Source organism: Saccostrea echinata, unplaced genomic scaffold (assembly GCF_033153115.1).
Source record: "Saccostrea echinata isolate AGI-Se365-2 ecotype Australia unplaced genomic scaffold, CSIRO_AGI_Sech_v1 ptg000002l, whole genome shotgun sequence".
NCBI lineage: Eukaryota > Metazoa > Mollusca > Bivalvia > Ostreida > Ostreidae > Saccostrea > Saccostrea echinata.
In genome coordinates, this window is record NW_026889751.1 from 882,332 (window position 1) to 1,003,209 (window position 120,878).

Sequence of the window (120,878 nt, forward strand, 5' to 3'; positions counted from 1 at the left end):
TCTTATTTTAATTTACAATTAGTGTAGATCAGAGTAGTTTAATCCATATAGAGATATATGAGTCTAATCTGTATACAAAGAGATCAACCATAAATAAGATCAATTAAGGTAAACCCAAGTGATGGTCATGTCATCTTGCCTTGGGAAGTAGATGAGACAAGCATATAAGATCATAATTAAATAAAGCAAACAAGTACAAAATCTGAAGGTTAAATGACAAGGTAAGGATTTGATGGCAGAATTTTAAAAACCTGATATGATGACATGTGTGTTAGTAAGCTACAAGAAGATAATCAGAAACAGTTCCTTCCAAAAGAGATTGAAGTTTTCAATTATTTAAAAATAACCTCTGATGTGACTTCTTTTTTCAGGCACTGTTTACCTAACATTTGTTTTTTTATCGTTAAAGTCAACTGCAATATAAACAATTACTTTTATTGGGTTATAACGTGACATCACACATAAGGTTTGATTATTCATGATAACGATACTTAATTCACTCAAGCAGCCTCGGGTAGGAGAGAGCTGTAGGCGGACTCCAACCATGGCTTGAGACAATGTAATGGACACATAAACAACATTCACTCAAACAAAATCTTTCTTTTCATCCAACCGCATATATATTTCTCATCATAAAAATTGTACATTCTTTCATTCTGTACACATAGAATAACATCTGAATCCAATCATACAAAATGAAAATGACTAGTCAGCTCACTGTGATTATAACACCTACCTTATACCCTTATACACATGTCTATTAAATTTACAGAATCATTTCAATGGGATATAAAACTCACCTTACAGGGGAGGTTTTTGGGAGGGCTCCAACACAGGTATCACATGATTATGAAATGCAGAAATTGACAGTCCAGAGAAAATATCTGAACAGTGTTCTTTTTTGTGAAACAAGGCATTCTGTAAACATGGTAAACATAGTTATAATAAATTTTAGGAAAAAAGTTCAAAAACAATTCTTTTAAATCTAGATATTAATATTAATCTTTGTTGAACATGTTGAAGGGTGTCAGTGTTTTAACTGAATGGTATTTATTTCCTGAAACTGTGTCCGTTAAAACTTTTGTTCTATGAGACATTGTAAGAATAGAGTTTTGCTTCCATCTCTCAAAATTATGTGAATTTGAATTTGATTATTGTTTGTTATCTTCATATTTCATTTAAAGTCTCTTCCATTTTTTTCTTTAAGCATTTTAACCTCAATGTGTCAAACTATACCAGATTTCTTAATTTTTTTTATTTGTCCCATCAGGATAGAAATACAATGTAACAAGGTTTGCCTGTACCATTAAAATGCAGGTCCTCCAAAAAATAATAATAATAATAACCTTTGAGATAAAGTGGTGGCTACATGTACATTCATTTTTTTTCCAATTTTATAGAAAAAATCTTAGAGGTTTCTACAAGAATATTATGGTATTTATGGATCAATACCAAGGTTTACCCCCCACCCCACCCCCAGCACCTTATCTCTTCCTTACAAGTGCAACCAACAACCTAAGTCTAATTGAGCATATGAAAAACTTTCATAAAGTGAACATTCAATTAAAAATAAACATGCTTGGTAGCATTTGATTCAGCATGCTCAATGGTAACTTAAGATCAGGTAAGACCCCCTTATTATACTCCCTTTTTGATGAAACCAATGCCGTTGCAGAAATTCAAGTTTTCAATCTTAACCATTTCAACTAGAAAATATTAATTATTAATACTTTATGCAATTTTCATCTTTAAAAAAACCTATTTTTCAATTTTGCTGCAGTCTCTTCATTTGATGAACATTGAACAATTTACATATCAAGCAATAAGCAAATTAAGTTGACGTCCTTGAAAATTTTTATCGTTTAATTTACTTTTTCCCATGAGAACTACATATACTGCACTAATCTGCAAATCAGAAGGACCAAGTCCAAAATGATGGTTTGTATACATAGTACAAACTTATGTGAAAATTATTTATATAAATAATCAATAATACTTGCATCTCTTTTACAAAAAGTAAAACAAAAAAGCAATAAAATTTGAATATCAAAATTTTGATTTACAAATAACACATCTGATTTACCATATATGTGTACTACGTAGAGCCTTCACTTAGCCGTCATTGGACATTTAACTTGGTGTGTCTGAGGCTCAATGAACAGGTCCGGCACAATATCTTGATTAAGCTATATAGCTTGATTTAGCTATATAGCTTTATTAAGCTATTCAGAATAGCTTGATTTAGCTATTTTATCACACTTTTTTCTCAAATGTGTTATTTTCCAAGTATGCACAAAAAGTCGCACCTTGGTGCAGTGATAATATTCAACCTTGAACTCTTATGAAAATAATGCATGTAAAAATCACTCATCAAATTGCGTCTCCTTAAGAGACTTTGTACTCAAAGTTCTAAAAGTTTTGGGGCTATATTAAGCAATTGATACTGTTACCTCTTCAATGAAATTATAAAGGAGGCCAATTATGGTCAACAAGATAATTGATTGGTAATAATTCAGTACAATGAGAAGCAATCACACTTATCCATGCCTCAATGCACACAAGGTAGTGTAAAGTTACCCAAACAATGGAAATTCATCTTTTGCTTAAAAGTATTCAAATGCTGCAATGTTAGAACTATCTTTGATTTGGGTTATTGATTTGATAACCCATAGTACATAATGAATAGTCAAATATTTGCGACTTTTTGTCTATTTTGTATAAATAAAATTTTTGTGAAAACCTGCATATAAATAGCTTTATCAAGCTATTTTGAATAGCTTAATAAAGCTATATAGCTAAATCATAAGGGTGCAACGATAAACCGTTTGACGGTATATCGCGGCATATTTTTCCACGGTTCAATTCACAATACGCTAAACTGATATCGCGGTTCGGTTCCATGGTCCAGAATTATCCGAATCGTTCGTTTTGTTTCCTTTTTTACAATTTCAAAATGGCTTCCGCGCAAAACGTGAGGTCGCCAATATAACGCATTAACGGAAGTTAAACTCATCTCCAGCATCTTACAGACCTCAGATTTAACACTGAGAAGGACTTAATGTGACTATATGTTATAGATGTTAAGACAAATGATAAATCCTTTAGATCTAAATGTATTCTTTGGTAATACACGATATTTCATCACGTGTGTATTTCGATGAAAATTCACTGTCTTGTTGACTAAAACGTGTTAACACGAGAAATATGACAACTGGTTTTCTACGTAAATAAAAGGAATAAAAGAATGAATGTCTTCCTTTTTCATTCCAATTTAAAAGGAAGATTATAAGGAAAGGTCCCCGTAGTTCCCTGTAAATGTTCATCATTGGTTTAGAATATTGTCAAAACTCAAAGATGTACCCAACAATCCAATGCAAGTTAACAAAATTTTATTTTAATTATTATCAAAAAAATATGAACATTTTATGATATAACCCTGTCAAGTTTAAAAAAAATATGACAAACTTGAAAGTCTTTTTAACCTTGTCATGTATCGTGATACGTATCGTATCGTGAACTGAATACCGTGATACGTATCGTACCGTGAGGTTAGTGTATCGTTGCACCCCTACTAAATCAAGCTATATATTAGCTTAATCAAGAGATTGTGCCGGACCTGATGAAGGATCTTACACAAAAATCGCTCATAATGAAAACAAAATTCAGTTCTTTACTCTACTCATAATATTTGAAACCCTGTTTTTGACTGAACTATATTTTTATACAATGACGAATACTTTTAGTATTTTGAAACATAGTAACATTTATTAGAGGAACCTTAAATATTGCCCGCTACCAAATTGTGGTCTGCAAGAAACACGTGGAAATTCTCAGATCCTTTGTGTAACGTTTAACCTTTTTAAAATTGATGTGCATTAGATCGCAGGCGTTGTCATACTCAAAATGTATTACTGATACTAGGAGTTATATCGTATTTCTGAGATAAGGCTCATAAATCACAATAAACACAACAAATCGACTTACCAGCTCCTACTTTCACTTTAGCCGAATATCGCATGACAGACCTCAGAAATAAACTACGCTGAGTGATTATAGTTCTTAATTTTCGTGCAATATTTTTCAATATTATATGACATTGTCCTACATTTGTAGGATTAATATGCTTATTTGATAAAAGGTAATTAACAGCCTTACCTGCAAAAGAAATAACAGACGTTATTTCAGTCGGAACTGCTAAAACTGGGCGCGTATTAATTTATCTGTCCATTGTAAAATCGAAGACGGAGCATTCCCTGATATGAGGTAAACATCGATGTTACTTTTATAATAAACAATATTAAACATTTAGATCGAAACATTCTAATAGCTGGAGATGTTTAACGAAATATCTCTCTAATTGCTTTGTGTAATCGAGGTACTAGAGACATCAGATTACAGAAATAGTCAGTTGGTTTCAATACCGGAATGGCAGCCCCCCGATTTCGCATGGCGGACATGCCTAGTTGATGAAAAACAGACAGTTATGGAAAAAGTACGCACAGTATTGTTAGGAACGAAACAAATAGTTGTACCCATGACGTTCAACTATCTGCACATATACAACAAATGTCATGTTATTGTTCTGTTAGACCTGTAGCTGTGCAGTCCTGCAAGTGTAATATGCACATTATTGCTGCATGACACTGCAAGTGACAATCAAACTGCATACATGTCAAGACAGCTTTCCAATGGAAGGTGTCATAGGTCAGTTTTCAAGAGTAAGCAAGAAGTATTTATTAAAATATTGAGATTTTTATTTCGTACGAGTTTCACTTGGATGAACACAAAACCAGACCCTTAAACCCAGACAGTTTCATATGGGAGTACCCCCCCCCCCCCCCTTATGAACATACAGCTAATTCTCATACCTCGATCCTGTTGTTTACAGTTACATGTATGTAGCGAATAAATTCAATTAATGTGTCAATTTATATTATTTATTAATTCAAAGCTAAGTTGAATATATTTTTACATAAGGATTCAATATGTACACAAAAATTCACAAACGAGGTCGAAATCGGTATTCAGTCAAGTTCAAGTTCAAAGTGAAAGTAGTGTACTCAATGTACACAGGCCGACAGGGTCTTGCAGTATGTAAGTGACATGCATGTGTCATTTTATGAAGGGGTATGAATGAAAACTATTTTCATGGAACAGGATTACATGAATGAGGACATGTACATTCTTTGGAAGCAGTCAGTCAACTTACACTCAAGTGTGTGTGAAAATGCACACATTTTTCATATTTTATTGATAGCATGATCGATACATGTATTAATTTTGTCTAATGTATTATTTGTCAGCATGGTCAGTAAAACATGCTTTTTACCTGTATTATTTATTTAACTAAACAATGTTGGGACTTAAATCAGTGCAAGATGAAGCAAATCCATAATTTATGATTCAAATTATGAACATAAAGGGAACGTGGAAAGTTTGTGTGTGTGTAATGTCTGTCTATGAATGTTTTAGGATGGATGTTTTGTGATACTGAAATATAACATCAATTTTTTTAGGTTCATGGTGATACAGGAAAACTTCAAGGTTCCGGCAGATGGTGTTTAAAACTATTGGCCAGTAAACACAAATTAAACCCATTTAATTATATCTTGAATCTTCACCAGTAGAAAAAAGATGGCAGTACTTTTAATGCGTAAGTAGAATTGTTTTAAAAAGCTTCTTATTTTGTTTGGGGTGGGATGAATGATTAAACAAATACATCATGTACATAAGCGTTGAAATCTCTTTAATACAGGGTGTTTCAACAAACATGTCCTTCTTTTACTACTTCACATGAGTCCGTCAAAAAAGGAAAGATCAGTGTTTTGTAATGATTTATTTAAAAATAAACATTACAATGTACTTTTTATAGTTTTTTGAAAGTACATGATTGATTGAAGTGTTTTATTCCAAAGATTTTTTAAAATCTCGTGATCATGCAGGAAGTATGAACATATTCCTGATCTCGTTCATTACACTCAAAACGTTTGACATCTTTCTTTATGTATCATACCCTGTACAAAATGTTCCACCTGGAAAAAAGGCATAATCAAGACAGAATTCTCAGTAAAATTCCAGGCGTAAAACTTACTATAAATGTTAAAGCAATATAAGCAGAGACCAAGCATTAACCAAGTGGAGACTAGCTGGAAATTTGATGCGAAAATGTAAATTAGTTCAGCCTGGAAATTGACATTCTGCCTGCATGGAAATTGAAATTCCACTTAGAATTGAAATAACAGGATTCGTCTGAATATAGATTCCGTTTCAACTGTCCAAAGTATTTCTTTTTATAATTTCCAGCTATTTTCCCCCGAACTAAATTCAGCCTAGAATTTGATGACTGGAATCTGTTAAATTTAGGCAGAATCTCTGAGAGCCTGGAATTTGTGGATTCGGTGGAATACCCTTGGTATCCAACGAAATTCTGGGCGGAATCCACCTTAATTGTTTGTACAGGACTAAATCATAATCACTAAAATGTTTAATTTCACATCAGTCAGTCGTAAAATTGAGTGCCAACTTGACTCAGAATTACCTTACTACCTGCTAAGTGCTAACTAGCATTAGTGTCTAACCCTGACATTAGAAAATCTCAGGCTTATATTTAGTCAGGCCATGCTTACACTGTATAAAACATCATGCTGAAAAGTTGAATTGAAAATTTAAGTCTCCTTTATCAGTCTCTAACAAAAACTTTTAACTAAATCAGGAGAATTAATTTAGAATTTATAATCTTTCCCAAATGTTTAGACTTTATTTTTTGCAATAATTACTTAAGTGTTCATTATTAATATCCCTTATCTTAATTCCTGAAACTGACAAATCACAGTAGCCTAGATGGTAGTTGTTGTCGGTACTCGCATTATAATCAATAGGTCCCTGTTCAATTCTTGTTCCTAGCACCTTGTCAATCCAAGATGTTTGAAATAGGTAATGAGATTGTTCGATTACAAAGCTGTGACTCTAGAAGTGAAAGATGCATGTTTAAATGAAACCTTAAAAATCAAGGTCTCATTTCATGGTAGGCAAAATAAAAAAAAACCTCCAGTCTTAAGCTACTAGTATACATTGTAGTGAAACCAAATATCGAAATTTTATGATATGGTGTCATATGTTTTTTTTTTCAACCACAAATTAAATCCCCTCAAATCATGAAAATTTAACCCAGTGAAAGTAACCAATTTTTCATTAATTGAGAAATTTACATGTATTTGAAAGCTTCCTGAAATACCAGTAGTGTAGATTCAAGTTTGTTCAATTCATGGCCCCTAGGGGTAGGGTAGGGCCACAGAAGAGGATCAAAGTTTATATGGAACAACAGAAACATGATTTAAATTAGTCATATTTATTATATCCATGTCCTTACCAAAATTCTCTTGCAGTTTTCTCAGCAACTACTCATCGAAGGTGCTTGATATTTTAGCACGCTCTCTGTTTAGGCATGCCATATGGTAGGATGTATTTTTGTAGGAATCCGATGTTAACTTCCTGTTTATCCCTCCATCTGTCCGTACTAAATTTCCATCACAGTTTTCTCAACAACTATTAAGGATGATGCTTGAAAGTTTAGCACACTTTTAAATTGTTTAGGCATGCCGTGTGGTGGGATTCATTTTTGTATGAATTTGATGTCAACTTCCTGTTTATCCCTGTGCTTGTCCATACCAAATTCAAATCAGTGCGGGAATTATAATTACTAGTGAGCATTGGCTCACAGACTTCTTGTTTTCTATTTGATAGGAATGTCTTTTACTTTAATTAGCTAAAATACTTATTTAGTTCTTCACAAATATTCTAAGAATGTACTTTTTTTTATAATATGTGTAACCATTGCTGTTTCTTGAGTCAAGATATATTTTATTTATTTTATTGGTATTTATTTCTACTAGAAGCAGCTACTAGGGAAGATTTAATGAAGAAGATGAGGAAGTGGAGAAAAAGCTGAAGAACAAGGAGGACAAGATGAAGAAAGGACAAGGTTATTACATTATGTATCTCACAGTATTTTTACAAAGCCCTCTCAAATCCTGATTTATATAGTTTTTTGTAAAACTTAAGAATGAATTCTTATTTAGTTCTTGATCCTTAAATATAAATGAAGAATGTAACAATTTTTACAGGGCACAGTGACTTGCAGTGTGTGTCATGTAACATTATTACAACAACTATATCATGGGTCCATAATTTTGAGTAAGTCATTCATCAACCACTTTATCTGTACTGGAAACCATTTCTCAGGGGGATGAAGTGATGGAAGATAATGAGCCAGAGGGTGGAACGGAAGAGAAAGGGAAAGAAATAAAGAAAAAGGCAAAATGAAAAAGGACTAGGTAATTATTATCACAATACCCCCCCCCCCCCTTCCCCATCAATGTATTTCTTCAAGTCAACAAAATTACCATGTACTTATCTTATTCTTTCATAAATATTTTGAGAAAAAATATCAAAACATCAACTTTGACTGGATGTAGTGACTTGCATGTTTGTAATTAGCTATGGTTGATACAATGACCTTGTCAGCAAAAACAATCTATCATTACATGTAAGTTGAATGCGGACTGATGTTTTTAATACTAATTGTTTGGCCATTATTTACACATTGAATTGTCTGTTTACACATTGAATTGTCTACAGACTTTTCCGTTTTCCCGATCATGACAAGGAGCACACATCAAATATGACTGATTGGCAGAGGATGTTTACTCCTATATTGCACCTGATCCCACCTCTGATGTTTTTAGTGGTCCTTGTTTGCTCTGTATTTTTTTCTATAGACTCTTGAGCTTGATTACTGTTCGTTATCTCCATAATTATATGATTGTGCAGTGAAAACTGTCTAATCTGACACCTGTGCAATCCGTCACACTGTAAATTCCAACGTTAAATTTCATTCCCATTTTACTTTTTTCTATGTTTTTTTACACTGAGCAATCCGTCACCCTATCTATTCCGACAAAAAATTTGTCTCCCAGTGCATGTCGGATTACACAGGTTTCACTGTATGATTAAGTGGTATTTGAGTACTCTTTACTGGAACCCAGGAGTCATCTAGTTTAAGAAAATGAGATTGGACTGTATATAGGTAATTCATCATGAAAAATGTTACATGTTACATGACTATGCCTTGACTTTATCTTAGGCTGAAAATGTCGATCAAGATATATTTCTAGTCTTCTTTGCAAGTACTTGTAAATCTGTTCAGTCAAGTTTTTTTTTCTTTTGTGTGAATCAAGCTGCACACTTTGAAACTTTGAATCATAACCTTGTTAATTGATGCCTGTTATAGGGGAAACATGTTATTTCTTGACAAGGCTTTAATAGCAGCAAGAAATATAGGTGAATTTGAGGTCATGGAAATATTTTAGGTAATAACGAAAGTATGTATTTCACATTCTAGTACCAAAATGTTTCTGTCAAAGTCAAGCAGGTACATGAAAATGAATAAGTTACTAACCACTCTTTCCTCAGATAAATCACTAGAAAGGTTCAGTATGCCAAGATTTTTCATGAATCTGGTAAAATCCGAAAATTGACAAATTGAGTTTTTGTCAGTTTAGTAGTTTATTGATTTGGATTTTTTTTTTTACAGAACTTGCAATAGAAGAAAAAGTTGAGGGAAATTAAGAGGAAGAAATTGAAGATGAAAAGAAGAGCTCTGGGAGGAAAAAAGTGAGCATAGTGCAGTTATTTCTATCATTTTACATTTTATTGATGGATTATCAGATGCCCTCTGAATCATAAACCTTATCTACTTATAAAGATGATGGGCAAACAAGGCAAGTAAATGCCTATTGTGTGACAAAAAAAGATGTAAAAAGTTAAATCTTAATCATGTCAAAATTTTCTTTGATATTTCAGGTAACATTAATGTATACTTTATGTAAAATCTTTGCAATTTGTTACAATCTTATAAAGATTAATATTATTGATCTATGAAATAGCAGATACACACCAAAAGATTGCAAAAATGGTCATTTTTTCCTCCTATTTCATACTTTTTAAATATGAGTAGGTCTTTACTCCATATTTTGGTAAGATTATACTCGAAGCATATTCAAAACTTTTCCTTTTTCGTAAAACATGGTGAAATGACCAACTCTTCTAAAAAATAGACTTTTATGTCACAACAACATTCATATCATGGTTTGACATTAACTTTTATGAGTACAAGACCAGTCGGGCTACTTCCCATAATTTTTACTAGCTCTGACCATAAAATCACTAGCCCTGACCAAACTTGAAAATTTTCTATTTATAACCTGCTATTATAATGGAAAAAAAAGTTTCGAAACCATACTACAGTGTATCTCTCCCATGTGTTCATGTATACATTTTGACAGACTGTTGAGCCCATAGGTAGCAGCCCAATGAGTGAACATGCGAATGTTATAAGCTTTAAAGAACATTAATTCAAGGAACTTAAATAAAATTATTACCATAAATATACACGTAAATAAATTAAAAACTATATTATTCAATGAATATTTGTACCAAATGATACTGAACAAAGCTTAGGTTTCGATTGTGACTTGTCTATTACAGCTGGTCTCAAAAAATAGCAATTGTGTCATGCAGGAAAGTTTTCTTTTTCAGAGCAATGGCTGTGTTTGCAATTGGAAAATTAAGAAAATTTCTTTAAATTTAAAGTTTTTAGAGCATTTATTTGAAAGACTGAAATGAGGGTTAACATTTATTTCATCCACATGACCAGTCGGGCTAGTTATTGAACATTTAACACGACTGGACCATGCATTTACTAGACTGGGTTAGTCAGATGTGCCTTAGCGTCAAACCCAGCATATCTTTCAGAGAAATATTTGAAATCCATTTAGTCAAGAGCCACATTTTTAAACGTGATTTACATATGTAAATGCCCATTTTTGTCATGAGCTACATGTATGTAGTGTAGTGGTTAGCATGTTAGTCTCTAAGAAAAAAAAACTGATATTCAGGATTTAATTTCATTGCTTGGGTTTGAACCCCAAGAATACCACTTTTTTTTTTTTTTTTATCATAGAATGATTTTTGCTTAAAGAATTTTCCACAGAAAAGTTTTGTTTGTAATATAATGTTATACCTTTCAATAAGAAGAGCTTTACTCTAAATACTAAACTCAGTATTTGAATATGACTTTTATACATTTGAAGCTATAGGCTTTCATGCCTTGTTCACCCATCTCCTTATGCACATTATGAAACATGTAAAATTAATTATTACATATTACTGTTACTTGGTAGACTTTTAGTGTAATTAAAACTAGTGCTAATTGTAACGGGAACCGTTACAGATGTTCCCCAAACGGCTCCCCAATCCCTTATAATGCCCCATTCCCTACAAGCTTCAATAAATTAGACAATACTTTTGTAATATAAATGGATACTTTATTTTTAAGGGTATTTCATTGGAAAACTACTCCGATATAGCCATATGGGTATTAGCCAATCAAATTTCAGCGCATGTGCTTGCACATGTTTTCTGCATTTTGCACATTAATTTTCTTATAGTGTCTCACAATACATACATTTGTGTTAAATATCAAAGAATTTCATTGAAAAATAAGAGAGATGTAACCCTTCAAGTATTAGCCAATCAGAAATCAGCATACGCGCATGCATGGCCTTGCATTCAATTTTGATAGTATCATATTGTATGAGCTCTATGTGCCTATCCATGTCGTAAATTTCATCCTGTTTTGTTGAAAACCAAGGGAGTTATAGACATTTAAAGTTTCAACCAATCAGATTGCAGCACACCTGCATGTGCGTGTTTTCAAGAAATTTCCTATATAACATGTTGTAGCATCTTATAATATATACTTATATTCTAAATTTCAAAGTATTTTGTCAAAAAACAAGGAAATTATTGAGATTTTTGTATCAGCCAATCAGAGAAGAGCGCACGTGCATGCGCGTGAGTTCATGCTAATTTGACCATGTTATCTTGTCTAGACTACTAATATATCTTTATATTTTGAGTTTCAAAGCAATTCATCAAGAAATACAAAAGTTACGGCTTCATCAAGTATATCAGTCATTTCACTCATTGCACGCGCACGCACATGCATGCATGTGCGCGCAAAATGACCTTCATTCCGAACACCTACACAACATGCCTATTAACCCTAAAAAGGTTTCATGTCAATCGGATGAGTGGTTCTATGAGAACACTCCCGGACAAAAAAGTACCGGAGAAGAAAGTAGAAAAAAAGAATAATAATAATAATAAGAAACAGAGTAAAAACAATATGTTCCCAAACTTCGTTTGGGGAACATAATTAGATCTTTCATTTTACTCCATTTATTAATATATGTTACTAATGAGAGACAGATAAATATACAGGAAAAGCTAAATGAATCTAAATTGTGTAGCTTGTTGAATGTTTTCATTTATAATATTCTTTTAAGTGACTTGCTTGGATACAAAAAAAATTCTTATTTGTTTAGATGCATGTATTCTGTGAGTACTTATATAGTCTTAACTATAAAGATTCCAACTTTTTGATATGTAAATTATAGAACAAGATGAGATTAAAGTTTGGCACTTTAAACTGGAAAGCTTGATAGGAAACCAAAGGCAAGGGCAAAAGAAAAGGATAACCCAAAATTTCAGAAAGTGTTAAGTTGTGAATATACTGTCAACGTATTAGATTTCGCTGTGTATTCTTTTTAGTGCCTTTGTCGGAAAGCAATGTCCGCTAATTCAAGTACAACGCTAAATGTCTTGCACAAATACACATAAAGAAGAACATTAACAAATGCTCTAAATCAAATCCCCGCTAACTTGCTCAATAATCAACTTCCGCCAAATATCGTACATGCTAAATATTATACATTTACAATAATTCAAAAGGCTAACATGTTCTAAAGGATATAATAATTTAATACAAATCAAATACACAAAATGTTAACTAGCTGTTTTAGGAATTTTAATTTTAAAATTTATTCTTGTCCTTTTGCTTTTAAAGAAGTGTTGTTGTGTCTTAATTAAGATTGGAAACTTGATCACTGATATATTTTTATTTCATTTTTATGTAAAAGTTTTAATGGTTCTATTATATATGTATTTCAGTTCCATTTGTTAAGAATGTGTGGACAAAAGAAAAACAGCCATAGAATGCCAATGTGGAGTGGAATAAGTCAGTATGACTTGATCATGGTCAATTGAAGTGTTCGAATGCCCCTCCAGAAAGCAGAACAATCTTTGAATTTGCAGGAAAGAGTATAAAATTTGCTGTTAAAATATCATAACAGCTAGACAAAGATTAAATAACAACTACACATACATCTAAAGAATTCTTTTGTCATAATAGTGATTCAAGTGCAAGTACATGTAACAAGTGCTATAACGACCTAATATTAGTGTGTTTTAGGAGCATGTTGACTCTATTGTAAATGTATTGACTCCTTATATGACCTCAATTATATATATCATTATATGAATGGTAGTGTAGTGACTTGAAATGTGTGTTAGTAGTATAGCTCGTTATGTGTGGTAATTTTGTTATTTGTTATACATGTATGATAGTACATATAGTATGGTGACTCGTGTGTTGGGAATTAATGTATAATTTTATGTGTGTTACTGGTATAACTCATAATGTGTGTAAATATTGCTTTTTGTAATGTATATTTTATTAGTGTAGTGACTCGACATGTGTGTTAGTAGTGTAGTGACTCGACATGTGTGTTAGTTCTGTAGTGACTCGACATGTGTGTTAGTAATGTAGTGACTCGACATGTGTGTTAGTAATGTAGTGACTTGACATATGTGTTAGTTCTGTAGTGACTTGACATATGTGTTAGTTCTGTAATGACTTGACATGTGTGTTAGTTCTGTAGTGACTTGACATGTGTGTTAGTTCTGTAGTGACTTGACATGTGTGTTAGTAGTGTAGCTTATTATGTGCGGTAATTTTGTTATTTGTTATGTGAGTTGTACATGTAGTATGGCGACTCATGTGTTGGGAATGTATAATTTTATATTCTTGCTCTGAAGGATACTGTTTTACCCTTGTGTGTCTAGCTGTGTGTGTGTTTATCTGTCTGTCCATAACATGAGATTTATTTTTGTACAAGTCTGATGTCAACTTCCTGTTTATCTGTGTGTCTGTCTATACCATATATAACAAATATTTGTTGCAGTTTCTCATCAACTACTTATTGCAGATGCATGAAAATTTACACACTATTTGTTTAGGCATGCCATATAATGGGATTAATTTCTGAATTTGATGTCAACTTCCTGTTTAACTGTGCGTCTGTCTGTATAATATGGAACAAATTTTTGTCAAAGTTTTCTCAGCAACAACTCATTGCAGATGCTTGAAATTTAGCACACTCTTTGTTGAGGCATAATTGTCATATGGTGGGATTCATTTTTGTATGAATCTGATGTCAACTTCCTGTTTATATGTGCATCTGTCCATAGCTGAACTTGTGTATATTCACATGATAGTGTATATTCATATCACAGTGGGGGTATTACCAGTGAGCATTGGCTCACAGACTTCTGGTTTTATGTGTGTTACTGATATAGCTCATCATGTGATTTAATGTTGTTATATGTAATGTATATATTAGAAGTGTAGTTACTCGACATGTGTGTTAGTGGTATAGTGACTCGACATGTGTGTTAGTGGTATAGTGACTCGACGTGTGTAAGTGGTATAGTGACTCGACATGTGTGTTAGTAGTGTAGTGACTCGACATGTGTGTTTGTAGTGTAGCTTTTTATGTGTGGTAATTTTGTTATTTGTTATGTGTGTTGTACATGTAGTATGGTGACTCATTACGTGTTGGGAATATGTAATTTTATGTGTGTTATTGTTAAAGCTCCTCATGTTCTTATATTGTTATTTGTAATATACAGTGAAACTTGTCCTATCCGGATGTTGTGTACTCCAAAATCTTGACTAATACAGTGTTAACTTTAAGTCACCTGCAGTAGACTCAATTGTTTTAAATGTTGTCTAATCCAGAATGTTGTCTAATCCAGCTAATTTCTTTGGAACCAGTGGTGTTCAGATTAAAAAAGCTTTACTGTATATATTAGTAGTGTAGTAACTCTACATGTGTGTTAGTTCTGTAGTGACTTGACATGTGTGTTAGTTCTGTAGTGACTCAACATGTGTGTTAGTTCTGTGGTGACTTGACATGTGTGTTAGTAGTGTAGCTTATTATGTGTGGTAATTTTGTTATTTGTTATGTGTGTTGTACATATAATATGGTGACTGGTGGGATTGTATAATTTTAAATGTGTTACTTGTATAACTCGTGTGATTTAAAATTGTTATTTGTAAGGTATATATTAGAAGTGTAGTGACTCGACATGTGTGTAAGTAGTGTAGTGACTTGACATGTGTGTTAGTTCTGTAATGACTTGACATGTGTGTTAGTTTTGTAGTGACTCGACGTGTGTGTTAGTAGTGTAGTGACTCGACATGTGTGTTAGTTCTGTAGTGACTTGACATGTGTGTTAGTAGTGTAGCTTATTATGTGTGGTAATTTTGTTATTTGTCATGTGAGTTGTACATGTAGTATGGTGACTCATGTGTTGGGAATGTATAATTTTATGTGTGTTACTGGTATAGCTCAATGTGTTTTTTAATATTGTTACAGGTATTTGTAATACATATATTTGTATTGTTATTTTGATTTGTGTGTTGTTACATGTAGCATGGGACTCATTTTGTGTTGGGAATGTAGAATTTTACCTGCGGTAGTGTAGCTCATTTTGAGTGCTAATATTGTTATTTTTATGTGTAATAGTCGTGTAGTGACTCAATATGTGTGTAAGTAGTGTAGCTCATTATGTGTTTTCATGTTGAGTTAGTTTAGAAGAGTGTTGACTTATTGTGTAAGTTAGAGTAGCCTCTTGCTATGTGTGAGCATAATATAAAAAGACACTTTTTTATGATGTGTATATAATTACATGTATTAAAACAATGCTAAATATAATATTATATCAACCTCTGTTGATAAACATGCATGTGTTGAATTTCTAATGTAATGTAAGCTGCATGAATAGATCATATTTTGACTGAATTTTGAATGAGCACAATTTGTGATGATTTTAATTTTTGAAATAAACAGAAATTTAATTTTCTTTGTATATGTTTATTTTTTTCATTAGATTGCAGAATAGAACTACATAACTTTTGCAGTATTAAATATCTAGAAATGCTTTTCATGACCAGAACGGTGGATACTTATACAGTTAAAATATATCATTTAGGGAGTTATCAAGATTCCAGTTCCCCAAGGCCAAGACTATTTCCCGAGGCGAAGCCGAGGGAAATAGTCCTGGTCGAGAGGAACTGAAATCTTGCTAACTTCCGCAGTGATATACTTTTAACTGTTTTATTACACTGATACAAACTTAAAATTTAGAGGATTCAGATAGCAGGATTTCATAGCAGGGATTAGCTCACTAACTAACTAACACACGGGGATTAGTCCATTCACGTATCATACCAATGTAAAAGTAAAATCTAGAGGATTACAGATAACTGGGAATTAACTTTTGATGCAGGGATTTGCTCACTTGACTAACGCACGGGGATTAGTCCATTCATAACGATTTCTAGGGAATTAGTCACATCTAACGATCTAATGTTATATAGGGAAAAAAGGGGTTAAGGGGAAGACCGAATTGAGTAAGAATTATAGACCAATGCAAACTGATGTACAATGTATATAAAAGCAGATAAATGTTTGTCGGTGGTATGCTGTAAATTTTAAATGATAAAAGCTTGACTTCAACCGTAGGAAATTCTCGAATGGGACAAAACAACATACAATCAATCAATCAGCTTTAGGAAATATCCCTACTAAAATATCATGGTAAAGTTAGATCAAAATAACGATGGTGGTTTTATAATGCACGCTATTTTGAAACCTAAAAGACATCTTAAAAGAAACGGGGCGTATAAGGCGGGGACAATCCCCCGCTCTGAGATAATAAATTTCTCAATCTTTAAAGTTCATGGAAAAGTTATATTTTTCTAAAATTACGTTTTCAGGAATGGTATCTTCAACATATTTGATTCATTTATTTTATTAAATGGCATTGGTTGATGATTTGTTTTAAAGTTGTCAGTAAAGCATTTAGTGGAAAACTGGTTTTTTGGAGCCACACAAAATGATTTTTGAAAATGAATTGGACAAGTTTTCATTTCTACATTAACCTTTAAATGACCGAAAAGTAAATGTAAAATTTACTTTATGTTTTAAAAAATGGAGTCTGAGCCCATTCTATTTGAAAATCGAACATTGTAGAAAAAATACGCTTCAACAACCTCGTTTATTTTAATCACACTGAAACACATCAATGACAAGAAGATTTCGTGGTGAAAAATAAATTATTTAATATCAATAAGTTATCCAGTAAAATAAAGGAAGCTACTGTGTAAAAGATGATATTGACAATACATTTTTTTTGGAAAAATGTAACTTTTCAAGAACTTTCAAAATTGAGAATCGTGTTTTTTTTAGGCTGGGAGATTGTCCGCGCTCTGTACCAGGGACCTATAATATAGGTCCCTGCCCTGTACGCCTCCATTCTTTACAGCGAATATAGGTTTTAAAACATATCACATATAATGTGTCCATTTAATAATTGAAAGGGGATTATGCATTAGAGGTTACTGACTCACACAGCACAGATTCTATAAATGGTCTTCCAAATTGAACATAGATTTCCCTCTCCCCCCAAATAAGGAATAGAACAGGAAGTTATAGTCACGTTCTAGCCTTGATATTAAACCGGGAAATACTATGATCTGAAGCATGCAGTATCGAAGGGGTACAGGGATGCCCCCTAGTGTTTTTTTATTCTCCCGAGAAAATAACTGTTGTTATGTACATAGGAAATTTTAATATAAGGCGTGTTGTCATTTTGTCTTCCTTTTTGCTGCTTAAAAATCGATTTTTAACGCGAGGGGGGGGGGGGGGGACTCCAAAACAGTTTGACAAGCAGGAAAAAAACCTAAACCTATTGTCTAAACTCGAAAATCTTTTCTACATTCGGGCCACAAAAAAGAGAGAGAAACCCCAACCATTTGAACATGCGTAGGAAAACGACATTTTCCTTTTTTTTTCTTTTTGTCCTTTGTCTTCTTGTTGGATATCATCAATCCTTCACTTTGAAGCGGTGTTCCACGTTTTTCGCATATTGATAATATCTTTTCGCAAAAAATAAGTCACAATTTCTCGAATATTTTTTTTTATTACGATTCCGCATAAAAAAGGAGGAAAATGTATTTTGATTCCGCAAATATGTTATCTGGATCACTGATACATAGATAAAATAAAAATTACACAACAGATTAAGATACAAACAAGAGTAGCTGAATAGATTGCTCCCATGTATGTAGTTGTTTTTTTTTCTTAAATTTCATTAGAACGCCCTTCTTGTCTCTCTGAGCTGAGTCGAGTTTTCTACCAATTGGTCGAACTGGATTTTAAAAAAAAATCACGGAAACAAGTTTACGGAGGGCTTCTGAAATAATACACACCGATCGATGCCTTAACTACATGTAGCACATGTATAATTCTTGTATGACTTTTTAAATAACTTTAAATAACTTAATAAGTCATACCAGATTATGTTCAGACTAAATGAAAAATTGTTACAATTTTCTTAATTCAATTGCAATGCATGTTTCTAACACCGACTATACTACTACGTATAGAACCATGTAAAAATAAAGTGGGTCAATTCTCTTCACTTTGTTGGACTTTCATTTACATGTACATGTAATTATAGATATATTTCGTGGGGGACTTAAAGGTGGAGTAAGGGCGAGGTTAAACACTTTTACCAACAAGCAGTTTTCCTTCACATGCATGCGTGTATATAACGTCCTTACTAATAAGGGTCGTGTTTCCTGAAATGGGGTGTGTATCGAAATTCATAATTTTGTTTCTTTATTAACTCTGAATATGGTGAAAGGCTCCAAAGACCCCTGACCGTCCTGCAAGTTTCGATATTGAGAAAATAAAAAGCTATTTATAAAACTAGCATTAAAGTGTAAAGAATAAAATAAGAGATTACAATTAAATTTGTCCACGGCTCTCCGAAAGGTTCCGGATTTTTTTTTACTATTAAGTAGGGTCATAAGTATGTTTTAGGCGCAATCTTAAGACCTGCCTAGGTACTACTTAAATTTGTCTTAAACCGTAACATGAAATGAACTTAGCTAGGTCTTAGCTAAGTCAAACTTATGTTCAAAATATTTTATGAATCATCATAATTTTCATATTTATTTATATATATACATGTATTTCTAAAAATGATTTAGTTGCGTTTTTAATTACACATATATTAAAGTTGACGTCCTTACCTATCGGTTTTAGCTAGGTTAGAATAGATTTCGTTTTAGGAGTGATAATAACACATTTTTTAAATGATGATTTTAATTTAATTAACTGCAGATGCCAAGTTCCCATTTCGCCATAGTCTTTTTAACTCATTTCCACCCGGTTATATCAGATAAAGCAAAATGAAGGAAAATTAATGCATGAGATCTTATTAAAAATATTCTGTTTAAAATTAGTCTGAATATTTGAAAATAAATATTGCACGGACACAAAATAGTGGTTCACTGTTAATGCATGAATATTGTTTATCACTAGAGACTGCAATGTTTGTCGTTATTCTTTTGTTTTGACAAATGTTCACTTGCTTTCAAATTGTCACTTTCGCAGACATTGCACGATAACCGAAAGTCTATGTACTTGAAATTTGAAACTCTTAATAAAACAATAGGGACATATTAAATTCTTTTTACTCCGATGAATCAGCCCATATCAGCAGGCAAAGACTGCAGACGTTTAATGATATACTTATTTACAATTCTAATCAAGGATGGAAAAGAAGATTATTTTTCGTATACCTCCATCTCTCTCTCTCTCTCTCTCTCTCTCTCTCTCTCTCTCTCTCTCTCTCTCTCTCTCATATTAGTGAACTCTGAATCCACGCTTGTTGCATTCTACGTTTAATCTAATTTACAGACACTCTTTATTAGTTTTCTAGTAAGCACCCTTTAATTCAACGACAATTTTTCTGTTTTTTTTTTTTTTTTTTTTTTTTTTTTTTTTTTTTTTTTTTTATAAATCTATATCATCTCATTTTTGAATCTAAAAATCCATGCTTACTGTGTACAATTAACTTATAATGCTTAATGTTTATAACCTAGGTCCCACTAACATTCTATCGTATCCCAAAAATAAAATTTTGTATTTACATGAATGTCATTTAGAGAGTGAAATTGGAATCAGTGATCAATTTTCCCCTTTTATTCCCAGATTTTCTCATTTTGTCAATATGACAACCATTCAATTTTTTTCAGACCAGTGGAGAGCTATAGATCTGCAGCTAGATATGACTAAAATTTTTCGAAAATACATTTATAATATTTTGTATTTTATAAAACATTTATACCTCGTTCACTATTCTAAACAGTTATTTATGATGTCCAGGTACATATACATGTATATGTTTTTAATGAAATATGTCCGGTGTTATATACATGTAGTAGCCTTTATCCCTAGCCCCTCGCCCCTCCCCCCCCCCCCTATCTTTTATTACATAGTGTCATTGTGCACCTCCTATATTACTTTTTGATCTGTCACTTATTTCGGGTCTCCCAGAGCAAAACACGGACTTTGCCATTATAATCATATCGGAGGCGGGGGCATCATTTAGTGAGCTCAGTGCTCACAGTACCTCTAGTTTGTAATGTGAGTTGTACATGTTGTATGTTGACTCATGTGTTGGTAACGTATAATTTTATATGTGTTACTGGTATAACTCATTGTGTGTGATTTAATACTGTTAGTTGTAATATATATTAAAAGTGTAGTGACTCGACATGTGTGTTAATAGTGTAGTGACTCGACATGTGTTTTAGTTCTGTAGTGACTTGACATGTGTGTTAGTTCTGTAGTGACTTGACATGTGTGTTAGTTGTGTGGTAATTTTGTTATTTGTTATGTGAGTTGTACATGTAGTATGGTGACTCATGTGTTGGGAATGTATAATTTTATATGTGTTACTGGTATAGCTCATCGTGTGATTTAAAATTGGTATTAATTTTGTAATGTATATTTCAGTAGTGTAGTGACTCGACATGTGTGTAAGTAGTGTAGTGACTCGACATGTGTGTTAAAAACTAGTAGTGTAGTGACTCGACATGTGTGTTAGTGGTATAGTGACTCGACATGTGTGTTAGTAGTGAATTCCACTGCCCATCACATGACTCACCATACTACGTCTATCCCTAGCCCTCCCCCCTCCCCCAGTAAAACTCAACCCCTCAGGGTTGGTTATTTTGGACCCCTCCCTTTTTTTTTTAGGTACATTACATTACAGGGAGAACGTACGATATAGTAGATTTTCCCCTTCTTTGCATTTCGATTACGTTTCTGACAGAACATTCCTTGCAGTATTTAAAACATTTAAGAAGGTATTGATTAATTTTTGGGGAAAAAATGTACTTAATTTAGAATGAATAAAGGGAACACAGGTAAACGCTACCTGTGTCCCTTAGAGGGCCTCTTAATTGAGTGTGATAATTATATTGTTGATTTAGCGAATAGACGTTCGGAGAATAAACCATTACTAAGTATCGTTTAAAAGAGAATATGTATTCTTTTCATTATAAAGTGAATCCATACTTGTTAAATTCTATTATAAACACGTTGTAATGAACTTTGTGTTACTTTCTCAATCTGACTCCTTCTGGATAGAGTTTTTGGTCTTTTATATGTATTGATAATTGAAAGAAAGGGCTCTGTGAGATTTTATTGTTTTTCACTATAACTATTTTGTTTTGCCCCCATTTTTTCAAGCTAGTTTTCTATTAAATCGATCTCAATCAATAGAAATTTTCATGATATACACAGGATACAGGTAAGCTAGAGTTTTTGCAAAGTGTAGTGTTTGGGCACCAGAGGCGCCAAGCATCGGAACTCGCTAGGGTGCGAAAATTGAGAATGAAAATTTCAGCAACACTTTAATTATTTTAATGAGTTTTTTTTTCATTGAATATTTGTCAAATATAAAATGGTAACCTATTGATAACCTTTACTCGTATGTATGCAATCATTTAGACGCAATATTTAGAAAAAGAAATATGTATATATACCAGCCCTTCCAGGTTCGAACCCATTCTCAGGTTAAAGAATATACGTATAGAGTCCACCCGCTTTACCACTAGACCTGTTCCGACGTCAAAGAGCTAAAGCCACGAACCATCATATTTGGCCCTGTGTTTTTCACAAAAATAAAGTTTCGGTTCAAGAAGAGTACTATACGTTAAATATTAGAGGACACCATTCTTCTTTTCCATACATAACTTATATCGTTATATAATGCGCCATTAAACACGTGCGACGGTTGGAAAATGCGACGGTTTCATGAAAACGTTAAAAAATGCCGTTTTTTCGACAGATTTTCCCAAAGTTAGATGTGGCCACAGTCAAGAACAACTTTTATACTTCCCATAGATATAGATATTACCGATACAAATCTTTATGTTTAATATCGTTGTTGTTCGTGGCTGTGGCCAATATGAAATTTGATTTTATATTTAAATTTTGATGGATCAAATAATCCTTAATTTGTAGATCAATCGTTTACATTCAATTCAGGTAATAATAAAAAAAAATATAAATTTCACCAAATATGCTAGAAAATCAGTAAATTGTTCATTTAAAACGCTAAATGTGAAAAATAGTCAACTACATACATTTTCTGAAATAAATGTCTGGAAAAACTTTGTGGTTTTTACTATGACTAAGTCATTATGTATGATGTTAAGTAGTAATACGTCAGTTGTGACGTCATAAAGGCTGTAAATTATTTGGGATGTTGCTGAAAAGCTTTTAACGCCCTAGATAGTGCCCTTACATTTATTTACATGTATATGATTTAATTACATGTAAACCCAACTGGATGATACCATCAAATTATAAGTTATCAGAAATTCCCGCCACGGTGTCTTTCTTTACTACCCCTCCCCCCTCCCCTCCCTGAAATAATTCAAAATACTGTTGTTAATAGTGTTATCAGGCATGACTTAAATTGTAAACAAATTAATAGAGAGTGTAGCAGAGATATCACGCTATACCTTTTTAAAACAAGCGAAATAATAATGATATGGTTGCTGTCCAAAGTGAAAATTAAAAAAAAATTGAAAAAAAAGGAATGAAAAAAATACGCATTAAGATAATCATCTAATTTCCGCACCTTTTTTATGTACATGCAGAAGAATCATCTCAATGGATTTACAAAATTCAGTTAAATCGATGGCTTATACATGCTGATACAAAATAATGTACAGTTATAGTATACAGTTATGTGTGCACCGATATCGGGTTTCGTCAAAACACTTACACATGACGATCGCGCGCCCGTGATCAAAAACAAAAGAATATTTCGGTATATTTTTAATATGTCTGTATTTATTAAAATCGAAGTGAGGCTATTGATGCACATGTACATAAAACTTTTACCCGATCTTGCCATCCTTTGTGAAACATAATTCAAATATACATGTACCCCCAGTGAGTAAAATTGCGTTAAATGCATGTCGTATGTCTTAGACATCAGTATAAAATGTTTATGCATTTTTTGTACTGTGCTCCAAATATTTCATTGTAACTAACACAATTTAATTATTAGTATAGCTATGCTTCAGATCGTCAGTCAGTGAAAGGGTAGTGATTATAGGTCTATTCAGACAAAACATAAATTAAATAAATAAGTACACTACATATAATTTACCCAAAGTTTTTATCCGTCATCATTTCTTCATTGCAACTTTATTAGTATACGGATTTATCTAAGAATTCAGCGATGTGAAAACACATGGAGAGAGAGAGAGATCTTAGAATGTGTTTTAAAAAACAAATCAATAAAACGGGAATACGTTGTTTAAAACGTATGGTCGTAAGTTGTTTATAGCTAGATTTTTTTAAACCCAACGAAGTAGATTTTTTTTTGGATAATAATTTTTACTCTTTTTTTAAATCTATTGTCAGCTTATTCTGGTTAGTACACTTGTACCTCCTCCCTCAGTATAAACTATTAGTATCATGATATGTAGAATGGTAGATCCAAGACTTCCAGTTGAGATTGAAAAAAAGAGGGGGGGGGGGGGGAGTGTTACAAACTAATGGCAACAAAATTTTCATCTAATGTAGTTATTTTTATTTTATTCTCTTAGGTTGTCTTGAATTTAACTTTCTTTATTGTTAATTAATAGAAATCAATCTAGAAATTTAAAATTGTTAAAGACTTTCCTACTCCTCTTATTTTTTCCTCAATGAGAAGGGGGGTGGGGACTGGTTTGGCAGCGCCTCTTTTCACGAAAAAAAAAATCATAAAGAAAATTGAAAAAAAAAATATGTACGGACAACTTTTATTGCTTCTCCGAGTAAAATATTTTTAAGCAAGCTTTTGTTGATTAAAATCAATCTTGTGCTGATTGTGAGACAATAAAACAAGGATAAATGAACACCTGTACATGTATTTCAATTATGATAGTGACCCACATATCAGCAATATCAGTGTAGCTCTACTCTTTTTATAAACCATAAAAACCATAATGTGCAAATGAAATCGAAAGTGTGGATTTTACACAATGGTTACGTGCGATAATAACGAAAAATTCCTCCGGCTTAATCTTTTGATACATTTACATGGAAAATAATCATAGAATTTTCGCAGACTCTACCTTTACAAAATCCCTGCAGATATTAAGGTATTTGGAGAAAAAAATTCGAATATTTTGCAAAAAATAGGGGGTGGGGGGTTCCAGCAAATACTGTTAAATATATAATAATGGACAGTGACGAGTGATTTTTTAACAAATTTATTTTTCTTAAGAATATTTTTTGAATTGTACTCTACTGTTTTCCATATTACTCCAAAGAAACTTACATTTAGGGCTAGAATGTTTTGATGAGTTCTGTTTACTAATTAAACCATTCTGATAAATTACGAAATCCCTTTCCAATTAATCTAAAATTTTCCCTGTTTCTGTATCGAAAACAAGGTTCAAATTATTGTTACAAATGAATAAATGGATTAGAAACAAGTCCTTCCAACTTTTTCCTTCTTCCTCTTGTCCAAATAATTTAGATCTTTTATACGTTAAAATACTCGCAATATCAGGATCTAAAAATTTTGCATTGAAAGTCTCTTTCAATTTAAACAAAACTTTTTGCAATTATACTTTTACCTACAATGTAGTTATAGAATTAGCTCTTCAGTTCCGAAACATTCGTTTCAAGATCATTTCAAGTATGTTGTCAATTATTTTTTTCCCGACTGCCCCCTTCCCAACTTTGAAAAACGATACTACGTGCCTGGACGTACATGCCAAAGATCAGCTTAATATCTGCTCTCCTGTAGGGAAAAATCCGGAAAACTTAGTTGGTCAGACTATCGGCATTTGAAGCATGTCGTATATTGTTTATGATGATCTATACACAATACTTCACTAGGAGCGAAGCATCGCTCAAAAATGTGTTGAAGGGATATAAATAGAATGTTCCTTTTTTAAATATTATCATAGGGACCAGGTAGAATGAAAATATTCCAAGACAGTCACACAGATTATTATACTCCCGCTTGAAAAGTTGGGATATATATTGATGGGGGTGTCCTTTCCGTCCGTCTGTGCGTCCGTCCATTACGCTTTGGGGTACACATCTCTTATCCGCAACTCCTCCTATACCACTCAATAAAATTTAATGATACTTTCGCAGAATCTTTGTTAGATAGTGCCATTGTGCACCTCCTATTTCACTTTTTGATCGGACACATATTTCAGGTTTCCAATAGCAAAACATAGACACTGCCATTCTTTAAATAATAATTAGGGTACCCATCTGTTATCCGCAACTCCTCTTATACGCCTGAATAAATTAAAGATTTAATGATACTTTCACAGAATCTTTTTACATTGTGCCATTGTGCACCTCCTATTTCACTTTTGATCAGACACATATTTCGGGTCTCCCATAGCAAAACATGGACTTTGCCATTATAAATATATGATAGGCGGGGTATCATTTTGTGAGCTCAGTGTTCACAGTACCTCTAGTTTTTACTTCATGTATCTATATAATTCAATCAGTTAAACACGAGGTTACCATAAAGACGGCAAGTAAAATCAAGTTCCAAATGCTTTTAATCGTCTTAAAGTAATTATGATGTTTATTATATTATTTATACTAGTTTTAATTCAAAGTCACATATTCATACATGCAAAATCGATCAAGGAAATTTTTCCGCCCTACGACGTTACGTTACAGAAAATGACGTTCTACTAGCATTTTTCTTTTAAAACACCACCATACTTCAAACTCTCTTTTTCAAAAAATACAATCGATATCGAAAAAAGAAAAACGGCAAAGCAAAGCTAAAGGTCTTCACTATCAATTGACAAAAACCCGTTTATTTTTGACACAGGGCCATTTTTGATGGTTCGTGGCTCTTGCTCTTTATTTGTGCTATTTTATGTACACATTTTGTGTTTGGCATTGAAGACGATTTTTATTCGATTTTTGTAATTTTCAAAAATATGCCTCTTTTAAACAAAAATCGGAAATGGCAGTTTTAAAGAAAATTCTTGTCTCTTTATGCGTATATCAAATTTATTCTGTTTCAAGCAAGCAATTTTTCAAAACAATGGCGATTCCCTATTTGAAAAACAGAAAAGGAGATTTATTTTGCTATGTAACTAATGAGGTTTAATGACAAATTGGAAGTCGATATGCAGTTTTCAAATATTGCTCTACATTGTGTTGTATAGTATATACCGCTGTATCAGAAACAAATGAACTTTTCTGTTACTAATTTTGTTTTCTTTTAAACTGCTACAACTTTAGGGAAAATAACAAAAGAACTGCAACACCCTCAAATCTATTTTTTTTTTATATAGAGTGGGTCTATGTACCAAATTTTTGCAAGTGTAAAAATGGCTCGGCTTATCCCTTAGTTTCTGTTGTTTATTTATTTCTCTCAGACCATACAATGATATATGAGGTACATGAACATATTTACATATATACAAAATACAAAGTCAAGTGAGGAAGAGTAGTATCAAATGAAAGAGTATTACTGAAAACAGGCCAATATCTTTTTAACAAACAAAGACAGCTTTATCAGTGAGTCAACATTTGTGGTGGACATAAGCTTATAAGTATTTACATGAAAACAATACTTCTTATCAATAAGTTTCATACGTAATGAGGAAAAGTATGGACACTCCATTACATAATGGAATTCATCAACTAAAGTATTCTTATTACATAAATTACATATTCTTAAAGATCTGTCAGTATTAGTCCATCTACCAGCTTCGATTGGAAGTTTGTGGTTACAAATTCTAAATTTTGTCAATATAATTCTTAAATCTTTTGGGAGTTTACTTAGGTACATTTCTCGTCCAAAATTGTTTTTAGAAATCCTGTAATTTAAACATTTAGATGAATTTTCTATGCTCATGAATATGCCAGTCTTGTAAAAATTGATTTAACAATGTCTCTTTCACAATAGATTTTAACCAAGAAATACTAAAAAAAAATTGGATTCATCCACACATAAGACAGATCACATGAATTCAAAATATCTTTTATACATTTCAACCATGGATGCATAAATAAACCTTCAGAAAAGCATTTATGGAGAAAGCAATACATCATATATGTAAACTTACGTTCATGTGACATCAAAAGTTTAGCCCAATAAGTAATCATTCGTACCTTTATACGTATTATTAAAGGGTATCGCCCAGTTTCCCCATATACCATACAATTTGGAGTGCTGGATTTAACATGTAAAACAAATTTCAGAAATTTTAAGTGTACCTTTTCCAAAATATCTATATTTTCGTAGCCCCATACTTCACACCCGTACATCAAATTGGGCTTTTAACTCTGTCAAAGAGATCTATTTGACAATCTACTGGCAAATTAAAATACCTTATTTTTCTAAGTACTCCATACATGGCTTTTGATCCTTGCTTAGTTAAATGTGTTTTGGCACTTCTGAAGAAACCACTACGAGACATGATAACACCTAAATATTTAAATTCGTTCACAATTTCAATTGGTGCACCTCTATACAAAAATATTTTCTTTGGTATTCTTCCTCTAGAAAAATTACTATTTTAGTCTTGTCTGTATTTACTTGAAGCTTCCAATGGTCAAAATAATCAGAGAAAATATTCAAAGATCTTTGTAAATCCTCTGGATTATCAGATAATAAAACTGTGTCATCAGCATAAAAAAGTATAAAAAGTTTAAACATAATCTGCATTTCAATTTCTAATTTTTCACTAAAGCTCGTAACCCCTTCAATATTATTCTGCAATAAATAGTTTTCTAAATTGTTAATATATAAAATAAAAAGAAATTGGAATAAATTTTCCCCTTGTCTTACCCCAAGGTTACACATGAAAAATTCAGAGATATTTTGATCAATATATATCTTCGATTTGATACCACTGTACATATTTTTGATAAATCTTAGACATTTACCATCTATACCACTTTTAAACAATTTGGACCACAAACCAGATCGCCAAACAGTATCAAAGGCTTGTTTAAAGTCAATAAATGCACAAGAAAGTTTTTTTTTTACTAAAAGAAACAAATTTACACAAAAAATCTAATATCAGTATGTTATCTTTTGTACCATATCCTTTTCTAAAGCCAGCTTAGGCTTCAGTAATCAATTCTAACTCATCAGCAAAAATATTCAAACGTTCGCATAAAATACTGGTAAATACTTTTTCTAAACAGCTTAATAGTGTTATTGGTCTATAGTTTTCAGGAAGAGTTGGGTCTCCCTTGTTTTTATACATTGGCTTAACGTTACCAATAAGCCATTCCTCAAGTACAAAACCAGTATCAAAAATGAAATTGAAAAGGTCAACATATAGTGGCAAAACATGATATTGTTGTACTTATATATTCGTTACAGATTTGATCATACCCTGGAGCTTTATTATTTTTCAGTTTGTTAACTGCTTGCAAGATTTCTTCTGCAGAGATTTGACAATTTAAAGGGGAGTTTTTATCGAAATTGACATCATTATCATCTACATCACCTTTATATTCATTATTTTTTTTTTTTCAAAAAATCGTACATTGCTTTGATATCAACTTCAGTTTTACATCTAGCCTTCGAACTATTTAAAATTCTCCAATATTCCTTAATATCACTTTTCTGTAGATTTTCTAATTTTGACGTTATAGATAAAGAATGTTCTTTAATACATTTATCCATTGTTTTCTTGTATTCTTGTATTTCTTAAACACGAAATAGTGAAGTCATCTTAAATTACTTGAAATATATCATGAAATCAATCATTGCTCTCATATGAACTGAAATGCCAATCAATTATTGCTCTCATCAATTGAATTAATGCGAATTATTGATGCTGGCAAACATTAGAAAAATGAAGGCGCGCATCATTTGAATTGATGAGATCAGTAATTGATTTGATGTTAGCAGCAATTAAATTCAGTCATTCTTCTCATCAGTGGAATTTAACTCTAGCCCCAACAATGTGATGGCATTATTAATATTGCTGAAATATTTAAAATTTCTAACCAGTTATCACATGGTTTTTTTTATCCTTTCAATTTACATGCTTTATTTGAATACATCTTTAACACAAGTAACATAAAAATGATGTTAATTTGGCTGGTATGGCAGAGACTCCATATTTCCTTATATGCTCAAGCATGCACATAATTTAATCTCCCCCAAAATAAATCGATAAAAAAAAATTAATACTCCTTCAGGGCATAGAATACTCAAAATCAAAGGTTGTACATATTTTATCATTGACAAAACTATAATTATCACGAAGTTTGCATAGAAAACCATCTTTGTATATGGATTTTTCTCATAATTTTTACTTTCATATTTATACTGAAATTCATTGTAGAAACATGATACATAAATGTTATCCCCAAAACGCCCTTTTAAATTTTCTGTTTATGTACACGTTATAATCTATTTCATGAACTTATGATTGATTTATCTTCTTTTAAAAAAAAATCAAATACTCTTACTATTAATGTAGTACCGAGAGATTTGAGTCGCCCTGTATGCCTCACTAGAATAAGAACAAAAATATATCTATTCTCCAATTTCTTCTATTATAATGAATAAACTGGCTTTGCATCGTCAAAATTCCGGAGCTTTCACGGTCTTTACTCCTCTGCGCCATCATCTGGGCTTTGCCCTGAATCTATTAAGGGTACTGAGGCGGCTTGAGACAACTTGTCCGTTTAGACATGCATTTTAGCATTTTCTACCTAAACCACAGATAGCGCTTCTTGTTAGCGTATTTTTAATTTCTTAAAAGTCTGCCCCACCGGTCAATCTGAGCAGTAGGGCTGTCATTTTGTAAGGCGTTAAAACACAATTTCACCAAGCGGTCAGGAGGTCTTCGCATCTTCTTTTGTTTGTATGTTGTTTTACGTCCCTCTCGAGAATTTTTCACTCATATGGAGACGCCACCACTTGCCGGTGGAGAGCTGCAAATTTTGTCCTATACTCGGCACTTACGGCCATTGAGCAGTGAGGGTATTCTTTGTGCCAGCACCTACTGCGACACGGGACCTCGATTTATACGGTCTCATCCGAAGGACCGTTCTCCACGTTCCACAGTGGGATTCGAACCCGCGACGTAAGGATCAACTCCTTACTTCGCGACTCTAGAGCAGACGCTCTAACCACTGCGCCACGCGGGCGACTGCATCTTCTTAACTATCCATTAGGGTATATAACTTTATTTAATCTTTTAAGACTTTTCTCTTGAAAATGGTTAAAAATGGAACGGCTAAGTATTTTTATCATTATCATTATTCATTTTATATCATGTTTTTGCATTGTATATATAGATATTGTACCTCTGAACAGTTTATATGAAATGTATATATATGTTATAAATGTATCCCATGTACTGTTATTTTGGGTTGGTGAATGAATAAACTGAACTTGCACTTGAACTTGGGCGATTATTATTGGGTTTTAATGATAATGAATTATCATTAATACAATTAATTCTACTAACTTTTTGGTTACCCAGATCACGGAATATTTACTGTTTTGAAACTATGATGAATTGAAGTTCGAGTTTGTTTTTTTACTAACTAACCACATGGTTCTTGACACAGAGATTTTTTGGGAAAGATTTAAAGAACATTCGATGCTGAAAGAATAATAAATTAAATTTATTTCAAACATGCAACTACTCTAAATTTTGAAAAAACTTATAAATCGCAAGTTATTTAGCTTTAATGCCGAGCAATTAATATTGACTGCTGATAATAGCAGTCTTGCTTCGGATGTTGCTTTTTCCTTCATTATCAGCAAAAGTGACCATTTAGGTGCTTAGGGAGTAGCTTTTTTCGTAACTTCAACAAGCATTTTGAGAGTATTGCATATGCAATGCTAGCACCCTACCGGCAAATGTTATCTGGTTCTCCTAAAAAATTGAAATGCCCGTAATTCCTTCAAAGCTTATCAATTGAATCGAAGATAGGTCTATCAATACAGTAGCGGAAAATTAATTTACTCGCAAGAATCAAATTAGAGATTGTCTTAAAAAAGATTTATTCAATTCTTTCATTAAACGAAAGTATCGTTCATTCCATTATTAATAATAAAAAATGAATTGATGATGTCCTTGATTATTAAAAGATATCTTCAATTATCGACTCTGAGATTAATGTTAATTATAGTTTATGTTAGACCGGCGCTGTATACATGTATAAGTCAACATGGGAACAGCTCTGATAGCATACATTTTTGCCGTATATCCAATCTTTTCCTTTGATCTTGTGTACTGTCTTGTACATACATTCACCATTTATACCAGTAAATAACATAAAATAAACGGTGTTATTTTATAATTAAACATGATCACTAGCTGTAGCGATTTTCCTGTGTGTTTATAACCTTGTAGTGAATTGACGGTTGAATTGGCTGTACTGATTTGCACGTGTGTGTTCAATAAGTGTAAAAATGTAGTGAGATTCATGTCGAATTTCAATAAAATTAAAGTAAAAGATATCAAAAATTCCTGTAGATACAGTGGAATCCCAAGGTTAACCTCGGTAGATTCTAGTCTTACTTTCTCTTTTTCAAGCCTCTAAATCAGTGAAGCGAGATGAAGGTAAAATTTCAAATGTAGTCAGTTGGCTGGATTTACAAACAAGGGTGTGTGTGTGTGTGTGTGTGTGTGAGAGGGTGTGTGTGTGTGAGGGTGTGTGTATGTGTGCGTATATATATATAACTTTTATTTCACATACAGTGTATAGTTCTCACTCTCAGATATATATTTTTAATTTATTTGCAGAATTTTAGACCGATCAATCTTTGAAAATTTTATCGTTACATGTAGAATTAAGACGCAGTGTCTTATTTGTTTTCTTTTGACAAAAAAATATTATAACGGCGAAAAAATGTTGTTGTTGTTTTTTTATTATTTGAAGGGTTAATTAAATATATGTAGTTCCTCAACTATTAACGTTGTAAATGAACTGTGAACAAAATGTTCAAAAACGTTTGTTAATTATGAAGAATTCCATAAGTTTATGTTGATATCTTGTCATTTGTACGATGGATCAGATAGCCCAGTGGTCACAGTTGTTTTGCCAGTAACCGAAAGGTCGCTGGATCCATCATGCGCACTCGATGTTATGTGGTGTGTCCCTGTATACGGCACATTATCTGCATCGTTTCAGTCCACTCAGCTGAAATTTGATACTGGCTTTCGAAAAAATGTATGAAAGACTCTTATCCGCTATAAGCACTACAGAAACCGTGAAAAAGCACTCGCTTAATTAGCCATGTGTGGGTTTTCAAAGGATTTAACTTTAGCTCTGTACAATGAATATTCGTATGACCGAGTTAAACCATTTAGATTCATTATTAGCAGACCTATTTTTGTATTCATATGCAGCAGAATTTATTCAAAAACTTCTACATGAGAAGAACAAAACACTTGCCGTGGCCTTCAACTCGACAGTTTGATATATCGACGACGTATTATCAATTAACAATAGTTACTTTCATTCATATGTCGACTTGACATATCCCAGTGAGCTTGAAATATAAGATACCACAGATTCTGACACATCAGTTTCTTATTTAGATATTTTACTAGAAAAAGACGTTAACGGTAACCTAACAATAAAGCTTTATGATAAACGTGATGACTTCAACTTTTCAATCGTCAACTTTCCTTACTTATGTAGCAATTAATGTACCCTTAACACCTGCATATGGAGTTTATGTTTCTCAGTTGATTCGATACGAAAGAGCATGCTCTGCGTATGAACAATTTCTAAAACGAGGCAAGCTATTGACAAACAAGTTGATGAAACAAGGATATCAACAGTCTCGTCTGAAGTCATTTTTTCGCAAGTTTTACGGTCGATACAATAACCTTGTCAGCACATACAACCTATCATTGAGTCAAATACTGACTGACGTTTTTCACACTAATTGTTAGGCCATTATTTATACACTGAACTGTCTACGAATTTTTCTGTTTTTTTTTCTCCGATCATGACAAGAAGCACACGGTGGGTGTGGCTGGACGGCAGGGGATTGTCACTCCTCCATGACACCTGATCCCACCTCTAAATTTTGAGGTCCCTGTTTGCTCTGCTCCAAATTTGTATCGTTTCATTGGACTTTGGAGATTGAATACTGTTCGTTATTTTCATATTTCATTCATCTAAATTCTCACGTTTCATTATTAAGGACAGTGTTGGAGTAATGGTACCTGTGTCTGTCACTGTGTAGTCTGTAACAAAACTTGTACAGAATGTTTGCCTGGATGGAGTGGTTCTACTAAAAACAAATGTCAAAGAGGTGAAGTGTACTTTAAATAATCAAAGTTTACAAGCAGTAAAAATATGCTTTTAAAAATTAACCACCTTAATAATGCATATTTATATTTTTTCTTTGTCTACATTATTGAATAAAACTCGGGTTTTTTCAGCTAACACTTTATATCAAGGTCATGTCGAAAATGAAATGAATTATCAAATACTTGATGGTGATGTTAATACTTCTGTAGAGGTTTCTTACGTCAATCCATTTGTAAGAGTCCAATTAAAAAGGTCTACAGAAATTGATAGAATATATATTACTCTGCGACTTCGTAAGTACTTTTTAAATACAGATTTATTTCGCAAATCCTAATTTATAACAATATTTAAACTATGCTAAGTAATTTAATGGGCCCCTAACAATCTTTATGATATGTATGGCTGGGTTATATATGATGATTATGTTTTCATTGTAGGGCAAAATACGACCTATATATTTTATGTTAAAGAAATTTTTTTTTTCCCGTAATCCTGATGTGATTTGTGACGCATTATTGCATAACGACATGGATACTAAGAAAACTGTACCAATGACGTGCAGGAATCCTCTGAAAGGAACATATCTTGAAATTGTATCTACAAGAAATACAACCCTTCAAGTGTTTGAATTTCAACATTTTGGTATGTTTATATGTAATGTACAGTTTTGTGTATATCAAATAATACATTTATCAAGGCGTTGAAGCATTTTGGTACATTAAGGACGACGGACCTAGTTCGAAATTTCGAGCCACTGCGCAGAAAACCGCGCATATGCCTTGAATCAAATTGACTTAATTATGTATTGCAAAAGAGAAAAAAAATATTAATTTTTAATTCTTTAAAAGATAATTATTCAAACATTTCCTCTCAATTTAAATATATTGTAAATATTTCGATTTATATTCATTTGTTAATTTTATAAATAAATGATTTATTTGGCCACGGTATTTTCATTGAAAATCCCCCCTAAATGTGCCCTACACCTGCTTTTGACATGCCCCTCTGAAAAATCTAAGACGATGACACATTTATTTTTTGGCATAATTTGCTGGTAAATTGTCTAGTTAACATTGTCCTTTAATATGAATAAAAATTCTATCGCAGATTTTTTTTTTCAATGATTACTCTTATACCCTACACTGGCAATTTCCCAATACTTCCTATAGTAATTATCGATTTCCATCGACAACTTTGAAACACTCCCCATTAAAAATCTACATCGATGACCATATAATTTTTTTTATTGATTTTAACGCACCAAAAGTCACTTTACCTCATATTAAAATTTGAATAAAAAATATATTGCAGAAATGAATATGGTCCGTCGTCGTTAATTCCTATCCTTGTTTTAATTAAGTTAATTACCAAACACTATTAATTATATGCATATATTCCATTTCATATAATGGATTTGCAGCTGAGCTGCTCTATTAGTTACAATTCAAAATTTAATTATATGTTTTGTGTGGGTGTACAAGTATTGGTAGCTTACACTCGGCCGTTACAGACATTTGTTTTCTTATTTCCTTAAATAATGAGTTGACAGTTAATATTTAAACTATATAAAATTAATTCAATAATATATTATCCTTATCTGCATTTTAAACTTCTCTCCAAATAGCCAAACATGTGTTTTGACATGTGTTTTGAGAAATATAAATTTTAGTTTTGCGTTGATATGAATTTCAAAATTATGTAATTAAGTTTTTTATATTATTTCATATGCTGGTAAATAAAAAGTAGCAACTAAATTTTTCAGACTTCTTCTGTATTAACTTTTACTATAATATATATATAAGAAAATAGAATTGTACGTATGTATTTTCTGTCCATCTTAGAAAGACAGTGAATAAACAAACGAGACAGGATATAAACCACAATTATATTATATACATCAAGTAATTAATAACATTAATAATTTAGTTTTCAACTTTTATTTCAATACCAGAATGTACCAGAGGAACTTACGGGAAAAACTGCAGCAGCATCTGTCAACCTGGCTGTGACAAAGAGTGTGACAAAATTACGGGAAATTGTGTTTGTCGGAAGGGTTTCTATGGAAACTTTTGTAAAGAGAGATGCTCAAAGTTTTGTAATGAAAGAGGTTGCAATTCGGATACAGGCGATTGCCTAGAATGCAAAAATGGGTTTTTTGGGAATCGATGTGAGCTAAATTGCTCAGTGGGTTGCCATGGACGTTGTGATAAGACATCCGGGTACTGTAGTTGTAAAACAGGTTTTTATAATAAGAACTGTTCTATGCCTTGTCCAACAACGTGTTTAGACAATGTCTGTACTCAAACATCAGAAGAATGTCAGTCTTGCAGTAATGGTTATTATGGTAGTCACTGTAATTATACCTGTCTTGGAAAATGCAATGGAAGTTGCGAAAAAGTGAGTGGAGTGTGTGATAATTGCTTAAAAGACTTTTATGGTAAATTTTGCAATAACACATGCTCCCCGAATTGCGACGGTGATTCATGTGATAGAAAGAATGGTAACTGCGAGCAATGCAAGAAAGGATACAGTGGATCTAAATGCAATGAAACTTGCCCAAGTAAATGCCGGCAATGTAGCCAAGATGGATACAATTGTGAAGTTTGTGAAGATGGGTATTTTGGCTCAATATGTGCTCAAAAGTGCTCCGATTCATGTGGAGGAAATGGATCGTGTGATGTTCGATCAGGTAACTGTTATTTATGCTCTACCGGATTTTACGGCATCAATTGTAATCGTAAGTGCAGTAAATATTGTGACTTACAGGGAGAATGTGATAAAGATACAGGACAGTGTGAAAGATGTGTTCCAGGGAGATATGGGCAACTTTGTTTAGAAGAATGTAGTACTAACTGTTTAAATTCCACATGTTTTAGAAATCAGACCTGTGTTCATGGGTGTAAAGATGGATGGTTTGGTGAGAATTGTGACCAGGCTTGTAGTGCTGTTACGGGAAGTTGTGCACACTGCGGTTTTATTGATGGAATTCAAAAAATACAGTGCCTTAAATGTGAGAATCCTTGGTTCCTTTTTGAATCTAAATGTTTCAAGTGTCCCGAAAACTGTTCATCGTGTGTATCAGAAGATGTGTGCACACAATGCAAAAATAACATTTTCTATGGTTCAATATGTGAAAAAAAGTGTGACAATGCCTGCATAAGTAACACGTGTGATATGAATGGAAACTGTTTATACGGATGTAATAACGGTAAATACGGCAATGAATGTGACCCGAACTGTCCTGTAGTTTGCAAATTATGCTACAATGCGTCTAAATGCTTGGAATGTGAAGATGGTTACTATGGTGAGATTTGTCAACAACGTTGTCAAGAAAATTGTAAGATATGTCATAATGATGCTATCTGTGATGCTTGTATAATGGGTTGGACTAATAGGAGAAAAAAATGCGCAAATAACAAAGGATGTTCAGAAGTTACCAGCCTCCTCGTTTGTGGTTACTGTGATCATGGATTTTACGGAACTCATTGTGAGAAAAAATGCGATCATTGTAACAATTCATCATGCGATGCCTATGGAAAATGTGGCATAGCCTGTAAGTCAAACATAAACTCTGAGCAGTGTGCTGATTCAAAGGAATCTGGTATGTTCTTACCTTTTCAAAGCATGAATTTGATGTTCTGTTGCGTTTCTTTTAATCTATCTAAGACAGTATTTTTGGTTTACAAACAATCTAATATAAGTAATCTGTATCTGTCCAGTCACTATTCCTGACAGAATTTACAGCTCTATATCAGATTTTGAAAGAAAAGTACCCAAAATGAGAATAGATAATTTAGAGAGTTATCTTATCTATAACGTCTTTTTTCTTGATTCTGCATTATTTTGATTTAAGAGTTTTGAAAACAGTGAAAAGTTCTCGATGTATTAAAAAAAACCAAATAGACCAACAATCTCTCCTTTAATGTCGTCAATAAATACTGCAAAAATATGAAAATTCTATGGAACGGGTATTATGTATAAATATTTAATATCATTATATTTTTCTCATAAAATTTCTGTATTAACATTGCTTTGTATATTTAAGGAACATTGTATATAGTGACAGTCAGATAGTAAATATTTAGACAATGTCTTGCGGTTTAAATACATTTTTTGCCATTAAAAATGAAATATTCACTCTATGAAGAACACGGAAGCCGTCAACGCTGTTCATAATTTGTCGTTTCAAGCTTTTAAGGTATGTACATGTAAATTTACGACAGTAAACAGGGATTTGTAGTAGTAAAAGTATACTTTTTAGTAGTATGAAGACTTAATAACATCAGAAAGGACACTTTAAAAATGAACTCAAACTCCAGAGGGGCTTGAGTTATCCAAAATGTTAACACCCGAAATTATATTAGGTTATAAAAAGATCTCTAGAAATAAAAAAAAATGCAGCTTATCTTGAAAATGTCTATATATTCAAAGATATTAAGTGTTAATTGCCGGATCATTTTTTAAGACGAAGAAATAATGAGTGATGTTCCGCAGCCACATTGGTATCTTATCTATAAAGAGATGTCGCTCTTTTTGTTTCCGAAGGAATCCAAGGTAAGTTTCACACGACCGGTAATGAATGAGTTCATTGGTTACCTTTGAAAGGTGACACGAATTAAATCTTCGTCGGGAACATTTTCTCTTGGTTTGTATATTACGGTTATTTAGTTTTGGTTATATTTTGATAATTATTTTTAATGGCACAAAATGTTAAATCCTTTCCCTAATATAGTTAATTTCTTGGGCTGTTTTCGATAAACCATGTACTTGACGTACCTGTTTACATGAATTCGTACTTTTGTTTTTAAAGTGTCTGCGAAGTCAAAGTACAAGTTCAGTTTAAATGATGCATTTTTATTAATAAAATATACGTCGAAGGTTTCATTTTAATGCGATCCCTTATAAGCAAGAAATAGGCTAAAATGTACGATTTTCGAAAATTCACGCCTTTACGATCTCGAAAGCGAGGCTAAGATGGAGCGGACGGAAGTGACGTCTTAACACATCAGCTGGCGCTTATGAATGAAGGATTACAACGTACATCGTGTGTTTATTTAGCGTACAAATGAGTGGTAAAAGCAAGGGACGTATGTGTGTAGTTGCAGGGTGTAGTAAGAGACAATCGGACAGTGTATCGGTGCATATTTTTCCCAAAGAAGAGCGACTGAGAGCTGCCTGGACTAGATTTGTTAAGCTCACTAGGGCAGACTGGACTGGGCCATCGCAGTATACTGTGATATGCAGCGAACATTTCAATATATTTACATTTCCGAATATTTTTCCTTAAGATTCTTTGCAAATTCGAATACTGTTCATTTTCTCATGAACTACCATGGATGAGCATGAATATCTCCATTGTTACGTCATAATAACGTACTTGACGTCAAAACTATAGTGCAAACTGTTTTGCTTTAAAAATGACAGTTGAATGGCTTTATTTGTGGCGACTCATTAAAAAAATAATATAAACATAAGAAATGAATTTAATTTTTGAAAATTCATGAGGTACATGAACTACAACGCTTCACGCCGGCATATTTATCATGAAGCGCTAACGCGCGAAGCGTGAAGCGTCGTAGTTCATGTCCTCATGAATCTTCAAAAATTAAATTCATTTCTTAAGAAGACTGCTATGAAGCACAGCATTCTTTTATGAAAGAGTTTGGATTCTCATCGAAGAAACGACTACGTCCAGGATCCATACCTTCCGTCTACCCGAAGCGAAAACGGGACGATCTCAACGAGGCATTTCTGGAGACCCCTCGTGTTTCAGACCGCCTTGTTCCTATAAAGCGTGAGGCAAACAGGGTAAGTCCATTAAGTAGTCTCTGATTAAATACAAATTTGCAATTATAAAATATGGAATAAAACACGATATCGAATACAAATGATTATTTTTATTTTAGTTCGAATTTCCTCGTGAAAATCTGTAACCTTGAAGCTAAGCCTGGGTTGCTGAGTAAATTAGAAATGACAAAATATTACAAAGTTTAGAGGGTAGTTTTTTGTGAGCATGGTTCAAGTGTATTTTGCATAAATCACCACCTTACAGATCTATAATATACCGATATATTTGGGTAAAGCTGAAAGAATAATGTATGTTTTAGAAAAGGAAAATCCCAAACAAATAATTGAAATGCAGTTTTCTATTTTCAATTTGCCTTCACTGCAATAAAATTGGATGGTTGAGTCTGTCAATAAAATTTTCATACCATCTAAAAATAGCAAAAGACTTGCAGAGAAAAGGGTACGGGTCCTAGGCCCCAAGTGATACTATATGTTTCTGCATATGAAGGAAGACTACAATAAATATTCAACTTTTTTAAAAACATTTGTATAACTTTAAATAAGAACATAATTTTTTTTATGTTTTAGAATTTCATAATACCTTTTATTAATGAGTAGTCCTAAATTTCTGATTGTTTAAATATTACATGTAGGTATTAGCGGAATACCTAAAGGCAAATCAAGTCACTGATACTAGAGGTGATGTTCCAAGTTCCCAGTGTGTACGAAAACCAGCTGTGACCCATGACTCTTTTAGTAGTGGTTAATCTGTGAGTACATCCAAGTGACAGTGAGGTTGCCTCCATATATGAACCATGTGGATCCAGCTCAGACGAATCTCGATGTGAAATTGAGTAATTTTTTTATTTTATTGATGGATATTAGATATTACCATTACTTAGATAGCAAAATTTCAATACCGTAGTTCGGATTAAATTAGTTCAAAGTGAATGAAAAGCCTCAATTATTTCTCTGATTATAACTGTACACTCAATAGGTAAACACCTATTTCATGTCATTATTCAAAAGACTGGTTATTTGATTTATAATATTCCAAAAAAAAAAAAAATAATAATAAAGGTGCAATATTGGTTCGATGGCATATTTATGATTTATAAAATTGGTTTTATCTTTAGGAGTGGAACATCAAGTAATCCCCTAGAGGAGAGGAAGTTCATTGTGAGCAGGTCCCAGCTCCTGGATTTGTTCAACACCTGCAAGATATACCATCGTTATGCCAAAGCAGATGTGCAGCAAGTAATTGGGACCATGGTCAGGATTGCTGCTGAGTGCATGTTTTGTGGATACTCCTGGCAATGGTGCAGTCAACTGTCCATTGGAACCATACCATCTGGGAACCTCGCCTTGTCTGCCAGCATCCTATTCTCTGGGGCCCTGACAGCTAAGGTTCTCCGTGTCCTGAAGTGTATGGGGGTTGCCATCATTTCTACTAGAACCTTCCTCACCCACCAATCCTCCATTTTGTTTCCGTCCATAGCCCGTGTATGGGACAATCAACAGAAAGAGTATGTTCAGAGATGCCAGCTGAAGGGACAACCCCTTGTCATTGGTGGAGATGGTCGGGCTGATTCTCCCGGTCATTCTGCCAAGTATGGCTCCTACAGCACCATGGACTTGGACACTGGCACCGTCATTGACATACAGCTAGTTCAGGTACAAAAGAGTGCAATAATTCATCAAGTTTACATAATCAATGTTTCTCTGTATTTATGAATTTTGTGTAAGTTATTGGGCTTCTTTTGAACATTTAGTAATTTGTTATAATGCATATAAATATGGCCTTCTTGATGTATTTGTTATTTATAAAATAAAGCATTTCACTATCATTTACAGAGCAACGAAGTGAAGAATAGTAATGGTATGGAGAAAAGAGGACTGGAAAGGGCTATACAGTGGCTACAAGACCAAGAACTACAAGTGGGAACCATCGTTACAGACAGACATCTACAAATTCAGAAATGGATCAGAGAAAACTTACCAAACACAAAACATTATTATGATGTCTGGCATGTAGCTAAAGGTTTGTATACATATAAATTTACATGTGTATTACCATTGTTTGATTATTTTGTTTTATCACAGTATATGTTTTTTTCAGTATTGTTTCAATTTTTTTATAACACTTTTAAAAAAGTAAAGGATGCATGTAATAGACTTTCACTTTAGTTTTGCTTTTATTTTCCTTTATTCAAATCTAGACTTCCTTTTATTATTTATCACAAATATTTCAGGTTTAAAGAAGAAAATTGTTGCTGCATCCAAGTTGAAGGACTGTGCAGATCTGGTGAAGTGATGCAAGAGCCTGACCAATCACCTGTACTGGGTCGCAGCCTCCACACCAGATGGTGATGGGGAGGTGATGTGGGCCAAATGGGAGTCAGTGGAAAACCACATCCACAATGTTCACACAGGGCACAACGCTCTGTTTCCAACATGTGCTCATGGCGACCTTGAAGCCGATGGGCAGAAGAAAAAGTGGTTGAAGTCAGGTAAATATTCCACATATTTATTTACATTATTATTTTAAACTTCATGTCTAAAATAATGAACTAATTGCATTGCTCTGCTAACTTATTATTGATTATTGATAAATACCACAATATTTCAAGGATCTTTGTAGTGCTTACTTTGCCTTATTGGCTGAATCTCAAATGAAATCTTAGTTTTTGTAGTAAAAATAACTTTCTTTTTATATTCAATAGGATCAAAAGCCAGTGAGAAAATATCAGATCTGATACTCTCCAAACAGATGCAGAAAGACATCCCAAAGCTTTCCCCCTCTTCCAGACTTCCCAGATTGAGGCATTTCACAGCAACATCAACCATTTTGCCCCTAAGATGATTTCATTTTCATACCATGGCATGTATTGCACGTAAGCATTCACAGAAAGCTGCATTATTTTTTTACCATACTTGTTCCCCCTTTTATCTTTATTATGTTTGATTGTAAGATTTCAGTTATGTACTAATTGCATAGAAGTACAATCATTTACTATAAAAAATGTGTATTACATTACAGACTGATGATTGCTGCTATCCACTACAATGAAAATTCATCTAGGGCTCATGCCGTTACCAGAGATGGTGATCTGCAATACAAGATCAGCTTCCCAAAATTCAAACAGGGTGACTACAGTATACGGAAGTTAACAGTGGAGCCTATATATTGTACATATTACAAATTCACTCTTCTATTGATCTCGACACCTCAAATATCAATTACAAAAAGTCAGAGCTTATCACTGTTTATTTTTACATAACAGTTAACTGTACTGTACACTGAAATTGTAAAAATGCAAGTTACAGTGAAAATTAGGAGAACTGTTTCACATAATGTCTCTTGTCTTTCAAATTCCAGGATATACATCCACACTGATGAAGGAGACCTTGAAGTCAGCAACTGAGACAACACTGGAGCCCATTATCTGTCTGCCATCACTGAAGCCACCACCTCTCTGCAGCGCATTTGTGCACCCTGAGAAAGAAGAGGCAGTATGTCATTTCAGGTCTCGTTTTTCGAAGAAGGAAACTACTGTTTGAAAGACTGAGCTGGATGTAAAGCCATTATAGAAAATGACATTCTGGATCAAACACTATACCTTAGAAGTAGACTAAACGATGGCATGTATATATATATGTATATATTTTTATATATTGTAAACTGTCATATACATGTATGTGTATTATTTTGTATTGAATTTTTGTAGATCCATAGAACTGAGAGTGTATATACCCCTCCTCCCCCCTGTAAAAATTAATTTAAATGGGAACATGAAAGCAGGGTCCACGTCCCGTTCCTGGGTGCAAATTAATTTTTGTAGCTGATGCTTTCCTTTTTTTTAAAAGTTTACAGTGAACATAAAAATTTTTACAGAAGTTTAAATCAAATATGTAAATTTTTTTGTATTAGATATTGTAACACACAAAGAGTATTTCTTTTAAAAAATATGGATTTCCTGAGCAGTTCATTTATAATAAACAAATTAAAGCAAAGGGAACAAAAGGAGTCAATACCCCATTAATAAATGGATATCAGAATTTTATGGCTGATGTTTTCCCTGTCCTTTTCTTAAAACAATTATTTTTTTTATGAATTTCAAGAATGCATATATTCTTTTCTGAATTGTATTATGTTGAATATACTGACACACAAAATAAATATGTTTTTACACATACCGTACCAGTGTTAGTGTAGAAAGCCTGTGTAGCCCTCTGATGGAAAGGAAGATCTTATCTCCTGGACAGCACATGCTGGTAGGGGAACTCTAACATTCCTACCAAGGCAGCCCCAGCACCAACGCACAAGTTGTCTATATGCTGTATATCTATTCCTTCTGTAAAGAGAGATGTTTGTTTTTACTAGGAACACCAGATAATTTCACATTGTAACATTGAGTGTGTGAAATGAAAATTTATTATGTCATTTCAAATTATGGATTATGCATGTATCACTTTGAAGTAAAAAATAAATGTAAAATAAAAATACTATCTTACTCCTCACTGCTGGTCTGTAACTCTCCATACTGTGCACGGTACTGGTAGTACGCAGTCTCAAGCACATACACATCTAGGCACACTGAAGAAAAACCTGGATGTTCAGTAATGCAGGAGAGCTTCTTGTCAAAGGAATCCTTTTTGCTGTTGACACGGTCAATCTCGCAGCAGCAAACACTCTCCCTTGGTGTAGGCATGTGGACACAGAAACCACATGTACACCTAAAAGAATTATCAGATATTTTAGATTTTTTTTATTGACTAAAATTGTTAAATTAAATTGATTGATACAAATAATGGCAATTCAGTCTAGAAATAGCATCTATATCATTCATTTTCCCTTTTAGTCTGAAATCAGTGGAGGCAGTCATATTATTTATGTGCGATTAGGTGGGAAAAGAATTTGTGCATGTTAATAATAAAAATAAACTGGGGGGGGGGGGTGCATATCGTCCACCATCTGCTCCCTTCTGCTGGGCGGAGGATCTGGCTAGAGAAATAAATTGTGCCTCCTGCTGTGACGATGCAGAAATTATCTTAACAGGTGATTTTAATATAGACTTATTCAAAGAACCCCCACAAAGTTGGACATATGCTTTAGAAGATCGAGTTTGGTTTTTCACAATTAATTACAGCACCAACCAGAGTAACTAATACCTCAAGTACCCTAATAGATCACTTTTACACCAATAAACCAGATAACATGTGTGAAGTGAATGTACCTTTTATAGCCATCTCTGATCACTACCCAATATGTGCCACTAGAAAAACTAAATGCATGCAGCAAAAAGGAAAACACATAGAAATTCAGTATAGAGATTTCAAAAAGTTTGATGAAAATAAATTCCTCCAAGACTTAAAAGATGTAGACTTTAACAATTTCCTCCAGATGCATGACCCTAATGAAATACTAACTGAATTCTACGAATTATTTAATAGCGTACTTGACCAGCATGCACGAGTTAAAACCAAACGAGTAAAGAGTGAAATCCGTCCTAAATGGATGACACAAGAAATAAACGATGCTAGACACTTACGTGACTCTTACCACAAAGAAGGAGATATGGAAAACTATAGACTTTATCGGAACAAAGTTAGTCTTCTTATAGATAAATCAAAATCTTCATACTATAAAACAGCGATTGAACAGAGTTCAAATCCCAAAGAAATGTGAAACTATCTTAATCAATTAACATGTAATTCAAATATCCAAATATATTACGTAATTTTGTTAGGTCTAAGCTTGATGATGAAACTTTTTTAGTATTCATCTAATTGAGGAAAGTGAAGTTTTTAACATGTTAAATTCTCTTAATATCAATAAATCAGCTGGCGTTGACTTTATTGGACCGCGTCTTTTGAAAGTCGCATCTAAATATACATGTAAACCTATAACTCATCTTAATATTAACGCTAGCATAGTAAGTGGTATTTTCCCGACAAATTTAAAACAAGCCAAAGTAACACCTATTTTTAAGAAAGGTGACAAAGCTGACCCGAATGATTATCGTCCAATTTCTATTCTACCGACTATATCTAAATTGATAGCAAAACATGTAGCTAAGCTAATACAAAATTTCACTAATGAATTTAATCTACTAACACAATCCCAGTCGGGGTTTAGAGAACTCCATTCGTGTCAAACTTCACTTACAAAACTAACAGAAAGTTGGCTTAATGCAATGGATCGTGGTGAACTAATCGGTATTACATTTATAGATTTTATTAAAGCATTTGATTTGGTGAATCATAATATTCTTCTAGAGAAATTAACCCATTACAAATTTGACCATACAGCTATAAAGTGGTTTAAGTCATATCTTTACGACAGGACCCAGTGTGTTAAATTTGGAACATGTGTCTCCAATATTCTACCCGTCACAGCAGGAGTACCACAGGGCTCAATTTTGGGTCCACTTTTATTTTTATTGTACATAAATGACCTTCCATTACATGTAAACAATTCAAATATTGATATGTTTGCTGATGATGTAACTCTGTATTCTAATAATCATAATGCAAGATGTTTAGAAAATACACTAAATTCAGATCTCTGCGAGATTGAGAAATGGTGTGCTCAAAACCAAATGGTATTAAATGTAGACAAAACAAAATGTATGCTAATGGGGACACAGCAAAGAAAATCAAAACTAGATAATCCAAATTTACAACTTTATGCCTCAGACAAAACAATTGAAATGGTTGAAACTGAGAAACTTCTTGGTGTACATATTGATGATAAGTTACAGTATGCAAATCATATTGATTCAGTTTGTAAAACCATAAACTATAAGTTATTTACTCTACGTAAGATAAAAAAATGTCTTCCCCTACATACCAGAAAACTATATTACAATGCTTATATTCTACCATCTATTAACTATTGTTTGACTATTTGGGGTAATGCCCCCAAGCAGGACATGGGTAGACTATTTAAATTACAAAAAAGGGCAGCCAGAATTATTCTTGACGCAAGTCCTGATTCTTCTTCTAAACCACTGTTTGAGAAACTTGGATGGTTAACAGTTTATGAGCTAGTTGATCTATACAAATACATATTATTATACAAAATTTTCAGCGGAATGACTCCCGAATATCTTTGTAATTTATTTGAATTTCACTACTCAGCTTCTTATAATCTGCGATCTGAAACTAATTATGACCTTAAATTACCTAAGTTCCGTACAAACTTATTCAAGACCTCTTTTCAGTACTCAGGTGTGCACCTATGGAATAAACTTCCCCAGCACATAAGACTCTCTCAATCTCTACGAGCATTTAAGTGTAATGTAGAAAATTACATTATCAGCTGTCGTACAATTATTTGAGCACAGTAAGATTTTGATATCCTATCTACAATTAATGTGATTGTTAGTTGTACGTACATATTATCAGACATGGACACTCTATTCATAATTTTGTGATTGTAATTCCTTAAGACTATATCTGTTTTATGTTGAATTGTATATTTACATGTGTACTTGTTTATCTTTGTAATTGATATATAGAAGGCCCTGGGGAAGAATAGTGCATGCACTAACCAGGTTACCTTCTTTAAACAAAGTTTTATTATTATTATTATTATTAATTTATTCACTTGCCCTTTTTACCTTTTTACAGGGTAACATACATAATACTAGAGACAAAATTATTAATGTGTATGAAAATACATTGTCCTTTTTATCTTGTCATCAGACTCCCCCAGCATGAAGTGGCACATATTTTTTTTTAAATTTTATTTTAATATCTTTTTCATCTTTTAATTGCACAGTTAAAATGTATTTTTATGTCTGGGATAACTCCAGGGCACCTACATTTCAGTTATTTGACCAATCTGAAATATCTTAGCAGGACTTGTACATGAACAGAGGAATGGAGTAAATTCGGATTAAGAGGGAAAACGGACGATTGTTTCTAAACATAAAGCACTAGTTTAAAAAAAAAACATGGACAATTTATAAAAAAAAATTTTGTCTGCCAATATGGAGAGAACATCCAAGTTTCGTGAAGTCAGATACAGTATTTCTTTTTTACCATACTAATCGTGCCGATAGTCTATGGTTATCAGTTATAGGGATACAACAGAATTTCGATAGAATTTCGATGTGTACTTTTTCAAATTTTTTGTCACAGAAATGTTTCAATATCAAGTGCAATAATTCTATCATAAATAAATGAAAAAAAATAAATACCAGTCGGTGTTGCCTAATCTTTGCTGTTCCTCATCGCTCCCCCCCCCCCCAAGCGAGGAGTTCTGCTCGTCCGATTCGGAAGCATTGGGCTCGAACTGGTAAGGAACGATGTCTTGTATGTCTTCCCCATCGGTATCGTAAAGAGAGGATACGTCAAAAGACATATTCAGTCCGATATCAGAGGAGCTTGACGATCTTCTATTGCTTACATTATCACTGGCCATTTTGAAACTGATGTGTTGTGACGTCACAGGCTCCAATTGCTATTTATAGTAAAAGCGGAAGTGCCGTTGATTGGTTTTCGGCAGGTGCGAAAATAAGCAACTTTGACCGCGGATAACTCGCTTATTAAGGCACGTAGAAAGGTGAAACTTTCGAATAATTTTTTTATTAATAAAAATGCATAATTTAAATTGAACTTGTACTAAGACTTCGCAGACACTTTAATTTAGGCGTAGGTTTCTTTTTTTAAGAGAAAACCTTACCACCTTTTCTCTTTCTTTCATTATGATAGAAATAAGTAACAAGCTTTTTGGATTGATGTTACTGCTGTACTAGGCACTCAGAGCCACTGAGCAGTACGAGGGTTCTTTATCGTGCCAACGCCTACCGTGACACGGGGCCTCGGTTTTTAATGTGTCATCCGAAGGACCCTGCAAAATATGAAAATCAGTATCTTTTCTCATCCTACTTAAAAAAGATATAATTAAATTGTTTGAAATATGAACATAGATAATATTAAAATTATTCAATATTTAAGCATTAGCATTTGTATATTCAGTAATGAGTATCAGATTACACACATATTCACAAACTTTACACAATACAGACACAAACATAAACCTATGAAACAAAAACAAACTCCTGCAGTTAAAAGGTGCTCAGCGGTATTTTATATGTTTGCAAACCTTTCATACAAAATATAGGTTTGAAAACATTGATTTCAATATGCACTTTAAGATATGACTGTAAGTCTGGTGTGAACACGTAAGGAGGATTTGCTGGTATAAGCAATTCGGGTAAAATTTAGCTGATGCAACATTGATATTAACTGAAACTTTCTTATGTATGAAATATAGAGATAACGAACAGTATTCAAGCTCTAAGTCCATTAAAACAATACAAATCGGGAGTGGAGCAAACACGAACCTCCAAAAACATCAGAGGTGCGATCAAGTGCCATGGAAGAGTGAGCATTCCCCGCCAACCGGTCCCATCCGCCGTGTGCTCCTTGTCATGATCGGAAATAACAGGAAAAAACGTCTACAATTCAGTGTGTAAACAATGGCTTAACAATTATAGTATGAAAAACGTCAGTCAGCGTATGACTTAATGATAGATTATATTTGCTGACAAGGTCATTGTATCGACTATATATAGAACTTACTAAATGATGACTTTAAACGAGACTGTTGCTATTCTTGTCTCATCAACTTGTTTGTCAATAACTTACCTCGTTTTAGAAATTGTTCATACGTAAAGCATGATCTTGCGTACGAATCAACTGAGAGATATAAACCCCGTGTGCAGGTGATGAAGGTAAATTGCTGCATAAGTATGGGAAGTTGACGGTTTGAAAAGTTAAAGCCATCACGTTTATCATTATACAGTTAAAGTATATCATTGAGGGAGTCAGCAAGATTCCAGTTCCCCAAGAGCAAGTCTTTTTCCCGAGGCGTTTGCGATACAAACAAGAAATTTGAAAAAGTTAAAATCAATACTGTAACAATGTTTAATTTTAATTCAAGTATCCAATTTTGTAACAGGGATAAATAAAAAATCATAACAACAGAATTTATAACAGTCATTAAAAAATTCCATTTTATCATTAAATAATTTAGTTCATTGTCTGAGCAGCAGCTACTTTGTAAAATTGAAGGTAGCATTGCAGTTAGCCGATTTTACAAAGTTACGTAATCTGTCTAGCTCTCAGTGCACATCAGTTTACCATGTTTAGTGGCATAACATTTCCCGTTTGAATTAGGCCCCGTCTCCTTATATGATGCATTAACATAGCTGTGTTATGAATATTTATGAGTTAATTTGTAACACATTGGAATTTTTCAGATGATTCAAAGAAATTGCATAGTGTTCCGAATAGGTGTGTATCAGTTCATCAGACTGTTACACCTTTTTGCAGGAATCAGTCCTTTTACGGTGATTTTCAGGGAATCGGCAAAATACATCGATTTACTCATTTATAGTGAAAAATCAGTAGAGGTATAATAAAAAGCTTTGTTGTTAGATAACCATTAACGTTTTTTCTAGTAAAATATCCAAATATGAAACAGATGTGTCAGACTCTGTGGTATCTTTTATTTCAAGCTCACCGGGATATATCGTATCGACATAAAAACGGAAATAACCATTGTTAATTGACAATACGTTGCCGATATATCTAAATGTCGAGTTGAAGGCCACAACAAGTGTTTTCTTCTTTTCACTTATAAGATTCTGAACAAATTCTGCTTCATATAGTCTGCTAATAACTGGGCGCAATTGGTACCCATTGAAATTTTAATAGATTGTTGGAGGACCTGGTCTCCAAAAACCACATAGATATTGTCAATCAGAAACTCAGGCATCTTTTTAATATCAACTTCAGAGTACTTGTGTGTACAATCAGATTGATTTTTAACAAAATAATTTTGCAAATGACCAATGACAAGGGAGGTAAATTTACGAGTTCCATTTTTATTGAAAAAGCAGCTGTCAAAAAAATTTTGCAAATGACCAATGACAAGGTAAGTAAATTTACGTGTTCCATTTTGTTACTTTGCAATCTGTTACTGACTTGAATTTCGTTCTTTTTGCTTTTGAGGGGACTGTGAATGGCTCACCCTGATTGTTTTTTTTTTTTCGCCATATCCTTTAAACATATTTGGTGTGGTTTTTTTTCATGAAAGGCTTTATATATCTATATCAGTTTTTTTAAATGATGCAAATTCTTTCTTTTCCTCTTCATGAAAGCTCATTGCGGCCTTTTTGACTGTTTAATACCCTCACTATTATGTTTTTGGTTCCAACGGGAGAGCATATATTTGCACACTGAACATTGGAATACACAGTCCGAATGTATTGCAGTGAGGTGTTGCTCTGCCTGTAGCTGACACGTGACTTCACGACCATCGCCCAAAGTACACTTGTACCTGCAATGTATGAAATTCACAAAATGGAGTACATATCGACAAATCATGTTCATAAAAAATGTAAATATCGTAATTTCCCTAGGCATATTTATCAAAATAAATAATAAATAAATAAAATAAAAATAAGAATACCAAGTGAAAAAAAATTGTCAAATATTCCTATTATTTAGCATCTGATTTGTTTATTTTCATCATCTTATAATTTCAGTCTACTGTGGTGCAAGATGTCTCCTTTGTGCTTGAAAGACTTTTTAACTTTGTATTGCAGATCCTTTATTCTTTGAATGACTTCATATGGGCCAGGCCTGTACTTAAACTGATTTCTGGATAGGCCTATGAGGGAGATAATCCTTACTTTTGAAATAAGAGTAAAACATCCAACCTTGATCTCCTTCAGAATACTAGTAAATGTTTCGATGTATCTGTATTCATGTAAGTTAACTTCATTTATTTCTTGCAAAATTGTCAGTGACTCTTGTCTATCTTTCTTGACAAATTACAAGCAAGCTCAGTTATGTTTTGATTTATTTCAGGTTCTGGTCTCCCTAATACTAAATCAATTGGCAAGGTTACGAGGCGACCAAACACCATTTCACAAGGACCCGACCCAGTAGATTCGTGGACTGAGGATCAATAGACAAGCATTAAAATGGGTATCAATTCATCCTAATTTTTCTGATATTCATCTACAGAAACAAAAACAGATAACAATGTTTTCAATAGTTTGGTTTGCCCTCTCAATCATGCCGTCCGAGGTCATAATGTTAATCATATACGGTACCAATTTTTGATGCACCAAATACAAGCATTTCGACAAATTATGTCTCTTCAGAGATGCTCACGCCCGAAACGTTGGAAATCCCAAACCAGAGCTATGCATGAGGGAGATAATCCTTACTTTTGAAATAAATTCCTAAATCTTACCACAGCAATTCAATATCTATCCGTATTTTCAAGCTAGTACGGAAGTACTTAGCTACTGGGCTGAGAGACCTTGGGGGACAAACAGTCCACTTATATCATAATTGTTACTTTTACTGTTTCACTTTTTGTTGTATTTTCAATTTGATTTGTAAGGATATCATGTGACAGAGCAGATTTACCGTCAGATCTGGTAGAAACAGTTTTACAGATGATATTCTCATAACACAATTTTTTGAGAGGACAATTATATCGTCAAGGTACACTAAACAGATTTATCATAACAAATTGAATAGAACTTTTTCCATGAGCCTCTAGAAAGCTGCACCGGCATTGAACAAGACAAAAGACATTTTATGAAACTGTCAGTGCCCACCCCAGGTATCGAAAAAGCTGTTATAGGAATGTCTGCTGGAGCAATCACGACTTGCCAGTATCCGCTTTCTAAATCTATCATTGAAAACCACCTAGACCCTGATAGTGCATGTAGTGAAGAATCAATTCTAGGGACTAGATAACTGTCTTTTATTGTGATATCATTCAGTTTTCTATAGTCAATGCAAAATCTGATCGACCCATCTTTTTTTTTTTTTACTAAAACTATGGGGGTGCTCTATGGGCTACTGGATGTTTCATTTACCCCTTTATTTAACATATCTTTCATATTATTTTTAGCTTTTGGCATTTTGGCTAAAGGAATGCGTCGTGGTAGTTGTTTTATTGGGGATGCGTCTTCTGTGTTAATCTTGTGTTATACCAAGTTTGTCAACAAACCCCATGTCAGAAGAGGTTATTGAAAAACTTCCTTGATACTCTCTTAATATTTGCTGTTACTTCCTTAAAAATAGACTTCAAATGCTCCGGAAAATGTCCATTGTTTTAATTTCTTGCATTTATCACCATATTGTGATAATTGCCTTTGATACCAGCAAGGGCGATTACTCGAACGTTCTTGGTAAAACAATCTTGAGACTGAATTTTACATAAGTAGATTACGCAATGTAATCAAGCACTTAATGAAAACGATTTTCATAGACAATCTGTCGAAAAAGCTAGAGGGGCAGACATGTCGCAAAATTTCACCCACCCACCCTTCCCTGAAATATGTGAATAGATTTTTGCTGCTTTCTCATCTGTAAGTACTGTCACGGTAGCTCAGTCGGTAGAGCGCTCGCTCCATGATTGGGAGGTCGTGTGTTCGAATGACGGCTGCGACTGACCTAAGTCAATAAAAAAGGTAGCAACTGTTCCTTCACCAAGCGCTCGGCACATTGGAGTAAGAGTTGTGGGACCTTCGGATGAGACCTTAAAAACCGAGGGCCCGTGTCACAGCAGGCGTTGGCACGATAAAGAACCCTCCTTGCTAAATGGCCTGAATGTCGAGTAAATGTCTAAATTTGAAGTCCTTAACTGGTTTATGGTGACCTCTCTATATGAGTGAAAAATTCTCGAACGGGACGTAAAACAACTATCAATCAATCAATCAATCTCTTCTGTATTTTCAGTAACGGAAGCCTATGCTTACATTAAAAGAGATGTGTATGTGATACACCCTAGCGTTTGCATTCATTAGCAAGATAAAGAAATGGTCATTTTGTTTATGGTGGGACCATTCTGTGTCTATTGGGCATTTTCTGTTGAAGTGTCAAGGATTCAATCCTCAATTTTATTGGACATTCCCAAGGTGTAAAACATAATCACTACTTCAGTGACATTTACGTACAGTGTTACTTTTAATTAGTATCGCAAGCAATATAGCTTGTAAGCATATATTGAAATTTTCTAGGTTTAGGATTGCGGTAAAGTTCTTTAAGTCACAATCTGGGATGGGGCGGCGGAATTCGGGGATTACCAAAAATGAGAGATTCAATTATGTCTAGCTCAAAACTCTGGGTAATCTATCCTCTGTACTGGGGAGGATTTTGGGGTTACCTCAGCGTTACCTGTAGGACAAGCTTTATCTTTGCGGCTACCAAAGGCAAGCTTTGGGACCTTCCCCTGGGGGTTTTATCCCCATTTAGTCGCTGTATACCAGGGAAGGTAGGTATAGAGTTACATGTAGGGCCCGAGTCAGAACTTGAATTCATTCATTTCATCATGTGGCATTCACTTTTGTTGGAACCAAGAGGTCTGTTCCCCCCAACAGACATCTGTGTTGATGATATCGCTCCAGGTTCTTAGGGAGGTCATTCCGGAAGACAGGTAGCGTTTCCCTGAGTTCCGCACGGGTATTTACATATATGTATAAATAGATTTTGACAAACACTTGCCTCTAAAGGATCCTCGTGTTTCAAAATTTTTCGCAGTGATAAGGGCCCACCCCCGCACCCTGTCGACTTCTGCCTCCTGAAATCGACACGGGGAATTTCCCTGGTTTGAGGGTCGATTTTGATTATTTTGAGATTATCTGTTTTGATACTCATTTCATTTGTCAAAAGTGTGTGCATGATATATGGCTGCCTATGAACCTGGAATTGATTGTTCTGTAAATCATTTTGTGCACCCCTGAACCGAGGATGCACCTTGCTTGAGTGAGAAAAGTGGGATCTTGAATCATGACAACCTTTTAGGAGTGATTTTATCTCTTTTGTCAGAGATTGAAAATCGTCTCTTAAGACCCTATTTTCTTTTTTGATAGAGGAAAGGAGATTAGTATCCATTTCTTGATGAATAGTATTGACAAGTTTTACCATCTGTGCATCAGCCAGTTTGTGGGTTTCAATTCTGATTGCCAACATCTCGGCCTCGTTAATGTCTCTGTGTCTATTTTCTCGTAAGTGTAGTCGCATATCTGGACCGGGAATTGGATCTATAAAATGATCTAATGACGGAACATTTGTCAAGTTAGAATCGGCAGAAGGATATGTTAGCCTAGTGAATTTCTTAATGGATTGTGCAAGCTCAGAAAGAGTTTCTTTTTCACCCTTGGATTTTGTTTTTAACTTAGCTCTGAACATTTCAGATTGTTCAACTGAACCATATATATACCGTCCGTTGAGAATCCTAAATAGGGAATCAAAATCCCTGCGCTGAATTATACTAAGTTCACATAAAAGTGCACGAGCCCCTCTGCTGGCTTAGTTGGGTGACTTTGCCATATAATTCCAACTGTGTAAATCAACTGTGATTTCAAACTGGGCTAATTATTCCCGAAATCTTCTGACCCATCAAATATAAGGGGCTAGATAGATATAAAAGGTTTGAAATTGAATTGAGATGGTACTCCATTTTTATTGTAATTTAGCTCCCTTGCAGGAGTATTCATATGAGTAACACTTTACCCAGCCCCAGTGATAAGAGATTGATCTTGAAAACCCAAGGACTCACTACACCCATGCATTTGATATCTGAATGTAATACATGTATCTTTTGGGCTCCCTTTTGTTTTAACTCATCTACTTGTTTTTGTAAGTTACGAGAGTCTTGTCTAATGTTTGACAGTTGTTCATGTCTTGTTTCATGTTTAACACTTCTTTGTTCATAGTTTCAACAGATCCAAACAAAAGTTCATTTATATTTTCATCCGTGTCAGAACCTGATTTCTCTCTGGAAGAAGAGGTCACTGACCGTCGATAATCATCACAAGTGATGTAATCATTGAGATCGAATGACCTGCACCCATTCTCCCCAGAGGCTTCAAATTGACTGTCTTTATTTGACATCTTGATTTTTGTTTTTGCTACATATTTTATATATATATATATATATATATATATATATATATATATATATATATATATATATATATATATATATATATATATATATATATACGAGGGTTGTCCGGTAAAATCGTGGACATCGCGTTTTTATCGAAAAATATTACGCGCACTAAGCTGAAATTTTCAGCTTATGTTTAACTAACATATTTCAGCACATTTTAATATTTTTGATAAATTATTGGCAAAACTAAGGATTTTATTATACTTGAATGTGCACAGGGCATGGTCCTACGGCGCACGACCAAAATTTCAGGGTTCTTTCAGGGAACATGCGAGTATTACTTCGAAAAAAAGTATTAAATAGATAAGGTTGTGGTAAATATTAACATATTTTTAATTCTACCACTATTATTGCCGAGACCAAAGAGATGCCGCGGACATTATTCTCCAATAAATCACGAAAGTCATAAAAAAAATTATCACATCAAAACACATGTCAAACCTGTACATGCAGTTGAAATAAATATTTCACTGTAGAATCTAATACTTATTTAGACCATATCGATGTGTAGTCTTATGCAGTCTAAACAGTGTGTATTGCCTGAAACACCTGATAAATATGTGTTTTTATAGTTAAGTGAGGCTATTTTACGGACCTCCCCACAACATTTACACTCCATGATTTTACTGATATAGAAATGAAATAGACAACTGATTTTGTTATTTTACCTTCATGAAAATTAATCAATACATGTAACAAACAAATGTATAAATAATTAAAGGATGTTTTTAATCCAACGAAAGCTGAAATCGTCTGCATTTTATGCAACTGATACAAGTAAACAAACAAATTGTCTCTCTGGTGTTAAATGGAACAGCGAAATCGCGACATTGTGGCCTAATTCGTTTCTCTATAGAGGAAACGATTAGCCGTATTTTAGAGCTGTCGGTAGAATAAAAATAAAGTCCATGTTGTCGTGAAAGATGCAGGATAACCTCCTCGGTCTCGAAATGTTGTCTGAAATATAAAAGCCTCGGCAAACGCCTCGGCTTTTATATTTCAGACGACATTTCTCGACCTGGGAGGTTATCCTACTACATTCACGATAACGCGGACTTTATTTCTTAATTCACTATCTCTTATGTCGCCATTTTGAAAATTTCAAGGCATTAACTCAATTTTTGGCAATTTCCCGAGCATTTGAAATGGGAAAGTGGTAAACGTAACAATAGAAAAATGGCGACGTTTGACGACGTTACGGCGCACCGGAGAGCAGTTCATTTATATGCAGATTAAGTAATGCCGTCTTAAGAAACTTTTAAATGATAACAGAAAATAACAAAGTATAAAAATATATCAGTAATACTTTATTTTTCAAGTGGATGGGCATTTTAAGCGGAAGTTCTTTGATTGAGTCCCCGCCAGGGTAGAACAAAACATACAGATAATCAGCTACTGCTAATAACGAAAGCCACTATCACTGCAGGCCGTCAAAAGAAAGATTGCCCATTTAGTTCAATAAAAGTGAGAGTATACCTTACATAACATACTAATACATATCTTCAAAAGGTCCCATGTGTGTGCAAAATTGGTCCTTCGACTGTTCATGGAAGAATAAAGGGGAACTCTAGTGTGTACATCAGTGAAATTCCCAGAATTTAAATAGGGTTTTTCCAAGCAAAGATTAAATGTGACGTTGATTAAGACATTTGACGTTATCATCCGTGCTCCGTCAGACGATACCACATATAACTTAAAATCCCATATTTTGTTTATTTGAGCATATATCAGCTTGAAATTTGCCATGTATATTGAGAAAAAGTGTACTAAAGATTAAATTTTAGAAAGAAATGTTGATTATTTTTTACTCTAGAGCACTTGTCCACTTATAATTATATATATATATATATATATATATATATATATATATATATATATATATATATATATATATATATATATATATATATATATATATATATATACAGAGAGGGAGAGAGTGGTTGTGCAAAGTGTTCTGTAGATGTGTTCATTGGGGTAGAGCAGGATAAAGGACTGCTACTTGTGTTTGTGTTCATTTAGGTAGTGGAGGTTAACGAACTGCTGCTGATCTGTAATGATGTCTTTAATACTGATGCTGCTGGTCTACTTTCTGACTCGAGGTGAGGAAAATGCAATTTAGTAGGTGCATGTGGTTAATATGTATGTGCAGAGATTTGTGGTACCTTGTGTATACTTAACCTTGGACTGCATTTGTAAATTTTAGAGATGTAAAACTGCTGTTGCAAGTAACGGGTACGGGTACATCATTTGTAAAAAGAGTTAATTTTTTGTACTGTTGGCATTTGATCCTTTAGAGGAGACTCTAACATTGTAACTGGGCAGCACTTATTTCACTCAGGTTGACTGATGTTTTAGCGTGATTTCTTTCATTTTCAGAGGTTGAATACACAACTAGACTATCTTCTCTGGAACCAAAAATCTCAAGAAAATCTTCATCATCTGCAGCAGTTCTACCCAAAGAAGAAAACTGGCTCGACTACAAACTTTTGCTGACTTCTTGTTTTTCTTTCACCACCCATTTTGTAAATAATAATTTGTTCAGAACAACCAAGACTTGTTATATTTCATCAATAACCATTTAAGCTACTGAATCTGTGTGATTTTTGTTTCGGTCAAAAGGGTTCAACCAATCACTGGATCTGTGGATCTGTTTGTTCTCTTATAAAGATGTGTACGACACAGGATAATCGCACTCGTTTGTTTGTTTGTTTTTGTTGTTTAACGTCCCTCTCGAGAATTTTCACTCATATGGAGACGCCACCACTTGCCGATGGAGAGCTGCAAATTTTGACCTATACTCGGCACTTGGGGCTTTTCAGCAGTGAGGGATCTTTTTCGTACCAGCACGTACTGTGACACGGGACCTCGATTTATACGGTCTCATCCGAAGGACCGGTCTCCAAGTCCCACAGTGGGATTCGAACCCGCGACGTAAGGATCAACTCCTTACTCCGTGACTCTAGAGCAGACGCTCTAACCACTGCGCCACGCGGGCGACATATACCACTTCAGGAAGCGTCTACTCTGTATACTGTGTAACTATCAACGTGTAAAATTAGAATAGTGCATCACCATAATCTTTTGTTACATGTGAATGAGTACTCTTAATGCGATCATTTTAAAACTGTTGTATCATGTGATCTCTTAGTTTGAGGAAGTATTTGCTATATGATCCGAACTGTGTTGTTAACCAACATTTTGCGACATTTTTGGGAAAATACAAATATGAAGGTAAGATTTTTTAAATCAATAATTACATGGTTAAGGTACATGTTGTGTATATATTCACTACTGTAGTGATAAAAAATTTCGAAGAATATTGTAATTATAGACATTAGTAGAAAGTGAATTTAACAAGCCTGTATAAAGTAGCATAGCATATAAATATTCTAAAATCTAATCTATGTTGATGAACATCTGAAATTAATTCTTTTTATTTGCATACATTTTTCTTTTAGATAAAGATGCTTGGATCCCTGTTTATAGTTCAGTTTCTAACAGTGATAGTCAATGGTTTGTTTTCATCTTATGCATGGATGCGAAAATGTCTGAGGGATATAGAAAGGGGTCTTTTTTACCTTATAAAGAGAAAGAAAAATTTGGGAAAAAAACCTTGTTATTTTCAGATCTTGTTATTGAAAATTTTATTCAATTTTTACTACATTCATTCTTGCACGTATATATCTTTTATTTTACATTCAGTGTAAAGTTCTAACTCTGAGGTATGAATTTTAAATTTATTTGCAGAAAATTTGACCCTGTCAATCTTTGAAATTTTTATCATTACATGTAGAATTAAGAAGCGTTGTTTAATTTTTTTTAACAAAAAATATTATAATGCATGCGTGGATCTAGAGGGGGTATCGGGACCCCCCCCCCCCCCCCGGAGTTTGCAGAGTTATTAAAAGGGTATACTGAAGCAAATAAAAATAACTTTGTACTCCCCCCCTCCTCTGAAAACGTGGACTCTGTCACGAAATAAGGTTTTTTTTCACGTTTGGGAAATGGATTTTATGTTTTGTGGGTGGGTGGGTGAGAAGGTGTGTGTGTTTTCTTGTCAAGAAATTTTTGGGTTGACGCTTTTAGGAAAGGAGTTTAGTATTTGTTTTTTTCCTTGTCAAGAAATTTCTGGGTTGGAAATTATTTGACTGGGGTGAACCCCCTCCCCTTGAAAAAATATCCTGGATCCACGCCTGTAATGGCTAAAAATGTTTTGTTTGAATATTAGTTAGGTTAAATAATCTATAGACTTCCTAAACTGTGTAGTGCTCTGTATTCTGTGTGCTAATTTTATATTAAAATACTTAAAATGAATAAAGGCATCATTTTCAGGTCTATTTCTTAAGATGAAAAAAATTCCATCATGGGCAGTCGATGCTCTGTGGCGTGTCCCTGTACAAGGCACTTTATCTGCATTGTCTCAGTCCACCCAGCTTAAAATGGGTACTTGCTTTCGAGTATATATGTGAAAGACTCTCATCCGCTAAGTACTACCGAAACAGGGTAAAAACACTGACTTAATTAGCCATGCGTTGGTTTTCAAAGGATTTAACTTTAGCTCTGTACAATGAATCTCCGTAACACCGAGTTAACCATTTAGTTTCATCTAAATTCTCACGTTTCATTATTAAGGACAGTGCTGGAGTAATAGTACCTGTGCCTGTCACTGTGTAGACTGTAACACAACCTGTACAGAATGTCTGCCTAGATGGAGTGGTTCTACTAATAACAAATGTCAAAGAGGTAAAGTTTACTTCAAATAATCTTAGTTTACAAGCTGTAAAAATATGCTTTTAAAAACTAACAAACTTTATAATGTATATTTTTATATTTTCTTTGTCTACATTATTGAATAGCATGGATGTGGTTTTTCTTTTTTCAGCTAACACTTTATATCAAGGTCATGTCGAAAATGATATGAATTATCAAACACTAGATGGTGATGTTAATACTTCTGTAAAGGTTTCTTACGTCCATCCATATGTAAGAGTCAAATTAAAAAAGTCTACAGAAATTGATAGAATACACATTACCCTCCAGCTTCGTAAGTTCTTTTTAAATATGAATTTATTTCTAAGACCCAATTCATAGCAATTTTCAAACTATGCTTAGAAGTGGGCCCCTAACAATCTCCATAACATATATGGTTGGGTTATCTATGATAATAATGTTTCTTGTAGGGCGTAATGCGACCTATACTTTTTATGTGAAAGAAAAAAGATTTTCTCGTAATCCTGATGTGATTTGTAACACATTATTGCATAGCGACATGGATACTAAGAAAACTGTACCAATGACTTGCAGGAAACCTCTGAAAGGAACATATCTTGAAATCATATCTACAAGAAATACAACCCTTCAAGTGTTTGAATTTCAACATTTTGGTATGTTGATATGAAATGTACAGTTTTTTGTATATCATATTAAACACTTTTCAAGGTCTATATATATATATATATATATATATATATATATATATATGCAAATGTTTTCCTTTATATAACACTATTAAAAGCAATGTGTATCCATATCCGTATAAACACGGGTTCCTCGCGTCATAAACGTTCGACGTAATTTCTCAGTGACGTCATAAAGGGTCGACGCGCGATCAATAGATCAAACTTGTGCCGTTGAGTTTAAAAAAATAAAACATTTCACGCGTTAAAGGTTATAATCAGGCTAATTAATAATATGAATAGGTCACAAATGCAAATATAAGTAATAAGGTATCATTTTAAAACATCTATCGGATATAAATATCGGTTGGTACGAGATCAAATTTACCATAAAGCCCTTCGGGTTTTATGGAATTTGATCTCGTGACCAACCCGTATTTATATCCGGAAAGATGTTTAAAAATGATACCTTATTTCTCATATATATATATATATATATATATATATATATATATATATATACATTTGCAAATATTTTGCTTAGATGAACCTATTGAAGAGAAAATATGTTCAATTCTGTATGAACTGTATGAACTTATTAGGGGCTCAGAGGTCATGGTGTGACCGAATCACAGAGCGAGACGATATCTTGTCTACATAAATTCTGTCAGTGACACTGGTTTCGGAACTTCTAAGCCGTTAAAACGATGAAAAAAAAATAAAATGATTGAAACATATATTTTTTTCGTTCAAAAATGATCATTAGATCTTTCTTCGGTGTGAAGAATGTTTCTAATTAGCCTAAAATCACGCTTACCTATATATATATATAAAAGAAAATAGGATTGTATGTATTTTCTGTCCAAGAAAGACAAGAAATAAAAAAAAAACGAGAAAGGATATATACCACAATTATATTAATTACATCAAGTTATTAATAACAGTAATCATTTAGTTTTCAGCTTTTATTTTAATACTAGAATGTACCAACGGAACTTACGGGAATAACTGCAGCAGCATCTGCCCACCTGGCTGTGACAAAGAATGTGACAAAATTACGGGAAAATGTGTTTGTCGGAAGGGTTTCTATGGAAACCTTTGTGAAGAGAAATGCTCCATGTTTTGTAATGAGAGAGGATGCAATTCAGATACAGGCGATTGCTTAGAATGCAAAAATGGGTTCTTTGGGAATCGGTGTGAGTTAAATTGCTCAGTGGGTTGTCGTGGACTTTGTGATAAGACATCCGGGTATTGTAGTTGTAGTACAGGATTTTATAATAAGAACTGTTCTATGCCTTGTCCAACAACGTGTTTAGACAATGTCTGTAATCAAACATCAGGAGAATGCCTGTCTTGCAGTAATGGCTATTATGGTAATCACTGTAATTATACCTGCCTCGGGAAATGCAATGGAAGTTGCGAAAAAGTGACCGGAGTATGTGATAGTTGCTTAAAAGACATTTATGGTAAATTTTGCAATAATACATGCCCCCCAAATTGCGACGGTGATTCATGTGATAGGAAGAATGGTAACTGCGAGCAGTGCAAGAAAGGATACAGTGGGTCTAAATGCAATGAGACATGTCCAAGTAATTGTCAGCAATGTAGCCAAGATGGATACAATTGTGAAGTTTGTGAAGATGGGTATTTTGGCTCAATATGTGCTCAAAAGTGTCCCAATTCGTGTGGAGGAAATGGATCGTGTGATGTTCGATCAGGTAACTGTCATTTATGTTCTACCGGATTTTACGGCATCAATTGTAATCGTAAGTGCAGTAAATATTGTGACTTACAAGGAGTTTGTGATAAAGATACAGGACAATGTGAAAGATGTGTTCCAGGGAGATATGGGCAACTTTGTTTAGAAGAATGTAGTACTAACTGTTTAAATTCCACATGTTTTAGAAATCAGACCTGTGTTCATGGATGTAAAGATGGATGGTTTGGTGAGCATTGTGACCAGGCGTGTAGTGCTGTTACGGGAAGTTGTGCACACTGTGGTTTCATTGAAGAAATTCAAGATATGCAGTGCCTTAAATGTGAGGATCCTTGGTTCCTTTTTGAATCAGAATGTTCCAAGTGTCCCGAAAACTGTTCATCGTGTGTATCAAAGGATGTGTGCACACAATGCAAAAATAACATTTTCTATGGTTCAATATGTGAAAAAAGGTGTGACAATGCCTGCATAAGTAACACTTGTGATATGAATGGAAACTGTTTATACGGATGTAATAACGGTAAATACGACAATGAGTGTAACCAAAACTGTCCCGAAGGTTGCAAATTATGCTTCAATGCGTCTAAATGCTTGGAGTGTGAAGATGGTTACTATGGTGAGATTTGTCAAAAACGTTGTCAAGATAACTGTAAACTATGCTACAATAATTTAAGCTGTGAAGTGTGTACTATTGGTTGGAGTAAAATGTGCGATGGTTACGAAGATTGTCCTGAAGTTATCAGTCCCCTTGTTTGTGCTTTCTGTGATCATGGATATTATGGATATCGTTGTGAGGAAAAATGTGAACATTGTATTAATGCAACATGTGATGGCGAAGGAAAATGTGAGAAAGCCTGTAAACCAAATATCACCACTGGACAGTGTGTAGTATCGCAGGAATCTGGTATGTTTTTCACACTTCAAAGCTCAATTGTGACGTCATCTTTTATGTTATAATTTAACTTTTCTTGTTTTATATTTGAATAAATCAAATAATTCTGTTTAATAAGTAGGAAATGCTTTGTCCGAAAGAAGTGGACAGTTTTTTTTTTTTTTTTTGAAAGACTGGACACGGCTAGGAAAGGTTTTTTTTAAGGAAGATTGAAAATGAAAAAAAAAAGTGAAGATGACAACATATTGATCAAGTAGACGGAACATTCCGAAGTCAATTAAGTATCAAAACAAAAGCCTAACAATTGGCATGAACACGTCAGCCAAAATACGACGCAACGGTTTAGGAAATGCTGACTTTAAACGAGGTTGTTGAAATCCCTGTAACATCAACTTATCTATTAGTAGCCTATCTCGGTTTAAAAATTGATCGTATTCAGAGCATGCTCTTGAGTATTGAATAAGCTTGGAGAAGTAAACACCATATGCAGGTGATAACGGAATATTATTATATAAATAAGGACAATTGAAGATGGAAAAGCTAAAGTGATCTCGTTTGTCATACAGTTTACTTGTTACTTGACCCTTATCATCTACAGTCAGTAAACAGTCAGTAAAACATCCAAATATGAAAGTAGTTGTAGGACCCTGTTGTATATATATTAATATATTTATTACATTTTCAATAGTGAAATAATGTGATTATTTATTGAATGAAATTGATATTCACTGAATTTATTTCACGAGTGGGACAGGGTTTTTCGATATTTTCACGAGTGCGAAATACATATATACTTGTTTTTAGAATCAGAGTGATTTTTTAAAAAAGTAATTTAGTTGATTGCTTACCAAGATACGAACATTTCCGAGTTCCATTTTTATTAAAGAAGCAGTTGTGTATGATATCAAAAACCTTAGTTTTTAATTTTTAATTTAAAGCGAGGAATTGATGCCATGGGTCCGACAAAATTCACGTTGTTCTCGAACTCAGTCAATAAATGAACATGTATACTTGTAATGACTGCGCCTCAAGCTATTTTATCGGGAGGGGGGATCGAAAGTATCTGAACGCTAAATTAAAACAAAAATCAGATGCATAAACTATGACAAAGTACTTAATATGTAATATCTTTTCTAGGACACTTAAAATTCATTTGACATGTACACGTCTTTGTGACTTTTGTATGCAATATACAACTTTGAATTCCTCCTATTCACAAAAAAATCCTCCCAATCATTTTTTCCTTAAAATGCTTGAAAAAATTAACTCCATTGATTTTGATGTCTCCCTTAATTCGTCTAATAATTTTACAGCAGCGTATCAAATTCAAGTAGGAGAGAAAGATAAGCATCATACATACCCGAACTTGTATTTTCTACCTTTATGAGCTTCTCATTATCTCTCTCTATGTGTATCCTGTATGTTTTGTTTTTATTCTTTCTAGTCAATTCATTTCTTTACTCTGCAACCTTTCAATTACCGAGTTAGAGACATTAATGGAAGGAATATTTATTTTAAGATAGATTCGGTATTTTCCCCTTGCGCTTGAAATATATCATTTGCAATAAATACATAAATAAAATTATATATATATATATATATATATATATATATATATATATATATATATATATATATATATATATATATATATATATATATACAGTACAGGCCACGAGTTTTCCCCGAAAAACACGGGGCCCCGTGGACCGCAAGTCCACGCTTTTGCGTGGACCTCGATCAATGTCGGCGTCTTTGAAGTTAGGATGTCTGCGCACCGTGTAACACGGTGTGTACGCGCGGTGTATCACAGTGTCCCATTACGATATCACGCAGAACTTTAAAAAAATATTCATTGTCGTTGTTTAATCAATTATATCAATTTCCTTTGAAATAAGTTTTTTTTTTACTTTTTTCTTAAATATTAGTTCTTCATTATCAGATCTTTGAACAAATAAGATGTCCTTAAATCTAAGATCCACGTGCTCGTGCCCAGCACCGAAAAGACAAAGTCTTCAAATGTGTACGCACATCCATGTAAGTCGTGTTTCAAAACCTAGTTATACGAGAGAAAAGATATGTTCGGTAAACTATTATAATGCTTAGAAGGAATAGTGATTACACTTTCGTAAATAAATTACTTGGTTGTCTTTTCTTTCGATTATACGAGCTGTGTTCATTTTAATTACAGTCATTTTCATTTTTTTTTTTTTTTTTTTTGGCACGTATGCATTCATATGTCGTATTTATCAGATGCATATTTTTTTTATAAATAATTTCTACATAAAGAGAATTTTAAAAAAAAATATATCTAAAATAAAATTTAAAACGTGTCAGATACATGCACATAATTCATAAACTCTCTGATAATTTAAGGATTATTGCAGTCTATGATCTTGTAAAATATGGAGGTAAATATATATCACACACAAAAAAAGTCGTGTTTTGGTATACTGTACAAATATTACCTTATCCTGAAATTATTTAATGAAAAATGTGTCAAACGGTTTGCGAAAAAAAAATCAATTACATGTAGCGAATGTAGTTCGGGGATGTACAGGCATAGAATAAAGCTTCTCTTATGATCAAAGTCTTTGTAAAGTTATTATCATGGTTTTAGAGAAAAAAAAAAAATATGTAGTTACATGTAGTAAAATCCCTGGCCTCTTTCAAGCTATTATGTTTGTTACCCCCCCCCCCCCTTCTAAATTAATCGAGAGTCTGAAGATTTTTTTATGTTATGCTATTGTGAAATAAAACAACCATAATCTAACAGGTTACATGTTTATATATGTCTGAAAAGGAATAATTTACAAAGTAAGTTTGTAATCAAGCCAAATTACACGTGTGGTGGCGTAACTCGGTAGATGAATTTCGCTGAAAGTCAGTTGTGTGTGTTATACACTTGATGTGGTCAAAGACGAAAGGTGTGATAAACACACAGCGCCCCCGTCCCTCCGGCTGTGTCCCAATATATTTTTAGAAAGGTGTGAACTCGGAACTGACCATAAGAATGTTTCAAATCGCAAGACTTTCCGCGTAAACAGACTTTCTGGGCCATCTAGCGTCGTGCGATTTTGATTGACAGGTGTAGCACGAGAATTTCGTGTGTAACCGAGAACATGTTGCAACTGGGTTGACGATGAAACAATGTTACAGAATTTAAATAGTTTTATAGAATGGTTAATTGTGACTTTGATAATGTAAATAAAACGAAGAATTAATATTATTACTTTTTTTTTTTTTTTTTTTTTTTTTTTTTTTTTTTTTTTACAGATTTATGTGAAAGGGGGTTAAAAGAATCTCTCTCTCTCTCTCTCTCTCTCTCTCTCTCTCTCTCTCTCTGAATTTTTTAAACACACTTTTCAATTAAAGAAAAACTTATAGAATACTTACACTGAAAGGGTTTTAAAACATAAATACTAGTTTATAAAAAGAAAAAAAAAACGTCGGTTACGAGAAATACGCTTCGGCATTATTAAACGAAGAATTAAATGATTTTTTTTTTCTTCAGACTTATGTGAAAGGGGGTTAAGAGCATCTCTCCCTCTCTCCTTTCTCTCTCTGACATTGTTTCTTTACATAATTAAGGAAAAAACATATTAAATTCTTACATTGAAAGGATTTATAAAACAGAATTTATACTTACTAGTTTATGTAAAGAATTTATTCTGTTACGAAAAATACGCACATTATTGTACACAGGAATTTTGCTCTCGATTCTCGCTTATAAATTTAGAATAATATAAGATAAACAAAATAAATGTGCTCTACACAAGAATATAAATGCTTGGTTTGTACACTAAAACAAATACATGCAGCTGGGATCGTATAACACATGTAATACTGATCATGCCATTTCTTCATTACGTGATTACGTGGGATTAAATTCTTCAGACATTAAAAATTTCAATCCAATAATAATTTTAAAAAGTATCTAAACAACTTTACGAAATATGAACTTCTGGGCGAACGGTAAATTCAACTCCATTTAATTTTTCTGTTACTGATATTAAATCCTGTTACATGTATCATTAGTACAATTCAGAACACATGTCAATGTCTTCTAGATTAGAAAACGATAATTATACATATAAATCAATGTGCTAATTGTTTTAAAATCTTAAAATATTTTATCAGAACAAAATGATTTTTCTCTGTAATGTTATGGCCACGGTGCGGCACGGAGGGAATTTTCTGGGCACGGTGCGACACGGGGTGCATTAGCAGGGATTTTTCTAGACACGGTGCGGCACGGTGTGCCTACCTGTGTATTTCAAATCCACACACACCGTGCTACACCGTGTACACGGTGTAACACAGAGCATTTCACACGGTGTGTTTTCCACCGTGCGACGGGGAAAACTCGTGGCCTGTACTGTGTATATATATATATATATATATATATATATATATATATATATATATATATATATATATATATATATATATATATATATATATATAACGAAATTAAGGTAATATTTATGACTATGCAGAGAAAATTGTTTACTATACGGTTCAATAATTAACGTTAATGGACTAAAACAACATTAATCATGGAAAACTAGACAACAGGGATATTTTCGGAACAATGCCAATGTCTGATGTGACAACTGATATCATGTTTAAAGTAGTAAAATATTGTCAAATTGTCCATTCTGAAAGAATGATCTGATTTCGGACCTAAGACTATTTATAAGTGTGTTTTCTTCTGTCACAATTAATGAAACCAAACGTAAAAATAGGTGTATTGAAATCAATGTTAAAAATGTCTTTATTAAAAACACTGCGCCATTATTCACAAATACATTTACTATGAATACAAAATTAATTTTCTTTTCCAGGTGGCACCAATCTTTCGTTTCTATTCGCTACATTATTACTCCTTGTTCCTGGTAGTTTAGTAATCGTCATAGCATACATGAAATTCAAATGGTAATACATTTATCGTTGACTTCTTTTAATTTTTCAAAAATGCACACTTCAGATAAAGCTCATTAACGGCAAAAATGTTTTACAGGAAGCACAGAAGAAGATTAAGTGAACATCAATTGACGCTTCTCATGAGAAATGGTAATACTTAATATTAAGCATATATATATATATATATATATATATATATATATATATATATATATATATATATATATATATATATATATATATATATATAACTATTATTACATTTTTCATCAATGTTTGAATTTCAGAACAATCATTTACAGATTATGGCGTTGGGAACAATGAAATTTCCTTGTATAACATTCGTGGATCTCAGGCACTTTTGACAGAACTTGATCCAGAGGAGGAGATTGAAGATATTACTGTTCCAGAGATCCAGAATCACATTTACCTTAATGTGAAAATTTCACGGATTTTTGTAAACAGTCTTTGGGAATTTACGATAAAGAATAAAGCCAACGATTACCTGAAAGAAGAATTCCAGGTATAATGAACTCTTTGTAGGTGAAATCTGAATACATTCGACGATATAAACAGTGATCAGTTTTAATTCATTCAATAAAACTAGTTGATTTTTCTTTTGTTCAGGACCTTCCTGAAGGGCTCTTGCTGGAGTGTAGAGTAGCACAGAAAGCAGGAAACAAAAAGCTAAACAGATACAAACATATTTATCCTTGTAGGTCAAAATTTTAAACATTATTAAATAAGTAAAATATATATGTAACTTGGTTTGTATTAAACTGATACAAAAAATGATTTTTTTTTTACAGATGATACAACGAGAGTCGTTCTTAATACCGAAAACGGAAGCAAAGATTATATCAATGCCTCTTATGTGAACGTAAGCGTTTTAAGATTTCATTCTTCCTTCCACACACAAGTGGATTTGTCATGAAATAAAGCTTACTTATTTTATTTCAGTAAGAAGGAATACTTAATCTGAAGCAAAAACCAAGTTATTTTTCAGAAAGTAAAGCTTAATTTATTTTTTTAAGTAAAAATATTTTTGATCTGGAGTAAAATCAAATTAATTCAGAATCTGATAAAATTATTTGCATATAAAGTAACTGAGATTGAATGATGCAAAAATGCTTTCCTGTCAGATGCAAGGTAAAGAAATGTACTATTTGACATGCATTCCTTATATGTATCAGGTCTACAAAATGTGCGCCTTTCATCTAAGTTTTAAGATAAATTGTATCTGTTAATGATGCTTTCTGGAATTATATCTCCTGTCTAACTTAAGTTTTGATATTAAACACATTAAAGATATTTGTAGAGCTGACATTATTCTAATTTCCTGCAATTTGGTCTTAAAATTTTAGGGACTGGAAAAACCTCGAGAATATATAGCAGCCCAAGGCAAGATACATCATACAGTATAATTATTATTAATATATCAGTAAACAGACGTTGTTGATTTGTACACATCTGATAAATAAATATGTATTTCTTATTATGCAATAGTTCTGTTTAGGTCCGTTTACTGGCGATACGATAAATGATTTTTGGCGAATGATTTGGCAATCAAACGCTAACACTATCGTTATCCTTACAAACTTGGAAGAAAACGAAATTGTAAGTATATTCTGATTTTAGGGACCTATGGCAATATTCACAGTAGCATTTATTGACTAGGTTTTATACACTTTTACAAATTACAAATCAGATGAAGTGCAAGAAGTACTGGCCGAAATCAGAAATAAGTTATGAAGATTTACACGTAAAGACGGACACAGAGGAGTCGTCAACGCTGTTTACAGTTCGTCGTTTCAAAGTACTAAAGGTGTGTATATATTTATCGTATTATTAAGCAAGGATTTTATATGAAAAGAAACGGCTTAAAGTTTGAAAGATTATACAATTTATATTCATGATACAAGTAAACAAAGAATTTAGAAGAATAGAAACCGTCTTTAAATTTGTAACAATATACATGTATCAAATTAGAAAGGATCCTTTAAAAGAGCCTGTGAAATATAAGAATATCAAACATAAATCAAAATTGAAAGTCCATCGAAAATATACAGATTATGAGCAGGGCAAACACAGACCGCTAAAAGATCAGAGTTGGGATCAGGTACCATGGAGGAGTAAGCATTCCCTTTCTTCCGGTCACACCCGCCGTGTGCTCCTAAACGGAAAAATCCCATAGACAATTCAGTGTAAGAAATTGGTCACACGTAGAACGTTCTTACGTCTCTTTAATCTCCTACTTAAAAACTGAAAATTGACTGAAATTAGTTGTAGTGCTAGTATACCTCGTTGATATAATCAAGCAAGGGATACAACTAGAATAACCCCCTTAAATAATTTATTTCGACCGGTATTTCTTTGAAAATATCATGTTCTTTGTACTTCACGTGCTCATGATTTTAGTCAATCAATTTTTAAAAAATTGTTACATTCTTGAAGATTTTCTCTCAAAAGAGCTTTTGTACAATATAAACTTTAACTGCATAGTACATTTGTGGCCATCGTTTATAAACTTCATCTTCCAAGCATAAAAATCTTGACAGGAAGGTGAAGAAAGAACAATAGAGCAATTTCACTTTACTGCCTGGCCAGATAAAGGTGTCCCGAGAGATGTCAATTCAATCTTGGAATTCAGAAACAGAGTAGTTCGTAAGACAGATATATCGGGACCCCTTATAGTACACTGCAGGTATGTGTAGTATGTCAGTCTCGTCTTTACATATACAAAACAGGTGGTTGTAGTACTCGTATGTAATGAGTCAACCTTGTCTTCACGTTAACTCTGCAAGTAGTGTCGTCTTTTTGTTTACATTGTAGGTAGTTGTAGTTACGTTAGTCTCAATTTTACATTTACACTGCGGGTAGTTGTAGTAATTTAAGCCTCGTCTTTCACGTTCACACTGCAGGTAGTGTTTAGATAGAGGTGTAGGAAGTCTTACAACATCGTCTTCAGATTAACACTTTAAGGAGAAAGAGAATTCCATTGGAATAAAAATCACTTTATAATTAGAAAATTCAAAAGATCTATTACTCATTGTTAGTCATTGGTATTGAAAAGAAAAAAAAATATTGCTTGAAAATCGTAGAATTTTTTAATTTAGTAGGCTAAGAAGCATTGATAAAGCACCAACCTTGCTTAAGGTTAAATGAAGATTGAACATATATATGTAGAGAGAGAGAGAGAGAGAGAGGGGGGGATATGAGAATTATGAGATGAAATTATTTGAAAAAGAAAAAAGACACAAATCCATGATAGTTATTCAGTACAGCTTGAATTATGTTCATATAAAGTAAACACTGCAATGCTTTGCTCTAAAATTAAAATAGAGGAATTTTAAGATGAACTTCCTTTTTTTAAATCTTGACAATATATGCTTTTGATGATTAACAAGCTGACACACACATAAGTGTTTTCCTGTTCACAAGGACTGTTTTAACCGTTTAAGAGATCTATTTCAAATACCACACTGTACCAAGCAAAGACATATCTAGTTGTGCGTCACTGAAAATATGATGTTGACGAGAGATGTATTTTCCTCTTTGTAAATAGCACAGCATAGCACAGCTGACAAAAACAGGCGTTTAATAATTAACCTTGAAAATCCAACTTTGGAATTTTGAAATTTTGAGGAAATAAATTAATTTGATATTGAATTCCGAGTAATAGGAAGAACATAACTGTACATGTATATAGATTGAAGCTAAAAATAATATATGTCCAGTTAGAATTGCCCAAACCACAACAAGCATTGAATTAGACACATCGAACCATATGTCAGATGATATACGTTTTGAAAAATTCAAAGATGAGCTATGGGGAGTGATTCCCTGAAACAAAACATTTCGATTGCAAGAACAGGTGTTAGCTTCAGGTACATTTTAAAAAAAATTAAGTCCTACCTTTAAACTACAAGGGTTAAATAAAGATCATTTCTTAGTTTCCTAAAAGAATTCTACTTATTTACTTAAACACGAACGATTAGTCAAAATTAATAATAAGAAAAGTTTTATTTTATACATGAAAAGAATATGTCGGTAGATTTCTGATTAAATAAAGTATATCTAAATGCCGGTTGTGTTCTCAATTTCAAAGATGCTTGCGTTTTACTTGAAAAATTGTAAGATTCTCTTTCAAGATATTTTAACAGATATCGCTGCATCTTTCTTGAAAAAACGTTGAACTAATTTCGTACTTTACAAATATAGAGTAGGCTCCTAAATTTCTGTGAAAAAGCGTAACCTACTTCCTGGTCCTCTGAAACAATCTTCATAATACAACTAGAGTGTTCCAAAGAACGCATGTGTGGCCTGCTTTGTAGCTTCATTATAAAGATGTACATAGATCTAAGAGTGGTCAACTTTTATTAACTATTAGCATTAGAGTACATGGATGTGCCTGCAACGAAAAATAAAAATATTCAAGGATAGTATAAGACTGCCATAGAATCTGACAATCAAAGAAAATGTGGCTCCCCAACCCTCAAACGAATAATTAAATTGAAATTATTAGAAATAATTATTTATCATTTTATTAATGAAAGATGGAGATACCGAACAGTATTCAGGCTCATAGTCCATTTAAACAATACAGATCGGGAGCAGAGCAAACACGGATTTCCAAGAACATAAAAGGTGGTATCGGGTGCCATGCAGGATTAAGAATCTTCTGTCGACCGGTCACACCCGCCGTGTGCTCCTTCTTATCATGTAGCGTGATACATGATCGAGTAAACGGAAAAATCTGTAGAAATGTCAGTGTGTAAATAATGGCCTAACAGTTAGTATGAAAAACGTCATTTCGCATTTGACCTAATGATAAATTTTATTTGCTGATAAGGTCATTGTATCGATCATAGAACTTACGAAATGATGACTTCAGACGAGACTGTTGATATCCTTGTTTCATCAACTTGTTAATAGTATGCCTCGTTTTAAAAAAAATGATCATACGTATACCATACTCTTGCGTATCGACATAAACCACATATGCAGGTGATAAGGGTATTTTGCTACATATGTAAAGGAAGCTGACAATTGAAAATTTGAAGTCAACACGTTTATCATTAAGCTTTGTTGTTAGGTTACCGTTAACGTCTTTTTCCAGTAATATATCCAAATATGAGACAGATGTGCCAGAACTCTGTGGTGTCTGGTGTCTTTATTTCAAGTTTATTGGGATATATCGAATCGACATATGAATGAAAGTAACTATTGTTAATTGATAATACGTCGTCCATATATCTAAATGTCGAGTTGAACTTGAAGGCCACAGCAAGCATTTTCTTCTTCACATGTAGAAGTTTTTAAATAAATTCTTCTTCATATGAATACAAAATTAGGTCTGCTAATAACAGAGTGCAATTGGTGCCCATGGAAATTCCAACACATTGTTGGAAGACCTAATCTCCAAAAACTATATAGATATTATCAATCAGAAACTCTAGCATCTTTTTAATATAACCTTCAGAGTAATTGTCTGTTCAATCAGAATGTTTTTTAACGAAATAATTTTGCAAATGACCAATGACAAGGTAAGTTAGTATATATACGAGTTCCATTTTAATTGAAAAAGAAGCTGGATTTTAATTAATCATGAGGAATGGTTGTATAGAGTGTTTAAAAGTCGTACCTTTTGATGTTATCGATTTTGGGGAATTTTTAGTGATTTCAAAGAAGAAGGTACGGTTTGGGCCTAATTGTAACCTAATGTTTTCAAAAAGTTATGGAATTGGCTTAAATATGAGTTGAGTGTTTGAATGAGATAAATCATGAAAGAATACGGCATGAAGGGGGACCATTCTGGAAAAATGACGTCATTAATTTGGTACATTTCTAATTTTTTTTAACAGGAGAGCCCCAAAATGACTCATTTCAGAGGTTATTTTCCTTAAGAAAATAGTGTCCACAGCCTTCGTCCACTGCAATTTTCAGATACGTTGTGTAAAATTCTTTGAAAAATTATATTTCTGAAAATCTTTGTGGGCGATGCATGTGCTCCATATTATCCGAGAGAAAATTCCACTGAAAATTGATGTCTTCCGCAACTTTTAAAGAAAATACGGGAAAATGCATAAGTTCATGACGTCACATTAAGCCTTTAGAAGGTCATTTGAAAAAAACAACAACAACGTTTTGTACGTTCTTCCTGCATGGAATTTCAACTACTCAGAAACATTGAGTTTTGTTTTCTTATATCACTTTCATATTTTAGAAAAAATACAGGGCCAGATTTGTATTGAAACTGTACCTTGTTCTTTTCTAAAAGTTCCTTAGAGTTTTTAAGTATCCGTACTCTGATTTATACCTAGACTATACTGTTGTACAGTACTCCCGAAGTTTTTCAATCTCTGCTGTAAATATTTTAGTGAGGAGTGAAGAAGAACATTTAATGGAACCCGCTCTGTATCTTTGTTTGTAAGGATTTTTATGGAGTTTTGGAATCCAGTATATGTGTTTCCAACAACCCTCCAATTCAGTCAGTCATTTATAGTCAGTTTACACGATCCATTGTGGAATACCGATCCCGATGTATTTTCACAGTATTTAAATATTAGTTTGTGTGATAACTGAATATCATACGGTATCAAAATACAGTAATATGAGCTCACAAACATGTATAAACACGTATAAATGCCAATTATCAAAGCCCTGCCTCTCAAAATTCAAAAGACATAAGTAAAACTAAACTTCCCGGGGTGTTTTTTGAAAAGCAGGTCAAAGGTCAAGTGGATTGTAACACTGGTATTTTTCGGATCGGCTTCGGTCGATCGCAGTTGATTCCATATGGGGCATCCGGCAAATCCAAATATCAGCGCTTACATAACGCCCTAAACTACTTTTGTTTACCATTCACTGACTTCTTCGAATAAAACTTTCAGAACATGTTAAGTACTAACAAACATTATTTTAATGCATTTACCTTGAGATGCAGACGTTTATTCCGTTACAAAGTGAATACACTTACATTATTCTTTTCATTTCGTTTCGGAAAGCAACGAAAATATTCAAGTCAAATCGAATTAAGAAAGCGCGACCACATGTATCATTTTCTATTCTTCTAGCATATCATCTTTCAATTTCACCATTCAGATTGGAAGTATTTCACCTTTAAGTGCTTGACACATCACTTAGCCATAACATTACATGAAATCACATTATCTACGATGACACCATCTCTAATTTTGTCGATTGATTTTGCACACGGCTCATAATTTGTTTGGAGTTTAGCGGGAAACATAATTTATACATGTATACAAGGTTATTAAAACTATTTTCTTAGTACTCACTTTGCTGAAGAAAGGCGTCGGAAACCGGGGGAGGGGCTATAGGGGGGCTTACTTCCCCCCCCCTCTTTTTTTGTAAAGATAGCATAATATAGGCATAGAAAATTGGGGATTATTCACAAAACGTTTTTTGTTGATTTACTACCCCCCCCCCCTCCACACACACACTTTCAATTTGCTTCCGACGGCTATGGAAGATATTCCTGAACATAATTTATTATCCTTTTAATAAGAAAAAAATCGCTTACAAACTTGACTAGGTACATGCATGAGTGCTAATAAAAGTTTTATTTCCTTGCAAGTTTTATTAAGAACTCTGTAAAAAAAATTAATAGTTAATTTATCTTCATATTATTTTTCTTTTGAAAGGTTCAGCCTATTTGATTTCATGTCTCTTATAAAAAAAATGATAGTAGTCTATTTTCTGATACTTTCAGTTATTTTTAATTTAGCTAAATATATCTACAGCAGGGATACCCGTAGTAATCTTTTCGAACGCAAGGAAGCAGGAAATGGGTACGATTTCATTAGAAATACTTATTTTTAGAACTTAAAACCGTTACAACGTCCTTCTCCAATCAATGAAATAATTTAATGTTTTCAATATCTACAACCTAACATCTATATGACCGTTACAACGTCCTTCTCCAATCAATGAAATAAATTAAATTTAATGTTTTTAATATCTACAACCTAACATCTATATGACATTAAATTACAATTCACGACAACATGGTGAAAAAAAAAAGAAATGCTAGATGAGTGGAAGTGGTACATTTAGCATAAAATTAAAATACATGTACATGTATCTTATCTTTTAAAAAGGTGGATGTTCGATAAGCATTGAAAATCAGCTTTAAATAGTATATATATTTTTCACTGCTTGAAAACATTACTCACAGAGATAATGTCTAAATCTCACTCATATATAGGGCAAACAATTTCGATACGATATGATATTTTATAAAGCGATATGCGATATATTGGATTCTTTAACGATTCTATCTAATGCATAAATTTTACAAGAACTGAACGTTTTATAACTCATAGTTTCGTAGTTCTTGTCTCACTTTCATTCAATATACACTTCAAATTCATACTTTTAACATCTGTAAATACAACGTGTTAAAGTTATATATGTATATGTTATATGTTATGTAATAATTTTTAGGGATGTGCTATCTCCTTAATGTTTATTTCATTATTGGCCAGTTTTAATTCATTATTTCATTATTGGTCAGTTCTAATTCAAAACAGTAAAGTATAATCTTTTGTGATTGAAATTCCCAACTTTTTCACAGAGTTACAAGAAAAACTGCCGAACGTATTGGAAGCTAAATTTTCGATACAATATATTTTTCAATATCGATAAATTGATCCAGCCCTACTCATATACATGTAGGACCTTCGAAATTTAAGTTCCCAAATACGTTTGTTTCACACGTGTGATTCCCTGGCCATAGGTTTTGTTTCACGCAGAAACTTGGATGTCCATGTTACCGAGTAGTATGGGAAGATATGGAGTTTTTAATTTCACTGTACATAGGCATCGATCTCTGAACACGTTTTGTTTCAAACTTTTCTGTTTAAAAAGGCAAACTTTAGTTTTTCCACGAATGCATATCTTATGACAAGATTCAGACACAGTGAACATATATTTTCCTTTGTTCTCAGTGCCGGTATTGGTCGAACGGGCACTTTTATAGCTATAGACTACCTGATAAAACAGGGACAGCGGGATGGCAGTGTTGATGTGGTCAGTTGTGTGTCCAGAATAAGACATCAGAGAGCTCACGCCATACAAACAGTGGTTCGCAGATTTTTCAAAAAAAAAAGTTCTACTATACCCCTATTCACGTACATCATCACTAACTCCATTTTGAGACTGACTCACTTTGATCTTTTAACACAAAAATTCAAAATACTGTGCTCTTGAATTATTTGAAATTTCTTATTAAAGTTGTTTTCTATCTTGTATAAATACAAATAAAACTGTCACATGCATGAATAAATTTCATACAATAATATATGAATAAATTTCTACATTCGACTTTTTAATAAGCTATTATAAAACAAAATATCAACAAGCTTGGCATTGAATGTATTTCATTTTAGTCATATGGCATGAATCGAAGTGAATGACAAGTATTCTTCTACCCTAGACTGTATGCAAAAGAGTGAGATGTAATTCGATTGTGTAGCATGAAATGCACTACATTCATGGTATGCTCATTTTAAGTGTAATTTTGTATCTCGATTCATTATAATCTGGTATTTTTTTTATTATTTGTTCTCAATGCTATCATAATAGGAGCAGTATATTTATTTATATGACGTCATCACAAAAGAACTTACTGGACATCAGAGTGCACTATTTAAAGATGAATTTAGAAACTACTTTAGTCAAATTAAGTCGATCAATCCATCAACTGGAAAACAAAATATTGAGGAAGAATTCCAGGTAATTTTGCATATAGAAGCAACTACTACAATTTTGTGTTCAAATCAAAGACTATATATATTGCTTTTCGTTTGCCCGTCCGTCTCTGTCATTTTGTTAATCTGTCTACAACGTTGACCATCATATTGATAACTTTTGACGTTTATGGGTTATGGATGTTTCGGATATTTCAGATAGAGCTTATTAACAGATAGTGTTCCATGACCCTGAGCCAAGGTCACTGGAACAATCTGTTTTACATAGATTAGAAATGGAAAATTCTAGTCAGGTCCGAAACAGTGAAATGAAGAAACATGAGAGACTTTGACAAAACGTTGAGTTTAAGACATTTGAAATAAAGTCACAACTTTTGTTCTTATATATTAGTAATATATATTAGTAAAAAAAATTATTCATGAACCAGCATTGTTCAACGAATTAAAGCTTTTTTGCTTTCTTTTTTTTCCCCAGAAGTTACTTTTTCTCTAAATGGTGTCAAATAATTGACAATGTTAGATTTTTACAATATATGCTCTTGAATGCTATTTTCTAACATATATAAAGAATAGGATTCACACTTAAAAAAAAAGACCAACCGTTTTCTCTTTTGTTTAATTACACGTACATGTAATTATAATAAATACTCATTTAGTTCTAATGCGAGCGACACGTTTATATTTCACAAAAGATTCCATTTCTTAAATTTAGTTATTAGTTGTTTATTTCAATTCACAAGTACATGTAGTTTGTCTCTTTTTTTCAGTTGATCGAAAAACTGTTACCTAACTTTGATGAAAAGCGGTACCAAGCGGCGAGAGCATTGAACAACCTATCCAAAAATAGACATAACAATATATTACCAGGTATTTCGTTTATGCAGAAAGAGTAATCGTTATGGTTTTGATTTTGGTTTACATATGAAACAATAGACCCATCGATCACAATGCTAAACTGAGTCAATTTTAGCTCTACTGGTCAAAGACCAGAGTCTTATGCGATAGTAAGATGTCAGTCGTCCGTCCGTCTGACTCTCTTTCTGTCTGTAAACAATATTTCAAAAACACTACTCCTCCTACAGTTTTGGTCCGATTTCAATATGAATTGGTATATACGTGAACTACACTGACACATAATTCTGTATATCGGTTTTTGATTTCGACAAACGGTGTTGCATTGGTTATTGAATATAGAAATTTCTGTAAAATTCTTTCAAAATGCCACTTCTTCCTACAGTTTTAGTCCCATTTCAGTATAACATAGTACACGAGAAGACTACACTAAGATACATAATTCTTCTGTTTTTAATGTCGATGAACGGTGTTGCCATCGTTACTTAAAATAGAAAATTCTGTAAAATTCTTTCAAACGCTACTCCTCCCACAGTTTAAGTCCGATTTCAATATAACCTGGTACAGTAAACCACACTAAGATACATAATTCTGTATATTGGTTTTGTTTTCGATGAATAATGTTGTCATGGTTATTAAAAACAGAAAATTTTGTGAAATTCTTTCAAAACGCTACTCCTCCCACAGTTTCAGTCCGATTTCAATATAACTTGGTACACATTTAGACTTTATTAAGATACAAGATTATCTTTATCCTTATTTATTTATTTATTTTTATTTTATTTTATTTTATTGAAAAGTGTTGCCATGGTTAATAAAAATAGAAATTTCTTTAAAATATTTTCAAAATACTACTCCTCCTACAGTTCATTCCGATTTTAATGTAACTTGGAACATACATAGACTATATTAAGATATAAATTTCTATACATCAGTTTTTGATTTTGTGAAGTGTTTTAATGGTTTCTAAAATTGGGAATTTCTGTAAAAATATTTCAAAATATTATTGCTACTACAGTTTCTGTCCAATTAGACGATTAAACTTGACTTAGAAAGAGACCAAGGATCGATATTTTATACATTGCTGTTGCCATGGTTTGAAGTCTAAGTGCTACCTTTCTCTACTTTTGTTAAGTAAAACCAGTAGAGCTACATTCTTGTCAGAGACTTCTGGTTCTATACTTCAGAAGATATATTTGTGTCGTCATTCTAGCCTAGGAAACCTTTGGTTTTTGCCAACATATACACTGCATGGGAATGCTTTCCAAGTTTTTTTGACACGACCCTATTGTTCTTGGGATGATTTTTATCATAGATCTTCGCAACCCTGCACAAACCTAAATTTTCGTTCAAATATTTTTAACCATGGCTGTTGCTTATATTTCCAGACGAAAAATACAGGGTATATTTAAGTAGAGGAGAGAGTGACTACATCAATGCTGTCCAACTGCCGGTGTGTATCATGATAGTATTTACAGGAAATCTTGATAAGCTATAAAGTCAGAGAGTCTTGTAAATTATATAACTTAAAGAATGAATTTAATAGCTACCCAATTTATACGGTATAAAGTGGGTTGGGGCAGTTTACGCTTTATAAACCCCTAAGCGGTTTATAAACAAGAATAGATATGGGTTACACCATATCCAAGATATTCGACTTTTAATTTAAATTTACTCAAATTTTCACTGTGCTCAGCTGATCTCTAAAAGAAAAAAAATGCACTAGTTATGAAAGTAGTTCTTCAATCCGTTGTAAATACTGTCACCAGTCTTGCGTCACTAGCAAACAATGTACACACCTGTGATTGCAAGACCAAATAGCCTAGGTCTTCACAATTGCGATCAGAAAGTCAATCGCATCTAAACTCTTTGTTTTTCCGCTTGTCGGGAGGTCCTGAGAAATTGCGATTGCAGCTGTCATATAACCATTCCGTCAGTAAACAGTTCAAAAAAGAAACACACACACAAACACACACACACACAATTAATGATTAACATTATCTATCATAAGAAATTATATAATAATTAACGAACAATAATCATGGAAGTAATGTAATTGGTGAAAAGATTGTCAATCGAAGAATGACCCAGTAGACATAATTTCGGGAAAAAGGCTGAGGAGGCAGCTAGCGTAGGAAAATGAATACTTCTTCTTTACATTTCTGGTGATAAAATGATTTTCTTAAAATCATTTTACGTTAATTTTGTTTTCTTTCATGTATAACATACACATCGATATTCTAAACATTTGTTTTAATGTTGTTTCTGCTGATCATGAATGGAACTATATTTTTTCAGAGCAATTGTGTGAAGAGTTCCTTACTTTAGTAATATATCTTGATAGATACATGTAGTATGCACTGATCGAATATATTAGAAAGCGTAAACTGTTCCAGACCACTTTATAGCGTATAAATTGGGTAGCTATTAATATCATTCCTTATAATTTAATTTTCATTCATTAGTGTCAGAAAAAAGATGACTGCCCTTAAAAATGACTTCAAATTGTACAAAATTTAAATGTAACGTCAGGCGGATCGATACGTTTTTGTCGCAAGTCATTATGACGTAGGCCTCCCAATTATACGATATAAAGTAAATTTTTTATCCAATCAAATGGCACGTTACAATCAGAATTATAAAGGTTTGTTTGGAGTTATAACTATTGCATTATAGGATTTAAAGTCAATCAAACAAAAATAATATGTAATGAATAAAAATAATTTTTCTAATAATGACCTTTACTGACGTTGTAGGATGCCCAGCGTCCTTTCGGTTATATCTTAACACAAACACCTTTGCCAAATACGATGGGTGATTTCCTCTCCTTAGTGGCGGATCATGAAGTCTTTGGTATTGTCATGTTTGAACAAGATATAGAAGAGGTATCTTAAAACTTGAGATCCTAAACGTCATTAACTATGAATAGAACCATTGTGTATTATTGCTGGATTGATACTTTTTATTTTATTGTATTTATTGTAGCATTATTTTTTTCGAATATTTTCTTTTCATTTTTAGAATGTAGGAATCTACTTACCTTCAAAAGAGGGCCCTATTCTTTGTGAGTCATTTGAATTATTTCTACAAGATAAATCCGAATTAGGAGACATTGATGTTCTTAACCTGAAATTTTACGACAGACAGGTAGATCAGAATTATTTATGATATAAAGTTTATATTTATTATCGTTAACAATTTTTTCATAACTAATTATAAATCAAAATGTTCTGTTTTTGTAATACATGAGACTGAAATGGTTGATACAACAATATTTTTAGACAGGAGATGTACGTTCCATTATTGTGTTTCGTTGTCGTTTCTGGAAACAAAATCGTCTCGTTCCCGATAGTCATCAACCAATGATAGACTTGACAGAAGCGGTGTTAAATCACAGAAAAGAATATAGCGGACATCCAGTTGTCGTTCAGTGCATGTATGTAACTTTACCATCATGATGTATCGCCTACTCAATCACGAGGTTATTCTTTTATACGTTGTTTTATTCCGAAACTCAGAACATTCTTGTACACAACATATACATTTCCCTCTTCATTCATAGATGCATAGATACCAGAAAATGAGGCAGTTGTTCACCTACTCCTGTAACAAAAGTAGAATAAATATTTGAAGACATAACAGTTTTGATCTAAAGTTTTCAGGAAACCACCTTTTAAGCACAGCTTGAATATTTAATTGTTCTTATTTCTGATATAGATTTGTTACTATTTTATACTTTTTTTGCTGAAGGAATGGCGCCAAACAGAGTGGGATGTTTTGTGTTTTGGCTAATCTTGTAGAACAAATACAGCTATTTGGCACAGTGGACATCTTACAGACAGTGTTAAACATGCGTCACCGGCGATCTCAAATAGTTCCGTGTTTGGTAAATAATTTCACCCGGTTTGATTCAACATCAGTTTACAATTGAATTCGTTTCTCTGCACTTAATACGACACAAATGGACGTGAAATGATTATGCTTTTGAATACAAATCTTAACGTACTAAAATCTTAAATGAAAATATGCATCATTCTTATTCATTATTTTTTATTGCGTCTAGTGTTTTTTGGTCTTGCTTCGTTTCAAATTATTAGGATTTTGTTAACATTAAGTTTTGCATATTTCCCTTGATTATGAAACCGCATTTATTATTTGAAGATTTTTTACAGACATCTAATGTTTATTTTCTATCTGTTTTAGGAACAACTGGAATATATCTACGATTTTGTAGAAAACTACTTAAAATATATCGGACAAAATTGACTGGAATATTACCCGTTTTGATATTTAAGGAACCTTACCACAGTTTAGATCGTATGTCCTTTTTTTCAGCTGTTTTTGTCTGTATTTGTGTTATTTTCTTTGTTTTATTATTAGTGATTTATATATTCTTCACATAATTTAAATGACTATTAGAGACAGCTTCTTTTCTAATAATTTTCCCACGTCTTCTTGGGAACCCTAAAGGATGTTTGCGAAATAGTTATTAAAAGGGAACCAGTCATTTTATTATATGAAACAAAACATAAAATGTGACAGTTCTGTGTTTTTAAGGCTTTAGCTCATTTCGTGAGCGAGAAAAAAAATATTAAAATGAGTATCCCTTTGACTCCCTTTAACACGGGAACGTTAAGAATTTTTTTCTATGAGTTATTTTAAGCGTTTTGTCACATATCATTGCATTTAACTGTAGTGTAGATTAAAGTTTTAAGACTAGATACATTTAGCTCAGCATCAGGACTGTCAAATTCTATAAGATCAGATTTAGGACATTATTGTCTATTTATCAATATTTTTGAACCAAAGAAAATGGTAATTGTTAATTCTTTTGTGACAATTTTGTTAAATTATATTAAAACCTTCTTCCTAGTAAAAGTAACAATTTACCACGATGTACAAGAATATTTGGATGGCTTAGAGTCAACTCTATTTCCCCAAACCCCTCCTCCAACCGCTTTCTTCGGCAAAATCAAAATTTGTTTGGAGATTTTCAAGAAATGGTAGCAGAGTTAATATTTGCTAAAATAGCTTCAAACTTTCAAAATGAATATACTTTGAATTTTTACATGTTTTTTTTTTATTTTTACATCACGGGGAGATCACCCTGCAATTGTTTTTGACCACTGTGTTAAATATGTTACCTGGTGATCCCCGATGTTTTAATATGTACTTTAACATTATTTAATACTTACACATTCTTATGTAATATTATTTCTCTTAAATTGTAGGGAGATCCCACTGTCTGTGTCGTATAATTTGCCCAATAAGTCGGATTGTGTTTGTCGGGGATCTCTCTATTAGTAATGTAGTTTATTTGTAGTAAGTTTGTTAGATTCTTCATTCATTAATGACAAAATTCGTCAAAGCTGATTTAGTTGTGTTTTAAGGGGTAAAAATTAACAGAGCTACAGGTCTAAGATGGGACTGGAAAAATAAGTTGGGATTGTATATGCATTATTGACAAAAAAAAAGATAAATGGAGGGCATAAATAGGGGCCTATACTTTGTGCCAATGTTGTGTAAATCGCAGATCACAGTCAAAAGTTTTTTTATTGTTATGCAGAAATATTACATGTATATTTATATTTACTTTAATTTCATTTACTTTTTGTATTTTGCTATTGATTTCTTGTTATTCATTTTAAAATTCTTTCTTCCTTAATTATATAAAAAATATTCAAGATTTGAATAAAAAGATACAAACGAGTAACAAACTCATTGTCAGTTCTTATTGTTTAAGTAGAAAAATAAATTGATGGTGGCAGTGTATGATATATCTATCTTAGCTGTATGATATATCCTAGCTGTAAAAGACTTGAACAAACATCAGAAGGACGTATGTTACACTGAGAAAGAAGCATATGGGAAAAGCCAACAAAGAAAGACAACTTTCAGAGGCTCCAATATTTATTTATGATAAAGTGTAAGTGCTTTTTACCGTTTTCATGGACTCTTAAAGATTCTTTTGTGTTTTTATTTTCCCCATAAAATATACAGATACTCAGTACACGGAATAGTAATTAGAGTACCAATAACTTAAATCTTTATCCAATCAGTTACAGAATGTATTCAGTGCTACTGCAATGTCTACTCAGTGGACTAAGTGGCCTCATGTTTTGTGAAGGTTATTATTTTTATTTAAAGAATTATCAAATATTAAAATAAGCTTTAAAAGGATATCCTCCCAAATATACGGATCTGTCTCTACGGTTTTCCCCTTAAATTTTGTTGAAACCCAAGAACATTCATTCACTTTGAAGACATGGGATACTTAAATCGAAATTTTCATATTAAGCCAACGTTATTTTGTGCTTCTGCCAAAGTCTTTTTTTTCTGTATTGAAATCCCATGGAGAAAAAAATTACAACAAAATCCCACAGAATAAACAGATTTACCCAAATTTATATCATGTAACCAATTCATTTGTATTTAAAAATAAGAAGATATGAAAAAATAGAAAGATGTCCATGGGACATGAATGCCCCGCCCAATGTACATGTACATTTGTATAAGCATTGTAAAAAACAAATGTACATGTATCTTCTTTCTTTTGTCTGAGTTTAATGATCTCTTCTAATATCTAACGGCTAAATAAAGTCATTGTTTAAGTTCATTGCGTAATATTTAATTTTTATATGGTCTCTTAAGTATGTATGGTAAAAATGTTCTTACAAAGATATATACATGTATAAATGTAAGGAGTTTTCCCAATAAATCAATCAATCAATCAATGAGAGGGAATGAAGGCAAAATGAGGAAACAATGTGAAATTTTAGAAAACGGGGATGGTCAAGATTGAAGAATTTTTTGATACAATTTTATAGCTCTCCAATTTCAGGATACAAAGTTTGATGAAAATGTTTTGAACATTTTTTAAGAACTTAAGTACTAGCAAAATGAAGGAGAAGTGAGTTCAGGGTTATTAGAAAAGCTCAAGTAAGAAAATACTGACACAGTCGAATGGCTTTTTTATGCTTAATAAATATATGAACTTTCTTCTGAAATGTAAGTATTAGTGGGGTCAAAATCATGGAAAAGGTCAAGGTCAGAAAATTATGAAACCATTCTGAATAGATATTTCAAAACTGAACTAAATACAAAATAGGGAATAACAAGGTTTAGGTCACAAGGAAGATGGTCATGACAATAACTATGCCCAGGCTATATTCATGGTGAGGCATAAAATGCCATCTTTACGGGATTTTTTGGTATTCTGACCTGAACAATTGTATTTGGATCTAGTGTTTTTATTTTAAATCATTCTCAAAGAATAGGCTTAAGCAAGGGTTCCAACAACTGCATTTTAACATCAAATGTGAAAATAAACAAGAGGCCAATAGGTTTTGACACCTTGGTTTCATGTTCAACATATAAGCTTTACTTAGGGTTTAACTCTGGAGCCTAATGACACGAATTTACTTTTTTTGTTAGGAAAAAATTGTTCATATATTATTTGTCTGCTGGAAGGTCAGTTGTAAAGATGAATATCATATCAATTAAGTCTGGCCCTGAAGCCTGGACAAAGTGACAATAAATTTCCTGATTGTAATAAAGGGTTCATATTTCATTGTTATCAAGCATACACTGTACATATTTTCTATATAAAAATTTTAATATGAGTAACAAATATACCAGTATTTAAAATGTATGGCCAATTTATCCTCTGCATAGGATTTAAACGTTGGACAACCCCTGGGGACCTGCATGCAAGTGTAATCGTGCAAAATTTCGATCTAATATTAATAAAAAAAAAAAAAGCTTTAAGGTGCGATTACTGCTTGTACCCCTTCAATAGCAGATATGTAATCTTATGAATCAGACTTGTACATGAAGAAGTATCTTGCTGTGGTCTTCAATATTTACGTCTCGTTTAAAGCTAACATTTTGCAAGTTCTATGGTCGATGCAATAATCTTGTCAGCAAACACAAATGCTGACTAACTTTTTTCATATTAATTATGAAAAAAAAAAATAAGAAATACAAACATGAAATATACATGCAATTTTGAAAAAATCTAGTAACATATCGGTCATGAAATTGGTCTTTCTAATTTTTTTCATAATTTCTTGTTGAAGAATAAACAATAGGATTAGAATCTAAGAGCAATAATTGATATTGTTTAATATTTTAAATATCTGAAGCAGTACACTTGCATATATAGCATCAACAAAACGTTTTTTAACACTGTCATGTATGTAATTTTTGTCAACATTTCCAAATCGGTACTGTTTCGGATTCATGTTTAATTCATTTATCAGCTGTTGTGTACCATGTGACTTTTATGTGTACTGTTGTGTATGACGTCACGTTATTGGGTGTTCTTAAACAATAAAATGCTTTCTTTGGTTGTTAGTACGGGATTCAACGTCGCAGCTGTTGCCGGAAAAAACATAACCCGCGAAAGCGGGTTATGTATTTACTACCAAAGAAACCGTACTTACTACCAAAGAAAGGCATTTTATTGTTTATATCTATATCTGTATAAATAATCATTTAAATTAAAGTAGGATTAAAAACAATAATTATTGTATTATTGATATGTACGTCAGAGTACGTTTCATTAATGGAACAGCCACTGATCAAGAAATCTGTACAGGTGATATGCCTAGTGTTGTTCATGAACTGATAAACGGCAATCATATGGTTTTCTTTGAAATAAAGGAGAAAATATTCAGTGGATGTAAATATTCATTAATAAATGAAATGGATGGGACTAAACGTGTTGTTGATGACTCGTTTTTCCCCTTTTTTCTACAATGTTTGTTTAATTAGTATTTAATTAGTATTATATATGAATATGTGTATTTGAGTGTATTTACTTTGACCTTCTTGTAGAGCGAGGGCTAAAATAGGCTTTGCCTGCTGACCAATCTCTTTCACTTTTTGTGAATAAACTTATGTATAAATAAGAAATCTTCAAGCTATATAAGACTTGTGACGTTTTGGTGTGCTTGTATATATGAATTCGCTGCCACCGATTGTAACGTGTATTTTAAATCAACTTGGTACCTACGAGGCACGATACAATAAATGGACCATAAGGTACCTAACTCTGTTTTTTTTTTAAACCTAAGCATGGGAAGAAATTCTGTGGATTTTCTCCGGTGTAGCTTTAGACTGAATTCAATCAAAGCGCAATTAACGCTAATCTTTATATTACCCATGAGAGTGATGCGGGACAAATGATGTCAGCAGTGTTGAGGGAACGATCCAATATTTTTTTCAGATTTAAAATTAAAGCTTTAAAACTTTATTTTCAGAGAACAATATGAGGCCTTTCATTGTGTGTGTGTGGGGGGGGGGGGGATTTCAATATCCTACATGCTCAATAATAATAAGATGAAACACATATTTATAGAAAATAAACGAGTCAACAATAAACAAATTAAAATAAAAGGGAAATTAAAATAAATGTTTGAATTTGTAACCCTTAATTTGATGTTAGAAATAAGTTTATCACAGGTTACTAATTTTTCCACGCAAGTAGTGCCAATTAAAAACAGGTTTTTTTTCATTAATATGTCTTCGTATGTATACGGGGTGGAATGGGCTGATTTTAGGGCAAAATGGGAAGGAGAGTGTCTTGGGAAAAGAATTAAAATTTCAAATATTGAGAAATGTTGCTTTTGAATGCGTATTAGGAAGGGTGTAAATAGGCCATGTTTACCTTGTCCTCAAGTGTAAGTCAAATATTGCAGGGTAAGGGGTAACTCGCGGTGTCTTAGAGGGACTTGTACACTATGGACTCTCCTCAGATTTAAAAATATTTTAAGGTTATAATAAAAAAAACTCGTTAAATTTATAAGATTAATTTAATTAATTCTAAATAAAATTGAAAAAAATTTCACGTGCAAAATAATTGAGTATATTAAAGGAAATGAATGCTATAATTATCAATGACATCCGAAGAAAATATTTGTAAAAGTAATTTTATTTTCTTATATCCACCTCTCCAAGATTCTGCCATCAATTGTCTCGAATCACTCTTAGGGGAATCTCAGTGATTAGCGTTAATAGCACTTGCATTGAGTTCAACTCAAAGCTAAATCGGACGGGATTTTTTGGGATGTCGATAAAAAATAAGTAGCAACTGTTCCTTCGCCAAGCGCTCGGCACTTTTGAATGACCTAAGTGGATAAAAAATAGGTAGCAACTGTTCCTTCGCCAAGCGCTCGGCTCTTTGAAGTGAAAGTTGCATGTCCCTCGGATGAGACCTTAAAATCGATCGAGGGCCCGTGTCACGGTAGGCGTTGGCACGATAAAGAATCCTCACTGCTCAATGGCCCTGAGTGTCGAGTAAGGGTTCTAAATTTGAAGCCCTTCACAGGTATATGGTGACGTCTCTATATTCTCAAACGGGACGTAAAACAACACACAATCAATCAATCAATCAATCATATATATATATATATATATATATATATATATATATATATATATATATATATATATATATATATATATATATATAAAGCACTAAAAATGACCAACGACACGAACAATAATAATTGTCAAATTTTCGGGACAACCTGTCCCTTCCTCAGGACAAAGAAAAAAGTTAAGAAGTCATAAAAACAAAGGAAATAGAGAAGCAAAAACAACTAGCACTACTACTAAACTACCAAACACTAAATATTTACAATGTTACATGTTTAATTTGGAGTTTATAAACAGTTGTGAACAAAGAAATCCGGAGCGCTATGAATTGCGTCCGGTCTATCGGGTGTAGTCTGGTGAAGTGTGATTTACATAATTGAACGAATTAATTATCGCTAATTAATTACGGCCAACAGTAAATCGTACATTGTCTTATTCTCTCAAAATAGCGTAACAGGCAAAACCTATTACTCTACAAGGAAAAAGACAATAGCGGCAGGGTCCCTCTGGTAACCTCATACCATCCCGTCCTTAAGAACCTCAGCGGTATCCTTCAAAAGAATCTGCCAATTCTCCACTCAAATAAACGAATGGCAGAGGTCTTTAAGGAGCCCCCATTGGCTGCATACAGACGCCCGAGGAACCTGAAGGACATGGTCCTAAGAACCAGATTGGACAATTCATTACCTAACGGGGGCTTTAAAACTTGCTCTGACAGAAGATGTCTTCTCTGTAAGTACAGCTCTGACACAGACAGTTTTAACAGCCCCGTTACAGGCCGCAGCTACAAAATACTAGGGAATTTGTCCTGTCAAACAGACAACTGCATTTATCTCATCAGTTGCAAAGTTTGCTTCAAACAGTATGTTGGTGAAACAGGAGATCTCCGCAGGAGAGTCAATAATCACCGTTCTACCATTAGGACCAAAAAACTCAATGAACCCGTTGGGGAACATTTCAACCTTGAAGGTCACAAATGGGAGGACATGACAGTAGTGGTTATTGACCATAATCCAAGATGGACAGACGCGCAGAGAAAAGGCAAGGAAAAGTTCTGGATGCACAGGCTGAAGTCATTCCGCCCTAATGGTATTAACAAACTTCATGACTTCACCAGGATGAACGTGAACTAGACCCAATCCCGGATTGTAACAAACAAGTTCATTCTCTCTATATAGTGTAAATTTTACCGTTAATTCGTATTAGTAATTCTGGAACAATCTACCCAAATATTTACAGCTCACATTTCTGTTTATTTCTTTTTTCCGATTTCCAAATTTATAATATATCCAAATTCATATTTCAAAATTGTCCTTCCAAATTATCTTTCTTTAATTTCTTTTTATCATGTAGAGTTACGCTATTTTGAGAGAATAAGACAATGTACGATTTACTGTTGGCCGTAATTAATTAGCGATAATTAATTCGTTCAATTATGTAAATCACACTTCACCAGACTACACCCGATAGACCGGACGCAATTCATAGCGCTCCGGATTTCTTTGTTCACAACTGTTTATAAACTCCAAATTAAACATGTAACATTGTAAATATTTAGTGTTTGGTAGTTTAGTAGTAGTGCTAGTTGTTTTTGCTTCTCTATTTCCTTTGTTTTTATGACTTCTTAACTTTTTTCTTTGTCCTGAGGAAGGGACAGGTTGTCCCGAAAATTTGACAATTATTATTGTTCGTGTCGTTGGTCATTTTTAGTGATTTATATAAATTTCCATCCGTGACCTTGTATCTACTTAGTAGATCCGACACTTAGGATATGCAGTGTTGTTGGTTTTTAGTGCTTTATATATATATATATATATATATATATATATATATATATATATATATATATATATATATATATATATATATATATATATATATATATATTAATATTGTAATAAGTACATGTATATATTATAGCATTAAAGACACAATCAATAAAATTCAATAAATATTGAAATGCCTTTTATGAGAGTACTGACGATCTTCCACGGAGCTTTGAGTGGGTCGGTGTTTTTCAGTTTCCAAAGTTACTTTGATAACTGCTACTAAGCATTGCCCCTCTTAGTAATATGTATTACAATACAGACACAATCTGGAACTTCGATACTTTAATTATGATTAGGACTCTATCCGAAATCCAAAATAATTAATATTTCAATGCTAATTTACAAAAGAGTCTATTCCCTTCCTAAGCCAGCATATCACGCATAGACAAGAGAGCTATACCTATTAGTCTTGTGCTAATGCCAACCCCCAATATTAACAAAGAATTGTTTAATTATCTGAGTCAGCGCTTGGTGCTACAGTACTCGGTGCTAGGTGCAGTCAGTGCAAATCTGCACCGTAAATTTATTTTGGATAAATTCTCAATAAAATGGAATAAATTATTCTAAATGCAACACACAAAGTCTTAAAGTGCTGATAATAATTCACAATCTTGCACCGGGTACTGAATTTCTAAGTACTTTACTTAATATCAAAATTCTCAAATATTTTCTTAAAAATTTGCATTTGACTTCGCTATTTCTAAATCAGCCAAAAAGTACTAATACTAAATTTTAAATTTGAAATGCTAATTAAGTTAAAATATGAAAATACCTCAATCTTGACTGGCACCGACTATATGACACCGAATTATGATTTTCTAAAACTGTATCTGAGAATTCCGCTTGGACTTTGGTACTTTTATACAGTGATGCAGCGTTTACGTCTTATGCTTAATTTACAATTCCTAAAACAATAGTTTATCAATAAACTAGGATAAACCAATCTACTAATTACACTTCTTTCTCACTATTTTATTAATCTATAATTTTAAATCAATTTTAGCTTCCTATTTCTAGAGTTTTAAATCCAAAAGTTATTCGTCTGCAAACAATCCGGATTTTATCTTAGTCTTGCTCAAGTCTCTATGTTTTTTAACTAATGTAAACGTAAACAAAAACATACACACTTATCATTATTTCTATATAGAAAACATAACCATGAAACATATATTGTTTACAAAACCTAAGGCTAGCAAAGTAGGTGTTCCAGACTATCATGAATAAATGTCGATAGAATTAAATGAAATCTAGAGCCTAGAGAAGATACGCATAGGAAAACGGCCAGTTTAATTTAAAAAAGAAGAAGCTACTTCCTGGATGTATTTAACCTTTATACCCCTTACCACTGATGAAGCTGCCTAAACTAGCTATCATTCTTAGTTAAAGCATAATATTTCATAAAATTTCGGACATGTAGCAGTTGTCTTCCTTTGATTATATTATATTGTGTTTCCATGTCCATCCTTAAAACAGAAAGTACTTTCAGCATAATGATTCTCATCAAAAACTAAAGTATCATACCTCTCCTAGTATAATTAAAAGTATCTAGTATATAAATAGAGGATATTCAATGTTTTGTAGATGAATATGGAATTTATTTCACGAGTGGGACAGGATTTTTTTTTATATTTTCACGAGTGCGAAGCACGAGTGAAAATATAAAAAAAATCCTGTCTCACGAGTGAAATAAATTCCATATTCATCTACAAAACATTGAATTTTCTGTTTATTACATTTTCTTTGATTTTCTCTTTGCATATGTCTTTTCTTAACACAGTGTCATAGGCTTGACGTCATGGTTGAGCGGTTGAGACGTCATAGCTTAGCAGTTGTGAGATTGAAAACATTACATAGCATGGATTTTAGCATCATACTTGGGAAGATATTTGCAGTTTTAGCTCTATCAAGATGTTTAGTTACTATCTCTATCTTATGACAGGCCAGAAATTATTTTTTTACTTACTTTGATATCCTTTCACACTGTGAGAGAATATCATTTTGGTATCCTTTCATACTGTGAAAGAATATCACTTTTATTCAATAAATAAATCACAGTATTTCACTGTTGAAAATGTAATAATTTGAGGTAGTGTATATATATCGTAAATATCGCGGAGAAAATTAGCTAGGAGGTAAGTGGACCTATGTAAGTGTAAAATTCGTTTAACGTGTTGTTCATTAGCAGAATAAAAAGCTTAAACGCTAAACCCAAACGTAAGTTACAAATCTTGTAAAGTGGTAAAAAAAAAAGATGTTAAATCAATTATTACTTTCTTAGAATATCAACATTTCCTATTAGAAAAAAAATGGTTATAATAAACATTATAGCAAAATGAATAAAAATATATCGAAATAATACTATCGATCTGCCCACCGAAAAACTTTTTATTTTCATTTGAATTAGTCGTATGCGTGAAAACAATGTCCATACAATATAAATAGTTTTATTATCTTAACATTTAAAAGATCTTTCAGGAAAGCTTTAAAAAATCAAATCAAATAAAATTTTGAGATAATAAATTCAAAATGTGTTGACAATTTGCTTCATAATAAATGGTAATCTAACAACCAAGCTTTATGATAAACGTGATGACTTTAACTTTTCAATCGTCAACTTCCGTTACTTATGCAGCAATATACCTTCATCACCTGCATACGGGGTATATATATCTCTCAGTTGATTCGATACGCAAGAGCATGCTCTACGTATGTACAATTTCTAAAACGGGGTAAATTATTGACAAATAATTTGATGAAACAAGAATATCAGCTGTCTCGTTTAAAGTCATCATTTCGTATGTTCTTTGGTCGATACAATGACCTTGTCAGCAAATACATTTATCATTGAGTCAAATGCTGACTGACGTTTTTCATACTAATTGTTAGGCCATTATTTACACACTGAATTGTCGACGGATTTTTCCGTTATTTCCCGATCATGACAAGGAGCACACGGCGGGTGTGACCGGTCGGCAGGGGATGCTCACTCCTCCATGGCACCTGATCCCACCTCTGATGTCTGGAGGTCCGTGTTTGCTCTGCTCCTATTTTGTATTGTATAATGGACTTTTGAGCTTGAATACTGTTCGTTATCTCCATATATTTCATGTCTATGGAAAGGTTCCTCTTATCTCTACATACTGTAATAAAATGAAAACGAATTATTACATGTATGTAGCCTAATGGCATTGACCGTAACCAAATCGACGATTTTTTTTTGTAAAGACTGAAACCATATCCGGCCCTATAGGTCCAAGCTCTATTCATAAAGAAGTGTTCCTTTAATAATGTGAAACACTTTAGAAAATTAAAGAAGTAGCGATGATTCAGAATTTGGATTAAAAAAAACTTTGGCAAGAATTCATTCAGTTTCCCCCCACCGGTACTACACAAATATTAAAAACTAGAAACCTTGTTGCCATGGCAACAAGAAGGTCTTCTGTCCCTTCTCTGTCATCAGGGATGCTGATTCCACACAAAGCAACTTTTGTTATGTTTTGCATTAAACTGGAACTTAAAAAAATACGAGACATCATTTTGAGGGGGGTGGGGTGGGGTGGATAGGTTATATCCAAAACGTCTTTATGTGAAATTTTTAAAGCTTTGATATTGTCACAGTTAATTGTATAAAATATTTATCCGGACGCTTCACCTTCCGGACGATATTTTTTGGGAACCGATTTTTTCCACGTTATTTTGTCTCATTATTCCGGAAATTCGCGTTCCGCATGCGGACGGTCGATTTCTACTACAACACGTAATAGTTCATTGAAAAATGACCCGTTTATCCGGACGATAATTTTTCAAGAGACGACTTTTTCACACTTATTTTGTGTTAATTGTTGTAAAAACATTAGCCATGCAGTCGGTTTGAAGGCGGTTACCTGTGACCTACAAACAATAGCGTCTATGATTAGCGTGTGTTTACCCCAATTAAATCACACGTCTATTATGAAACTCGAAGAATTTAGCTTACACTCTGCATTAAATAAATAATAATCCGTTCAAAATCATATTGCTAACCGTATATACATCGGCAAATTCATGAGAATTCTGGAGAGTTGTAAATAAAATGAACAACAAATTCAAGCGATTTCGTAATGGTCTTGGTCATGTTGATTGCGTTAGTATAAAATAAGATTTTCCATTTCTAAAAACGTAAATGTCTTTGAAACGCTTTTTTCCCACAAGACAGTTTAAAAAGGTACATAATTAAAGAAATATCTTACGTTTCTATTTAATTAAAACCGGCGTTACGTATAAAAGTTGATTACGTTTTTCAAGGTATTTTTTATGATCGACATTCAAACTTAAGAGTCTGTAGAAAAAATATTGATAATCATGAAGATATCTTGCGTTTACATTGAATTCTTAAAATACTTTCACTGATTGCGCGTATTTGAGTTAGCTTGCAGTGTTCAGTTACTATAGTAGTCCTGTGTAATGAATATACAGGGAATATACGGGGTTGGTTCATATTTGAACATTTTCAATGATGACGCTGAGCAGTTCTGTCATATATGAGCTTCAATAATTATAAATATGGCGAAATAAAACAACAGTAGATCCAAATTTGCTCAACCCATGAAGTCACATGCCAAAGATCTAGAGAAGGCGAATTGATTTCCCTGCGTTAAAAAGGAGGTCTAAGCATAAATTTGCCTATCAATTTTATTCATTGTGTAAATTACATTTTAATATATTTTTTCTTTAATTAATTACTTCTTTTAAAACTATAAAATAAAATTTTAAAAAAACCAAAATATTAAAGTTTTCCTTTGCCTTCACATTTGATACCAGTATTTGTATATATACATGCTCTGAGAAGGTATTTTGAGAATTGATTCACTTATCCAAATGATTCATTTATCCGGACGATTTGGTTGGGGACAGAGGCGTCCGGATAAACGAGGCGCCAGAGACGAAAGACCTTAATAATAATAAGAAACAGTGGAATCACTATAAGGTCTTCCGTGAAGACGGTAGACCTTAATTTCTGATTCCTTTCATGAACTTATTACAAATTCTTTGCCTTTTTTCCATTACATTGAATACAAAGATTGGAATGTAAGCTTGAGAATCAACATTTTCTATTCAATAATAAAATTCTATTTTTCGCTCCTTAGATACATTTTACTACGTAGCCTAATTGACAATGAAACATTTCATTGCAATTGACCCGTCACCAGCTCTTAAAAAAATTCTTTAAAATTGTGTGACAACCCATCTCATTGATCTTTAACTAGATATTTACTCAGTTGCAAAAATTTTAGCAAGCCTAACTTAAGTGCATCATCAAACCATTATCGGAGAATGCGGTCATCACTCGATTCTGCACTCTCGTAACCAAAACTCAATAATAAAGAAGAGTCCAATAGGCCTCTATGGTTAGGCCACCCGAGTATACTCAACATAAGAACTTAGCTTCACTGAAATTTTAAAAGCCACGTCTCATTCATTCTACAATTTTCGGTGGAGACCTTTTTGTTCAACATCCCAGTGAACAACGTTTGTCTACTGGAATATCAGGAGTAGCGAACGAACATTTTTACGATAAAAATGCATTTTCAATATCAGATTAATTTAATTATAGTGTTCTTGGACTCATCCCTGGACCAAGGCAACATAAACTCCATATTTTTAAGTAGAGCATTCACACTTTATTTTCATCATGCACATAATTAACCAGCTAACTATATTAGGTTTTAAGACGATTAAAAAACACTTTTCAATATATCAACGTCTTATAGATGGCAATGAAGATCGATTTTTCGCTGCTGGAACAAAATATAAACTAAATGACATAAGTTAAACGTAAATGTAAGCTCTTATTTGACAGGACACTCGCGTGAAATAGTGGTTAGAGCGTTACTTTCTAGAGCTACTGATCGTTACTAGCTCAGTCGGTAGAGCGCTCGCTCCCTGATCGGAAGGTCGTGAGTTCGAATTTCGGCCGCGACTGACCTAAGTCGGTGAAAAATAGGTAGCAACTGTTCCTTCGCCAAGCGCTTGGCACGATGAAGTGAAAGTTGTCCTTCGGATGAGACCTTAAAAACCGAGGCCCCGTGTCACGGCAGGCGTTGGCACGATAAAGATCCCTCACTGCTCAATGGTCCTGAGTGCCGAGTAAAGGTCTAAATTTGAAGCCCTTCACCGGTATATGGTGTGAAAAATGGGTGAACAATTTTTGAATGACGTAAAACAACATACAATCAATCAAGCAAGCAGTACTGAGTGAGTTAGGACTTGATCTTAGGTCGCGTGTTCGAATTCAGTTGGACTTGGAAACTGGTACTTCGAATGAAATCATATAACCTTTGTCTCGTGTCCAAATAGGATGTTGACACGAAAAAGATCCCTCATTGTTCATTGGCTATAAGTGCCGAGTACAGGTCTAATTTGCAGTCTGTCGCCTACAATGAGTGGCGTAGAAGTAAAGCAAACAAGCATATTTGACAGATAAAATGAAAATAACGAACAGTAATCAAACAAAAAACATCAAAAGATATTGGATGCAGAGCAAACACGGACCCCTATAAACATCAGAGATTACTTACCATTGAGGGATAAACATTTCCTATTAAGGTTCATCGATACTCTGATAAGAGAGATAACTCTAACTGGTATAAATTACTATTATTCCTTTATAAAACCGTCAAGTTAACAGGCCATTTATGTTAAAATTTACCCCGCAAGGTATGCTGTAATTGTGTGCATTTTAATCATAAATTAGATTTCATTTGCATACTTCTGTTCACTTTTAACGAGCTCGAGAGTGTTGATATCTCTGTAACATCAACATATTTGTCAGTAGCCTGCTTTGGTTAATAAATTGAATTGGGAAGATTATGCTCTGGCGAAACGAATTAACACGGGGTGGGGGGATACACATGTACATATTAGATGCAAGATATAATGGATAATTACTACGTCAATAAGGGAATTTGACGATAGAAAAAGTCTAAGTAATCAAGTTTATCATTAATTTGTGTTTAAGGTTTGCTATCAATATCTAACCAATAACAAGAGGTCAGGATTGTGAATGTGATTTCAGCTCATTTTATGACGATGAAACCTAAGATTTCTCTGAAATAATACAGTATTTTTATTAAATAAGATTCGAATTCAAGTTTTGAATTCTGCCTTTTCTTTGAACGTAGGTGAAGAGATATCAAAGATTGCGTTGATTGTTTTGTTTTACGCCCCATTGGAGAATTTTTCACTCATACAGAGACGTCATTTTATACCGGTGAAGGGCTTCAAATTTAGACCTTTGCTGGGCACTCGGGACCATTGAGCCCTAAGGGTTATTTATCGTGCCAACGCCTACCATGAAATGGGACTTCGGTTTTTAAGGTCTCATCCGGTAGACCAGTGACTTTCACTTCTAATGCCGGGCGCTTGGCGATGGAACAGCGACTACCTATGACTACATGTACGTCTTAGGTTTGACGCGTCGAGGCGAACGAGAATCGAACCCGGGCCTCCCGATCAAGAAGCGAGCGTCCTACCACTAGGCAACTGTGACCGGTGATTGCGTTGATACATGTAGATATATTAATCATCGACTTGGAAAGAAATATAATTGTTATTTCAATTTGAAAGCTTTTTAGGAAGTTTGTTCTTTCATTTACTTTTTTTACCGTGTTAACAATGACATAAAGTGAATGAATGCTTGTTGTATTTTTATGTACTCTATTAAACCCAGTTCTCTGATCGACCCAATCAAATATAATAACACTAGTCGAATTTATATTTCTCAAAACTTCACAATAAAGTTTGATCAATAAAAACTTCAGCTTCCATTCAATCTGGGAGAAACCACTGTATGCCATTCATATGGTAAAAAGAGGGGTTTATGACCCAAACTGCTGTTGTCCACAAAGTTTGTAAAACTTTTATCAAAGACGGAATCGACATAAAAATAATGAAGGGATTAACGTATCATTTCTTTAGTGCACATACATGTCACGTGGTCAAGATGATTAGGTAACCCTTGTTTGTCATGCTAGCTAACTGAAGCATAACAAATACCTCATAAGAAAATTGTCAAAACAGCGATTCAATTTCATTGAAATTACATTCTTTAAGTTTATTTAGCCAATCCGTATGACGTTCCTATTTTGTCGGAGAGAAAATTTTTAACAACATTCGTTGCGTAAGTATTTTAATGTATTAAATTTATTTATTGATACTGGTAGATATTGATATTTATTGATATTGATATATATTGAAACAAATCGAATATTTTTAGTTTTTGCAATTATAATGGTCACGCTCATAATACACTCAATTTATCGCAATGAATTCATTTACAGCAATACTAAGCTAATTTTGTTCATTTTACTTTTGTTAAGAAAAAGGGACATTCAAAGGGATAAAAGGTGTCGACTGCAGGAAATTCCATCTATTGTATATAGGTGTTTATGAACTTATAAAGAAATGATATTATCATCTAATGAAAGTTATCTTTAAGCTCACCAGAGCCAAAGGGTAAAGTGAACTTTTCCGATCAAAATTTGTTCGTTGCCTTTCGTCGTTGTCGTTGTCTTGTAAACTTTTCACATTTTCTTCTCCGAAATATGGAAATGTATAGAATTTTTTTTTAACTTTTATCTTAGAGTTATATAAAAAGAAGGTCATAACTACTAAAATTAATAAGCAAGTATCATCAGGTAGATTATATTCAAATTTGTTAAAATCTAGCTTCTATAAGAGAGTTTTTGCCACAAAACGAATATAGTGGGAGTTTTTTTCTTCTCAAGAAAAGCGAGCCCATGGTAGGCCATATTTTTATGCAAAATATTTTCTCATGAACGGTTGGACCATAATAAGTCATATTAATATTGCAGATACCTAAATGTACGTGAGGAGTAATTATAGCGTAATTTCGCGAGAAGCACGACTCGCGAATTAAAATTACTCGCTTTTATTTTTTCTATAACTGAAAAACATGTAAAAAAAAAAAAAAAAAATCCTAATTAAGTCCACTTGCGAATGCATGTTCTCGCTTTTTAAGAGTCATTTCGCGATATTAAATACTCGCGTAAAATAAGGTAGCTACAATATGTAAGCATCCTCTGGTAGCGTAGATAAAACGTTGTCTAAATTAGGACCCAAGGGGTAAGATGGTGCCACAATAGAGGATAAAACAATGATAAAGGTCTTAATTTTTTTTTCTTAAGAGCAAAAATCCATGCATTGTGACAGGATGGGCGGCAAACATCCTCAGGTAGTGTAAATTTCAAATCACGGCCCTGGGGAGAAGGATAGGGAGCTACAATAGGGGATTAGAATTTTACGCTTGAATATATAGGAAATTAAAATATCAAGAGTAAAAGGGTCACACTTCATTATAGTAAAAAAAATTCCAAGTTGGTGGATTTAATTTTTTTTAATTATAAACCATGGGATTAGGATTTCAATATTTTAATTGTTTGAATTTTGTTCAGTATTATGTTCTTTGGTTTTGTTTTATTTTTAAAATCATTTTTAAAGGTTTTCTTTTGGGTTTTCATGTTAGACATATAGAAAGACGAATAGAAAAGTTACACAGAAAAACAGAGGTAAAATACGGAGAGACACTTCGTATAGCATAAAGCACACTGTTTGATTTCTTTTAGCCAAAAAAAAAAAAACATATTAAAATCAAATCTACAAATCATGCATATAAAGCTAAAAATATGTAAATATTTTTTTACCGTATCATTCTTTCAAAAAAGTTGAAAACTTTTTCATCTTTTTTTGTTGAAAAAGTTGGTTATTAATATGTTCTTTCATTTTTTTTAAATACAAAACTTGTTGTTGATATGCTGAGAAAGAAAAACAATATACATATATCTGCAAAATGAAAACACATTAGATTAAAATTGACAGAATTTGAATCATCCAATCCACTCATTAAGCTGAAATTTTTCAGTAAGGGTAAACATAACATTCTTTTTCATTAAAAACTCAGTACAACATTCTACCTTATTTTAAGTGGAAGTTAACAACATGTATTTCCTATAGATATTCCCCAAATGTTGCATCCAAACTTTCAAACTAGCTTTGAAGCCTAATTGCATTAAGCCTGTAACCTCTGCAAAACGGGAGTAACTGAGTACTACAAATTAAATTTGGAAATAACAAACAGTATTCAAACTCAAAGTCCATTTAAACAATACAAATCGGGAGCAGAGCAAACACGGACCTCCAAAATCACCAGAGTTGGGATGGAGGAGTGAGCATCCCCTGCTGACCGGTCACACTCACCTTGTGCTCCTTGTCATGATTGGGAAAAACGGAAAAAATTGGTAGACAATTCAGTGTGTAAATAATGGTCTAACAATTAGTATGAAAAACGTCAGTCAGCATTTGACTTAATGACAGGTTGCTGATAAGGTCACTGTATCGTCCATACAACTTGCGAAATTATGTCTTCAAACGAGACTGTTGATATCCCTTTTTCATCAACTTGTTTGTCAGTAGCTTGTCTCGCTTTAGAAATAATAGTTCATACGTAGGGCATGCTCTTGCGTATCGAATCAACTGGGCGACAAAAACCCCATATACTTACAGCTGATAAGGGTATATTGCTACATAAGTAAGGGAATTTGACGATTGAAAAATTAAAGTTATCACATTTATCAGTTACCGTTTAAGTTTTTTTAGTAAAGTGATTTATAAATCGTGAATATAAAAACTTGCAAATTTCATCAAATCTTCTCTTTAAGCCTTTGCTTAGTAGCAATCTAATTTTTTCGTTGTAATTTTAACATCGACTGAGTATATCCCACTTCAAGGAGATCAGAGGTTACCACATCTTAATAGTTTACTGACAAAAGACGATAACTTAAATATATGACAAAGGTGATTTTAACCTTTCTATATGCAGTTGATAATGAAATATTGCTACAAAAATATTGTCTACATTTACCAACTAATTTGGCATAGAAGAGCATTATCTGCGAAAATCTAACAAATCTGACAAGTACCTTGGTGTTACAAGCTTTCAACAATCTCTTTCATAGTCTTAGTCTTGCAAATTCTTTGGTATTCATAATGACCATTTTTGTAAATATATTCTCTTGTAAGGTCGAATCTTTACTATCAGATATGATCCATACTAATAACTGAGGCCAATGTCTTTATATTAATTTAAAAAGGAATCAGGGCGAATGTGACCGGCCGAGAGGGAATGCTTACACCTTAGCTTCTTGGAGCCTGATCCACCTTACAGAGGATCGTGTTTTACACAGTTCTCGATTGGTAACTTTTATACAATTTATAAAAGGGATCACTGTTCGTTATCTCATTTTCTCATTTAATAACCTTCTTATTAAAAAATAAATCTATATTTTTTTATTTCTAGAAGGTTTATTTTCTTTTCAGGTTAATTGATTTATTGGATATATCTATTTTTGACCCGTACTATTTTCGCCCTAGCAGACGTTAACAATTTGGCCCGTTTTACATTTTCCTAGACACAGTCATTTTGAATCAAATCGTCCCGTTTTGATTGATTGCATGTTGTTTTACGTCCTTTTTCACTCACATATTACATCACTATATACCGGTGCAGGATTTAGACCTTTTCTTGTCTCACAGGGCTATTGAGCAGTGAGGATTCTTTATTGTACCATCGCATACATTGAAACGGGACCTCGGTTTTAAAGGTCTCATCCAAAAGACACGAGCCTAGCTTTTACTTGCCGAGCAGGGCGCTTGGCGAGGAAATAATCACTAACTATAAACTTATGTTTTACGCGGTGTCGGGAACGAGAATCAAACTTATTACATCCCGATCATGAAGCGAGCGCCCTACCACTAGGCTTCCGCAACCGGTCGCCCCGTTTTGAATTTGCCCACTGGCAATGAGGACGAAGGGGGTGAAAAAAGAGGTAAATTACTTCTGAATTCAGAAAGAAAAAAATTAATGACGATATTAGGTAGTTTGACTTTTTCTGGTAGAGGATACATTGAATTGTTTGTTTGCTTTTTAATGCATTCAATTCAATTCATATTACTTATTTATATAATTAATTTCTTTACATTAATCTTTTGCCTGGTAGCTATCCATTATATTTGTGATATATTTTGATTTATTTGCACCAAAAGATAGTTTAACTGATAAATCAAAAACCATGTCAATGTCGCCCATAGCAAAAGAATTCGAGATAAGTATTACGAGGAAGTGGAATGCGGGAACACATTGTTCTCCACAGAGACGGTTATAATGTCAGAAAAACCGCTTATTCACTTGTATATATTTATATTTTAGACAAATAGAATAAAAGTTCTTGGTGACCCCTTTTCTAAGTAATCAAACCAATGTGTTACACTTAGAATTAGATTTACAACGCAGGACTTTCTAATCAAAACCTGGCTTAAGCAAGCTTTGCAATAAGTCCTTTGTAAGAATGATTTGCCGTTATGTCTGTCCACCAATACGCTTGATTACATTTTATTAGAATATTATACGAGCTATTTTGTATGACAAGAAAACTGGGCTAGTACTTATTGATTCTGATACAATTAATAGAACGGTAATTGCCCCGTATATGAAATGTGGAAGTATTTTAGAATTCATAAGCGACCCACCCATGTTCAATCAGCGATCGATGAATGGACTATAGCTTTATTTTGAAAGTTGCTTGTGACACAGTACTAAAAAAAAATACAGGTTGTGATCCAGACCCCCAAAAACCCTCATGATTTGTAGGCTTAGTGAATATGAAAAATGGAAATATTAATGCAAAATGGGGTGTTGTGAAATATCATCATTCATTGCCAAAGACAACAAACAATACTGTTGATTTCAAAAACTTTCATTGAATTACTTTATTTATTTATAAATTTGTTAGAAATTGCGACATATAGAAAGTAGATATTACTTAAATGATTAATTCAAGCAAGATGAACTGCAATTTTGTGCTATTTTTTTTTTAAATTGTAATTTATTAATTCATTGATCGAAAAGAAAGATAATTAATTGTTAGTATTCATTTCTGCTTCGAAGAACTCTTATAGAAGCATTTACACTATAAAATTGACCTGTCCAAGAAAATGATTATTTACATTACATATTACAGAAATATTTCTGATGATAAAAATTTAATTCTTAATTTTAGTCTTATTAATCTCATCGGTTTTAATAACATGTGTTTGAAAAATTAGCATAGCAGCACATTTTCACAAGATTATGACAAACCCAGCCCTTATGCATTTATTCTAAAACAGGCAAGAAATTTCCTTAAGCATGTATTCTTTCTAGAGCCACATGTATGTTTATTCTTTTGGTTCTCTTAGTATAAACTATGTAGAACTAAACAGACTTTTTAAATTCTTATTAGATGAAGTCCATATTTCTTATAGTTTTTCCAAATAAAAAAAAACTTGGAGGTAAAAGGTTAAATCTACTTAACTGGCCTTAACGAATTTAATTTACCTCTGCAACGACATTTAGTCTAGAAATATCGGGAAAAAATGTATTAAAAAATAACCGAAGCACTTATTACGTTAGTGTGCAGGTTATCATGAATAAGTTATTCTTCATATATTTAGTTTTCAAAACTTAAATATAAACTGTCCAAACCTTGATAATTGAATTTAAAAGGAGTGTGTGTTTCCCCTTTGCAAGTGATCGCCCCCCCCCCCCATCCCCTCAATCGTTTTATCTCTACAATACTGCAAGGTAAAATTTACGGAAATTTTCTACTCCCAATAAATAAATAACTGGTTACGCCGGATTTGTATTATAAACAAGCCAAGACTTGCACAGATGACTTGAAACAAAAACAGTCTTTTTCTCCTCAAAATGCAAGGACTGTAAAATCTTAAATATCGGTCTTAAAGCAATATTCATCTCCTCCCCTCAATGGGCCCTCATATAACTTTGGATAGAGCAATCGTGAAAAACCTTCAGATTATTGGAAAAGACAGTAAAATACTGCTGCAATGTGAAATACCAATATTCCATGAGAGGCAAAGAACGGATTTTGCATATTATGTCTCTAGATCTTTTATGACAACTGTGAGACAAATATGTTTAAACTATGCCCATTTTGTTTTTTGAGTATACAACAGTATATATATATCCATGTGATGACTGACTAGAAGGTGTGATTTGATTTTGAAATATGGTCTATCAAAAAAGGTCACGGTAACAGTGAATGTCATTTATAAATCTTATTGTGGTCCTTATCTTTGCGTTGATATAATGCAAAACTCTATTAAGTATAAGGCATAAATGTGTTTGTCACAATCCTGATCCAAAACAATCGAACAAATTGAATGCACTGGAAACTGTAAAAATGAATAAATAAATAAATAGATAAAAGCGATTGGGCCATTAAATACATGTAATTTACAAAATTTAGAAGCTCACATTTGATACTAATCTGTTGGCATATCACAACTCACACATATTATTCAAACAATTTAAAAAGGTGGGCAGCGAACAGTGAATAATGTTATAAATCCAGTGAAGAATATGATTATTGAACAGGGCAGAAATCTCTGGAAACACAAGAGGTTGGATCAAGTGCCTAGGAGGAGTAAGCATCCCCTGTTGACCGGCTAACCCCGCCGTGAGCCTTTATATTGATCAGGTAAACAGAATAATCAGTAGTTAACGTGTTATAAAAACAATGGCCTAACAATTGGCGAGAAACACGTCAGTCAAAATACCACTTAACAAAAGGTTGCATTTGCAAAGAAAGTCATTATAACGATAATAGAATTTTGCGAAATGCTGGGTTGCAACGAAATAATTACCCTGTAACATCAGCATATTTGTCAGTGGCCTGCCTTTGCTTAAAAAAAGACATCACGGAGTCTAAAACATCTGCTTCATATTTGAATATTTTACATTGGTGGGAAACTAACAACAACTAAACGTAATAAAAACGTGATGACAAACTTTTCTATCATCACCTTCACTTACATGTATGTAATATACAGCAATGTACTTCGACAAAGCACTTTGACAGTAGTATATGTGAAAAAATAACACCTAGCAGAGCAATAATAAATGAAAAAGGTGACGATAACGAACGGTGATCGATCTCAAAAAAAAGAATCTGTGAACAGGACATAAAACATGGATTCCTGGACGTTCCAGAGGCGGGATCAGGTGCCTAGAAGGAGGAGTAAGCACCCCCTGTTGACCAATCACACCCACCGTGAGCCCTGTGTATTGATCAGATAGAAGGATTATCCCGTAGCCAAATTTGATATAAAAACAAAGGCCTAAAATTGGTATGAAACATGCCCCCCCCCCCCCAAAAAAAAAAGACTCAGTGATAGGTTATATTTGCTAATAAGGTCATTAAAACGACCATAGAATTAACAAAATGCTGACATTTTAAACGAGGTTGTTGAAATCCCTGTAACATCAACTTATCTGCCAGTAGCCTGCCTCGGCTTAAAAATTTATCGTACTCAGAGCATGCTCTTGAGTATCGAATAAGTTGGGAGATACCAACACCACATGAAGGTGTTAGCGGGATATTACTCATAAATTAGGAAAGTTGGCGATGGAAAAGCAGAAGTCATCTTGTTTGGCATACTATTCAGTTGTTAGCTAGCCCTTATCGTCAATAGTCAGTGAACATCCAGATTTGAAACAGAAGTGGCAGACTTTGGTGTCTTTTATTTCAAGCTCACTGGCATATATCGAGTCGACGTTCTACGATTTGGAAAAAGAAAACCAAGATATGATGCTAATTGATTTACATTTTCCATGTTTACAAAGTATATGTACATATGTAAGTAATTAGAACTTTCTCCAAGAAAACTGTGTTTTTCAAGATGTAAGAAATTACCACCAATTCCCAGTTCTACTATTAATTTAAAGATTTGTTTTTCAAGGTTAGACTATTTTTTCTTCTTCCTTATTTCAATCTTCGCTCAGGTGGCCATCAAAAAAGGATATTGCCACTTTTCACGAAGACCTGTTAAATGTACTGTGAATGCTTTGTCATGGCTTAAAAGAACTTACACTGTTATAAACTGGTGGAGGCGATCGGGAAGTACACAAGAGAAATATTCCATTAAAATAATGAGCTGTATTTTAGGTCTATCACACATCCAATTAGATCATTAATGCTGTTTTCATATCAGTAAAAAACCAATTGTCAGACGATCAAGCCAGTTAATGAAGAGTTTGGCAGGAAAATGCGATCGCTGTTAATAAAATACCAAGTCCTATCTTTTCTGATGAGTCGAACGGTACGAAAACAACCACAGATAAGTTAAAATAATAACTTCAGGAGTATGGTCAGATAACGAAAACTGCCCTAGACGAAAAATATTCTACATCAGTTATCTGCATTTGTTGAACATGTTTACCATATAATAAATGGATTGTGATGCATCCATCCACTTGCAATTAGTTTTTTAAATGTTTGTTCATCATAGATGTCGGTGCATAGAGCTACATCTCAGATATATTTTTCTTAATTAATTAGTGGGTCACTTTTCAGTCTGCATGTCCTGTAAACTAACTACATGTATTATTCGCTATAACTTTTTTTATTCGCGATTCCTCATTTTGATATCCATCCACGGCTAAAACATTCGCTATTGAGAAAAGTTTTACTGAACAGAAATACATAACTAAGAATATGGTTCGCGAGCAAAAGAAGGTAGTCAAACTCGCGGATATTACTTACACGCAAATAAAAGCTGGTTTATTGTATTATTGTTCCAGATTTTAAAATGGTTTGGCAATTTAACAGGATGAATACATAACTAAACTTTTTAACGAAAAAATACCCCCCCCCCTTTCACATTTAAGGTAAAATATAGGTTAGAGAGATATATCTTGTATGTTTGCATCCATCACAAGTAGGTTTCGAGAGTTGGGACACTGACACGATTTTACAATATGATTGCCTAGTCAGTTTGATCTTTAAACTATATATTTAAGTCAAGTATTAAAGTCATGTTAAAAGCACGCAAAAGTTTGCATTCATTATAATCTACAATAGAAATTAATTTGGGGAAAATCGGATTAATATTCAAAAAAGAAGTCTATGATTAACATTTCTTATGAGAACTTGTCGCTTTAAGATATTCGAAGAAGTGGGACATATATTTTGCAGGTATTACTTAATTGTAAGGGCCGTAGCAACGGTTTCAAAAAGGAGGGGGGGACAACTTCCCAAAATTATCAGACAAGCCAAACAAAATACACGTAATTTACTGTTCAAATCCTTTGCCAGTGCTCTACCTTACAACATCAAAAAGTGTATGGGAGGCATATAAAGGAAAAAAAATTACTATAGCAAAATACTATACTCAGAAAAATGTGGGGGTGCCACCCCCTTGCGTTCTACTGGCCTAATTGACATTAGTCTTTTCGTGAATTTTATTTTCATTTATTAATAAAGATAACGTGTTAAATTGATGATACCCCATGTTAAGCTATGAAATAAAATAAAACTATGAATCTTCAAGCCAGGTAATAAAATGAAACTATGAGTCTTTACTCTATGTAATTACAATAAATCATGAATAAAGACCGATTCCTAAAGAAAATTATCTAAATAGTAAAATATTCTATAATTTTTGGCATTGTTTTGAGAAGACATTGATATTTTTTTTAATATGCGGTATATGACAATATAAACATTATCTCCTAATTGTAGCCCCATTTCGAGGCTTGTCTAATTCAATTAAACTTGATTTTACTCTAAAAGTTTACATAATAATTAAATAAAAATACATAAAGTTTACATAATAATTCTGAAACTTGGTCCGGAGTTCTTCTTGAAAAGACTTTTTAAAGTTTTGGCCCTCCTTTCTTTTATGACCTCTAACTGGATGCCATGATTTGAACAAAATAATTTTGAATCTTCTTTACATATGGATGATGATCTGTATATATCCAAAATGCTTTTAAAATTATTTTTAAGATATTTACTTCTTTATTACCATGTTAAAGTATTACTCCTTATTGGGACCCTCTCCATGCCACTCAGAAACTGAGGCAAAGTCCTCCTTAGGAGCTTAAATCTACATGAATGTGGATGCATACATGTACATGTCATTATGACATTTGGAATGCATTTATGTCATAATGACATTTTGTCGCTTTATTGTTCCTGAGAAGGTTTTCATATTTATCCAATTAAATCCTTAAATCTTTAACCCCTTATTTTTCTTAATCAACCGCCCCGAGTCATGATTTAGACAAAAAATGATTTTTACTTACTGTGGACAAACTCTATATATGAGGATACTCTAGCGAAAGATTGACAATGTGTAGCTCTGTTGGTTCAAACAAAAACATTTACAAGAATGTTTCCTATACCGGAATTAGAAAAATACTAAATTCACCATTCTATATTGACACATCTTTTGTCAAGCATAAGTTTAGGCTCGATAACTTGTGCGAGTTAGTTGCCGGTTTTTTCTCCAACTCGAGTTCCTTAATATTTTTTGAACACGAGGCTTGCCGAGTGTCTATATAGCTACTGGCAAATAAAAATTTTAGGAACAAGATCTGGAGAAAAATCGGTAATAACTAAGAGTACAATTTATGAAAACTTTTTCTCCCTTTACTCTATCTACTAAATTTCTTCAAAACTATCTGTTACTGTATGAAATACAGACCAATATCACGTCGCACAATGTGACATTAATAGGTGTTTAGTAACATGTTCGAGACCCCCCCCCCCCTCCCCCAAATAAAAATAAATAAAGAAGAATCACTGTACGGACATCATGAAACAAACAGTGGTAAAGGGAGAAATGATTTTTTAATCTTGTCTACAATTTTCATTTTTATAATTTTAAACTGCTAAAAAGTAAACATTTTGCTAGCTCTCCCAAAAAATCAATGATTTTTCCTTCATTTTCTACTTGTACTTCCGTCTATATACTGTCGCTGATGTAAAAGCTGGAGATAACGAACAGTGATCAATCTCATAGATTCAGTAATAAAGATTGTAAAAAGGGCTAAAAACACGGACTCCTGGGTATTCCCGAGGTGGGATCAGGTGAAAGTAGGAGGAAGCATTCTCTATCGACCTGTCACACCCGCCATGAGCCCTATATTGATCGGGTAATCGGAGTAGTCCGTAATTCTAGTCAGATGTATCGTAAAAATAATGAACCACCAATTTGTAGGACCCATGATAGGTTGAAAGTGCAAACAGTTCGCTATAATGACCATGGATTTTGCAAAAATTTTGACCATAAACCAGGTTGTTGAAATTCCTGTAACATCGACTGATTTGTCGGTAGCCTGTCTCGGTTTAAAAATTAATCGTTCCCGGAGCATGATCTTGTGTATCAAAATGGGATACATAAACGCCACATCCAGGTGAAAGTGAAATATTACTACATAAATAAGGGAAGATAACGATTAAAAAGTTGAAGTCATCCTGTTTATCATACAGTTTAGTATTTAGTTGGCCATTATCATCTTTTTCAGCAGAACATCCGAATATGAAACATGTAGCAGACTCTATCTGGTCGTTTGTTTTTTTTTCGAGTTCACTGAGATATATCGAGTCGACATATCAATGAAAGTAACTATTGTTAGTTAGTAAAATGTCGTCGATATAATTATTCTGTTGTTCAGTTTAAGGATTAGACACAACTAGAGTCTTCTTCTCAAATAGAAGTTTAGAAGTAAATGCTCAGCTAATAAGGGAGCGCATCGAAATGCCAACAAATTTTGGGAAGACCTCGTCTCCTTAGACTTCATACGGGGTAGATATTGTCAATGAGGAACTCCAGCATCTTTTTAATGACAACTTCAGAGTACTTGTTGAGTCGGCTGATTGTTAACAAAGTACTTTTGTAGATGACCAGTCACAAGATATAAAAATATACAAGTTCCATTTTGGAGGAAGCAATTGTTTATGGTATCAAAAAGCCTGCTCTTTAATTTAAAAAAGTAAAAGTTTATGTCAGGAAAATTCAAGGAATTATGTTTCATGTAGCCAGCTGTTTCGCTTACTCAAATTTAACCATATCTTTACCTGTGGTTACCGATACAGCATGTCTCACTATTAATAGACGTCCACAAACTAATAACAATACTATTTAGTCTAGGAAGGTATCAGATTGACAATAAAGCGCCATCAACCCAACTATTAAGGCTCTAAAGCTCAAATTTCAGAAAGAACGAGACAAGCTAGAGGACAAGTCCCACAGGGGTTTTTTTCTGAAGCATCGGGCTTTGTCACATTTGTTTCTCACATGAAAAGATGATGTTTAAATCTTCACAATATGAGAATGCTTGAAAAGTAAGTGTTGCAATTCTTTTTTTTTTTTCACTTCTCTAGAACTGTTGCAGTTTCAAACACTGAAATGAGGTATCTTTTTGAAGTATTTGCCTCTCTTACGGATGAATAACGTAAAGATTAGATTGCTGGATTAATTGTGAAAATTTTGTAAAAGATAATAATAATGTTTTGAAAAAAATGTGCAAAAATTTATATATACATGTATTGATAGAAAATGAGACAAAGTCGCATATCTGAACACACACACACACACAAAAAAAAAAAAAAAAAAAAAAAAAAAAATCTCAGACTTCTTTGTATTTAATGAATTTATTATAAGTATCATTTCTGTTCAAAATCAGTAAAAGAAAATTTATAGTCCATGCATTATTTTTTTTAAAAGTATCCTAAATGCAAAATTACTCGAGATTTTAATACACATTACTGTTTAACGTGGACATAGTTTGAGTGTTATCTACTGGGGATTCTTGATTCCTGGGATCTTTTTGGCGTACAGGAGATAGAGTCTTCCACCATTTTAAAACGTTTATCACTATCTATTGCATTATATCCAGTGCACTTGCTTATCAAATATCGACACTGTAGGTTTTCTTTCATGGCAAGTGATAATATGACACTCTCTGTTAAACTTTTTAGGTTATTTTTTAAGTTTTAACTATCAACATGGCTTACTTTTGTTTTGAAACTCGTAAATTTACTTACCTTGTCATTGACAATTTTGCAACATTATTTTTTTAAAAACTTTCTGATTGTGCACACAAGTGCTCTAAATTTGACATTAAAAAAGATGCTGGAGTTTTTGATTGACAATATCTATGTAGTTTTTTGAGACCAGGTCTTCCATCAATTTGTTGAAATTTCAATGGGTACTAACTGCGCCCCGTTATCAGCAGATCTATTTTTGCTTACATATGAAGCAGAATTTATTCAGAATCTTATACATGAGAAGCAGAAAAAACTTGCTGTGGCCTTCAACACAACATTTAGATATATCGACGACGTATTATCAATTAACAATAGTTACTTCCATTCGTATGTTGACACGATATATCCCAGTGAGCTTGAAATAAAAGATACCACAGAGTTTGACACATTTGTCTCATATTTGGATATATTACTACAAAAAGACGTTGATAGTAACCTAACAACCAAGCTTTATAATAAACGTGATGACTTCAACTTTCCAATCGTCAACTTCCCTTTCTTATGTAGCAATATATCCTTATCACCTGCTTTTGGGTTTTCTAGTCTCCTAGTTGATTCGATACGCAGGAGTATTCTCTACGTACGAACATTTTCTAAAACGAGACAGGCTATTGACAAACAAGTTGATGAAACAAGAATATCAACAGTCTCGTTTAAAATCATCATTTGAAAATTGTTTGGTCGATACAATGACGTTGTCAGCAAATACAATCTATCATTAAATCAAATTTATTTCCATACTAATTGTTAGGCCACTATTTACACACTTAATTTTGTATGAATTTTTCCGTTTTTCCCGATCATGGCAAGAAGCCATGTGACCGGTCGGCAGGGGATGCTCACTCCTCCATGGTACCTGATCCCACCTCTGATGTTTTAGAGGTCTGTGTTTGTTCTACTCCTGATTTGTATTGTTTGAATGGACTTTTGAGCTTTAATACTGTTCGTTATCTCTATATTTCATTTTACAGAAAAGTATGTTCAGTGTAGGGAGTGAATTCTCTCGTAGGTTGCTAAAGAATGTTTTATGAGATGCATATACATGTAAACATTTATCCTGCAAGTCGTAATTTGAGGTTTGTAAAACATTATCTCTCTGATCTGCCTGTTGCATAAATCATATTGGTAATGCTGTAATATTCCTCAAAGCGGAGAACCTTGTTTGTTTATAAGGTTTTTAATCTTACCTTTAGTATTTTGAATAACATAAAAGGCTAATATCTAAAACTTACAAAAGCGAAAAATGATATCAGATATCAGAATATAGGTAAGGTAGACTAGGAATTCATGTATTTTTGATAAGTTTTCATGTCTAATAAAAATTCTCAGAAGTGGGAATGGGGTTGGGGGTTAGACTATCCATTCTTCAGGTGCCTGTGTCAGTGTATGAAAAGCTACTACATTCATTACACGGACGGGGAAGTCAAAAGATTAGAGTATGATTTTTATTGTGGCGTCAAAAACGTTGAACTCGGTGCCGCAACGTTAGAAGCATAAAATCAAAAGACACGTTCACATTGTACAGTTTAAAGTAGTACCCTAGCTGTAAAAAAATTGCGATATGTGTTCCAATAATTTTAACTTATCCAACGGATAATGTAGAGATTTTGAAATATAAATTGAGAAACGCGCGTCAGTGTGTTTTGAAAATTCGTTTGGTCTCTCTGTTGCAGTTATGAGAATGAATATTTCAAATAATAATAATCCGTTGATAAAATATGTATCATAAACTCTTATCTGAAATAAATCTCACCCACTCATTTTGGTAAATAGAATAATTAACTCTACAACATCCTTCTATTGATTTCATACTTTTTGGGGTAATAGACATTCATTTATTATTAAAAGTAAAAGTCACGGGTCTTTCAGACGAGACCTTAAAAACCGAGGTCCCGTGTCACGGTAGGAGTTGGCACGATAAAGAACACTCACTGGTCAGTTGCCCTGAGTGCCGAGTAAAGGTCTAAATTTGAAGCCCTTCACCGCTATATGGTGACGTCTCTATAAGAGTGAAAAATTCTCGAATGGCACTTAAAACATCATACAATCAATCAACCAGAATCACTTGGCAAATTTCCACCAAATTTGCATAATAGCACTCTTGGCCGAAAGGAATTAAAACGATCAAACAGTCACACCCTCTTTCAAGAGGTGATAATTAAGAGCTAGCAAAAATAGGTTGTAGTAATTTTAAAAAAAATCTTCTTCTGGAGATCCGCTGGGCCAGAAATGAAAAACTTTTTTGAAATCATTCTCAGTGTGTGCAAGTTCTTTTTTCAAATAATGGCTTAGGGGGATAGGGTTAGACCATGAAAGGGGATCGAAGTTTTACATCGGAATGTATAGGAAAAATCTTTTTAAAGAACAACAGGGCCATGATTAGTCATATAAAAATCCAATTCAAGTTTGGAGATTCAAGAGTATGCAACTCTTGGTCCCATGTGGTACATGTAGTTCGCAGGGGCCACAAAAAGATCGAAATTTTAGAAATCTTTAAGTCATTTTGGAAAAGCATAAAAAGAACATTCTATTATTTAATGATTTCTATTTATTAAGCAATACCATCGGTTTAAAGAACAATTTCCTTTCATAAAATGCTACATTGTACAACTGGTTTTATAAAGAAAAGCTTCCTCCTATTTTAATTCTAAGTAATAGGATTGATAAAAATTTATAAGCATCCAGGGAAACAAATATTATTAACATTATCAACGAGATTGATTGACTGGGTAATTGCATTATTCGGTGTGAAAGTGTTTATAAGATACAGTTCTGAGTTCTGACAGATGACAAGGCTGTAATTTACTCCTACGGAAGTGAAGACACTTTGTCAAAACCAAACCAATTTCTGCCAATCATGTCAGACAGTAAGTAGACCGTCAGAATGTTAAAATACTCTCACAAGAGGACTTTAGTTCATCATTATTAAGGATCTCAACTATTCTTCATTTCTTAAACAGCTATGGAAATTTGACTGTTCAGTGCGATTTCTCGCTTTGTATTGCGCACGCGTACTTGCCTTACTTTCAGCAATTATATCAAGTATATAAAGTATAATTAATGGTCCTTTCGAGATAAGTCATGATTGAACTCTATTTGAGTCCATTGTTGACAAACAGTACGAAATATTAAAAAAAAAACAACCTATAATTGTAATACCTAGTCATGTGAGAAGTGTAATCAACTGCTGAGAAAAGAAATTCAGACGAATTCTAGCTCTATATATAAAATTCTTCTTAGCTTAATTAAATAAAACATCGGAATAACTTTTTTTTATAATAATAATGTCTGGATTAAAAGATGCATAACCTGAATATCGTACAACATATGTACAATATATATTACTCAAAAGGGATTGAAACAGTTAACATGGCAACCAGATGCTACTTTATCTTGATAAATGTAAAGAAAAGGTAAGAAAATACCAAAAAAAAACCCTACTATAATACTCTTTTGTTTTGTTTAGAACGCAAGGAAAAAAAACAGATATTGAAGGTCTATTTATGAATTCTGTTTATTGATTTCAGACTTTCATTTATCTGTCCCACACGGGGATTTAACCAATGTGTCCAGTCACAACAGAAGACCGACAAGGCCGTGCGTCTGTCACATCGCTTTTATCGATGAAAACCTTTAATCCTTTTCTTCTTTTGATTAGCTCAAGTGTATGATATCTAACATTACTGGCTCCTTCAAATGACGCTATTATTTATCGATAACATTCCACAAAAAGAAATATTACCATCTCTTTCCTGTTTTGGTTGCACCAGATATCAAATGAAAAATTCTATTTTTAGCACGATCGATTAAAAGGCGTTAGACTTGAACGGGGCACATTTTACACAACACATGTTCTACGCATCTTTAATTAGTCAGAATTTAGACAATGTTCAATAATATCTGTCCCATCAACCTTTAAAAAGACACAATGCACTGCAATATGACATAGTTAAGATCTGACCTGGTTGTCATAAGAATTGCAAAGGTCTTGCTAGGTCCCATTCAATACCGGTCATGCTACATTGGGACGCTTTGTCAACTTTACCGACTTGCCGGTAATATTCAATAAAACGACGGAGTTATAAATAGCAAAAATCTGATGTACGGCAATTAGCATTTAAACTTGATTGCTGGAATCATTTCAATACTTAAAACATTAAATCTTGTTGCTGCAAAACGGAAAGATAAAGATTTGATCAGTGTAACGTACAAAGACAACGGGAATACAATGGCAGTGGCCGTTTTCTGTGGATGAGGACTATATTTAAGGTAATTTTATCCTTTTTTTAATATATATACATATATATTTTTAAATTCAGTATCACTATGTAATCGACCGAAAATGTATGTACACAGAACTTTTTAAAAAAAATTTCTACCAGTGTATCGTAATTTTTATCTGGTAGAATTGTGTGCAGAAAAAATTCTTAGGTTGTCTGCTATCGTATTTCATGGAACTAGTAGCATTAACACTGTATTTTTCAAGTATCTGGATTTTATCCCCTTAATGTAGACTTTAACATTCTTGACAATCCTGGTTGTTTAGATTTATGTTATAATTCTATCATTATTATTAATTTTAATGAAATTCTCGTTAATTTTATAAATTCTTTTCAATTTCTTTGTTTTTTATTTCACCAAGAAATAAATGTAAATTTTTAAACAGTTAAGAATTTTTTTCCCCAAAGATATTGCTTCTACAGCTCGCTTGCTTATGCGCATAGTTTTCAGTCACAAGTTCAGATTTACACTGTGCAGAGCGAACATTCTAATACATAATCGCCTTTTTAAAATTTTTTGAAGTAATGAACAAGGTGTATGAAATTTTAAATGCCATCTTTTAAAAACAGATTCAAATTTCAAGTAGGTTGACGGAAAAAAGTAAATGCTTTTTCTCCTACATTGAGAAACTCTAGTCAAGTAATTTCGGTTGTATATTGTATCTATAGAGACTCCATTGTTCAGAAGAACGGTTGGAGGTTTGTTTGACAAATGTTTACATATCTCCCCCTGAACAATGATTTAAAGCATCTGTTACAGAAAAATCCCCAATAAACGAAGATCCACGACCCAGAAACCACCCCTCAACATAGCTAAAATCGCTACCGAAGTTGTCCACATAAAGAAGCCAAATTCATACAGTGTTCATTAGTGAATGTACTTAACTATGAAAAGATCTTACAGTCAGACTTTAGAAATAAGGAGAGCTAATCGGGACACTGTTGTATTGATTTTGAAGTCTAACAGTTTTGATAATCTGATGCTGGCAGGGCAGTTTGTCCTTTTTTTTTGTTTAAGTTTGTTACCCTACGTTTCAACATTACTCCGCAAGAACAGTAGGAAATTGATTAATTACAGTGTAAAGTATTTGTAATTTGCTCAAAAAGATATCTGTCTTTAGTTCTCGAAAGTCACTAAGGTGATCTTCCGCTATCCATTCTCTATGATTTGCCCTCCCCCCCCCCCCCCTTTCCATGAGACTTGAGGAGAAAACGTAAAATATCTTGAATAAATCATAATGATCAATGAACCTGTAACAAAATTGTGGGTTTTTTTTTAAATTTTCCATGGGTCATAAGAATTGCTTCCATGGCGGGATAAACAAAAATGTCTTTTTTTTTTTAAATCAACTTTACTCCAAATGTTTATAGGATTAAATAAGTTATGTTTTGTGATTCATATCACTCGGACTGCAGGTTAGGTTACTGTCCTTTGTAACATGTTTAATTTTGTCAAGTAAAAATCTACAACATAAATACAAAGTATTTTTGCTTCAGAGTTATATATATATATATATATATATATATATATATATATATATATATATATATATATATATATATATATATATATATATATATATATATATATATATATATATCCTTTATGCAGTCAGTCCTCTTCTAAAATTGTATCAACTCTAAATAGTGCGGGACACCAGGACGGGGAGGACATTCAAAATTCTTTTAATCTTTTTTTTTTAATCATGGACATCAAGCAGAGAAACTGCTTGCGTGATTTTTATTAACGTGATTTTTTGGTCTAAAATGCCTAAAGCTTGGGTAGGGCTAAGTTAACAGTTTATTGAAAACACTTTCGTTAAATCTTTTAATATAACAGGCTGACTGTATACTAATATTTCCTGAATAATTGGCAGTCCTTCAGTATCGAGAATTTCTTTCTTCCTGGTCGATAGTTTGAAGCCCTGTGTTGGGGATGTTATCTTTTACTGAAAAAGTTAGATTTTCATATTTTCCATAACTATTGAGATTAGGCAGATAAACGATTGCATGGCTATGGATACATAACTATGGTTTTTAAACAAAATTTATGATACATACATATTATATCAAGGTAAACTTCATCCGCAATGAATCAGATACTTACCGGAGTTTACGATAAAGTAAAAGCTCATACATAATAAAATGTACGCTAGATCATATGTGTACATGCACCTGATTCAGTGACTGTTTGTATTAATGAGCTTTTGAGAACATAATATGCAATTGGCATTATGACACATGTGTACATAAAATTACATGTATATGTAAAATAGTTGCATGAAAATCTGGTAAAATCAAGGTGCATTTAATTAAGCTATTTTTTATAGTTAAAGATTTGTCTTCGTTGTTTTTCCCCCAAGGACAAGCTAAATTATTCATCCTATGAAAAGTTAACCTGAAAGCTTATTTAGAACTTGTGTTAATTTTGTATGTGTTGTTCCATTTTCACAAAGCGATTACACTCATATGCAATTACTTAAATGATTTTTCACACATTCAGAGATTAAGGTATTAGACAAAGCGCCAAAATTACCTCAGAATGTGTCCTTAATTTCAATTTGTTCTAAAATCTCTCCTCTTCCTTTAAATGAAATGAAATATTTTTAGTGTCACTTAACTTATTAAGAAGGGGAATACATAAAATCGGTAAGTAGTAAAAAGCCTCAAACAGTTAATACTCAGAGGTAACTTTTCCTTACAACAGATTTTTAACCCTTATAAATATTTGCTTAATTTATCAACATTTCAAAACAAGAACACGCATTTTAAAAATAAAATCCAAATTACATTACTTATAAATGATAACTTGTTTTCTTTAGAAATATAGTTCTACATTGACTGATTGATAACACCAAGTATTATATTCGTATCCTAAGTTAACGAAGTTAAAGACAGTGACTGACTCATAGTCACCCAGTATTACTCGCTTTCACTTGAAACACAGTGGCTGACTGAAAGTCACTCAGTATCACCCTTTTTTCTCATTGTTAACGAAGTTACACAAAGTGGCTGTCTGCAAAAAGAAGTCTAAAAACAGTGACTTATAGCTACTTTCGTGATCGGAAGATCGTGTGTTTGAACCACGGCCGCGACTAAGTGGATAAAAATAGGTAGCAACTGTTCCTTCGCCAAGCGCTCGGCACTTTGAAGTCAACGTTGCGGGTCTTTCGGATGAGACCTTAAAAACCGAGTCCCTTGTCACGGTAGGCGTTAGCACGATAAAGAACCCTCACTGCTCAATGGCCTTAGTGCCGAGTAAAGGTCTAAATTTGAAGCCCTTAACCGGTACATGGTGACGTCTCTACATGAGTGAAAAATTCTCGAATAGGACGTTAAACAACATACAGTCAGTCAATCAATCATAGCTACATGTACTTTAAATCACTGTCATTCACTTTAACCAAGTGTACTGAACGATAACCACACTGTATCACTCTCATGTTGACTTAACAAATTGTACACACAATGGCAAATTGAAAACTTCTTAATATTGTTTGCTTATCCACTATTGACAAAGTCTACACATAGCCTAACAGCTAAATGTTAACGATCTCTGTACGCTTATTTGGACTGAAAGCTTTTCAAATTCACTTTTATAGTGTTATCTATTGTTAAAGAAGTCTTCACACGGTTTCGACTGGTAGCCAATCATTCAGTGGATATCTGAAAATAATATCGCTCTGTTATTCTCCTCACAGAGATTTAATTGTTATACGGTGTAGATACTTTTAGTCATATTTAGCCTATGATAATAGAGAATATGTTTAGCAATGGTATATCTACAAAGTTTATATGTTTAATGTTTATACAATCAGTCCTCAATAGATTGAAATACATAAACACATTGTTCCGCGTTAGAAACTATTTGAATATCACGTTAATCTTTCCATTCGCGTCATAACGCACTTATATTAAAAAAAACGCCTTTAATACGCCTTTTTACAGGCAATTATAACGGCAGGTTTAGCGTTATAACGACTTTTTGCCTATTTACTCCCGGTATAGCGCCATTTTTCGGGTTGATACTCCCCTATATTTTGCAGTATATCTCCTTTTATTTTTACGTAGTTTGATCTTTTCGTTGATATTATTTTGCGGAAAAAATTACTGTAATATACTGAGAAATCACTTATTTTCGTGGAGTTTTGATTTTCCTTCTTTTCGTGGCATGCAGAGCAACATGAATTTTTCCTCCAATAAATGTTAAAATTTCA

General features: G+C 33.1%; 5 protein-coding genes, 1 long non-coding RNA gene and 1 pseudogene across 6 annotated transcripts; 6 read left to right on the forward strand and 1 right to left on the reverse strand.

Moving 5' to 3' along the window:
- The first annotated feature begins 4,234 nt into the window (after window positions 1–4,234).
- Window positions 4,235–16,107, forward strand: LOC133204654 (uncharacterized). Its single transcript, XR_009723588.1, has 6 exons — window positions 4,235–4,263; window positions 5,517–5,653; window positions 7,893–7,981; window positions 8,124–8,333; window positions 9,593–9,672; window positions 13,072–16,107. It is a non-coding gene; the product is annotated as an uncharacterized LOC133204654 (long non-coding RNA).
- A 15,710-nt stretch (window positions 16,108–31,817) lies between these two features.
- On the forward strand, window positions 31,818–37,991 carry LOC133203326 (multiple epidermal growth factor-like domains protein 6). Its single transcript, XM_061339136.1, has 7 exons — window positions 31,818–31,914; window positions 33,808–33,918; window positions 34,049–34,210; window positions 34,355–34,380; window positions 34,457–34,559; window positions 35,869–37,518; window positions 37,963–37,991. Exons 1-7 carry the CDS (start codon window positions 31,818–31,820, stop codon window positions 37,989–37,991), a joined length of 2,178 nt encoding a protein of 725 aa, XP_061195120.1.
- A 447-nt stretch (window positions 37,992–38,438) lies between these two features.
- On the forward strand, window positions 38,439–41,293 carry LOC133203337 (uncharacterized). The gene is made up of 6 exons (XM_061339140.1): window positions 38,439–38,471; window positions 39,597–39,725; window positions 40,358–40,422; window positions 40,490–40,558; window positions 40,841–41,230; window positions 41,281–41,293. The coding sequence occupies exons 1-6, from the start codon at window positions 38,439–38,441 to the stop codon at window positions 41,291–41,293; spliced, it is 699 nt and encodes a 232-aa protein (XP_061195124.1).
- On the forward strand, window positions 41,271–43,265 carry LOC133178324 (uncharacterized; annotated as a pseudogene).
- A 646-nt stretch (window positions 43,266–43,911) lies between these two features.
- On the reverse strand, window positions 43,912–48,075 carry LOC133203348 (uncharacterized). Its single transcript, XM_061339146.1, has 3 exons — window positions 47,912–48,075; window positions 44,220–44,441; window positions 43,912–44,059 (listed from the first exon to the last, which is right to left on the reverse strand). Exons 1-3 carry the CDS (start codon window positions 48,073–48,075, stop codon window positions 43,912–43,914), a joined length of 534 nt encoding a protein of 177 aa, XP_061195130.1.
- A 10,839-nt stretch (window positions 48,076–58,914) lies between these two features.
- Window positions 58,915–60,798, forward strand: LOC133203359 (uncharacterized). Its single transcript, XM_061339156.1, has 4 exons — window positions 58,915–58,938; window positions 59,166–59,220; window positions 60,340–60,450; window positions 60,590–60,798. The coding sequence occupies exons 1-4, from the start codon at window positions 58,933–58,935 to the stop codon at window positions 60,796–60,798; spliced, it is 381 nt and encodes a 126-aa protein (XP_061195140.1). The 5' UTR covers window positions 58,915–58,932.
- Window positions 60,799–63,388: 2,590 nt separating this feature from the next.
- On the forward strand, window positions 63,389–84,905 carry LOC133204661 (receptor-type tyrosine-protein phosphatase alpha-like). Its single transcript, XM_061340411.1, has 19 exons — window positions 63,389–63,724; window positions 68,560–68,650; window positions 68,736–68,788; window positions 68,926–69,161; window positions 69,266–69,353; window positions 69,448–69,518; window positions 70,003–70,039; window positions 70,155–70,255; window positions 70,347–70,463; window positions 71,197–71,342; window positions 77,611–77,746; window positions 78,248–78,397; window positions 79,140–79,239; window positions 80,613–80,677; window positions 81,981–82,109; window positions 82,246–82,371; window positions 82,506–82,660; window positions 82,975–83,110; window positions 83,428–84,905. The coding sequence occupies exons 1-19, from the start codon at window positions 63,526–63,528 to the stop codon at window positions 83,488–83,490; spliced, it is 2,199 nt and encodes a 732-aa protein (XP_061196395.1). The 5' UTR covers window positions 63,389–63,525; the 3' UTR covers window positions 83,491–84,905.
- The last annotated feature ends 35,973 nt before the right edge of the window (window positions 84,906–120,878 follow it).

What these genes read in the sequence shown, in the direction of transcription:
- LOC133203326 (XM_061339136.1), top strand. Translation starts at nt 31,818, where the DNA reads ATGGGAACAGCTCTGATAGCATACATTTTTGCCGTATATCCAATCTTT. An exon ending in ATATATTACTCTGCGACTTC is followed by an intron (nt 34,211 to 34,354) that starts GTAAGTACTTTT and finishes TTTTCATTGTAG; the next exon opens with GGCAAAATACGACCTATATA. An exon ending in GTTTGAATTTCAACATTTTG is followed by an intron (nt 34,560 to 35,868) that starts GTATGTTTATAT and finishes TTTCAATACCAG; the next exon opens with AATGTACCAGAGGAACTTAC.
- LOC133203337 (XM_061339140.1), top strand. Translation starts at nt 38,439, where the DNA reads ATGTCGCTCTTTTTGTTTCCGAAGGAATCCAAG. An exon ending in TAAAGCGTGAGGCAAACAGG is followed by an intron (nt 39,726 to 40,357) that starts GTAAGTCCATTA and finishes TATTACATGTAG; the next exon opens with GTATTAGCGGAATACCTAAA. An exon ending in GAATCTCGATGTGAAATTGA is followed by an intron (nt 40,559 to 40,840) that starts GTAATTTTTTTA and finishes TTTTATCTTTAG; the next exon opens with GAGTGGAACATCAAGTAATC.
- LOC133203348 (XM_061339146.1), bottom strand. Translation starts at nt 48,075, where the DNA reads ATGTCTTTTGACGTATCCTCTCTTTACGATACCGATGGGGAAGACATA. An exon ending in AGATTAGGCAACACCGACTG is followed by an intron (nt 44,442 to 47,911) that starts GTATTTATTTTT and finishes TAATTCTTTTAG; the next exon opens with GTGTACATGTGGTTTCTGTG. An exon ending in TTACAGACCAGCAGTGAGGA is followed by an intron (nt 44,060 to 44,219) that starts GTAAGATAGTAT and finishes CTCTCTTTACAG; the next exon opens with AAGGAATAGATATACAGCAT.
- LOC133203359 (XM_061339156.1), top strand. An exon ending in TCTAACAGTGATAGTCAATG is followed by an intron (nt 59,221 to 60,339) that starts GTTTGTTTTCAT and finishes TTCATTATTAAG; the next exon opens with GACAGTGCTGGAGTAATAGT. An exon ending in TAATAACAAATGTCAAAGAG is followed by an intron (nt 60,451 to 60,589) that starts GTAAAGTTTACT and finishes TTCTTTTTTCAG; the next exon opens with CTAACACTTTATATCAAGGT.
- LOC133204661 (XM_061340411.1), top strand. Translation starts at nt 63,526, where the DNA reads ATGTGCGATGGTTACGAAGATTGTCCTGAAGTTATCAGTCCCCTTGTT. An exon ending in GACGCTTCTCATGAGAAATG is followed by an intron (nt 68,789 to 68,925) that starts GTAATACTTAAT and finishes TTTGAATTTCAG; the next exon opens with AACAATCATTTACAGATTAT. An exon ending in TCAATGCTGTCCAACTGCCG is followed by an intron (nt 80,678 to 81,980) that starts GTGTGTATCATG and finishes CTGACGTTGTAG; the next exon opens with GATGCCCAGCGTCCTTTCGG.